At 35.3% G+C, this 144179-nt stretch overlaps 7 protein-coding genes and 3 long non-coding RNA genes across 19 annotated transcripts; 5 read left to right on the top strand and 5 right to left on the bottom strand.

Annotated features, from left to right (window-relative positions):
- Positions 1-8775: 8775 nt before the first annotated feature.
- LOC130052413 (tetraspanin-9-like) lies at positions 8776-22773 on the bottom strand. Of its 2 annotated transcripts, XM_056157299.1 has the most exons (7): positions 22685-22773; positions 17586-17810; positions 16337-16411; positions 12336-12449; positions 11372-11566; positions 10644-10727; positions 8776-9130 (listed from the first exon to the last, which is right to left on the bottom strand). In XM_056157299.1, exons 1-7 carry the CDS (start codon positions 22748-22750, stop codon positions 9065-9067), a joined length of 825 nt encoding a protein of 274 aa, XP_056013274.1. In that variant the 5' UTR covers positions 22751-22773; the 3' UTR covers positions 8776-9064. The 2 variants fall into 2 exon arrangements, with proteins under 2 accessions (XP_056013274.1, XP_056013275.1); XM_056157300.1 differs by lacking the exon at positions 12336-12449.
- A 5838-nt stretch (positions 22774-28611) lies between these two features.
- On the top strand, positions 28612-29407 carry LOC130052412 (uncharacterized). Its single transcript, XR_008800767.1, has 2 exons — positions 28612-28790; positions 29219-29407. It is a non-coding gene; the product is annotated as an uncharacterized LOC130052412 (long non-coding RNA).
- Positions 29408-40750: 11343 nt separating this feature from the next.
- LOC125680507 (uncharacterized) lies at positions 40751-42186 on the bottom strand. The gene is made up of 3 exons (XM_048920169.2): positions 42083-42186; positions 41354-41540; positions 40751-40939 (listed from the first exon to the last, which is right to left on the bottom strand). The coding sequence occupies exons 1-3, from the start codon at positions 42117-42119 to the stop codon at positions 40789-40791; spliced, it is 375 nt and encodes a 124-aa protein (XP_048776126.2). The 5' UTR covers positions 42120-42186; the 3' UTR covers positions 40751-40788.
- A 944-nt stretch (positions 42187-43130) lies between these two features.
- LOC130052411 (tetraspanin-9-like) lies at positions 43131-58145 on the top strand. The gene is made up of 7 exons (XM_056157298.1): positions 43131-43209; positions 48072-48296; positions 49470-49544; positions 54458-54571; positions 55385-55578; positions 56225-56308; positions 57784-58145. Exons 1-6 carry the CDS (start codon positions 43144-43146, stop codon positions 56250-56252), a joined length of 702 nt encoding a protein of 233 aa, XP_056013273.1. The 5' UTR covers positions 43131-43143; the 3' UTR covers positions 56253-56308; positions 57784-58145.
- Positions 58146-61602: 3457 nt separating this feature from the next.
- LOC125672677 (uncharacterized) lies at positions 61603-77033 on the bottom strand. Of its 9 annotated transcripts, XR_008800763.1 has the most exons (11): positions 76792-76843; positions 76611-76682; positions 71811-71875; positions 71552-71675; positions 69369-69455; positions 67890-67967; positions 67337-67532; positions 67021-67101; positions 66195-66738; positions 65801-65878; positions 61603-64263 (listed from the first exon to the last, which is right to left on the bottom strand). It is a non-coding gene; the product is annotated as an uncharacterized LOC125672677 (long non-coding RNA). The 9 variants fall into 9 exon arrangements; XR_008800766.1 differs by lacking the exon at positions 76611-76682 and adding an exon at positions 71362-71429 and having other exon boundaries at positions 66195-67101; positions 67337-67521; positions 76792-76938; XR_008800765.1 differs by lacking the exon at positions 76611-76682 and having other exon boundaries at positions 66985-67101; positions 67337-67521; positions 76792-76923.
- A 4405-nt stretch (positions 77034-81438) lies between these two features.
- Positions 81439-85513, top strand: LOC125676255 (uncharacterized). Its single transcript, XM_056157297.1, has 5 exons — positions 81439-81919; positions 82322-82771; positions 83029-83170; positions 84799-84920; positions 85241-85513. The coding sequence occupies exons 1-4, from the start codon at positions 81593-81595 to the stop codon at positions 84837-84839; spliced, it is 960 nt and encodes a 319-aa protein (XP_056013272.1). The 5' UTR covers positions 81439-81592; the 3' UTR covers positions 84840-84920; positions 85241-85513.
- A 963-nt stretch (positions 85514-86476) lies between these two features.
- LOC125677510 (ATP-dependent DNA helicase RecQ-like) lies at positions 86477-88198 on the bottom strand. Its single transcript, XM_056156631.1, has 2 exons — positions 87596-88198; positions 86477-87161 (listed from the first exon to the last, which is right to left on the bottom strand). Exons 1-2 carry the CDS (start codon positions 88030-88032, stop codon positions 86477-86479), a joined length of 1122 nt encoding a protein of 373 aa, XP_056012606.1. The 5' UTR covers positions 88033-88198.
- An 11906-nt stretch (positions 88199-100104) lies between these two features.
- LOC125680663 (tetraspanin-9-like) lies at positions 100105-115928 on the bottom strand. Its single transcript, XM_048920362.2, has 7 exons — positions 115804-115928; positions 110702-110926; positions 109452-109526; positions 105452-105565; positions 104267-104461; positions 103537-103620; positions 100105-101600 (listed from the first exon to the last, which is right to left on the bottom strand). The coding sequence occupies exons 1-7, from the start codon at positions 115867-115869 to the stop codon at positions 101535-101537; spliced, it is 825 nt and encodes a 274-aa protein (XP_048776319.2). The 5' UTR covers positions 115870-115928; the 3' UTR covers positions 100105-101534.
- A 1578-nt stretch (positions 115929-117506) lies between these two features.
- LOC130052410 (uncharacterized) lies at positions 117507-118165 on the top strand. The gene is made up of 2 exons (XR_008800757.1): positions 117507-117736; positions 117820-118165. It is a non-coding gene; the product is annotated as an uncharacterized LOC130052410 (long non-coding RNA).
- A 3216-nt stretch (positions 118166-121381) lies between these two features.
- On the top strand, positions 121382-122823 carry LOC130052409 (uncharacterized). Its single transcript, XM_056157296.1, has 3 exons — positions 121382-121491; positions 122034-122220; positions 122635-122823. Exons 1-3 carry the CDS (start codon positions 121455-121457, stop codon positions 122783-122785), a joined length of 375 nt encoding a protein of 124 aa, XP_056013271.1. The 5' UTR covers positions 121382-121454; the 3' UTR covers positions 122786-122823.
- Positions 122824-144179: the final 21356 nt, after the last annotated feature.

Here is a 144179-nt window from a genome sequence, read left to right as displayed (position 1 = left end):
GAGAAGGGATGGTAGCCTTCGTCAAAGATTAGACGACTATCGCCGGCTGAATAGGTACCTCCTGCCTTCAGGGGAGGGGGAGGACCAGTGTTGTCGTGCTTCACTGCCTGGCTGGTCTCGAGCTCCAGTCTCGTGGAGATCCCGGTTAGAAAGGTCCGTGTGTGGTGGCACGATAAAAATCGCTCCCCGCAAAGCGGCCGAGCACAGGCCAAAATTTGGAAACCCATCGCCGACAGTGGTGACGATTCTCTTCAGGTTGACCTTGAGAAAGGCGAGTATCGTTCACCCGGGATTAAACCTCCATCACCGGCTGAATGGGTACCTCCTGCATTTAAAAGAGGGGGGGGGTGACCATAACCTTGCCGTGCTTCACTGCCTTGCCCTCCTAGTCTCGGACTCAAGTCCCGTGGGGATCCAAGGTAGAAAGGTCCACAGCACCCATCGCAGTTGTAACAGGTCGTCAAATTAAACCGCGGGTCCGAGTCACAGGTGGCACAATAAAAATCGCTGAGGCTGAGGCTCCCCGCTAAGTGGCCGAGAAAACAAAGTTTAGCAACCCATCGCCGACAGTGGTGACGATTCCATTGTTGGAAGAGATGTTTTATTGTATTGCTTATAAGAATTAGATAGGCCACAGTTCGTTATCTTCACCATTGACAAAACAAATCAAAAAACCAATCGATCGAAATGCTTCTATCTGTCCCTTTTTTTGTGTGGCTTCATCCTGTTGCTGCACTGGTAAAGGATTGTTTGGCTGCATAGACGATTGCACGATGTTAATAAATTAGCTCGATGGCAATGGATTGTCATTAAGATAATCATTTTTCACAATGTGCTGAATCTAAGGTTTGAGCAGAATGAAAAGTTAACTCGTTCCTCGTTAGGCGGAATTGTAAGAGGCAAGATAGTTCGAACCAGGTTTATTTCGTAAACGGTACGAACTGTATTAGCCAATCTTAATTAATTGTGGACTATTTGATATGTATCAAATAATCTTGATTATTCTTATAACTGAATTCCGCTATTTGTTTCTCAAATCTTTAAATAGTTATCCAATTTGACTCGCTGTATATTCTAAATTCTTCACACAGTAATGCCTAAAAAATAGGTGCATGCATGCAAAACTTTTTGTCAAGAAAAAAATTACTTGAATTATTAAGTAAATTGGTATAATACAAGAAGGAAGTGAAGATTAGTGACGTTTTGTTTATTTACACAGCTTGAATTTGAAAACTCGTGCAATCCTTGGATTTTTCTCATGATAGTCATAATAATTCTATATTCACATAACCAGTTAGATTTGTCAATGATACTAGAATAATTTTCTAGTGATTTAGATACCTATCGAAGTTAAATGGGGGCAACACCCTCGCTTTAAATATACAAATGAAATGGCGCCAAAACGTCACATAGTAGAAGAACATAATCTATATGGCATTTGTTGAATTTTTGTTATTAAGTAACTCTACCCTCATGTGACATCACACTATTCAAAATAGGAAAACAACCTATCAATTTCCACTCAATATAGTGTTTAATCAATCGTATATGTTGTCACCTTTTTAAAGATGCCAGGCATACGTAAATAGAAGTAAATATCGACATATTAAAGTCGCATATGTTCGTTGAACGACATATTAAAACTGCATAAACATTTTTAGAATGACAAAATTTTTAGTTACAGAATTTCAAAAAAACTGCTACTTTATATATATATATATATATATATATATATATATATATATATATATATATATATATATCCAATAATAAAAGTCAAGAAACACAAAACTCGAATAACATTTCACTGTTAGCGCTTTCGGCTTTAATGCCTCTTCAGACAGTTATAAAATGAAAAAATATTGTTAAGTAACGTCAACATATCACGACGTAAGACACTGTAATATACAGTAATATATACTGTAATATACCTGTAATGAAAACTATATCGGACAAACCAACAAACTGAACGCCCGTGTGCGTGTCCACAAGCAGCAAATTCGCGATCCAAGTATCAGAAATTCGCCATGTTCCGAACATTTTGCCAACTGTGGTCATGGAGATTTCAACATATTTCCATTTTATAAAATGTATAATGACTGCGAAATTTCCAGAGTTACAAAGGAGGAATACTTTATAAAATTGTTTAATCCCAAACTTAATAGAAAATAACTGTGTAAAATTGAAACTACATTGAACTGAAATCTGTAATTGATTTCCAAGTTTTGTCTAACATTATGTGTATTATACCGCTACCAGTGTAATTTATTATGACGTCACAAAGGACAATTACTTACGTCGTGATATGTATTATTTCATTTTATAACTGTCTGAAGAGGCATTAAAGCCGAAAGCGCTAATAGTGAAATGTTATTCGAGTTTTGTGTTTCTTGACTTTTATTATTGGATGTATTTACTGTATCAAATACCGAATTCTTTATTTACAAACTATATATATATATATATATATATATTTGAATTAATTCTGGATAAGCTTAAAACTGTTTCACATCATCTTGTGAATTTCATAAAATATTCAGAAGATTGCGTGTATTGCGTGTATTGCAGGCATTTAACATGCCATATATGTTTTTAAGTTTTAGCATGCTACATGTATGTAACGATTACTTTTAGGCTTGCGTGTTGTTTATGTAAATGTTGATATCGTACATGTGGTCCCAGGAGTATAGCACCTGAGAATTCACTGAAGTTAATCATTCAAATTGATGTAATAGATATCCCGAAATTTTATCATAAGAATGTACAAACTAGATACATGTACATGTACCTGTTATAGAGCCAGACTTCCCCCCATAGTGAGACTTCCCCCCGTGGAAGTCTGGCTCTAAAGTGAGCCTTTCCCCAGCAGACGTGCTATAGAATAAACCTTACCCCCAGGGGGAAGACTCACTCTAGAGCCATAACACCCTCTTGAAGTCTCGCTCTAGAGGGACACCCCCGCTTTCATCCCCTCCTATACAAACTATGAAATAAAATTTAGTTTATCGGGCAGGGAATTACTTACCTATCTACCTACCTACCTACTTTTTTAAAAAAAAAGTTTTATTTTTGTATTTTCAACACATTTATACATACAAGCATTCAAACTGTAATCTACACTCGCTCATTCACACTTGAAATTACTCTGTGCACCTTCTGTATCAACAATAACAGGGAATTGAGTGACTGTTTCTCTTTCACTTTTGCAAAATGAACACAAGTCATTATCTACAAGTTTAAGTTTGCGAAGGAAAGAGTTTGTAGCTACAGTGTATATAACACATAAGAATACGGTATTGAAAATAAATTAATTTTGTTTCTTTTGTGCATAAAGATGCATTCATATAATGAAATTCCCAAACATTTTTCTGAAATAGTTTCACTGAGATAGGTTTCCCACTTCTCTCTTTTGAGTTGTGGGGCTATGAACTCCTTTTCCTTGAAAACTTGATATAAAAATTTAACATAAGAACTAGAGTTCATTTTCTGTACAATACACTGATTTGGACTCAACAATTCATGATTTACTTTGCATTGTTTTTAAAATCAGCAATTTGTCATTTAATTTCAATCCCAAGGTGTAATAACTTGCATTCCCAAAGAAGAAAAAGGTAGACGCTATATAAAAAATTGGCGACCAATATCATTATTAAATGTTGATTACAAAATTGGTTTTAGTGCCATAGCAAATCGTTTAAAGAAAGTACTAACAAGTATCATAGCTGACTCTCAGAAGGGTTTTATAAAGGGACGGTTTATTGGTGAAAGCACTCGTTTTTTGTATGATTTGATTGACTATCTAAAAAAGGAAAATTAGCCAGGATTGTTATTATTATTAGATTTTGAAAAAGCGTTTGATTCATTGGAATGGGATTTTATTGTAAAGGCACTCAGGTCCTTCAATTTTGGGGAATCTATTGTAGAATGGTTTCTTACTCTATACATCTCTAGTACCAGTTGTATAATTAACAATGGAAACTTATATAAATTCTTCAGTCTTGAAAGAGTCTGTAGACAAGGAGATCCATTGGCACCATATATCTTTATTATTACAGTAGAACTGTTGGCAAAAGTACTTAAAGAAAATCGAAATATTAAGGGTGTAACTGTGGCTGGAAAATAAAATAAATTAGGCCAGTATGCGGACGACTCTTTTTTAACGTTAGATGGCAGTGAAAAATCACTTAGAGAATCTATGAGAGTTATTGATATGTTTAGAATGTTTTCTGGATTACGTTTAAATATTTCAAAATCACAAGCAATTTGGTTGGGGAGCAAATCAGGTTCGGCGGAAACTTTGTGTAATGATCTGAAAATAAAATGGATAAATACCAATTTTAAGCTCCTCGAAATAGTATTTACAAAACATCTGGAAGACATGACTTTATGTATTTATCAATCTAAAATCAATGCCATTAAAAATTACTAGGTTTTGGACTAAACGGGATTAACTCCAATAAGTAAAATCACAATTATCAAAACTTTAGCACTCCCAAAGCTCATACACTTATTTTCAGCATTACCTGACCCCCTAAACAAGTACTGGAAGAGTTGAATAAAATATTTTTTAAATTTATTTGGGGATACAAGGTAGAAAAGTTGAAAAGATATACAATTGTGGGTAATTATGATGAAGGGGGACTAAATATGGTACATTTGGCATCTTATATATCTTATATTAAGCTGAAATGGGTCAAAAGGTACCTTGCTGATAATGAGGGTATATGGCAACATCTGTTGCATAGTATTTTAAATCTTAGAAAAGTGGATGTCATTTTTCACCTATCCAAAGAAAAACTTAATGAATAATCATATTGACAATGTGTTTTGGAAAGATGTGTTTAAAGCTCTACCAAGAGTTAATGAAAGCTCTCTTTCTGTTACAGATTATTTGAATTTAGATATAAGAAACTTTGTTGATGTCAAATAATGGAATTTTAATACAAATTGGGTTGACAGAGGCATTAAGACCTTGAATGACTTAGTTTTGCAGAATGAAACATTCAAATAATTTACTGATGTAAAAGATGTGGTTGGTACAAAGAACTTTTTGAGCTATTATTGTCTCATTTCAAAAGTACCTACCTACCAACTTACCTACCTCTCTACTTTAAGTTGTACACGTTTAAAAGCATAACCGATATTTGTACGCAGATGAGAAGAAACATAAATTCGGAATTTCCTCATTTCATTTTTGGCCGGGTTGCACGAAGTGCAAATCCGGTCTATAGTATGGTGAAGGGCGGGCGGGCGGGCGGTTGGGGAAATTTTGTGAAATCAACTCCTCCTACAGTTTTTTATGTACAACCTTGAAACTTTGCAGAAAGTAAGTATATATATTGAACTTATGCACTAGCTTTTTTGAAGTCTGACCTTTGTCGAATATGGGCGCTACAGCAAAAAGTTGTTACTAAAAATAGAGTTCAACTTGAAAAAGGTAAATGAGATTATCTTTTGTGGTTAAATTTAGTTGCACTACCTCTGAGGAAAAATTCAATTATATATGAATGTCAAATTTTCTGGGCATGAGTTGTAAATTTGCAATATAAATAGAGAAATTCTGTTTCTTTATCATATAATCATATACAATTCAAGCACCTGAAGTTATTGTTCATTTTAGTTATTATTACTTAATATTACATATATCAGCAGTGCTCCAAGTTGCGAGTAAAACGGTCGCATTTGCGACCAGAAAATCAATTTTGCGACTAGAGATTATAATTAAGTCGCATTTTCGCGAGTGAAGAAAATTTCGGCAACCAGTAAAATTTTAGAATCGGGATCGGAAGTCTGAATAAATATTTTTAGTCTCGGTCAAAACAATCAAGATGGCGGGAAAACGAGGTTTAGAGCACTTTGGATTTATCAATAGTAAAAAACAGAAGCCTCAGCCTTGTACATGTAACAAAGAAATTCAAGAATCACACGGGGAAAGTTCTGCATCAAAAGATGGCGTAGCAATGTCTAAAGAGAAATGCAAAAGTAAAGGAAGAACCCCAGTCCTGAAATGGCGGAGGAAATTTTCGTGATGGCAAAATGTTTTGCAGAATTTGTGAGGCCAATAAGCCAGCAACGTCCACAATTTCTAGACATCCATTGTCCTATTTCGCCACGACCGAGTGTACATCTTTCAAACGTGGAAATGTGACTATTCACGGTAACAGTAAGAGACATGTCGTTGTCCGTGACTGCATTATTAGCAGTAAGTCGAGCGGGGCAACAAATAACTACCACCAAATAAATCCCTACCCAAATTATTTACTCTAAATATTGCAACCCGGCCAATTGAGTCTTTGACTCATTTTTCAAACTTTTAAAACTAACCACGGCATAGGTATTGTGTGGGTCAAAGTTCAAGGTCTATGGGTCAAACAAAATGGCTTATCAATTCCAATGTGTTTTATTCACCGTTTTCTTCTCTTGAATTTTATGAACGGCTTAAGCAAAATCATTTAATGCCCTGCTGAAAAAGGTCCTGATATCTAAACAATCTCTATAAAGTGATAGTAGTTTACCAGGAATAAATGGAGGGGGAAGTCCTGCTATGGGGGAAGTCTGACTCTACAACTAGTGATAGAGTAGGTCTTCCCACGGGGAAGTCTGGCTCTAGAGTGGGACTTCCCCTGGGGTTCTCCTGCTCTAAAGTGAGCATTCCCCCTGGGGGAAGGCTCACTCTAGAGCCAGGCTTCCGGGGGAAGGCTCACTCTAGAGCCAGGCTTCCGAGGGGAAGTCTCATTATGGGGGAAGGCTCACTCTACAACACCGGATCTTGCCTTATCAGAGCAGCGATACCCGAAGGACCTGTGGGTAGCTGCATGTATTTTAAAATCACTATCATGTTGGTAAATCTTTGAGAATTTGCCAGAATTGGTCAAACACGTGGAACACATGAAATGTTTTGACAAGGAGGAAGTACTTATCCATCGGCCTCATTAATTATTCAACTTCCGAATATTAAGGAAAATAGACACACGCAGTGTCGTTTTAAACTAAGCAATTCTACGAACTCTTTACAGAATGACTATATAATGTTTCAGAGAAGAGATCTCTTATTCTATCGATGTAATTTTTTTAATTCTAACACATTTTGCTTAGGATTAATCTACTGGTTTGAGGATTATCTATCGTATTTTAGATTTTTTTTATCTAGGAGAAAAATTATGGGATTTTGGTAGGAGGAAAAATTCCCCAGTTGTCCGATAGGATTTTCAACCCTGGGTGATAATATATAGTACTGTACAAGTTTGTGTGAGCTTTACGTTAAGCAATGAAATACCGCTAAAAAAAACGTACCGAATGCATTTGGATTTTTCTCAACACCGCTATATATCACGAATAATGAAAGGAGTGAATTAAAATCAGAGCAGTTAAAAACTCCTAGTAATCAATAGAAATCTGTATGAAGGCAGATTCATAGAAACGAGCTGTACATGTACGGTGGTTTCAGGTTTTTGAGGCAAGATTTTCAGATGCCTAGAAGGAGTGGACATAACAGAGGTGGAATCAGGCGCCTAGGAGGAGTAAGCATCCCCTGTCGACCGGTCACACCCGCCGTATGATGTTAATCAGACTATGCACAAGGTCAGATCGTATTTGATGCGGTTTGTAGCAGTGTTACTTGCACTCTGATGTAGAGTTCTAGTGAGCTTAGCGTGCATCATTGAATCGGACAATAATAAAAATAAAAGATTGGCATTTATTACATGTAAGAATTTCAATACAACAACAGAACCTATAGCAATGTGAAAAAGTAAGACAGAGTAAAGACAAATGAACGTGCAAAAGATTAAATCATATAATTTTCATAAACATTCACACCTGTAGCAAAATCTCAAGCATTTTTATTTTTTATTAAAGCAAACTTCTGAACAAACCACACGAACTACATTTACAGGCGTAACTAACTTGTCCAAGTTTGATGATCCCAACCTTAATAGCACTGTTTCTCGTTATGTTTATCAATGATACTGACCTTGACATATAACAAGCACCTTACTGTCTTCATGGGGAGCGTGTGCATTAGGTTTGATTACCCAAGTCTTATCTTTCTCATAAGGTGCTGGCAAATGAACATACATTGTAGGCAACAGAAAGGCACAAATAAACACTACCACCTATCTTGTTTTCTGCTTATAGAATTATCCATGAACTTTGATAAACATTAGACTTCTTCCTCTAATCTTGATCACAGTATCTAGTTTTATTACTACCGTTTCGCCCATCTTAGTTTTATTACTACCGTTTCTCCTATATATATACATGTAGCTCTCTTTCTGCCTATAGAGTTGCTCATTAGTTTACTAACTTTGATCCACGACCTTGACAAACTATTATGTTGTTTTTCTCTTCATATGTACCAAGTTTGACGATCTTAGCCTTATCAATACTGTTTGTTACTCACAAGGTCGGACAGACACACTGCGTCATACATGTACCATAATACGAATCATCTACGAATGACGTATAAAATTGAGAAAGTACGGGGAAACGAGAGAATCTTTCATTAAAACTCTGAACAACTAAATGTCTGAGTTTTTTATTGATTGAAAGTGACGATCATATCCACAACAGAGTTATGACCTGCAGAAATATATATATATATATATATATATATATATATATATATATATATATATTAAGTCCTCTCCGTTGACTCTGTAGATACATAAACATGTTCAAAAGCCGACACAGGATGATGGACTAGATCGATACATGTCAACCATTAATTCAAACGTCCACATTTCAAACAGACATGATGAAAACGATAACTTGCTATTTCAACATTCTCCACATTTACTCATAAAGTCTTAAGCTTGCACATACAAGGACTCAATCATGAAAATCACCTGAATCACTATAAAAAGAGTCACTTATTCCAGTAAGGTAGTTAAAACTGTACATAAACCGGTCCCACGTACATACACAGCCCCCACTACTCAATTGTGAAGATGGTTCTGATGCGATGTCACCTGATTTCATTCTAAACACTGAGGGCTGTCACAAGGGTTTATTTCCGGGATTCGCTGTTCTTCTTTATGCTATCCTCCTCACTGCAGAATGGAAGTTACACTACGTTAGACTTGGACCCCGTCTGGTTACATAGGACTAAGGCACACACGACAGCCAAGAGCTATAAAAATAACGAAGTAAGTAATCAATTTCATCAACGAAATACACACACGACAGTCAAGAGCTAAAGAAAATAACCATGTGAATTTTCAGTTTCATCAAGAAAGAAAACGTCATAAGACCCACTGGCACGCCCAGGACTAACAATCAAATAGAAGCTAGATATACAAGGAATCTGCAACATGTTGTAATGTACATTACTATCTTAATCAAATTGAAGATGAAGAAAATTCCGATTTTAATATATGCCTGATCAAAATACAGGATTCACGGCGGGTGTGATCGGTTGACAGGGTATGCCTACTAATCTTTGTATAGGCACCTGATCCCACCTCTGGTATATCCTGGGGTCCATGTTTGCCCAATTCTCTATTTTGTATTGCTTATAGGAGTTATGAGATTGATCACTGTTCGTTATCTTCACCTTTATAGGAGTTATGAGATTGATCACTGTTCGTTATCTTCACCTTTATAGGAGTTATGAGATTGATCACTGTTCGTTATCTTCACCTTTATAGGAGTTATGAGATTGATCACTGTTCGTTATCTTCACCTTTATAGGAGTTATGAGATTGATCACTGTTCGTTATCTTCACCTTTATAGGAGTTATGAGATAGATCACTGTTCGTTATCTTCACCTTTATAGGTGTTATGAGATGGATCAATGTTCGTTATCTTCACCTTTATAGGAGTTATGAGATTGATCAATATTCGTTTTCGTCACCTTTCTAGGAGTTATGAGATTGATCACTCTTCATTATCTTCACCTTTATAGGAGTTATAAGATTGATCACTGTTCATTATCTTCACCTTTATAGGAGTTATAAGATTGATCACTGTTCGTTATCTTCACCTTTATAGGAGTTATGAGAGTGATCACTGTTCGTTATCTTCACCTTTATAGGAGTTATGAGAGTGATCACTGTTCGTTATCTTCACCTTTATAGGAGTTATGAGATTGATCAGTGTTCTTTATCTTCACCTTTATAGGACTTATGAGATTGATCAGTGTTCGTTATCTTCACTTTTCATGTGAAGGCCTGTGACTTCCGCCTCTGATGCCGGGCGCTTAGCAAATGAAAATGTGAAGATAATTTCAATGAAAAGTGACCAATCTCCTTTAAAGAATACAAAATTGAGAGTAGAGCAAATATGGACCCTTGGTTATACCAGTTGTAGGATCAGGTGCCTAGGAGGAGTAAGCATCCCCTGTCGACCGGTCACACCCGCCGTGAACCCTATTTCTCTAATGGGTGAACGGAGTAATCCGTAGTCAAAATCAGTGTGGAAAGAACGACCTTAATTGAAAATTCACTACCGATGTTAATTGACTTAGAAGATTTGATTAAATCGCGGAGATTGGAAATTGAATCTTGAACGCCTCCAGTTGGAAAGGTTGAGAGCATTTGCTGAGTACCTGCGTTTGAGATTTTTATTTTTATAAGGTATGTAGATCTTGAAGACTTTTGTCATTGAATGTTTTTTGTTTTGCATTTGGACATTGTATATTTACCATGATTATGACTACCGTAAACAAGATACCAATCGCAGGTGTTGAATAAGTCTTTATCAGCTCTTGAAGTCTCTCAAAACAACCCTGTAAAAGTAAAAGAAGACATACATATATATACAAAATACAAAGTTGGCCGTCCGTCAGTTGGTACCACCCTAAACATCGGAACTTATATACGTAATGTCCGATTTAACAATAGCTGTTCCTGAAATGGAAGGAAAGGGCAATTAGTGTGTACCGCAGTGAATGCAATTGTTCGCGGCTTTCCATAAGTTCATCAGATATGTTACATAATAACCTGAACTTCTAGGAACATATTAATTTTTGTACGTTTATGAGTGCTCGGGAACGAAAAAATTCAAACAAAGAAGGAATTTTGTTAAGATTGTCGGTCACGTCAAAGTGGAATTAAAAAAAATACAAATTCTTGTAAAGGTAATTTTAATGTGTACCACTAACCGGCATAAAAATCACTATCCTAGGTTAATGTTTGGGACTGCCACGACTGTAAGACTTGTACCCAGCTGAATAAGTATTTGTATATTGTAATCTCTCAATGTCTATAAAGGAGTAGGACAGACACGAACCCCTGGACAAAGGTGCCCAAGGTGTCCAGGAGGAATAAGCATCCCTTGTTGACTGGTAACCTTTGTTTAGTGTGTAACACCACGACTGGTCACAGTGCAGAGCCAACTAAATTGTTTAATGTGCAAAAGTTAGAAAAGAACCTGGGTATGGTAGTTAGAGACGTTGAAGAAGCAACTACGAGGAGCCTTTGTAAAGTTGGTTTCATCCACTCCATTGCAGCAGCTTCGTGGTATCTGTGCATTTGTCCGATGGCAGGTACCCTTAGTTGTACACCACGGAGTCAAGTCAAAGTCGTTTGTGCTCCCTTCAACAGGATTCACGCCACAACAATCCAACTGAAGAAAACATAAATTACATTTTATTGTATTTTGTTGTAAAAATGTGTTATCATAATACTATTGTATGTAACTTTAACCATAATCATTGATGGAATCAAAAGTAAGTTTAAGATGCTAACGAATTTAAAGGATTCGGTTCTATTGAATAGATATCATTATAAAGAAAGGCGAAGATAACGAACAGTTATCAGTCTCATAACTCCTATAAGAAATGCAATATAGAGAGTTGGGCAAACAAGGACCCCTGGATGTACCAGAAGTGGGGGCAGGTGCCTAGGAGGAGTAAGCATCCCCTGTGTCAACCGGTCACACCCACCTTGAACCCTATATCTTGATCAGGTAAACGGAGGGATCTGTAATCAAAATCAGTGTGCCAAGAACGGCCTAACAATCGGTATGAAACGCGTCAGACAGCATTTTACCCAATGATAGGTTTTATTGGCAAACTAGATCATTTTATTGACCGTAGAATTTGCGAAATGCTGACTCTAAATGAGACTATTGAAATCCCTGTAATATCGAATTATTTGTCAGTAGCCTGCCCTGATCATACGCAAAACGACCTCTTGCGTATCGAATCAGTTGAGAGATGGTATTGGTGTGTTATACCTCTTTTTAAAAAGAATTGTTACCGTACCATTAAAAATACGTACTTCCTTCATCAAAGAATTGTTAACGTACTATTAAAAATACGTACTTCAATTGTATGTGCTCTTAAAATACATATATGTACACACATTCTTAATAAACGGAAATGTTGACGTACCATCAGAAATACAAGATTCCATGCGTTGGATATTTTGCTGGTACTGTTTAAAGAATCGTCTATGAAATTCTTCTGTAGTACCTCCAGTAACTTATCCTTAGTCGAAGGATTTAACTGAATTTGAAAAGAAATTATAACATACAATAAGTTCCTATGGTCTACATAACACTGTTACAAAGAATGTTTAAACAAGAACTTTTCAATCTAATTAAAATCAGACTTCTGATCTGCCCGTATATTCCTCGGAGGCTTGGCGAAAGAGAAGGTTAAATGTCTTAGGTTTGCTGTGGCACTGGTATCGAACCCGGGGCAACCGAACGCCCTAACCACTATGCTAACTCGATCACTGTTGATAATTTTGCAATATTGATTTAACCTGATCGTTTCTTTAATAATTTTTTTCACCCATTTTGAATGTTCTTAAGGGAATTTATTGAAAAGGGAAGTATCTTGTAAATCAATACTAATTAAGTGTGACCCAAGAAAATGTTCTTCCCAATTCCATAAACGCTGAACCCATGTTAATCTGGAGGAATGCCTTTTACAGAATATATGAATGTAAAAAATGTAACACTTACTGTGGTCCCACCCCATTGCAGGAAGTGTCTGACAAATTAATTTGACAAGTTGTACTTTTGTTCTTTCGTAGGAATAAAACTAAAAAAAATCCTCTATTTCCCGTGGAAAAAACTTCAAATCACTGTTTTGACTCAATTCATCAATGGTCATGGTTTGAATAAAATGCTATGATCACAGAGTTACAGTTTGCACAATCTTACATAATCACCATGTAAGAACATTTGCGATCAAGTTTTGGGTTTCCCGATCTAATGATTCATGAACGATGTTTTTTTTAAAAAAAAAAACACCTTGATTTTTAAACACATATCTCCTCAGTCAGGGACTTACCCGTTCTAGAAGGCCTCGAATACAATAATGACTGGCGTCAAGTTTGGATGTTATGGCCTGATGGTACCGCAGAAGATAAAAAATTTGACTCGTTTATACCAGAAAACTGAGAAAATTTTATGTGAGTCTTTTTTGCTTATTAAAAATGAATTAATAGACCAAGAACATGTACATTCCAGCCAATGTAGCAAAACGTGAGCAGCGACGAATAACTAATTACAGTTAATATAAGTAATAAGTTAATACAGTAATTCTGTAAATCAATGCTTTTGAAAATTCATTAAGTATGGTATATATATCAAGGATGGTACATATATGTTTAAAAGCAAGATATGTTAGCATAATGATTTTCCAGAGGTAATTTTTAATTCAAATTAGAAAAATCTTGTCATATTTTGATACACATACATATTACAAGACAAAATGTTATTACTTATGATACATGTACAATAATAATCTTCTACTTTTTGGAACTTGACAGTAAGAATTGTTTTTACACTGTTAATGCTTAAAAGTACCTTTAGAACACGATTGTAAATGAATGACTTAATATGGCTGGTGAAAACCACCCCTCTCAACAATAAATCACATATATAAAAATTTGAAACACCTAAAATAGCAAAATAAAGCAGTAGCTTTACTTGACATTGGTGAACATTTTATCACATGTATTTTGTGTATCCTAAGCTCTGCTATAAACAAAAATATGTTCTTATCATTAATTTTAGATTTGACATCAAATTGATCTAGTTTCAAGTTACATTTTATAATGACTGAGGTTAAGGTTACAATGTATATGGACTGAAGTTTAGGTTACAATGCATATGGACTGAGGTTTAGGTTACATTGTATATGACTGAGGTTTAGGTTACATTGTATATTGACTGAGGTTTAGGTTACATTGTATATTGACTGAGGTTAAGGTTACATTGTATACTGACTGAGGTTTAGGTTACATTGTATATTGACTAAGGTTTAGGTTACATTGTATATTGACTGAGGTTTAGGTTACAATGTATATGAACTGAGGTTTAGGTTACATTCTATAATGACTGAGGTTAAGGTTACAATGTATATGGACTGAGGTTTAGGTTACATTGTATATTGACTGAGGTTTAAGATACATTGTATCCTGGCTGAGGTTTAGGTTACATTGTATACTGACTGACATTTAGGTTACAATGTAAACTGACTGAGTTTAGGTTACATTGCATACTGACTGAGGTTTAGGTCACATTGTATAAGACTGAGGTTTAGGTTACATTGTATATGACTGAGGTTTAGGTTGCAATGTATAATAACTGAGGTTTAGGTTACAATGTACACTGACTGAGGTTTAGGTTACATTGTATAAGACTGAGGTTTAGGTTACATTGTATATGACTGAGGTTTAGGTTACATTGTAAACTGACTGAGGTTTACGTTACAATGTAAACTGACTAAGGTTTAGGTTACAATGTAAATTGACTGAGGTTTAGGTTACAATGCATACTGACTGAGGTTTAAGTTACATTGTATATTGACTGAGGTTTAGGTTACAATGTAAACTGACAGAGGTTTAGGTTACATTGTATATTGACTGAGGTTTATGTTACAATGTAAACTGACTGAGGTTTAGGTTACATTGTATTTGACTGAGGTTTAGGTGACATTGTACAATGACTTGAGGTTTAGGTTACATTGTATATGACTGAGGTTTAGGTTACATTGTATATTGACTTTGGATTAAGTTACATTGTATATGGACTGAGGTTCAGGTTACATTGTACACTGACTGAGGTTTAGGTTACATTGTATATGGACTGAGGTTTAGGTTACAATGTAAACTGACTGAGGTTTAGGTTACATTGTATATGACTGAGGTTTAGGTGACATTGTATAATGACTTGAGGTTTAGGTTACATTGTATATGACTGAGGTTTAGATTACATTGTATATTGACTGAGGTTTATGTTACAATGTAAACTGACTGAGGTTTACGTTACAATGTAAAGTGACTGAGGTTTAGGTTACATTGTATATGACTGAGGTTTAGGTTACATTGTATATGGAGTGAAGTTTAGGGTACCTTGTACATAGACTGAGGTTTAAGCTACATTGTACACTGGCTGAGGTGTAGGTTACATTGTATATTGACTGAGGTTTAGGTTACAGTGTACACTGACTGATTGATTGATTGAATATTGTTTAACGTCCCTCTCGAGAATATCTAACTCATATGGAGACGTCACCACTGCTGGTGAAGGGCTGCAAATTTCGGCCTATGCTCGACACTAATGACCTTTGGGCAGGGAGGGATCTTTATCGTGCCACACCTGCTGTGACAAGGGACCTCGGTTTTTGCGGTCTCATCTGAAGGACCGCCCCATTTAGTCGTCTTCTACGACAAGCATGGAGTGCTGAGGACCTATTCTAACCCGGATCCCCACGGGACTACACTGAATGAGGTTTAGGTTACATTGTATATTGACTGAGGTTTAGGTTACATTGTATATTGACTGAGGTTTAAGTTACATTGTATAATGACTGAGGTTTAGGTTACATTGTATAATGACTGAGGTTTAGGTTACATTGTATAATGACTGAGGTTTAGGTTACATTGTATATGACTGAAGTTTAGGTTACATTGTACACTGACTGAGGTTTAGGTTATATTGTATATTGACTGAGGTTTAGGTTACATTGTACACTGACTGAGGTTTAGGTTACATTGTATAATGACTGAGGATTAGGTTACATTGTATGACTGAGGTTTAGGTTACATTGTATATGACTGAGGTTTAGGTTACATTGTATATGACTGAGGTTTAGGTTACACTGTATATGACTGAGGTTTAGGTTACACTGTGTGGATTGGACTAGGACAGAGATTCACAAAATCGTAACTATAAAATCATTCACCACGATACAAGGACTAATGAAATATAACGGTGTTCTGAACCTAATCAATGAAAATCTCAATCAGAGTTCCCCAACATTTTACACAGCCTATTCCAGTTTATATTTTGAACTGAAGGAAATATGCTGGCTACGTTGCCAAAATTAGAGAGTGCGTGCAATACATTTCTCAGGTTTTAAGACTATTTACTTACTTCGTCTTTTAATTGAAACCAGACCACTATGGCTGCAATCTTCATTAGGAGGAAGATCAACACTAGGATGGCGTACTATCAGCAAAAGGGAAAATGAACAGAATGTACGTTATTATCAAAAGAATTCATTTCATTGTGTTTCCATTTCAGATGTGGTTCTGTTTTTGCTTTTACAGATTGTAATGATAAGCATTTCTTCATGAATGCACTGCAGTTGTGAACAATGAACGTATGAATCTTGATAAATATAGTACGTTTACTTTAATGGCTGAAAATTTGGACAGAAATGAAAGTAGAATGTAAACATAAACAAGAGGCCCACGGGCCTTATCGGTCACCTGAGTACTAGTGTATCACTACTCCCAAGAGCTATGAAATCTAGAAAAAAAATCCTGTTCTGTATATCTAAGCTAAATTCTAATGTCCAGTATAAAACAAGATGTGTTCGTAAAACCTAATGCTCTCAAAAGTGCATACACTGATGAAAGGCTTTGCATAATATAGTAGGTGTTTTAACATTAAAACATTAAAAGATATGACTAATTTGGAACCACCTTAGAGTCAATTTCCTGGGTTGTGAAATTCACAATTTTTGTACATCCTTTTTTGCTATTCCTGAGTATGCATTTATATTTTATACAGTATCAGCAAAACTTACACATTAATACTATAAACCAAGTTTGGCCCCACCCTAATACAAAATCCCCTACCCCTGGGATCATCAAATTTGACAATATTGGTAAAGGCCTACCTGCTCTTTTGAAATATCCATTTAGTTTCAATTTAGTATCACTAACACTAAAGAAGATGCTATTTGAGTGTTTTACACATAAACACTATATACCAATTGCAAGTTTGGTCTCGCTCTGGAGTTAGAACCTCTACCCATGGGGGTAATAAAATTCACAATTTTGGTAGAGGTCCTCCTGTGTGATATGACCATGCATTTAGATTCTCTTATACATTGTATATGCGTGGTTGTAGGGTAGAAGATGTTTGAAAATTGGTCAATATTTGGCGGTGTTTGCCCGGCCCCTAAGGTCCCGGGTTGCAGGAGTCCTGGAAGTTACAATTTATGTTCGCCTTGTATCAAAAATGTTTCATATCAAATTTGAATAGAATTGGAACGATAGTTATCAAGAAGTTTAAAATATTCAAATGTTAACGGACGACGAAGACGCAAATTGATTTCAAAAGGCCACCTGAGTAACTCAGGTGATCTAAAAACCAACGATATCAACGGAGTTACCGTAATTAGCAAACACTTCACTTCACAACATGCTCCAAAGAGTCCTAAACCTGCTACCAACGTCACGCAAGCCCCGAGGATAGCCACCAGGATAGAAATATTTTTGAAGAGATCCGCCATATTGTTCCCAGCCACCTGCACTGTGTCTAGAGCAGGTAAAATTTCGTTGGGTAATGCGTTGATCCTGGCGAGTATTCCTGTTATTGATAATCCTATACCAAGTAACTACAAGCAGAATGGATGACATTAAGGAGGAATATCACGTCGTTATAATGACTGACTTCCTTTTAGAAATTTGAATGAAAATATAAATATCGACAAGACTTGTATATTCCTATAAATCAAGCACCATTTAGTTCTTTTTTCCCCCCAAATGATAACCCTGTATTGAAGACACTGTCGGACACTAGAATCTTGTAATGATCAGGGAAAAGGTCCGCGTACATGTACCACTTCACATTGATATTTATGGTTTGATATTTTACATGTAAAAAATTCCTAATAAAGTGGAATTGTATCGTCCCTCTTTCAGGGGGAGAGATATTGTTTTGTACTTTCTGTCCGTTTGTTTGTCACAAAACCTTGTGAACGCTTTTCTAATAGCTTTGAAACTTTGAACAATGCTTTATTGTCATTTGTAGATATGCATATTGGTGGGACAGGAGGATCCAATTGTTTTCCTAAAAGTTATGGTGGAAATAAGAGGGGTGGGGGATGTAAAATAGCATGTGAACACTTCTCCGTCCTATTTGGCTTATCTGATAGATTTGAAACGTTGTACAATGCTTCATTGTCATTTGTAGATGTGCATATTGTCGGGACAGGAGGATTCAATTTTTTCCTTTAAAGCTATATTGCATCTAAGAGGGTGGAAAATGTTAGAATAGCTTTATATGAACACTTCTCCCCCTACATGACTTATCCGATAGACTTGAAATTTGAAATTTTGTACAATACTTAAATGCCATTTGCAGATATGCAAATTGCAGGGACAGGCGGATCCAATTGTTATCCGTAAAGTTATAGTGAAACTGAAGAGGGAGGGTGTAAAATAGTTTGTGAACACTTCTCCTATGTGGCTTCTCGGAATTCATAATGTCTATGTTCCTTCTCATGTTTTCTCCTGCATACCATGCAGTACATTAAGGGGAGGAGGTTTCATTTGGAGCACTTCCAATTTGGGGAGCTGGGGAGACATTTGTTTGTTGTTTTTTTTTTATATAAAAAACAATCTCTAGTCCTTCCGTTGACAATTTGATACATGTATGTATTTTGCTTTCAGAATCCAACATTTTAAGAAGTTTTTTTTTTCTTCTATATTTGACTTTTTAAAATTATATGAGCGTAACCAGACTCTACAAGACAGCGATATGCAAGCTTTACTTTCATCTTTGTTATTGTCTAAAGTAGAGGAACCTTGTAAAATTACCTCATCTTGTACCTGTCTGTATTTGTATGAAAAAGAAAAAAAACCCACGAACACTAGGAAGAAAACTAGTATATAAGTTCCAATATACAAAAACCGGTCCCGGTATCTCAGTGATAGAGCGTTCGCTTCGCAACCGGGAGGTCGTGAGGTCGAGCCCCGCGTGTGCCATGACCGCGTCAAACCCAAGACGTTAAAATATATAGCGATTGCTCCTTCGCCAAACGCTCGGCATTTAGAAGCAAGAATCTCGGGTCTTTCAGATATGACCTTAAAAAACGGAGGTCGCGTGTCGTGGCAGGTGTTGACACGTTAAAAAGAGCCCTCATTCCTACCGCCCTGAGCGCTAAGCATCAATATATATTAGTGGTACTTCACCTATAGCTGATGACGTCTCAGTATGGGTGAAAAATTCTCGACGGGATAAAAAACAATCAAATCTACGATTTCTTTAGATGCCTGTAAAGTATTTAGTCAATAGACATGATCTGTGAACGAGAACCGAAGGAACTCTGAGACACAACTTTCAATTTTGAGGAGGGAATAAAAGCAATTTAACACAAGTGTCGAATTACATGAATCAGGCAAGACGACAATTGTATATCGCTGGTAGGATGATATGGTTCACGTGTAGTAGTTCCTGTAGCGTGCGCTGATACATGTGCACATATCGAATTACGTACTTCAGGAGAAAGTAAACCTACACATATCATAATTTCTTTAGCAAATTGCATAATATGATAAAGATCAGAGAGGATTTGAATCGTCTAAAAGTTCAAAGTTATTTTTTACTTTAAATATTATCTAAGTCTGTCCTGAAGCGTCTGCTCTCATGGATGAATCGAATTTGATTAATCAATTCACAATTACTCTGAAATACCTTGAAGTTTGGAGTTGATGTCATTTGCTGGAACGTTTCAACAAATTGATTTGACTAATTGTATATTGTTTAACGCTCTCTGGAGAATCTTTCACTCATATGGAGATGTCACCATTGCCGGTGAAGAGCTGCAAAATTTAGACCTATGCTTGGCGCTTACGGCCTTGATACGGGGCCTCGGTTTGTGCGGTCTCATCCGAAGGACCACTCCATTTAGTCGCCTCTTCCGACAAGCAAGGGGTACTGAGGACCTATTCTATCCCGGATCCCCACGGGAGACGATTTGACGGGCTATTGGCCAATCAGAACGTATTAAACGGAGCCAAGACATCAGCGCTGTCGTGTGAATATAGCAGTTATGATGGGTCGGCTAAATTTATGATGATCCATGGAAGACAAATTCAAACAGCTGTTGATCAGCATTTAAATACATCTATTCTTATTTATTTTATCAGGTCAATTCTTACTATATATATTGAATATACATTTAGATTTAATTTTCTTAGAATGCGGTTAAGTTGAAAATGATAGCTACATTTTTTGGTAAATCTGTGCGATTCTTGTGGAGCCTGCAAAGTAATTGTAGCGAGTGGCGTGGACGGGTTAAGTCATTGACGAATCCATGGAAGACAAATCAGCAGCGGTTTAGCAACACCACCACCCCTACACATGCATTTATATTTAGTCAAATTTAAGTTTTACTGAAAAAGCTTTTTGTCAAAGTTAAAGAAAATACCGGTAAAGCAGGGTTAATGGAAATGGAAGTGAATTTGTGCGTTTCTTATGATTTTATTAGGGGTTATTTTCAATGATTTTGCCACCATCCTTTGTCTTTACTTTGCATACATTGAAGAAACTCGTGCGAAAAGGTACAAGTAATAAGCGACCCAGGTAACGAACAAAGCGATACTATTGTTTTTATGTATGTCGGATATATTCATGTGGAAAACGTAATATAAATAAAACTGAATTATTCAATCATTCTAAAGTTGCTAAAATAATAATGAAGAAAAAGATTACTTCAAGGGACCGCAAGAGCAAACCGCGCACGCGCATGGTAACCATTAAGCCACGCCAATTTGGAAATCAATGGGGGTCAAAGGTGGAATCAGAACAATGCGGTGCTTGCTATTAATAATGTTACAGGGCTGCAACATTTAGGCCTAGGTTCGGTGCATACAGTCTTTGAACAGGGAAAGATCTTTATCGTGCCAATGGGCGTCGATTTTTGCGATCTCATCCGAAGGACCGCCCAATGTAGTCGTTTCTTACTACATGAACAACCTAGGGTTTCTAACCCGGATCTCCACAGAATCAACCGTCCCTAGAACTCATGTATGATTTTTATGGTTTAACGTGGTTCAATTTCTAACGTCTGTATTTTTCAATGTGTCAATTAGCAGTTTTAAAAGACATATATCATATCATAATGGCAATTTCTACGACGTCGTTTAATAATGATTTCTTGAAGTCAGAAAATTGTGAATTTCGTATACTAAATGCTGTAAAATATTGAAAGTGTTTGTAAATACGTTATACTGTGGGCCGCATTGTAAAATAAGTGAACTATATATTTCTTTAACCAATATTTTGAAAAATTGCTGTAACCACTCTTCAAAACGAGAGACTACATCACATTTGATAACTTGCTAGGGTATTTGTTATTAACAAATAGAATCGCAAAGATTTACTAAAACCATAGCATATCAGTCCATCACCTACAAAGTTTTAAGGTGAGATACATAGACCTACAAAGCTTTAAGGTGCAATACATAGACCTACAAGGTTTTAAGGTGTGATACACAGACGGACAACGAGTCCCCTTCGTGTCGCCTCAAGGGTGATAGAAACCTGCTTATATAACACCGTCTTACTATTTCATTAAATCTCTTGGTTCCAGAAAAATCTTACAACTGATCAAATGATTACAAATTTCCGAATTTTAACACACACCCTCTCTCTCTCTCTCTCTCTCTCTCTCTGCCCCCATAATGTGGTGAATATTAAGAGGTTGTACACTTAAATTTTTCTTCCTTTTGACACACAGTACGTTGTCGCATATGAAATTATCCCCAAAAGGGAAATGGGCAATTAGAGGTTGTGGGAAATTATTATAAAATCGAAAACAGATGTTAGATTAAAGTAATAGAACTGCCAAATTAAATGTGGTTTATTTTCAAAACATACAGAAAATAAATAATTGGTCGTCTTAACTCCTTCGAATGTGTTTTGAATTAGTGTTATAATAGTACATTCATCGTGAATAGAGACGGGAAGTTTGTATAAGGACATCAAGACACCTTAATAGATATACTTCAAACCCGGTAATACTTTACTAACAATACAGAAAAGTGGTGGATCCGGAAAAGTCTCTAAATGAGGGTGCGATTTACGTTTGTACCTTTTCTGGCTACAAAGGGGGATATAAAGACCCCAAAATGGCAAGAAACTGTTACAAATATTCAACCAAACTCCCGCAACCTCCCTCCTCTCTCTATCCGTCAGCTCCGTGTTAGTACTGCAGAGCAGTCTAGTGTCATATTATTATATATATACAACCCAATAACAATAACATTTTCCCTAAATGACAAAATCATGATGAATATAAACATCAGATTCCAAATAGTGCACTCTACTGTTTCAAGGCTTACACGGTTCTTGTTTTTCACCCTCTGCAAAGACAGCGTTTTAACATTATCATTTCTCGTTATTACATCATTTATGCCGCACTGAGACAAGTATTAAATTATTCCGTCTAATTAGAAATGTTATTAGGTGATAAATACTACCTACCAAGAAAATAATATTGATGGATATTAAAAACACCTTTCCAAACCGCCCGCAACAGTCCATCGCCATCTTCTTTATTTCTATGGATGACGTATCCTATACGTATCTTACGCATGACAATGATTCATATTATTATTTTGCCTTATAAATAAACAAGATTTTCCCTGAAACTAAAAATATAAACCTTTCCTAACTGAGATTTACACCCTTAGTGAGCTTATTTGAGTGTCACGTTCATAGCAATCCTGTAATATGCATGTACATGGAAAAATGCGTATCATAATACCGAAGTTACTCCTTTATAACACTTTGATTGATTGATTGTATATTGTTTATCGACCCTCTCGATAGGTTACTCATATGGAGACGTCACCAAGACCGGTGAAGGGTTGAAATTTAGGCCTTTGCTCAGCGCTTACGGTCATGGAGCAGTGAAGGTTCTTTAGCGTGCCTACTGTGAAACGGGACATCCGTTTTTGAGATTGAGAGAGAGAGAGAGAATACAATTTTTCTATCAAATGCGGTTTATTATCAATCGATATACTCGTTCAAGTTTTTCGAAAAAAAAACCCGGTTTTCTTTTTTTCATTTTTGATGTTTAAAAATTAAAAATATAGCCCATTTAATATTGACAACCAAAATCTGGACCATCTGAATGCAGGGATTAGAGTGGTATTTTAGCTTTGATTCTGTGTTCTGAGTGTTTTTATGTAAACCAACCAACCAGTGAAACGTCAATTTTGTAATTTAAAGCATCTTCATTGTGTACAATCACAAATTTTAAATTTCAAAAAAATACATTTTACCTAAAGTATACTTGAGATGTGATATAATATAATAAACTTGGATCAATATCCATTTATTTTCAAAATCCCGTATACAATAACACACCTCAGTCTTTGTTTTCAAGTCTCAGTAAATATGTTGAATACTTCACATGTGTCTTTTTAATGTTGTTTTATAATGGAAGTTATTTAAGAAATAAGGTATAATTTTAAAATATTTATCGGGATATACGTGTAAATACGGGTTGGTCACGTGATCAAATTCCGTAAAGCCCGAAAGGGATTTATGGAAAAATTGATCACGTACCAACCCGTATTTATATCCCGATAAATATTAAAATGATACCTTATTACTTATATTTACATTTTTGATCGGTAAAATTGCTGAAGTTTGTTAACAACACGTTTCCATACATTTCAAATTGTTGACCTCCACAACGAAGCGACATAGATGTTCAAAATGACAACAATACAAAACAAAGTTCCATCAAATGAAGAACTAGTACTGTTTTAATTATTACGACGGTAGAAAGCAAGTATATCAACATATACATTAAGTCGGGAGTATATTATGGAAAACTCTTTCATATGTCTAATTTTAGGGGGTGGGGGAATTATGATTTAAACGGGGTGCGCAAGGTTACATTTACAGTTGTGATGAGCTTTCACTTTTGAAGTGAAAACGTTGAAGACCGACTTTAATAGATATTCTGTGGATATTACGGTGTTAACAGAAGACTGAGGTGGAGGAACATGAAGAACAGGGTGGCAGTCGTCCGGTGTAGGCAAATCATTTATAGATAGGACAGAGAACACAGCTCAGATGAATCTCCGGAAAGAACTGAACATCGCAGAGAATGTGGAAATGCACGAAGGTAAGGGACGGTTTGGATATGTAATTGTTGACAAACATGAGCTCACTGAACGCTTCTTTTGACTCGATAAATTTCTATAATAGTTTTCTAACGACGCTTCGCTTCGATGTTCCGACATAAACTTGGAAACCGACATCAATCACCTATTGGCTGCTGTGGCACGGAGGCAGTGCAGTGTGTAGGTCTTAATGCACTTTGACGACTTACAGGCCATATATCCTGTGAATAACATTTTTGCTAAAGCCTAATGTCATCGTGTAGCAGTAGGTACAGTTCCGCATCACCGATGACACGGGTGAAGTTCACTGATGTTGTAGCAGACGAAATTTTAGACATACATTATTAGTAAGACATTGTTTACAGAAATGCTTTTGATCAATTATTGATGTAAGTCCACTGCTTGCAATACAAATAAAACCATAAATACATTTTGTGATGTTGATTTCATTTATTGATAAATGTATTGATAGACTTCTATAGTAAGTGAGAGCGATTGCTAGATATGTATTGCCTTAGTAAAAGTAGTACCTGTTACCTACTTTTAACAAATGTTCATAAGCACAGCCGTGACCTCTGTTGACCCCGTAGTGGATTTATGCAGTGATAAATACGTATTGCTTGTAATAGTGTTATGTAGGAGAATACGGTTGAAAATGTAAATATATCATTTTAATTTGAAATTTTATGATATTCTTAGGATAAATAATTCGGTTGCACATGATCGTCTATCTTTTGAAATGCAGTATGGTGATAGCGCACCCCTAGCCTGCTTATTATTTTATGTGTAATGTTTTCTAACTCTGGACTGGGATTCTACGTAGTGTTGCAGAAATGAATGTTGACCTCGGACATTAAAAAGATTGATTGATTGAATATCGTTTAACGTCCCTCTCGAGAATATTTCACTCATATGGAGATGTCACCACTGCCGGTGAAGGGCTGCAAAATTTAGGTCTATGCTCGCGCTTATGGCCATTGAGGAGGAAGGGATCTTTATCGTGTCATACCTGCTGTGACACGGGACTTCGGTTTTTGCGGTATCATCCGAAGGACCGCCCCATTTACTCGCCTCTTACGACAAGCAAGAGGGTACTGAGGACCTATTCTAACCCAGATCCCCACGGACCATTACAAAGACATCATGAATACGTACTGAATGATGTTTTTCTAATGGGTTCGGGGTATTTCCCCAAATATCTGTCAATCTAAATTTAAAACAAACTATTACTAAGACTCGTAAATTGGCCAGAGCAAATAAGCGGCATGAAGTTCCTATATCGTTTTGAAATTCACTATTCCTACCGTAGATCTTTATGTTTTGTGGGTTCTAAATTTTCACGGAATTCCTAGGTACTCTCTATCTCACGAATTTGAGTGATTCCATAGTATATGAACTATATGTTAATTATAGATTTCTTCAGAACTGGAGAGAGAGAGAGAGAGAGAGAGAGAGAGAGAGAGAGAGAGAAAGAGAGAGAGATTAGAATAAAACGTTTGTCGAATTAAAAAACAGGAGAGCTCTGGGGCTGATATTATCCCTTCCAAAAAATCGGATGTGGTTCTTTTTTTTTTTCAAGGAAAATGTTTGTACTTTGAGTAATTCGTACGAGGATGGTACTATAAAATGATTTTCAAGGATCACTATCGATTTATGTTCCTTTTGATTTTGATATGATAGACGTAAGTTTGTTATTAACAAATATATTTACAAACTTTGCAGATAAGTATATTATGAAATTCATATCATACATATTTTAAGAAATGCAATACCCTACAGTTGGAGAAAGCATATTCGACAAAATGATAATTCTTTTATAAATAGAAATACGCTTATACTGAGTTTCAATGGTAATAGGAGTCCCATATCAAACATGACTTGTAAAGATTTTTACTGGATTTTGATGGAAAGTATAGCAGAATTACCAACATGTATACCAAAATGGGAAAATATTTTTGATTCAAAATAAACACAGCAAGAGTTAGAGAGTATTTACAAGTTACCTTTCACAATATCAATGGAAACATCATTACAATCTTTTCAATATAAATTAATTCACAGATTTTTAGCACACAACAAATTGCTGTATGCAATGAAAATTAAAACATCACCTTCTTGTATATTATGTGGAAATTTAGATACAATAGAGCACAGGTTTTACTTTTGTGAATATGTTGGTACTTATTGGAAGCATTTCCAAACTTAGTGGAATAGATTAAACATTACTTATATAAATGATATCTCTTATCGAGACATAATATTAGGATTTTATGAAGAAAAGTGTGAAAGTCTGAATTATTGTATACTGCTTTCTAAATATTATATACAGTTTGTGTTTAATTCAGATACAGGGCACAGTGGTCCTTCTTTATATATTTTTTTGCAATTTTTGAGAAGAAAACTGTTTGTTAAAAAATCAATTTATTGTGGCAGAAGAAATCTTGATTATTATAACCAAGTATGGAAAACGATAGAAGACAAAATAATTTCAATGTAAGATGTATCTTCCTTAAATGAATTAGTTATGCATATTTCATATACTAGTCTCTCTTTATCTTCAAAGTAATTGTACAATATTGCTATTAATTTTCACACAGTGTTTAACATGTTTGTTGAAATATTGAAGTTGCATGTAACATCCTGTTTATATGATAATATATGTCCAAAAAGAGCCAATAAAAAAAAAGTTTCAAAAAAAAAAAAAAAATTCATATCCCCCTCTCCTAAACCCCAATACCCAGGTCCTTCGGATGAGACCGCAAAAACCGAGGTCCTGTGTCACAGCAGGTGTGGCACGATAAAGATCCCTCCCTGCTCAAAGGCCATAAGCGCCGAGCATAGGCCTAAATTTTGCAGCCTTCACCGGCAATGGTGAAGTCTCCATATGAGTGAAATATTCTCGAGTGGGACGTTAAACAACATACAATCAATCAATCAATCCAATACCCATCGGTTAACATACCGTGGAGGACTGTGGATGATGTACATTTGAAATGATACGTTAATCGCGTTATCCAAAATTATTTCTGATTTCCGCTTAGTATTACTATGTTTATCTCATCGAGAAACAGGACTCACGACGGATGTTACCGGTTAACAAGGATTACTCTGATATAAATTTTGTATTCTTGTGTATAATATATTGTTTCATGATATAAAATTGTCATTAAAGATATATAATAGGGCTGAGCAAAGACAACAACCTTGTGGTACACTTGATATAACTCAATACTTTTTGCCCGACCTGAAGGCAACATCTAGATAAGAAATTTAGCAATTTTCAATTGACAACGAAATGTGGTACATTAAGAATACATCTACTTTACACGCAACTTTTGAGGATGTATAAACTAAATAGTCCGTAACCTATTTCTATTCAGCATACAGATGTTCCTTCGTGTGTTTAGTTCATGTCAATAATTGTTGGTGTACATATGTACGTGTCGTGCGTAGGGAAAGACAAAGTTTGGACAATGGATGAAATGCGCCATGTGTTTTGGAAACAAGATCCACACAGACAAATTATTTGAAATGTGGATTGATTGATTGATTTGTATCTTGCTTAACGTCACGCTCGAGAATTTTTCACTCATGTCACAAATGTCCTATAAATACAACTTAATATTTAATCATACACATAGCAGGTCGTGACCAGATCCAAATCCACATACAGCTTTCATGGAACTCTCAGTTGTGTTTTCCTTGTTGGCATTAGGTAAGTGTCAATTTTTCGTCATTTGAATACATGTACTTATTGAAATATTTCGACATTAGATGCGTCGACAGATGAATTCAAATTAGACCTAATGAAATAGCAAACCAGTTTAAATCAAAATCCTGTTTAAAACTCGTTTGGGACGCTAATGAAAAGTTTACCGAAACAATTCAAATATAACCTTCATATCTATTGTAGTATGTATGCAGGGAAAAATTTGCCCCCGTTTTATTTTTGTTCCTTTTCGCTATCGTTGTCAGTGGCGAATGTAAGACTGGGCGAAACCGTTCTCCATTATCTCTCTTTTAACACAACTGTGTGTGGACGAATTCAAAGCGAGGCGAAACCGTCAACAAGTGTAAAAGGGCGAAAATAACACATGGCGAAAATAACCCTGTATTCAGTATTACAATTGGAGAGTATACGTTTTCATTCTCCCTACTACAGTGTATATGCACACATTTAGTATACAACCACAATATAAGAACTGTCACACTCAGTCTTTTTGACTATGAAACTGATCAGATACATTTTTATCTTTACTTTCAGCAGTGGGGAATCATATTGTAGGCATCTATGGTGAAGATCACGAAATTGCTACCGCAGTATGTGTGGGATTAGCTCCCGATAATTCCTATACTGCAGCGATTCCTCGCAAGTGTTCGAGTGGACGGTCTTGTATTGACATCTGTCAGTCTGTTTCTAACATGGGCAAGGTTTCGGGCGGTGCTTTTCTGTAAGTTATATATACTAACATTATTTTATCACATATATAAAAGCGTGTTAACGTTTCAGTGAGATTATTTCATACGTCACCTACTTCAGATGAAGTACCATACGAAACATAGGCAACTGATTCAGCTCAAAATTCGCAGGGTTCTTGATCGTGGGCGAAACACTTTCCTTTCTCAAAGGTTCACTGCCTTCATGTTCTAAACTCGGATGTTTGGTGAAAGAGCAGTTGCTACTTATTGATTGTAATATACATATATGTAGCATGAAGAATAATAAAAAAAAAATAGAAAGTCTTAGATAAAGTATTTAGTCTGCATCAAAGAAAATTATTACTTTTATAGTTTATACTGATTTATATATAAGTTTTACAACAAACAACATATGCCACACACTCCTTTAATATGTACTATTTCTTTATCTTTGTAACAGTCGACCGCGATGCATTAACACGTTGCATATATATGCCAGTCGGGGTCCTAAGAACACACCCAACACCAAATGGATCAACACCTGGAAATACGGATTTCGCGGCTGTACAGCAACTCACTGTGGGCCAAACTTTTGTTGTTGTTCCAAATAAAAGATTTGAACACATGAGTCAATGAAAATTGGAGACAATGAGAGTTTTGTGTTTTATCTAATCGAAAGTTGTTTTCGTGAAAAAATCTATTAAGTTACCTATCAATTTAGTAACTGGGTACTTTTAAATGTGAAATGTTGTATACTAGGCAGCAACTAAAATATATTAAAATCCACCTATGACGTCATTCTTTTGTTCGAACACTCCATTATTTTTCAGGAATGGAGTGTTCGGAAAGTAGGTCAACCTTTATACAAGTAGATATAAATGCATGCAACAAAAGAATGAAAAACGTAAGACATGATTAAAATGCACAAAGTTTAGTAGCAAGGGGCCCAGCAAAGGTGGATTTTAAGTGGGTCAATGTACTCGTATCACTCCATTCCTTAAAAGCAATGGACCTCGGCCCCTTCGGTACATTACTTTTAAGGAATGGAGCGATACTCGTACATTAACCCTTACGTCCAACCCCCCCTCCCCCCCAACCCCCCCGGGAAAGACATCAACTTCTTATCTCACTTGCTTTTACCTGTCCGAATGAAAAACTTAGTTGTCCGAAAATGTTTAAGACTACAATATGCCGAATAATGAGCAATTTTTATTATATCCCTCTTTCAATCGATGAATAGTAAAGTTTTCCTTCCTTTAGAAGAGTTCTTCTTCCTAAATGTAGGAGGTTATACCTGTTAGTGTAAATTATGCCATAAAAGTTGCATTATTGTAGCTGAACGGAATTGATGAAAATAGTGTCATTCAAAGTTATAGATAAGAAAATTACAATGATCATTGTAGGGAAAATAGATCTTTTCTGTTTTCACTGCAAAACAACGGACAAGGAACGCAACATGGGATTGGGCAAAGTTTTGATGAATGCATTTGATTCAAATGATCAATGTATTATTTCAATTCAAAAAAGGTTTATATGTGCAACAAATTAGTCTTTATTCAAAAATTCAATAAAATATCCACGGGTGCTATCAATATTTATGTTCCCCAAACAAAGTTTGGGAACACATTGTTTTTACTCTGTTTCTTCTTATTATTATTAGGGTCTTCCGTCTTCAGCGGAAGAACCTTCTATTATTCTATTGTTGATTTTTCACTTTTCTTCTTCTTCTTATTATTTTTATTCTTTTTTTTTTCCTTACCGATTTTGTGCAGAGGATTTCTCAGAGATGGCTTGACCGATTTACTTCAAATTTTCAGGGTTGATGCATTGCTATTTGAAGTTTATATCTTTTTTTGAATTTTTGAAAATTCACTTCCGGTTGGAAGTTATCCCCCTTTTATCGATTTTCAGATGACCATTTTGTCCAGCCAAAATCTCAAAAACGATAAAAGCTAGAGTGCTGAAATTTTCAGTGATGTTAGACGACATGTTGTAGTTGTGCACATCGGTTTTAAAAATTTCCGGAAGTGCCTAGTATGGATGCTCGGTAGGGGTCGAAAATGGAGTTTAAAAAAGTGTCCATTTTTTTCCACGTTTTAAATCAGAACTTTTTACTCGTAAATATTTTGCTTGGACATATATAACAAAAGTTGTACAGTTTATTGAGATCTTTCGTGTCATATCAAGAAATGGGCCCATAGGCCTCATGGCTCACCTAAACCATTGCATTTCTGTTACAATGATTAACTTTTTTCTCACGAAACTTTTGATAAGACATGTAGAATAAAAGTTGTTCAGTTTTGCAAGATCTGTCTAATGATATCAAAAACTAGGCCTCAGGGCGTCATGGCTCGCCTGAACAGTCGAATTTGTATCACAATTAATAACATTAATAACTTTTTTCTCGAGAAACTTTTGACAAGACATGTAGAACAAAAGTTGTTCAGTTTCGCAAGCGTTAACTAACGATGTTATTAAATAGGCCTGCAGGTCTCATGGCTCACCTGAACAGTTGGGTTATTGTTGCAAGCTATAACATTTTTGTCAAGAAACTTTTAATAAGACATCTAGAACAAAAGTTGTTCAGTTTTGCAAGATCTTTCGAACAACATCATGAAAATGGCGAACGGGCCTCATGGCTCGCCTGAACAGTTTCATTAGTGTCACAATCAATAACTTTTTTCTCGAAAAACTTTTGATAAGACATGTAGAACAAAAGTTGTTCAGTTTTGCAAGATCTTTCAAACGATATCAAGAAAAAGGCCCACGGGCCTTATGACTCGCCTTAACAGTCTCATAAATGTCGCAATCAATAACTTTTTTCTCAAGAAAATTTTAATAGGACATGTAGAACAAATTTTTTTTCAGTTTTGCGAGATATATCTAGAATGATAAAAAAAAGGCCTCCGGGCGACATGACTTGCCTGATCAGTCGACTTTGTATCGCAGTAAATAACATTATTAACTTTTTTGTGGAAAAAAAGGCTGACCCCTTTCATTAGTGGCCGAGAGCGGCAGAGATTCTTTAATTCATAGCACTTAAATGATCAATATTTGTAAAACATTACCGAAGCTAAATTGTACGTCTAGACAATATATTTGTATCATTATTTATGAACGAAAATCTCAGTCAAATTCTTATCTCCTCACATCTAAAATTGGACGGAAGACCCACTCGTTGCTCGAAACGAGATTGCATCTAGTTATTATTCTTTTTCTCCGGTACTTTTTTGTCCGGTAGTGTTCTCAGAAACTACAAAAGGGATCGATATGAAACTTTCAAGGATGATAGTATATCGTTTGTAGATGTGCATAGTGATAGTCATTTTGTCTGCACGTGCATGCACGCGCGCGCACGTGCATTGCAATTTTGGTACAAAAAATGGAAAATCAGAATATTAAAGGAAACGATATAAAACCTAAATAGGATGATAGTATATCATTTATACATATGAAAAATAATAGTTATTTTGTCAGCACGCGCACGCATGCGCGTGCACGCGCATTACAAAATTTGTACACTAACTTTGGAATCAGTCTAACTTTTTTGTTGTTCATTGAAATGGCTTGATATTCATATCATAGGTAGATATTGAGACCCTTAACTAATTTCCATGGTCGAAATTACCAATTTGCACGCGCATGCACGTGCGCTTCATTTTGATTGGATAATACTAAAACATTTGTAACTATCTTATTTATGAAGCGAATGAGATGATATTCACAGCATACGTAGACAATATGTGTATCTATATATTGGTGTAACAAAAAAATGCCAACCCACACGCACATGCGCGTGCAACGTTTTTTAAATGTTCAATTTTTAAAGGACGATAACGTTTTTGTTTTTCATCAAATTCTATTGATATTAATGGTTTAGATGTGTCTTGGTACTCCTTATAAATTGCTGTGGTTAGAATTACTGCTCAGCACGTGCATGCACGTCTGCTGAATTCTGATTGGACGATTTTAAAATCGCTATAACTTCCTTATATTTGGTGGAAACGTTATGAAATTCACACTGTGGGTATATGATACAAATGCCTGTTTAATGACATCAACAAAAATTCGGAATCATACACGCGTGTGCGTGTATGCGCGTGCAACGCTTTCTTTCATTTTTTGGTACTGAAATGACCATATTGAACGTACTACATGTAATTAAAGGCTAAAAAAAATGATTTTTTGCTATAGATTCACAAGGACATCACTTTTTAATAGGGGGAGGTTTGGGGAACATATGTAACGGTCCCTGTTACAATTAGAACTAGTTTAAATTGCATTACCAGTAAAAAAACAATACAAACAATTCAGCGGAAGAACCTTCTATTATTCTATTGTTGATTTTTCACTTTTCTTATTAAGGTCTTCCGTTCCAAACGGAAGACCTTATAGTGATTCTACTGTTTATTATTATTATTAAGGTCTTCCGTTCCAAACGGAAGACCCTACAGTGATTCTACTGTTTATTATTATTATTAAGGTCTTCCGTTCCAGACGGAAGACCTTATAGTGATTCTACTGTTTATTAAGGTCTTCCGTCTCAACGGAAGACCTTATAGTGATTCTTATGTTTCTTTTCCTCTATTATTAAGGTCTTCCGTTTCCAACGGAAGACCTTCTAGTGATTCTACTGTTTATTATTATTATTAGGGTCTTCCGTCTTCAGCGGAAGACCCTTCTATTATTCTATTGTTGATTTTTCACTTTTCTTATTAAGGTCTTCCGTCTCCTGCGGAAGACCTTACTATTATTGTTCGCGTTCTTCTTCTTCATTATTAAGGTCTTCCGTCTCCTGCGGAAGACCATACTATTATTGTTCGCGTTCTTCTTCATTATTATTATTATTATTTTCCTTGGTAGTACACGCGTTTTTCTCAGCCATTTCTCGATCGATTTTCACGAAATTTTCAGGAAAGATGTCTTTTGGTGACGAGACTTTGCTTGTAAAATTTCGTGCTTGACGTCACTTCCGGTCAGGAGTTATCTCTCTTTTAGTGACTTTTTGAAGGGCCTTGTTGTCCACACATCTCCTCCGTTAGTTTTGAAGCTAGAGTCTTGAAATTTCTACACAAGATAGAGTAAACATTTTAGAAGATTTGTGGGGGATTCGATTTTACCGGAGGCGATTTGCCTAAACGCTCGCCTGGAGCTGAAAAAATGGATGCCAAAATTTTTCACCGATTTCGGCGATTTTTGACCTTTGATCTCCAATATCTTTTTTCTTGCAAATATTTTGTTAAGACATGTAGAACAAAAGTTGTGTACATTTACGAGATCTTTTCGAAAATATCATGATTGAGGGGCTAGCCCCTTAAATTAGGGATCTAGAAGGGCTCAAAGTCTAGATCAAATATCTCAAAACTCGTTAATATTTTGGTATAAGTCAAAGAACAAAAAATGTTCATCTCAACAATCCAAATCTATTCATATAAAAATTTAGGTCATATGTTACGTAATAAGGGATTTTAAGGGCCAAAACCATAAATTGTTTACCCCTTGTATCTCGAAAACGACAAATATTTTGAAAAGCAATAAAGAACAAAAGTTGTTCAGAATGATGATCTGAACAATATGCATATTTCGTTTTTACCCTATGTGGCCCCGTTAGGGAGCTACAGTTGGGCCCCTAAAATTACTTCTAGAAATAACTCGAGAACGGTAAAGAATTTCTAAATACTTGTTGAACAAAAAATGTTTGAAATGTCATGACCTTTCTTACGATATCAAGCAAAAGGGGCTGACCCTTTAAATTAGGGGCCCAGAAGGGTCCAAAGGTTTATGAGAATATCTCAGAAACTATTAATATTTTGTAATAAGTCATTGAAGCGGAAATGTTCATCTAAACGAGCTTGTTCTTATCAAATCAAAAAGTAGGTCATATGTTACGTAATAAGGGATTTTAAGGGCCAAAATCATAAATAATTGACGCCTCATATCTTGAAAACGACAAATATTTTGAAAAGCATTATTGAACAAAAGTTGTTCAGAATGATAATCTAAACAATATGTACATTTCGTTTTTTCCCTATGTGGCCCCGTTAGGGAGCTACAGTTTGGCCCCTAAATATTTCTTGTAGAGATAACTCGAGAACGGTAAAGAATTTCTAAATACTTGTTGAGCAAAAAATGTTTCAAATGACAAGGCCTTTCTTACGATATCAAGCAAAACGGGCTGGCCCTTTAAATTAGGGGTTCAGAAGGGTCCAAATGTTTTTGAGAATATCTCCGAAACTATTAATATTTTATAATAAGTTGTAGAAGCGGAAATGTTCATCTCAACGAGCTTGATCTTATCAAATCAAAAAGTAGGTCATATGTTACGTAATTAGAGATTTTAAGGGCCAAAATCGTAAATATTTGACGCCTCATATCTTTAAAACGACATATTTTTTGAAAAGCATTATTGAACAAAAGTTGTTCAATGTGTCATAACCTATCGATCAATATCAAAAAATGGGTCTGTGGGCCTCATGGCTCGCCTGTAGAGTCGATTTTTGTCGATATCAGTCGATTTCAAAAACTTGTAACTGGTAAATATTTTGTAAGGACATATTGAACAAAAGTTGTTCAGTTTATCGAGATCTATCGATTGATATCAAGAAATAGGCCTATGGTCCTAATGGCTCGCCTGTAGAGTCGATTTTTTGTCGATATCGGTCGATCTCAATAACTTTTTACAGGTAAATATTTTGTAAAGACATATAGAACTAAAGTTGTTGAGTCTATAGAGGGCTAACAAATGACATCAAGAAATAGGCCCGCGGGCCTTATGGCTCGCCTGGAGAGTCGAATTTCAAACGAATTTCACCGCAACTTTGCTTCAGAAGCTTATGATATGAAAAATTGATTATATCTAAAGTGTCTTAAAGTCGGAAACTAAATTGGGACTCATTTGTCTTTTTTTTTTTTTTTTTTTTTTTAACTCCGAGTGCATCAACAAATCGGACGGAAGACCTACTTGTTGCTCGCAACGAGATCGTGTCTAGTTATTATTATTATTATTATTTTCCTTGGTAGTACACGCGTTTTTCTCAGCCATTTCTCGATCGATTTTCACGAAATTTTCAGGAAAGATGTCTTTTGGTGACGAGACTTTGCTTGTAAAATTTCGTGCTTGACGTCACTTCTGGTCAGGAGTTATCTCTCTTTTAGTGACTTTTTGAAGGGCCTTGTTGTCCACACATCTCCTCCGTTAGTTTTGAAGCTAGAGTCTTGAAATTTCTACACAAGATAGAGTAAACATTTTAGAAGATTTGTGGGGGATTCGATTTTACCGGAGGCGATTTGCCTAAACGCTCGCCTGGAGCTGAAAAAATGGATGCCAAAATTTTTCACCGATTTCGGCGATTTTTGACCTTTGATCTCCAATATCTTTTTTCTTGCAAATATTTTGTTAAGACATGTAGAACAAAAGTTGTGTACATTTACGAGATCTTTTCGAAAATATCAAGATTGAGGGGCTAGCCCCTTAAATTAGGGATCTAGAAGGGCTCAAAGTCTAGATCAAATATCTCAAAAATCGTTAATATTTTGGTATAAGTCAAAGAACAAAAAATGTTCATCTCAACAATCCAAATCTATTCATATAAAAATTTAGGTCATATGTTACGTAATAAGGGATTTTAAGGGCCAAAACCATAAATTGTTTACCCCTTGTATCTCGAAAACGACAAATATTTTGAAAAGCAATAAAGAACAAAAGTTGTTCAGAATGATGATCTGAACAATATGCATATTTCGTTTTTACCCTATGTGGCCCCGTTAGGGAGCTACAGTTGGGCCCCTAAAAATTACTTCTAGAAATAACTCGAGAACGGTAAAGAATTTCTAAATACTTGTTGAACAAAAAATGTTTGAAATGTCATGACCTTTCTTACGATATCAAGCAAAAGGGGCTGACCCTTTAAATTAGGGGCCCAGAAGGGTCCAAAGGTTTATGAGAATATCTCAGAAACTATTAATATTTTGTAATAAGTCATTGAAGCGGAAATGTTCATCTAAACGAGCTTGTTCTTATCAAATCAAAAAGTAGGTCATATGTTACGTAATAAGGGATTTTAAGGGCCAAAATCATAAATAATTGACGCCTCATATCTTGAAAACGACAAATATTTTGAAAAGCATTATTGAACAAAAGTTGTTCAGAATGATAATCTAAACAATATGTACATTTCGTTTTTTCCCTATGTGGCCCCGTTAGGGAGCTACAGTTTGGCCCCTAAATATTTCTTGTAGAGATAACTCGAGAACGGTAAAGAATTTCTAAATACTTGTTGAGCAAAAAATGTTTCAAATGACAAGGCCTTTCTTACGATATCAAGCAAAACGGGCTGGCCCTTTAAATTAGGGGTTCAAAAGGGTCCAAATGTTTTTGAGAATATCTCCGAAACTATTAATATTTTATAATAAGTTGTAGAAGCGGAAATGTTCATCTCAACGAGCTTGATCTTATCAAATCAAAAAGTAGGTCATATGTTACGTAATTAGAGATTTTAAGGGCCAAAATCGTAAATATTTGACGCCTCATATCTTTAAAACGACATATTTTTTGAAAAGCATTATTGAACAAAAGTTGTTCAATGTGTCATAACCTATCGATCAATATCAAAAAATGGGTCTGTGGGCCTCATGGCTCGCCTGTAGAGTCGATTTTTGTCGATATCAGTCGATTTCAAAAACTTGTAACTGGTAAATATTTTGTAAGGACATATTGAACAAAAGTTGTTCAGTTTATCGAGATCTATCGATTGATATCAAGAAATAGGCCTATGGTCCTAATGGCTCGCCTGTAGAGTCGATTTTTTGTCGATATCGGTCGATCTCAATAACTTTTTACAGGTAAATATTTTGTAAAGACATATAGAACTAAAGTTGTTGAGTCTATAGAGGGCTAACAAATGACATCAAGAAATAGGCCCGCGGGCCTTATGGCTCGCCTGGAGAGTCGAATTTCAAACGAATTTCACCGCAACTTTGCTTCAGAAGCTTATGATATGAAAAATTGATTATATCTAAAGTGTCTTAAAGTCGGAAACTAAATTGGGACTCATTTGTCTTTTTTTTTTTTTTTTTTTTTTTTAACTCCGAGTGCATCAACAAATCGGACGGAAGACCTACTCGTTGCTCGCAACGAGATCGTGTCTAGTTATTATTCTTTTTCTCCGGTACTTTTTTGTCCGGTAGTGTTCTCAGAAACTACAAAAGGGATCGATATGAAACTTTCCAGGATGATAGTATAGCGTTTGTAGATGTGCATAGTGATAGTCATTTTGTCTGCACGTCCACTGCAATTTTGGTACAAAAAATGGAAAATCAGAATATTGAAGGGATCGATATGAAACCTAAATAGGATGGTATTATATCACTTGTAAATATGAAAAATAATAGTTATTTGTCTGCACGCGCACGCATGCGCGTGCACCTGCATTATAAAATTTGTACACTAACTTTGGAATCAGTCTAACTTTTTTGTTGTTTATTGAAATGGCTTGATATTCATATCATAGATAGATATTGAGACCCTTAACTGATTTGCATAGTCAAAATTACCAATTTGCACGCGCATGCACGTGCGCTTCATTTTGATTGGATAATACTAAAACGCTTTTAACTATCTTATTTATGAAGGGAATAAGATGATATTCACAGCATACGTAGACAATATGTGTATCGACATATTGTTGTAACAAAAAAATACCAACGTACACGCGCATGCGCGTGCAACGTTTTTCAAATGTTCAATTTTTAAATGACAATAACGTTTTTATTTTTCATCAAATTCTATTGATATTAGGGGTTTAAATGTGTCTTGGTACTCCTTACAAATTGCTGTGGTTAAAATTACTGCTCAGAACGTGCATGCACGTGTGCTGAATTCTGATTGGACGATTTGAAAATCGCTATAACTTCCTTATATTTGGTGGAAACGTTATGAAATTCATACTGTGGGTATATGATACAAATACCTGTTGAACGGCATCAACAAAAATTCGGAATCATACACGCGTACGCGTGTATGCACATGCAACGGTTTCTTTCATTTCTTGGTACCGAAATGACCATATTGAACGTACTACATGTAATTAAAGGCTAAAATAAAATGATTTTTTGCTATAGATTCACAAGGACATCACTTTTTAATTGGGGGAGGTTTGGGGAACATCTGTAACGGTTCCCGTTACAATTAGAACTAGTTCTTTTTTGAGTTAATAACAAAGCCTGCAACATGTAATCCGCTGGAAAAGTGTTTAGCTAGTTTTGTAGTGTAGCTTTAGTGCTTATTGTTAATTATATTTGTGTTTTCTCCATAATGTAATCCTTTCACGTCCTGACGAAGGGACAGGTTGTCCCGAAAATTTGACAATTCCAATTGTTCATGTCGTTGGTCATTCTAGTGCTTTATATAATTATTTTCCCTGACCATTGTATCTATTTAATATAGATCCGACAGTTTTGGATACTGAATGTTGTTGGTTCTTCAGTGCTTTTTATATATATATATAACACAATTATTTTTCCGAGTCGGTAGAGGGCCCAGGGATCGACATCAATGGTTGTCCGTTTGCCCGAGGCAAGTGAAAACTCAGTTCGGACAAGTGAAACTCGATACACACTTTCCCAAAGGGACAAGTGATTATTTCAGATGGAAATGTGATTATTATAATAATTTTGTGTTAGCTTGATGAATATCAAATATTAGAAAGTAAATTCCAACTCCGTATATTTTTTCTTTTACCCAATCGTCAGTTTGTTTACTATCGAATGTCTATTGTAATAGATCATGCCGATCTAACTCTATCAGTAAGTCGTTCCAAAATAGCATGAAGTATCCGACGTACGACTTATCTTATAACCATGTTTGTGGGGGAAATGGCGGCTTCACATGCAACTGTCTCTCTGGGTATTTTAGTGAGGTAAATGCTCAGAAAGACGATAAAAGAAATGACAATTTTGAAAATAAAACTAAATTAGAGTTAAAAAGAAAATGTAAGATTCAGGTGATGAGTGACAATCCAAATTTTCGGGTTTAATTGACACTGACAGCAGTATGATCTGTACCATTGTCGGAAATCTATGCCAGCTATTGTCGGTACTTTGTATTGTTTTTTACTGGTAATGCAATTTAAAATATCGATAGCACCCGTGGATATTTTTTTCAATTTTTGAATAAAGACTAATTTGTTGCACATATAAACCTTTTTTGAATTGAAATAATACATTGATCATTTGAATCAAATGCATTCATCAAAACTTTGCCCAATCCCATGTTGCGTTCCTTGTCCGTTGTTTTGCAGTGAAAACTGAAAAGATCTATTTTTCCTACAACGATCATTGTAACTGTCTTATCTACATCTTTGAATGACACTATTTTCATCAATTCCGTTCAGCTACAATAATGCAACTTTTATGGCGTAATTTACACTAACAGGTATGACCTCTTACATTAAGAAAGAAGAACTCTTCTAAAGGAAGGAAAACTTTACTATTCACCGATTGAAAGAGGGATATAATAAAAATTGCTCATTATTCGGCATATTGTAGTCTTAAACATTTTCGGACAACCAAGTTTTTCATTCGGACAGGTAAAAGCAAGTGAGATAAGAAGTTGATGTCTTTCCCTGGGGGGTTTGGACGTAAGGGTTATTGTACGAGTATCGCTCCATTCCTTAAAAGTAATGGACCGAAGGGGCCGAGGTCCATTGCTTTTAAGGAATGGAGTGATACGAGTACATTGACCCACTTAAAATCCACCTTTGCTGGGCCCCTTGCTACTAAACTTTGTGCATTTTAATCATGTCTTACGTTTTTCATTCTTTTGTTGCATGCATTTATATCTATTTGGTTGACCTACTTTCCGAACACTCCATTCCTGAAAAATAATGGAGTGTTTGAACAAAAGAATGACGTCATAGGTAGATTTTAATATATTTTAGTTGCTGGCTAGTATACAACAAAACAACTTTCGATTAGATAAAACACAAAACTCTCATTGTCTCCAATTTTCATTGACTCATGTGTTCAAATCTTTTATTTGGAACAACAACAAAAGTTTGGCCCACAGTGAGTTGCTGTACAGCCGCGAAATCCGTATTTCCAGGTGTTGATCCATTTGGTGTTGGGTGTGTTCTTAGGACCCCGACTGGCATATATATGCAACGTGTTAATGCATCGCGGTCGACTGTTACAAAGATAAAGAAATAGTACATATTAAAGGAGTGCGTGGCATATGTTGCTTTGTTGTAAAACTTATATATAAATCAGTATAAACTATAAAAGTAATAATTTTCTTTGATGCAGACTAAATACTTTATCTAAGACTTTCTATTTTTTTAATTCTTCATGCTATATTACAATCAATAAGTAGCAACTGCTCTTTCACCAAACATCCGAGTTTAGAACATGATGGCAGTAAGCCTTTGAGAAAGGAAAGTGTTTCGCCCACGATCAAGAACCCTGCGAATTTTGAGCTGAATCAGTTGCCTATGTTTCGTATGGTACTTCCTCTGAAGTAGGTGACGTATGAAATAATCTCACTGAAACGTTAACACGCTTTTATATATGTGATAAAATAATGTTACCATATATAACTTACAGAAAAGCACCGCCCGAAACCTTGCCCATGTTAGAAACAGACCGACAGATGTCAATACAAGACCGTCCACTCGAACACTTGCGAGGAATCGCTGCAGTATAGGACTTATCCGGAGCTAATCCCACACATACTGCGGTAGCAATTTCGTGATCTTCACCATAGATGCCTACAATATGATTCCCCACGGCTGAAAGTAAAGATAAAAATGTATCTGATCAGTTTCATAGTCAAAAAGACTGAGTGTGACAGTTCTTATATTGTAGTTGTATACTAAATGTGTGCATATAGTGGGGAGAATGAAAACGTATACTCTCCAATTGTAATACTGAATACAGGGTTATTTTAGACCCGTGTTATTTTCGCCCTTTTACACTTGTTGACGGTTTCCCCTCGCTTTGAATTCGTCCACACTCAGTTGTGTTAAAAGAGAGATAATGGAGAACGGTTTCGCCCAGTCTTACATTCGCCACTGACAACGATAGCGAAAAGGAACAAAAATAAAACGGGGGCAAATTTTTCCCTGCATACATACTACAATAGATATGAAGGTTATATTTTAATTGTTTTGGTAAACTTTTCATTAGCGTCCCAAACGAGTTTTAAACAGGATTTTGATTTAAACTGGTTTGCTATTTCATTAGGTCTAATTTGAATTCATCTGTCGACGCATCTAATGTCGAAATATTTCAATAAGTACATGTATTCAAATGACGAAAATTTGACACTTACCTAATGCCAACAAGGAAAACACCACTGAGAGTTCCATGAAAGCTGTATGTGGATTTGGATCTGGTCACGACCTGCTATGTGTATGATTAAATATTAAGTTGTATTTATAGGATATTTGTGACATGAGTGAAAAATTCTCGAGCGTGACGTTAAGCAAGATACAAATCAATCAATCAATCCACATTTCAAATAATTTGTCTGTGTGGATCATGTTTCCAAAACACATGGCGCATTTCATCCATTGTCCAAACTTTGTCTTTCCCTACGCACGACACGTACATATACATGTATACACCAATAATTATTGACATGAACTAAACACACGAAGGAACATCTGTATGCTGAATAGAAATAGGTTACGGATTATTTAGTTTATACATCCTCAAAAGTTGCGTGTAAAGTAGATGTATTCTTAATGTACCACATTTCGTTGTCAATTGAAAATTGCTAAATTTCTTATCTAGATGTTGCCTTCAGGTCGGGCAAAAAGTATTGAGTTATATCAAGTGTACCACAAGGTCGTTGTCCGATTTTTTGGAAGGGATAATATCAGACCCGGAGCTCTCCTGTTTTTTAATTCGACAAACGCATTATTCTAATCTCTCTCTCTCTCTCTCTCTCTCTCTCTCTCTCTCTCTCTCAATCTAAAAAAACCCGGATGTCCCGTTTCACAGAAGGCACGCTAAAGAACCCTCACTGCTCCATGACCGTATGCGCTGAGCAAAGGCCTAAATTTGAAGCCCTTCACCGGTCTTGGTGACGTCTCCATATGAGTAACCTATCGAGAGGGTCGTTAAACAATATACAATCAATCAATCAAAGTGTTATAAAGGAATAACTTTGGTATTGTGATACGCATTTTTCCATGTACATACATATTACAGTATTTGCTATGAACGTGACACTCAAATAAGCTCACTAAGGCTGTAAATCTCAGTTAGGAAAGGTTTATATTTTTAGTTTCAGGGAAAATATTGTTTATTCATAAGGCAAAATAATAATATGAATGATTGTCATCCGTAAGACACGTATAGGATACGTCATCCATAGAAATAAAGAAAATGGCGATGGACTGTTGCGGGCGGTTTGGAAAGGTGTTTTTAATATCCATCAATATTATTTTCTTGGTAGGTAGTATTTATCACCTAATAACATTTCTAATTAGACGGAATAATCTAATACTTGTCTCAGAGCAGGCATAAAAGATGTAATAACGAGAAATAATAATGTTAAAACGCCGTCTTTTCAGAGGGTGAAAAACAAGAACCGTGTAAGCCTTGAAACAGTAGAGTGCACTATTTGGAATCTGATGTTTATATTCATCATGATTTTGTCATTTAGGGAAAATGTTATTGTTATTGGATTGTATATATATAATAATATGACACTAGACTGCTCTGCAGTACTAACACGGAGCTGACGGATAGAGAGAGGAGGGAGGTTGCGGGAGTTTGGTTGAATATTTGTAACAGTTTCTTGCCATTTTGGGGTCTTTATATCCCCCTTTGTAGCCAGAAAAGGTACAAACGTAAATCGCACCCTCATTTAGAGACTTTTCCGGATCCACCACTTTTCTGTATTGTTAGTAAAGAGTTACCGGCTTTGAAGGATATCTATTAAGGTGTCTTGATGTCCTTATACAAACTTCTGGTCTCTATTCACGATGAATGTATTATTATAACACTAATTCAAAACACATTCGAAGGAGTTAAGACGACCAATTATTTACTTTCTGTCTGTTTTGGAAATAAACCACATTTAATTTGGCAGTTCTATTACTTTAATCTAACTAACATCTGTTTTCGATTGTATGATAATTTCCCACAACCTCTAATTGCCCATTTCCCTTTTGGGGATAATTTCATATGAGACAACGTACTGTGTGTCAAAAGGAAGAAAATTTTAAGTGTACAACCTCTTAATATTCACCACATTATGGAGAGAGAGAGAGAGAGAGAGAGAGAGAGAGAGAGAGAGAGAGGGTGTGTGTTAAAATTCGGAAATTTGTAATCATTTGATCAGTTGTTAGATTTTTCTGGGACCAAGAAATTTAATGAAATAGTAAGACGGTGTTATATAAGCAGGTTTCTATCACCCTTGAGGCGACACGAAGGGGACTCGTTGTCCGTCTGTGTATCACACCTTAAAACCTTGTAGGTATATGTATTGCACCTTAAAGCTTTGTAGGTCTATGTATCTCACCTTAAAACTTTATTTATAGACTGATATGCTATGGTTTTAGTAAATCTTTGCGATTCTATTTGTTGATAACAAATACCCTAGCGAGTTAACAAATGTGATATAGTCTCTCGTTTTGAAGAGTGGTTACAGCAATTTTTCAAAAGATTGTTTAAAGAAATATATAGTTCACTTATTTTACAATGCAGCCCACAGTATAGCGTATTTACAAACACTTTCAATATTTTACAGCATCTAGTATACGAAATTCACAATTTTCTGACTTCAAGAATTCATTATTAAACGACGTCGTTGAAATTGCCATTATGATATGATATATGTCTTTCAAAACTGCTAATTGACACATTGAAAAATACAGACGTTAGAAATTGAACCACGTTAAACCAGAAAAATCATACATGAGTTCTAGGGACGGTTGATTCTGTGGAGATCCGGGTTAGAAACCCTAGGTTGTTCATGCAGTAAGAAACGACTGCATTGGGCGGTCCTTCGGATGAGATCGCAAAAATCGACGCCCATTGGAACGATAAAGATCTTTCCCTGTTCAAAGACTGTATGCACCGAGCCTAGGCCTAAATGTTGCAGCCCTGTAACATTATTAATATCACCCACCGCATTGTTCTGATTCCACCTTTGACCCCCATTGATTTCCAAATTGGCGTGGCTTAATGGTTACCATGCGCGTGCGCGGTTTGCTCTTGCGGTCCCCTGAGGTAATCCTTTTCTTCATTATTATTTTAGCAACTTTAGAATGATTAAATAATTCAGTTTTATTTATATTACGTTTTCCACATGAATATATCCAACATACATAAAAACAATAGTATCGCTTTGTTCGTTACCTGGGTCGCTAATTACTTGTACCTTTTCGCACGAGTTTCTTCAATGTATGCGAAGTAAAGACAAAGGATGGTGGCAAAATCATTGAAAATAACCCCTAATAAAATCATAAGAAACGTACAAAGTCACTTCCATTTCCATTAACCTTGTTTTACCGGTATTTTCTTTAACTTTGACAAAAAGCTTTTTCAGTAAAACTTAAATTTGATTAAATATAAGTGCATGTGTAGGGGTGGTGGTGTTGCTAAACCGCTGCTGATTTGTCTTCCATGGATTCGTCAATGACTTAACCCGACCGCGCCACTCACTACAATTACTTTGCAGGCTCCACAAGAATCGCACAGATTTACCAAAAAATGTAGCTATCATTTTCAACTTAACCGCATTCTAAGAAAATTAAATCTAAATGTATATTCAATATATATAGTAAGAATTGAACTGAAAAAATAAATAAGAATAGATGTATTTAAATGCTGATCAACAGCTGTTTGAATTTGTCTTCCATAGATCATCATAAATTTAGCCGACCCATCATAACTGCTATATTCACACGACAGCGCTGATGTCTTGGCTCCGCCTACTACGTTTTGATTGGCCAATAGCCCGTCAAATCGTCTCCCGTGGGGATCCGGGATAGAATAGGTCCTCAGTACCCCTTGCTTGTCGGAAGAGGCGACTAAATGGAGTGGTCCTTCGGATGAGACCACACAAACTGAGGCCCCGTATCAAGGCCGTAAGCGTCAAGCATAGGTCTAAATTTTGCAGCTCTTCACCGGCAATGGTGACATCTCCATATGAGTGAAAGATTCTCCATATAGCGTTAAACAATATACAATTAGTCAAATCAATTTGTTGAAACGTTCCAGCAAATGACATCAACTCCAAACTTCAAGGTATTTCAGAGTAATTGTGAATTGATTAATCAAATTTGATTCATCCATGAGAGCAGACGCTTCAGGACAGACTTAGATAATATTTAAAGTAAAAAATGACTTTGAACTTTTAGACTGTTCAAATCCTCTCTGATCTTCATCATATTATGCAATTTGCTAAAGAAATTATGATATGTGTAGGTTTACTTTCTCCTGAAGTACGTAATTCGATATGTGCACATGTATCAGCGCACGTTACAGGAACTACTACACGTGAACCATATCATTCTACCAGCGATATACAATTGTCTTCTTACCTGATTCATGTAATTCGACACTTGTGTTAAATTGCTTTTATTCCCTCCTCAAAATTGAAAGTTGTGTCTCAGAGTTCCTTCGGTTTTCGTTCACAGATCATGTCTATTGACTAAATACTTTACAGGCATCTAAAGAAATCGTAGATTTGATTGTTTTTTATCCCGTCGAGAATTTTTCACCCATACTGAGACGTCATCAGCTATAGGTGAAGTACCACTAATATATATTGATGCTTAGCGCTCAGGGCGGTAGCAATGAGGGTTCTTTTTAACGTGTCAACGCCTGCCACGACACGCGACCTCCGTTTTTTAAGGTCATATCTGAAAGACCCGAGATTCTTGCTTCTAAATGCCGAGCGTTTGGCGAAGGAGCAATCGCTATATATTTTAACGTCTTGGGTTTGACACGGTCATGGCACACGCGGGGCTCGACCTCACGACCTCCCGGTTGCGAAGCGAACGCTCTATCACTGAGATACCGGGACCGGTTTTTGTATATTGGAACTTATATACTAGTTTTCTTCCTAGTGTTCGTGGTTTTTTTTTTCTTTTTCATACAAATACAGACAGGTACAAGATGAGGTAATTTTACAAGGTTCCTCTAATTTAGACAATAACAAAGATGAAAGTAAAGCTTGCATATCGCTGTCTTGTAGAGTCTGGTTACGCTCATATAATTTTAAAAAGTCAAATATAGAAAGAAAACTTCTTAAAATGGTGGATTCTGAAAGCAAAATACGTACATGTATCAAATTGTCAACGGAAGGACTAGATATTGTTTTTTATATAAAAAAAACACCAACAAACAAATGTCTCCCCAGCTCCCCAAATTGGAAGTGCTCCAAATGAAACCTCCTCCCCTTAATGTACTGCATGGTATGCAGGAGAAAACATGAGAAGGAACATAGACATTATGAATTCCGAGAAGCCACATAGGAGAAGTGTTCACAAACTATTTTACACCCTCCCTCTTCAGTTTCACTATAACTTTACGGATAACAATTGGATCCTCCTGTCCCTGTAATTTGCATATCTGCAAATGGCATTGAAGTATTGTACAAAATTTCAAATTTCAAGTCTATAGGATAAGTCATGTAGGGAGAGAAGTGTTCATATAAAGCTATTCTAACATTTTCCACCCTCTTAGATGCAATATAGCTTTAAGGGAAAAAATTGAATCCTCCTGTCCCGACAATATGCACATCTACAAATGGCAATGAAGCATTGTACAACGTTTCAAATCTATCAGATAAGCCAAATAGGACGGAGAAGTGTTCACATGCTATTTTACATCCCCCACCCCTCTTAGATCCACCATAACTTTTAGGAAAACAATTGGATCCTCCTGTCCCACCAATATGCATATCTACAAATGACAATAAAGCATTGTTCAAAGTTTCAAATCTATTAGAAAAACGTTCACAAGGTTTTGTGACAAACAAACGGACAAAAAGTACAAAACAATATGTCTCCCCATGAAAGAGGGACGATACAATTCCACTTTATTAGGAATTTTTTACATGTAAAATATCAAACATGTACACGGACCTTTTCCCTGATCATTACAAGATTCTAGTGTCCGACAGTGTCTTCAATACAGGGTTATCATTGGGGGGGGGGGGGGGGGGGACTAAATGGTGCTTGATTTATAGGAATATTCAAGTCTTGTCGATATTTATATTTTTATTCAAATTTCTAAAAGGAAGTCAGTCATTATAACGACGTGATATTCCTCGTTAATGTCATCCATTCTGCTTGTAGTTACTTGGTATAGGATTATCAATAACGGGAATACTCGCAAGGATCAACGCATTACCCAACGAAATTTTACCTGCTCTAGACACAGTGCAGGTGGCTGGGAACAATATGGCGGATCTCTTCAAAAATATTTCTATCCTGGTGGCTATCCTCGGGGCTTGCGTGACGTTGGTAGCAGGTTTAGGACTCTTTGGAGCATGTTGTGAAGTGAATTGTTTGCTAATTACGGTAACTCCGTTGATATCGTTGGTTTTTAGATCACCTGAGTTACTCAGGTGGCCTTTTGCAATCAATTTGCGTCTTCGTCGTCCGTTAACATTTGAATATTTTAAACTTCTTGATAACTATCGTTCCAATTCTATTCAAATTTGGTATGAAACATTTTTGATACAAGGCGAACATAAATTGTAACTTCCAGGACTCCTGCACCCCGGGACCTTAGGAGCGGGGCAAACACTTCCAAATATTGACCAATTTTCAAACATCTTCTACCCTACAACCACGCATATACAATGTATAAGAGAATCTAAATGCATGGTCATATCACAGAGGAGGACCTCTACCAAAATTGTGAATTTTATGACCCCCATGGGTAGAGGTTCTAACTCCAGAGCGAGACCAAACTTGCAATTGGTATATAGTGTTTATGTGTAAAACACTTAAATAGCATCTTCTTTAGTGTTATTGATACTAAATTGAAACTAAATGGATATTTCAAAAGAGCAGGTAGGCCTTTACCAAAATTGTCAAATTTGATGATCCCAGGGGTAGGGGTTTTTGTATTAGGGTGGGACCAAACTTAGTTTATAGTATTAATGTGTAAGTTTGCTGATACTGTATAAAATCTAAATGCATACTCAGGAATAGCAAAAAAGGATGTACAAAAATTGTGAATTTCACAACCCAGGAAATTGACTCTAAGGTGGTTCCAAATTAGTCATATCTTTTAATGTTTTAATGTTAAAACACCTACTATATTATGCAAAGCCTTTCATCAGTGTATGCACTTTTGAGAGCATTAGGTTTTACGAACACATCTTGTTTTATACTGGACATTAGAATTTAGCTTAGATATACAGAACAGGATTTTTTTTCTAGATTTCATAGCTCTTGGGAGTAGTGATACACTAGTACTCAGGTGACCGATAAGGCCTCTGGGCCTCTTGTTTATGTTTCTATTCTACTTTCATTTCTGTCAGAATTCCCAGCCGTTGGAATAGACATACTATATTTATCAAGATTCATACGTTCATTGTTCACAACTGCAGCGCATTCATGAAGAAATGCTTATCATTACAATTTGAAAAAGCAAAAACAGAACCACATCTGAAATGGAAACACAATGAAATGGATTCTTTTGATAATAACGTACATTCTGTTCATTTTCCCTTTTGCTGATAGTACGCCATCCTAGTGTTCATCTTCCTCGTAATGAAGATTGCAGCCATAGTGGTCTGGTTTCAATTAAAAGACGAAGTAAATAAATAGCCTTAAAACCTGAGAAATGTATTGCACACACTCTCTAATTTTGGCAACGTAGCCAGCATATTTCCTTCAGTTCAAAATATAAACTGGAATAAGCTGTTTAAAATGTTGGGGAACTCTTATTGAGATTTTCATTGATTAGGTTCATAACACCGTTATATTTCATTAGTCCTTGTATCGTGGTGAATGATTTCATAGTTACGATTTTGTGAATCTCTGTCCTAGTCCAATCCACACAGTGTAACCTAAACCTCAGTCATATACAGTGTAACCTAAACCTCAGTCAATATGCATTGTAACCTAAACCTCAGTCCATATACATTGTAACCTTAACCTCAGTCATACAATGTAACCTAAACCTCAGTCATATACAATGTAACCTAAACTTCAGTCAGTGTACAATGTAACCTAAACCTCAGTCAGTGTACAATGTAACCTAAACCTCAATCAATATACAATGTAACCTAAACCTCAGTCAGTGTACAATGTAACCTAAACCTTAGTCATATACAATGTAACCTAAACCTCAGTCCATATGCATTGTAACCTAAACCTCAGTCAGTGTACATTGTAACCTAAACCTCAGTCATATACAATGTACCCTAAACCTCAGTCAGTGTAGTCCCGTGGGGATCCGGGTTAGAAAAGGTCCTCAGCACTCCATGCTTGTCGTAGAAGACGACTAAATGGGGCGGTCCTTCAGATGAGACCACAAAAACCGAGGTCCCTTGTCACAGCAGGTGTGGCACGATAAAGATCCCTCCCTGCCCAAAGGCCATTAGTGCCGAGCATAGGCCGAAATTTTGCAGCCCTTCACCAGCAGTGGTGACGTCTCCATATGAGTTAAATGTTCTCGAGAGGGACGTTAAACAATATTCAATCAATCAATCAGTCAGTATACAATGTAACCTAAACCTCAATCCATATACAATGTAACCTACACCTCAGCCAGTGTATAATGTAGCTTAAACCTCAGTCTATGTACAAGGTAACCTAAACCTCAGTCCATATACAATGTACCCTACACTTCAGTCCATATACAATGTAACCTAAACCTCAGTCAGTCTACAATGTAACCTGAACCTCAGTCCATATACAATGTAATTTAATCCAAAGTCAATATACAATGTAACTTAAACCTCAGTCATATACAATGTAACTTAAACCTCAGTCAGTGGTCGAGGTAACCTAGACCTCAGTCAATATGCAATGTAATCTAAACCCCAGTCAGTTTACATTGTTACGTAAACCTCAGTCAGTTTACATTGTAACATAAACCTCAGTCATTATAGAATGTAACCTAAACCTCAATTCATATACATTGTAACCTAAACCTCAGTCATTATAGAATGTAACCTAAACCTCAATTCATATACATTGTAACCTAAACCTCAGTCAATATACAATGTAACCTAAACCTCAGTCATATACAATGTAACCTAAACCTCAGTCAGTTTACATTGTAACCTAAACCTCAGTCAATATACGATGTAACCTAAACCTCAGTCAGTTTACATTGTAACCTAAACCTCAGTCAATATACAATGCAACCTAAACCTCAGTCAATATACAATGTAACCTAAACCTCAGTCAGTATACAATGTAACCTAAACCTCAAACATATACAATGTAACCTAAACCTTAGTCAATATACAATGTAACCTAAACCTCACTCAGTTTACATTGTAACCTAAACCTCAGTCAGTTTACATTGTAACCTAAACCTCAGTCAATATACAATGTAACCTAAACCTCAGTCAATATACAATGTAACCTAAACCTCAGTCAGTATACAATGTAACCTAAACCTCAGTCATATAAAATGTAACCTAAACCTCAGTCATATACAATGTAACCTAAACCTCAGTCATATACAATGTAACATAAACTTCAGTCAGTATACAATGTAACCTAAACCTCAGTCATATACAATGTAACCTAAACCTCAGTCAGTTTACATTGTAACCTAAACCTCAGTCAATATACAATGTAACCTAAACCTCAGTCGGTTTATATTGTAACCTAATCCTCAGTCAGTATACAATGTAACCTAAACCTCAGTCATATACAATGTAACCTAAACCTCAGTCATATACAATGTAACCTAAACGTCAGTCAGTATACAATGTAACCTAAACTCAGTCAGTTTACATTGTAACCTAAATGTCAGTCAGTATACAATGTAACCTAAACCTCAGCCAGGATGTAATGTAACCTAAACCTCAGTCAATATACAATGTAACCTAAACCTCAGTCCATATACATTGTAACCTTAACCTCAGTCATTATAGAATGTAACCTAAACCTCCGTTCATATACATTGTAACCTAAACCTCAGTCCATATACAATGTAACCTAAACCTCAGTCATATACAATGTAACCTAAACCTCAGTCATATACAATGTAACCTAAACCTCAGTCAATATACAATGTAACCTACACCTCAGCCAGTCTACAATGTAGCTTAAACCTCAGTCTATGTACAAGGTAACCTAAACCTCAGTCCATATACAATGTAACCTAAACTTCAGTCCATATACAATGTAACCTAAACCTCAGTCAGTGTACAATGTAACCTGAACCTCAGTCCATATACAATGTAACTTAATCCAAAGTCAATATACAATGTAACTTAAACCTCAGTCATATACAATGTAACCTAAGCCTTAGTCAGTGTACAATGTAACCTAAACCTCAGTCAGTGTTCAAGGTAACCTAGTCTGCAGTCAATATACAATGTAATCTAAACCTCAGTCAGTTTACATTGTTACGTAAACCTCAGTCAGTTTACATTGTATCATAAACCTCAGTCATTATAGAATGTAACCTAAACCTCAATTCATATACATTGTAACCTAAACCTCAGTCAATATACAATGTAACCTAAACCTCAGTCAGTTTACATTGTAACCTAAACCTCAGTCAATATACAATGTAACCTAAACCTTAGTCAATATACAATGTGACCTAAACCTCAGTCAGTTTACATTGTAACCTAATCCTTAGTCAGTATACAATGTAACCTAAACCTCAGTCATATACAATGTAACCTAAACCTCAGTCAGTATACAATGCAACCTAAACTCAGTCAGTTTAAATTGTAACCTAAATGTCAGTCAGTATACAATGTAACCTAAACCTCAGTCCATATACATTGTAACCTTAACCTCAGTCATTATAGAATGTAACCTAAACCTCAGTTCATATACATTGTAACCTAAACCTCAGTCAATATACAATGCAACCTAAACCTGAGTCATATACAATGTAACCTAAACCTCAGTCCATATGCATTGTAACCTAAACCTCAGTCCATATACATTGTAACCTTAACCTCAGTCATTATAAAATGTAACTTGAAACTAGATCAATTTGATGTCAAATCTAAAATTAATGACAAGAAAATATTTTTGTTTATAGCAGAGCTTAGGATACACAAAATACATGTGATAAAATGTTCACCAATGTCAAGTAAAGCTACTGCTTTATTTTGTTATTTTAGGTGTTTCAAATTTTTATATATGTGATTTATTGTTGAGAGGGGTGGTTTTCACCAGCCATACTAAGTCATTCATTTACAATCGTGTTCTAAAGGTACTTTTAAGCATTGACAGTGTAAAAACAATTCTTACTGTCAAGTTCCAAAAAGTAGAAGATTATTATTGTACATCTATCATAAGTAATAACATTTTGTCTTGTAATATGTATGTGTATCAAAATATGACAAGATTTTTCTAATTTGAATTAAAAATTATCTCTGGAAAATCATTATGCTAACATATCTTGCTTTTAAACATATATGTACCATCCTTGATATATATACCATACTTAATGAATTTTCAAAAGATTTGATTTACAGAATTACTGTATTAACTTATTACTTAGATTAACTGTAATTAGTTATTCGTCGCTGTTCACGTTTTGCTACATTGGCTGGAATGCACATGTGCTTGTTCTATTAATTCATTTTTAATAAGCAAAAAAAACTCGCATAAAATTTTCTCAGTTTTCTGGTATAAACGAATCAAATTTTTTATCTTCTGCGGTACCATCAGGCCATAACATCCAAACTTGACGCCAGTCATTATTGTATTCGAGGCCTTCTAGAACGGGTAAGTCCCTGACTGAGGAGATATGTGTTTAAAAATCAAGGTGTTGTTTTTAAAAACATCGTTCATGAATAATTACATCGGGAAACCCAAAACTTGATGGCAAATGTTCTTACATGGTGATTATGTAAGATTGTGCAAACTGTAACTCTGTGATCATAGCATTTTATTCAAACCATGACCATTGATGAATTGAGTCAAAACAGTGATTTGAAGTTTTTTCCACGGGAAATAGAGGAATTTGTTTTGAGTTTTATTCCTACGAAAGAACAAAAGTACAACTTGTCAAATTAATTGGTCAGACACTTCCTGCAATGGGGTGGGACCACAGTAAGTGTTACATTTTTTACATTCATATATTCTGTAAAAGGCATTCCTCCAGATTAACATGGGTTCAGCGTTTATGGAATTGGGAAGAACATTTTCTTGGGTCACACTTAATTAGTATTGATTTACAAGATACTTCCCTTTTCAATAAATTCCCTTAAGAACATTAAAAATGGGTGAAAAAAATTATTAAAGAAACGATCAGGTTAAATCAATATTGCAAAATTATCAACAGTGATCGAGTTAGCATAGTGGTTAGGGCGTTCGGTTGCCCCGGGTTCGATACGAGTGCCACAGCAAACCTAAGACATTTAACTTTCTCTTTCGCCAAGCCTCCGAGGAATATACGGGCTGATCAGAAGTCTGATTTTAATTAGATTGAAAAGTTCTTGTTTAAACATTCTTTGTAACAGTGTTATATAGACCATAGGAACTTATTGTATGTTATAATTTCTTTTCAAATTCAGTTAAATCATTCGACTAAGGATAAGTTACTGGAGGTACTACAGAAGAATTTCATAGACGATTCTTTAAACAGTACCAGCAAAATATCCAACGCATGGAATCTTGTAATTCTGATGGTACGTCAACATTTCCGTTTATTAAGAATGTGTGTACATACATGTATTTTAAGAGCACATACAATTGAAGTACGTATTTTTAATGGTACGTTAACAATTCTTTGATGAAGGAAGTACGTATTTTTAATGGTACGTTAACAATTCTTTGATGAAGGAAGTACGTATTTTTAATGGTACGTAAACAATTCTTTTTAAAAAGAGGTATAACACACCAATACCATCTCTCAACTGATTCGATACGCAAGAGGTCGTTTTGCGTATGATCAGGGCAGGCTACTGACAAACAATTCGATATTACAGGGATTTCAATAGTCTCATATAGAGTCAACATTTCGCAAATTCTACGTTCAATAAAATGATCTAGTTTGCCAATAAAACCTATCATTGCGTAAAATGCTGTCTGACGCGTTTCATACCGATTGTTAGGCCGTTCTTGGCACACTGATTTTGATTACAGATTACTCCGTTTACCTGATCAAGATATAGGGTTCACGGTGGGTGTGACCGGTTGACACAGGGGATGCTTACTCCTCCTAGGCACCTGTCCCCACTTCTGGTACATCCAGGGGTCCTTGTTTGCCCAACTCTCTATATTGCATTTCTTATAGGAGTTATGAAACAGATCACTGTTCGTTATCTTCGCCTTTCTTTATAATGATATCTATTCAATAGAACTGAATCCTTTAAATTTGTTAGCATCTTAAACTTACTGTTGATTCCATCAATGATTATGGTTAAAGTTATTTACAATACTATTATGATAACACATTTTTACAACAAAATACAATAAAATGTAATTTATGTTTTCTTCAGTTGGATTGTTGTGGCGTGAATCGTGTTGAAGGGAGTACAAACGACTTTGACTTGACTCCGTGGTGTACAACTAAGGGACCTGCCATCGGACAAATGCACAGATACCACGAAGCTGCTGCAATGGAGTGGATGAAACCAACTTTACAAAGGCTCCTCGTAGTTGCTTCTTCAACGTCTCTAACTACCACACCCAGGTTCTTTTCTAACCTTTGCACATTAAACAATTTAGTTGGCTCTGCACTGTGACCAGTCGTGGTGTTACACACTAAACAAAGGTTACCAGTCAACAAGGGATGTTTATTTCTCCTCGACACCTTGGGCACCTTTGTCCAGGGGTTCGTGTCTGTCCTACTCCTTTATAGACATTGAGAGATTACAATATACAAATACTTATTCAGCTGGGTACAAGTCTTACAGTCGTGGCAGTCCCAAACATTAACCTAGGATAGTGATTTTTATGCCGGTTAGTGGTACACATTAAAATTACCTTTACAAGAATTTGTATTTTTTTAATTCCACTTTGACATGACTGATAATCTTAACAAAATTCCTTCTTTGTTTGAATTTTTTCGTTTCCGAGCACTCATAAACGTACAAAATTTAATATGTTCCTAGAAGTTCAGGTTATTATGTAACATATCTGATGAACTTATGGAAAGCCGCGAACAATTGCATTCACTGCGGTTATACACACTAATTACCCTTTCCTTCCATTTCAGGAACAGCTATTGTTAAATCGGACATTACGTATATAAGTTCCGATGTTTAGGGTGGTACCAACTGACGGATGGCCAGCTTTGTATTTTGTATATATATGTATGTCTTCTTTTACTTTTACAGGGTTGTTTTGAGAGACTTCAAGAGCTGACAAAGACTTATTCAACACCTGCGATTGGTATCTTGTTTACGGTAGTCATAATCATGGTAAATATACAATGTCCAAATGCAAAACAAAAAACATTCAATGACAAAAGTCTTCAAGATCTACATACCTTATAAAAATAAAAATCTCAAACGCAGGTACTCAGCAAATGCTCTCAACCTTTCCAACTGGAGGCGTTCAAGATTCAATTTCCAATCCTTGTGATTTAATCAAATCTTCTAAGTCAATTAACATCGGTAGTGAATTTTCAATTAAAGTCGTTCTTTCCACACTGATTTTGACTACGGATTACTCCGTTCACCCATTAGAGAAATAGGGTTCACGGCGGGTGTGACCGGTCGACAGGGGATGCTTACTCCTCCTAGGCACCTGATCCTACAACTGGTATAACCAAGGGTCCATATTTGCTCTACTCTCAATTTTGTATTCTTTAAAGGAGATTGGTCACTTTTCATTGAAATTATCTTCACATTTTCATTTGCTAAGCGCCCGGCATCAGAGGCGGAAGTCACAGGCCTTCACATGAAAGGTGAAGATAACGAACACTGATCAATCTCATAACTCCTATAAAGGTGAAGATAAAGAACACTGATCACTCTCATAACTCCTATAAAGGTGAAGATAACAAACAGTGATCAATCTCATAACTCCCATAAAGGTGAAGATAACGAACAGTGATCAATCTCATAACTCCTATAAAGGTGAAGATAACGAACAGTGATCAATCTCATAACTCCTATAAAGGTGAAGATAATGAACAGTGATCAATCTCATAACTCCTATAAAGGTGACGAAAACGAACATTGATCAATCTCATAACTCCTATAAAGGTGAAGATAAAGAACATTGATCCATCTCATAACACCTATAAAGGTGAAGATAAAGAACACTGATCACTCTCATAACTCCTATAAAGGTGAAGATAACGAACAGTGATCAATCTCATAACTCCTATAAAGGTGAAGATGAAGAACATTGATCCATCTCATAACACCTATAAAGGTGAAGATAACGAACAGTGATCAATCTCTTAACTCCTATAAAGGTGAAGATAACGAACAATGATCAATCTCATAACTCCTATAAAGGTGAAGATAACGAACAGTGATCAATCTCATAACTCCTATAAGCAATACAAAATAGAGAGTTGGACAAACACGGACCCCAGGATATACCAGAGGTGGGATTAGGTGCCTATACAAAGAGTAGTAGGTATACCCTGTCAACCGATCACACCCGCCGTGAATCCTGTATTTTGATCAGGCATATATTAAAATCGGAATTTTCTTCATCTTCAATTTGATTAAGATAGTAATGTACATTACAAAAGTATGCAGATTCCTTGTATATCTAGCTTCTATTTGATTGTTAGTCCTGGGCGTGCCAGTGGGTCTTATGACGTTTTCTTTCTTGATGAAACTGAAAATTCACATGGTTATTTTCTTTAGCTCTTGGCTGTCGTGTGTGTCTTTGTAACCGTTGATGAAATTGATTACTTACATCGTTATTTTTATAGCTCTTGGCTGTCATGTGTGCCTTTGTCCTATGTAACCAGACGGGGTCCAAGTCTAACGTAGTGTAACTTCCATTCTGTAGTGAGGAGGATAGCATAGAGAAGAACAGCGAATCCCGGAAAAAACCCTTGTGACAGCCCTCAGTGTTTAGAATGAAATCAGGTGACATCGCATCAAAACCATCTTCACAATTGAGTAGTGGGGGGCTGTGTATGTACGTGGGATCGGTTTATGTACAGTTTTAACTACCTTACTGGAATAAGTGACTCTTTTTATAGTGATTCAGGTTATTTTTATGATTGAGTCCTTGTATGTGCAAGCTTAAGACTTTATGAGTAAATGTGGAGAATGTTGAAATAGCAAGTTATCATTTTCATCATGTCTGTCTGAAATGTGGACGTTTGAATTAATGGTTGACATGTATCGATCTAGTCCATCATCCTGTGTCGGCTTTTGAACATGTTTATGTATCTACAGAGTCAATGTCAACGGAGAGGACTTAATACACACACACACACACACACACACACACATACTGGTTTTACCAACCTACAGAGGTATAGCAGTTTTCGGTAACATTCCGAGGTCACCGTCAAACAAGAGGAATTCTGCAAAATTTTGCGCATCTGATGCATGTCCCCAACGATATTAATCTGGATTTGACCCAACAAATCAATTTCATTGTTTCATTTGTGAACTATAAAGCATAACAATTTCAATATCAAACGAGGTACAAATAAAAGTATGCACTATGCTCGAGGTACTATCAAATCATCTATTTTTAGAATAAATGAGAAAGTAGTATTTTTAAAGAATATAATGTATTGTACATGCACATCTATCAAAATATTCTTATGAGGCCTACAGTTAAGTATAAATAAGACCCAGAGGACACCTAAAACCACATAAAATGTAGATAGTCTTTAGAATTAAAAAAGATGAAAATTGGGATTCCCCCTTCTTTCACTTTCATTTTCAAAGGTTTTGCAAACAGACGAAATATCAAATGGAAAACGAATATATGATTTGATACCATGAATATTCAATTATAAAGAGAAAGTTTGAAAAGTTTTCACATACTGAATCATTTTAGGTGAGAGAAAGGCTACATGAACAGAATAATCGTCCATTAAAACGTGTGCCGAGAAGGAAAAACTAATGGTACTACATATGACCAACCTTATATTTTCTATTATCCAACAACTTGTGTACCGATATTAACATCTTATACACACTATCTAAGAGGGGGTGTTGCTAAAACGCTGAACGGAAAACTAAACAGAAGACGGAACGGAACGGAAAATATTGTATGCAATAATGTTATGAGGAGGTCAGCAGTTTATAAAAGAAAAAGTTTATCATGAACAAGAGAAGCAGAAATTACAGATAGAGCGGGAAGTCATCCACTGAATCCACCGTTTCATATCCTTCATACTAATGCTATACATGTATTTTGATATCATTAACTTACCATGAAATATATTAATAAAGAAAACAAAACATTCATACGGAAAGACTTGAGTTTTCAAATTTTATATCCAATGAATAAAAGCTTCCCCGAAAACAACATTGTAAAAGATAAAATAATTTTTTCAACAATTTTCTCCAAACATAGCCTTCTTAAATCTCATGCAATCACTACCTTAAATCGTACTTGCTTTTATTCGTAATTTAGTTCTAGACCTGGTATAATACATGTATGTATTTATGTATCACATTAAATTTTAAAGCCAACGAGTCCGATGTGTATAAAAGATTTGCCTCATTTGGGATGAATTTACGTGAAAGTTCGCACATTTAGCATACCGATATCCTGCGGATTAGTTTTGAACCCGGAGAGATACAGCGGAAAAGAGAGATTGAAACAGAACCAATAATAATTAAGTTGAAGTTTACGATTAACAGATATGAAATAGCTCAAAGACTAAAAAACAATTTATGCTTAAATGGAATTCAAAAGTCGTCTCATTATTAATCTGAATATTAATATACAAGTAATTCGTTTAGAAATAAACTGCTAGAAGTCCGCCCTATTTAGGATTGGAGTGCTGCGGTCACAAAGTCTCTGTTAGTTAAAAAAATAATACACATGTATATCAAACACAAGATGTTTAACTTGCTGACTAACAAAATCACAAATTGTCGTTATTATATACATACCACACTCCCTGTGATAAATGCAAGTATACACATACACGGTATCACATGTAAATGTGCGATAATGACGATCGCCACCGGGGAGGGAGCAGGGCCGTAAATTAACCTTCAATTTGGAGGAGGCAGGAAATTAGGCGGGGGTCTGGGGGCCGCCCAGGCCCCCAGACGCTGAGCACATTTTGTGCACACTGAACACGTTTCGTGCAAAATCCTTGATTCTAGGGCCTTCTAAGATGTTACTTGACTAACTCATTCTAAAAGAAAGATTTGGAATGCTTTTTAAGGGAGGTATCATGTTCTTAGTTATTGGAAACAACATAAATTCTAATGAACTTTAAATTTTAATTTTTTTTGGCTCAAAAGTTGGAGGAGGCAGCTGCCTCCTCCGCCTCCATGTAATTTACGGCCCTGGGGAGGGGTCACATATAAAGCACACGTGTTCTTTCCATTTTCTACCCATAGACCGGTCACTGCGCGCTAACACGCCAATGCTGACATTTCAAAATTCTTGTTACATGCAAGATAAAAAAAATTGTTTTACCGCTGGTAAACAAATTCTCATTTATTTTAAAATTTTAATCATAACATAGTATTGTCTTCCGATTTTTGGTGTCATCTTAACTACATTAATCATTCTAATTTTTAAATTCTGTTCCGTTCCACGTTTTAGCAACACCCTTTCCGAGGTACACACTTTCTATAACCAACTCACCATCTATCGAGGTACACATACACACTATATATAACCTACACACCCTCTACCGAGGTACACACACACACTTTATATAACCTACACACCCTCTACCGAGGTACACACACACACTATATATAACCTACACACCCTCTACCGAGGTACACATACACACTATATATAACCTACACACCCTCTACCGAGGTACACATACACACTATATATAACCTACACACCCTCTACCGAGGTACACACACACACTATATATAACCTACACACCCTCTACCGAGGTACACATACACACTTTATATAACATACACACCCTCTACCGAGGTACACATACACACTATATATAACATACACACCCTCTACCGAGGTACACATACACACTTCATATAACCTACACATATCTACCGAGGTACACATACACACTTTCTATAACTTACAAACCATTTTCATTTCCACATTTCTAATGTTTACAATGCTTAAATAAGGTATTTTTAACAGGCAGTAAAAATTTGAATGTCAGTTACTGAGATACAGAGCTCACAATTCTTTGTTATGTATTGTCAACATGTATACAGTAGATTGCTTGATGAAAAAAAAGACGTCTAAAACAAAATGAGATGACTAACAAACACTCAAAACTGTTTAACTATTAAGAATTAACTTGTAAACTTTAAAAAAAAACACCGCTGCTTTGAATAAAACATTTACTAGGATATTAAACATAATGTAAATTAAAAAACATGACACAAGCCTTGTTTACATTACAAAGAAGTGTGAGCTCAGCAGATCCTTTCATTATAAATGGATGAGATCCACATCCAAATAAGGAAAATCCAGATGTTCTACCAGATGTGAATACATATAATATACTCATCATATCAATTAATAGACCTTTCCCTAGCTGTTGTCACACTTGGATGACTCTGGGCACCTTCAAAGTTTTGTAGGAAAAAGAAAACAACTATACTACACACAGAATTTTATTTGTAAAATTAACAGAATACATCATAGTGGGACTTACACAACAGTAGTATATATAGTAAGTTTGACCCTGTCCTGGGTTCAGAACCCCTAACCAGGGGGTCATGAAATTTTCAATTTTGGTAGAACCCAATCCTGAAATTTACAGTTTATGTCCCCCTTGTCCCAAAGATGCTTCATACCAAATTTGAAAAGAATTGAAATAGTAGTTATCAAGAAGAAATAAAAAAAAAAATAATCATTGTTCACACATTTAATAACTGACGATGTTGTGCCCATCCTGATACCAAAACCCCTACCCCTGGCTTCATCAAACAGTTTCTGCTCTTTCTAATTATCCACTTAATTTCAATTTAATATCAATAGCACTAAAGAAGATGTTATTTAAGTGATTTACACGACGGACACAGACCAATAGCAATAGATCACCTGAGTGACTCAGGTGACCTAAAAAAAAATACAAGTTACTATGTTTTTACAAAACAGATAAACTGAAGGAAGTATTAACATAAGAAAACCACATATTTCCACTAAGCAGCATAATAATAAACAAGGCTCATAGGTCTGAACTATCACCTGTGCACTATGCATCCTATTTTTAAGCTAATGCTCATGTGCCTGAAATGTTAACAAGAGCTCAGTGACAGCAAGGCAGGGCATAACCCTCACAACAACTGTTCATAAGTTTTTTCTATGAAGTCAAGTAGTGACCTTGACCTTTTCCCTCTCAATAACAAAGCTACACATGAAATATCAAATCAATTGGGTGAAAAATGAAGCCTGTTGTGTCTATAAACTTTTTCTATGAAGACCTTGACTTGTAAATCAATAGGATTCACAACGCTATACATGAAGTGCCAAATCAATCAGGCAAAAAATGTGGCCTGACACTATATTGTCTACAAGATTTTTCTTCTAAGTAAATTTTTAGTTCTGTAGTGACCTTGACCTTTTGATCTCCAAATTTATAAGGCTCTTCCTCTCTTGATAACAAAGTTAGCTAAATCAAGCAACAAGAGTACTGCAAACTGTACATAATATGCCCAAGAAAATACTTACATAGGATGTTTTTCTTAAGCCATAATTTGTAGAAATTTGTTTCAGGTAGTATCTGTGACTGGAGGCAGATAGACAAACCAACAGTTCTGTGTTTCCTAAAATTTGACCAACTTCAACAACCTCTCAATACTCAAAACGTCAAAGATAATTAAAATTTGTTGTGAATCAAATTTCTTGCACTATGCACATCTTCAACTTATTTACAAATACCATAGCTTCTAAACTGTGAGAGGATTTATAAGGACAAACCATGTCCTTTATCTAATATAATATTTTCTCAAAATGGACTAAGTTCAACATGAAATTTTCTTTAAAAATGAAGAAAATCAAAATCCTTGACACATGCACATCTTCCATACCCATACAAATACTCTGTAAAATAAGGTCCTCACTTAAAAACTTAACTGTAGAAGGAAAAATAAAAGACAAATCATGTACTCTCTATGCAATAATTCCTTGAAGGTGACTAAGTTCAATATCCTGTAATTTTTTCAACAAGAGGCCTACAGGCCTTATAGGTCACCTGAATACTAGAAAAAAAGTATCACTACTCCCAAGGGCTGTGGAATCTAGAAAACAAAATTCCTGTTCTGAATATCTAAGCTAAATTCTAATGTTCAGCAACAGTATAAAACAAGATGTGTAAAATTACCATTTTTTGTACATCCTTTTCTGCTATTCCTAAGTATGCATTTAGATTTTATACATCATCAGCAAACTTACAGATAAATACTGTATACTAAGTTTGGTCCCACCCTGGGGTCAGAACCCCTATCCCGGAGATCATCAAATTTACAATTATGGTAAAGGACTACCTCCTCTTTCTAAATATCCATTTCGTTTCAATTTAGTATCAATAACACTAAAGAAGATGTTATCTAAGTGTTTTACACATAAACACTATATAGTAAGTTTGACCCCACTCACAGGTCAAAACCCCTACCCCGGGGATCATGAAATTTACAATTTTGGTGGAGGCTTTCCTGCTCTACATCACTAGGCATTTAGTTTTTCTTACACATGTGCGGTTGTAGAGAAGATTTTTAAAAATTGGTCAATTTTGGGAAGTTTTTGCCCTGCCCCCAGGGGAGAGGTAAAAATGCACGAGAAGTCAAAATGGATCAAAATTGCAGTACGATATAGAATGATCCACAACGAAGCTACATAGCAAGTTTCAGCTTGATACATGACAAAGAAATGAAATTAGAAACAGAAAACCACTAACAGACGGACAGATATTGCTGTACCATAATATGTCTAAAGATAGGTGTATAAAAACTGTAAATTGTAATTAAGTCATTTGAGTGGCTTAGTCAACATTTGACCATCATGTTCAGAAATCGATCATGTTGATGAAAACAGAAAATCTACTTTTTTTCAACAAACTTTCGATCTTCTTTTTTTCTTCGGTTATCCAATTATGAATCGTGTTTTTAATTTTCCTCCATCCTAGTCTTGGCAGATTTGGGTTCTTTTCAATAAACTTTTCACAGTCGGTCTTCTTCAATTCTTTTTTTTTGCACTATGTTTGTCGTGAAAAATTGTCTAAGTAACGATTTCTCCTGCTGAGAAAGGTAGACCTTTTCTGTAAAAAAAAATAAAATTAATGTTAATCTGAACATTTCTTGTACATGTTGCACTGAAGCAATGGGCTTTATAAAATTTTAAAAGATAAGAGTTTTATGTTAGGTGTTCGACAAGTGAGATTATCCTTCAAGAACCGTATCATTGATTGCATATTGTTTAACATCCTGCTCGAGAATATTTCACTCATATGGAGATGTCACCATTTCCGGTGAAGGGCTGCAAAATTTAGGCCTATGATCGGCGCTTAAAGCCTTCGAGCAGGATAGGATCTTTATCATGCCACACCTTCTTTGACATGGGCCCATGGCTTTTGCGGTCTCATTCAAAGGACCATTCCATGTAGTCGCCTATTACGACAAGCAAGGGGGTACAGAGGACCTATTCTAACCTGGATCCACACGGGATAAGAACTTAATAAAAGATTTGAGAAAAGCAAACAAATACATAAACTTTCAAAAATATTTTTATGTATGCAAGATTAAGTTGAAATAAAATGTGAAGGGCAACATGTCAAAACAATTCCACAATGTAAATTTGCACTACGGTTGCTATAAAATCTTTACCATAATGGTCATACCTTTTTATTTCTGGATTTGATTAAAATTTCGATCTCTTGATGTTTTTTTCAAGGTCCCTTGAACTTCGAGTTATCTCGAGTCATTTGTATAATTATGATTTATGGAATAATGCACATAGTCTGAAACTGTTCACAAGTTTTAAAGATATACACCGGACAATACATGTCTATGGACAGACAGATGGTACCAGTTCAACCCAAAACTTCATTTGCTGGATTATCATTACATACAATCTATAACGCTAGCATGAAATTCTGAGGGCCTTGGGTTTGAGTCACATTTGGAAGTGAAATTAAAACTACACTGCACATCATGCCAACTATCTGTTAACAAGTTTCTTTGTTTTAAATATAGTTATAATTTAGTCTCATTTGCAAACAAAATGTTTATTAACTAGAGATTGTTTTCATGAAACTAATGTCTCCTCCGCTCCCAAATTGGAAGTGATCCAAATGAAACCTCCTCCCCTTAATGCACTGCATGGTATGGAGGAGAAAGCACGAGCAGAAACATAGACATTATGAACTCCCATAACGACATAGGAAAAGTGCTCACAAACTATTTTATACCCTACACCCCTCAGATCCACTATAACATTAAGAAAACCAATTAAACCCTCCTGTTCCTACAAAATGCACATCCGCAAATGGCACTGGGGTATTGTACAAAATTTCAAGTCTATCGGATAAGCCATATAGCAGGAAAAGCATTCACAAGCTATTTTAATATCCTCCATCCCTCTTAGATCCACTATAACTTTTAGAAAATAATTGGATCCTCCTGTCCCTACAATATGCACATCTACAAATGACAATGAAGCATTGTACAAAGTTTCAAATCTATCTGGTAACCCGTATAGGAGGGGAAGTGTTTACAAGATTTTGTGACAGAAAGACAGACGGAAAATACAAAGAAATATGTCTCCCAATGAAAGAGAGACATAATTAATCAATTTACCTCTCTTATCATTCTTCTGTTTGCAAGAAAATTTGCCTCCTCGATGTCCCTTGTCAGCACTTACTGTAACACTAGTATCTGTAAAAAATGAATTTAAAGAATTAATGATATTAGTATGCTTACTCCTCCTAGACACCTGATCCCACCTCTGGTGTGTCCAGGGGTCCGTGTTTGCCCAACTATCTATTTTGTATTGCTTATAGGAGTTATGAGATTGATCACTGTTCGTTATCTTCACCTTGCATTAATAGTTTCAAAATACCACGCTAAAATTCCAGTTTCAACTTATATACATCAACAGCAATCAATTTCAATCACAAACAATATTCTTGTTTTGTAATCTGTCATAAGATTACTAAAAATTAACAATGCTCAAACTTAATAAAAATCTCACCTTCAAGAGACTGTGTTCCACCATTCCGAGACGGTGTTCCACCATTCCGAGACTGTGTTCCACCATCCTGAGACTGTGTTTCATCATCTTCTTTCTCACCATCAGATTTTTACAATGGCTGCCAGGAATGACCCCATGATCATTCGGATAGGTGAAAAACTATACCAAAAACATGGACATTTACCTCATCTCTATGTCCATATCAGTCAGAAAATGAGAGAATTAGGGAGATTCCTTGTTACAGTCAGAAAGATAGACTCGGAGACAAATAATATGTCAGAACTCCTCATTCCCAGGAAATTTCCTGTTGCAATTAAAGCCACTCGTGCCCTTTGTGGCTACAAGGAAAATGAAAACAAGTACAGTAACCCTTCCTTGGCATTGAAATTAGGCCATCTGCTTAAAAAATGCTGCACTGTAAAGAAAGCTATTTCCTTAGTTTCTGGGGATAGATCAGCTGTACAAGATGCCCATGATTTTCATTCTTTGTGTGAAAGTGAATGGAATGAAGACATATCGAATGCAGCATTGGAAACGCTGAGCACTAAGAAAAAAGAGAAAGGAAACATTTTACCTTTGACGGAAGACATCAAGAAACTTCAGAGCTTCTTGAAAGGAAAATTGACTAGTTTAGTTAAAGAACTAGAAAAGCAGTTTGCAAAATCAAAATGGGATGAACTCAATCAAGTGACACTGGCAAGTGTCGTACTATTTAACAGAAGAAGAGGTGGGGAAACGGAGAGAATCACGGTGAAATGTTATTTAGATTCTAAATCCAAATGCTCTTTACGAGATTCACTGAAAGATATTGAGGAATCTCTATCACCAGTGGAAAAAATGATGTGCTCCATGTTCCAGCGGATAGAGATAAGAGGCAAAAGAGGCCGAACAGTTCCAGTTCTTCTTCCTGCAAATATAGTGGAAAACATTGAATTCTTGCTGAAGTTAAGAAATGATGCAGGGGTACACAAGGAGAATGAATACCTCTTTCCAAGATCAACATTCGATTAAAAAAATCCAGTACGAAGTGCAGATTGCTTAAGAAAATTTTCAAAAGAAGCTGATCTTGCTTTTCCAGAAAATATAACAAGCACCAAATTAAGGAAACATGTTGCAACAATTTCACAGATTCTGAATCTTACCAAGTCTGATTTAGAAAATATGGCAAATTTTCTTGGGCATGACATTGAAGTACATCGGTCGTTCTATCGTCTTCCACAAGAGACTCTCCAGATAGCAAGAATGGGCAGGCTGCTTACTGCATTTGATAATGGAACAATAGGACAGTACAGTGGGAAGCGACTTGAGGAAATTGCTGTGTTTAAATCTGGAAAGACACTGTATGTCTTAGATAATTAAAATGCATGTGAACAATATCAATTTTATGTTGTTTATACAGATTTAGAATCTGATGGTGAGGGGGGGGGGGGGGGGGGGGGGGGGGGCTGTTGTACAGATTAGCTTAAAACCAACTTTTATTTGTGTGCGAGAAATTTTTGCAAGAACCTTACCATCGTGAATATTTCTAGCAATGAACCAGTTCTTTTAATGTCTCTAGTATTTGTTCCAAGTTTTTCTCAGTTGCAAAAATTATTCACTGCGAACCAGTTTATCGCTAATAAATCGCAAAATAAAGTTGTTGCGATTAAAAGTTGGTTTACAGTATACACTGACCAGGTACTGATAAATACTTACTGAGTTCAGACATCATATCCTCACTAAGTCCTGGTACATCTTCCTTAGGGCCTAGTTTTTCTTGTTTCGCTGGATTCCCTTCAAACAAAAACCCCATAACCCATAAAGCTCACCTTGTCCCTGCTATTCATTCTTCTGAAGACTTTATAGATTTTCTCCTATATATTTGCAAGCAAAATTTTGATTCCATAAAATGGCTCCACCCTACCCCAGTCTGAGAATTTAATGGTAGACAGATAGACCGTGGCTATGCCAAATGAGGTCGGGCCATGCCATGTGCAAATAAGATATCCCGAATTGTCTATGCCAAATTCTAAGAAACAAAGGAATAATTGTGATACATGTGTGAGATAATGCATTTAAAATAAATATTTTCCCTTAAAATTGTCAAAATCTATTTTTGTGACCTGGAGTTCCCTCCGTTAATTTTAGAGTATACGACTTGAGTGTCTATAAGTGGTTTGAAGATTATGACTAGTGCTCTAGACAAATGTTTCAACATACGATTCGTATGTCTTTAAATGTCAATGCTTTTTTTAAAATCAGCATTGACAAATTTTATTGGGATCGATTTTTAAACTAAAATTTTCCTCAACAATATGACTAGAGTTATCCTATTTTTCTTACATCCCAAATATTCAAGTATTGCAAGAATGTCAAAACAAAATAATATACGTTCGACTTTTTGAGGTGAAGGTCAAATGGCATGCATATGATTCCGCAGTAAAAATATTTTCTGGACAGTGATTATGATTAATTATGATGCGCAAAAGAAAAAAGAAAACCAGGACAATATCAATAGATTAAATGTAGAATTGGAAATGGAGTATGAAGTTGAATAAAACAAAAGAAAGTTTGTTAATAACTATTTTCTCTCGATATATGACGTGTTATTTTTGTCGTAAAATTTTGGTAAGGTCTATGCCAAATGCCAATGGTTTATGCCACATCAAAAAGACATCTAGACCTATTGCCTATGCCATTTAAAAAGTTAAATTCTCAGACTGCTACCCCTGGGGTCAATGATGTGACCAAAATTAAATCTAGACTACTTTATGTCAGGAAGCTATCATGTAAATTTCAATTTTTCTGGCCCAGTGGTTCTTAAAAGATCTTTTACATCTTGGCATTTCTTGATATCTCACATTGGAGGGGCATGACCCTTCATTTAAACAACCTTTAATCCCCTTCACCCTCAGATGATTTGTACTAAATTTGATTACAATTGGCTCAGTTATTCTAGAGAAGAAGATAAAAATGTGAAAAGATTGCAGATAGACAGTGATCAGAAAAGCTCTAATGAGCTTTCGGCTCAGGTGAGCTAATAAGCAAACTGCTTTCAACCGTATCAAAAACATTATTTTCTATAAGCAAATTTATCCATGTATAAATTAATCAATAATTATACCTTAGTGATTTCACTTAGTGTATGCTTTATAAACATGAATTTATGTCTTACTAATATGCATAATTACTTACCTGTAGACAAATTAATGCTCTTTGATCTATCAGCAATTTCAAGGTCTCTTTTATATTTCTCAAGTTCTGGTCTTTTAGTAAGTTTTTCTGAAATAAGTATTTTCATTTTAAAGACAAGATATTATCTATTTAAAAAATAAAAATATTGGCTCTTCAAGAGGTTCACATCTGAGATTTGAAGTAATGTCAGTTTTATTTTTATTTCTACATTGAAGGAGAATTAGGAAATCAAAATGAAAAACTGGGGTCACAATGCTTGTTATTGAGCTACAGTGCTCTAAACACAACCTTTTTGCACTTAAAATTTATTCAATATTATACTTTATTTGTCTGTTGGTGTCAACACAACATAAGCTACACAAATCAATCATTGTATAAAATATATACATAATCATGTCTTCTAACACTACAGATAAAAGATAAAAAAAAATGTTAATACTATTAATGGACGTAAATGATGACCTTTTGCACTTAATATACGAAAAACTTCATGATATCAAAATTGAGAGTTTAAAAGAACAAAGTAGGAGTAATGTCAATTTCTGAAATTTTACATAATTTTACATAATATTCAAGGTCTGGTCTTACAATTTAGAATAGAATTTTAAAAAGTTGGGGTTGGAGATCAAATTTTTGAATTATCAGCGAAAAATTTATACAAAATTTCAAGTAAATTAATTAGAACTTTTTCAAGAATCGGTGTTCTGTTAATAAAAAAAAAAAATCTGTTTGCAAAAATATTATCAACCAAGTTAATAAATTACAACATTTGAACTTGTTCCAAGTCTCAACTACCTGTATCATAAATTATAAAACTGATATACATGTATATGGCAGTATAAAACAGACAATACATTGGATGAAACAGAAATTGTAATATCATGCAGATTTAGAACATTTTGATTAGTGAATCATTCCGCCATAAAATATAGTCCCTGCCAAACCCTTCCAAAATTTGACTTGACTCAAATGTTTTCAAAAGGATAGGGTTCAGTGATAGATAAATGTGTAATATGTTTGCAGCAATGGGATCAGTATTGAACCAGTAAATACTTAGTTGTTGCATCCTGCGTAGTTGTGCTTAAAAGCAACTTGCATCAATAATGCTTACAAAATTATATCAAGTTTTTGAAACTTGAGTACTTACTAAAGTACAATATACTTTTGGTGGTTTTTTTCTTCTGTACTTTATTTGGGACTGGGGCCCTTACAATTGGGAAAATTAGCGTCAAAACAATTTTTTTTTTTTTAATTTACGAATGGGAATTTTTAGGTCAGATTTTGGGAAAATGTCAAGAAATTTTTGGATTGGGACTGGGGCCGATATTTGACCCTAAATCAGGCCCCCCAAAAAGCACTGACTTTTGACACCATCTAGCCCCTTAATTAGGGACTGACCCCTAAAACTAGTAGCATTAAATTTCACAATTTCCAACTACATTTCATTTGAATTCTCTTGGATCCACAACTTGTGATTTGTTATATGGTTTTATATAACAAATTTCAAATGAGTGACAGTGACATTTTTTCAAGAATTCTACATGCATTGAAATGTTTTATAATTCACACATACATACTATATGCTAAGTTTGGCATCGTCCTGAAGTCAGAATTAAATTCTACCTGGAGATAATGAAATTTCGATAGATCAAGGTCTTAAATTCCCACTCTATATGACAATGCATAAATTAGTTTTTCTGACACAGGTGCAATTGTAGAGTGGAAGATTTTTTTAGAAATTGTCAATTTTTGGCACTTTTGCCCCATCCCTAAGGGTGTTGGAGTCCTAAAATTTACAATGTATGTCTTTCTTGTACTTCATACCAAATTTGAAAAGAGTTAAAAATGTTCAATTGTTAACACACATTGCAAGACCAATAACAATAGGTCACAAGAGTGATTCAGGTGACCAAAAAACTGTAGTAAATAAAATGTTAGTAAAAACATTCAATAAAAACAAAATAATTAATGCTGAATGAAAAATTAAAATTACTTAGACTCTGTGCAACAACTGGTGAAGCCTTATCAAATGCTTTTAGCCTATCAATATCTAATGAAATGCTGAAAATAAATAAAAGGCACATCAAGCATCATCGTTAACGTATTGATACCCATCGTTATTTAAAATACATGTCAATAGGTTAACATTGCAGAGTAGGTCCAAAGATCACAGAAATACTCACACAGAATCCTCATCCCAAAACGATACTTCAACTTTAGCACTTTCCTTTTTACTAATAAATCCTGGCCACCACAGTGTTGTCCAAGACCCCATTATAATCGGACAAAGCACAACATCATGAACACCTATTAAAGTAAAGTATACATGTTAAAAAAAACCCACTTTGTACCAATATGTGACTTTCTAAATCTGGAGATTTTGTTTTCAAAAGATCATTATGTCATTGCACAATAATTCATAATGCAATAGATATATTTTACCCAATGTGGGTGTGTCTTTCATCGTTTTCCGTTTTCTTGTTTCCATCTTTGAGAATCTCTGATTTCTAAAAATGTTTGCATACAGGGACATTGTACAAATGATGTATTAATTACTTCTATTGATTCACAATAATAAACTGAAACAGAAGTTCAAAGTAAATTCATGTCTGAAAGAAAACAATGCACAGAAAATAAAGATATTAAAGGAAGTTTAAAGCGCAATTTATACAATACTGCAATTGCACTCGGGATTTCAATTGCCCCGGCCGGCCTGGATTTTCCTAACCATTTTACCAACATATTCGCTATCCCCAGGCCCTTCATCAACAAATTGTCAAAGGCAAAATACACCTTGTGTTTTGGTGTTTTATTCCCATCCCATGATACTGCAGGTCTTACAGTACAGAGGTATTTTGGTTTTACATGTCACCCATGAACACTGACATTTGTCAACGAGTTATTTTTAGATAATAAACAACTATTGCATGCAATACTTGTCTCAACTGAAAAAGTAAAGTAAAATAAGAACAGTCTTTGAATTTATAACGAGAGAAAATTAAACATTTTCCAATACTTTTCTTAATTTATGTTCTTCTACATTATGCAGAATAATAAATATTATTTCATTGTATTAGACAGAGCTCCAGATAAGGTGCGTATCAGCGTAAATACTCATTTAATTTGACCAGATACGCAATTAAGTTGAAAGTTATGCGTACAATTACGCATTAGCGAATCTAAATACGCTTAACACTCCCAAAGTAATGCATACTTGTGATACATGTAGTATAATATAAATACAAATTATCTATTCATATGAATACGGAAGTTCCGAGTTCCCAAAAAGTTATTTCCCTTTGTCGAACTCTTCCGTAAATTATGACGTAAAATATGATATCATAGACAGTGGGTACATTTGCTAATTACTATCGTTGTATTATTTCTTAAAAGATGATATCCAGAATTTCTGAGACCATCCTATCTCAGGGAAAAGGCAACTTTAGTGAGTTTATGAGTATTGGATAACAAAATGGCTCAAACAAATATTGTTAATTGCCATCGTTCTTTGATAAAAGCGTCACTCATGTAGAAGAGGAAATGAATAATGATTCAATAGGCAATTTGATGATCTTATTCAAACAAATTATGCTTGATATGGCCAGAATATGCATACCAGTGATTGATATAAACAAAAGTTACGCTTTTATTACATTAATCGTACATAATCGTTATGTACAATGCCAGTCTACGATATAATGTATACATTGTGTACCCACCATACGTCATAAAATGCGAAAGAGTTCAACAAAGGGAAATAACTCTTGGGTAACTCGGAACTTGCGTATTGAGGTTTGCCCAGGGTTTGATCATACATGAAAGCGCTATGAAATACGATTCGATGACAATCACAATTTTGAAAGTTTGAAAGAGTCAACTCAAAACAACTATATAGTCCTACTTGTTATACTTTTTTCTTAAAGAGGTAGTGTGCGGTCGAAATCACAGAAAACAAAATCTTGTATTATCAATCGTGGACAAAATGCTGCTAAAAACATGGCACAAAAAATATCACCAGATAAACAATACTTCCTCTGTTAAACTTTGACTTAAAGTTTTTACTGAAAGGCCGCTCAAAGCAGCATTGTCTCAATAAGTATTTTTAAAAAGCATTTGCGAGAATCGGAGTCACGCATTTATTTGATACTTGTATATTTACGGGGGGAAATCCTTTGTAGTACGTTCTTTTTATTAAAACTCTTCACTGTTATTGGGATTTTTAAATCTATCATTGAGGTATTGAAATTTAATATGTCAGACATCCAGTCACATGATTATGATCCAATTCTGTATTAGTGGTAAAACAGCAAAGATAATCAGTAAATTACAAAATACTCTTTTGACTTCTTCTGAAAAGCAAAATATTCATTGATTTGAAAATCAGGGGGTAAATTTATACTCTTTGTGGTCAAAAATTATCTGGAGCTCTGATTAGAATTGTTGAATTCTATTTATTTTTGGAAATTTTCTGTTAATTGTATACCGGTTTACATTTCCTCTACATTCTCCACCCTCTAAAGTATTCAAATTTACACTCCGAATTTATCGTGCACAAGCACATGATACATAAAACTACTGACCTGTTTAAAAGATGCACCTCAATTATTATTTATTCATCAGAGATGGGGTAATCGTAATCAGTAATCGTAATTGATTACAATCGATTACATTTTTTTAAGTAATCGTAACTGATTACATTTGTTTTTAAAGCAAAGTAATCGTAATCAATTACTTTGGCAAAGTAATTGTAATTTATGATTACAATAATGATTACAATGATTACTTTATATTTATATTAAAATAATTATTTAATAGATAACAGTTAGAGCTTATGTATGTTATGTGTGCCATCATAAGATTTATCCATATCTATATGATATTATACTTACAGTATTTGCATGTATTCAATAGCAACTAAGGTCTAAATCTGTTTAAATTAAACTTAATAATGTGAACTAGTATACCCTGTATCATTTACTGTACATTTCATTGATCTCATTGATCTATTGTTACTTAATGAGTATGAGCTCACTCCTAATTAGTAGTTCACTATACTGTGACCTATTGTTAATTAGCATCTTTCATCATTTCTGTGGATTTGTTTATACTAATACTTCAAACATAGATCACTATGGAAAAATCCTTTGAAGATTAAGCAGTTCATCTGAGTAGATCTACCTTTCACTATAAATATTTATGACATGGACTTCTGATACTCATATATGTATTCAAAAGCATGTAATCATGATTACTGTTCACAGTAATCGTAATTGTAATCAATTACTTTCAAAATATGTGTAATCGTAATCATAGATTTTCAAAGTAATCGTAATCAATTACATTTACAATGTAATCGCCCCATCTCTGTTATTCATATTTTTAAAAACAGATAAAAGTAGGTAGAAGTAGCTACTTTAAGCAGGTTTAAATACCTAGGTAGCTACAATAATTGTAGGTAGAAATAGTCCAGGGATGTTTTTAAAGTCTGTAGGGGGCCGAAATAAGGCCCCATTCCCAATACTAAAAAGCAGGTATTTTTCACAATTTTTGCTTTGAAATTCCCAAACAATGAAAACAAAATAAGCAGAGTAACCTAATTGTTAATAAATCTTCTCCACAGACCCACAGATTACAATATTTGCTTCAAAATTGTTAAGTAGACCTAATTTTCTGACCTCTGCTTATTTGAATGAAGTAAACTTTGGCCAAATTGAAAGTCAGAGGGAGTCCCAATACGCCGGTTTCGAGATACGTTCGAGTTATTATCCTTTGAAGAACTCTCGTACATAGTAAGGCGTGAAACAACTTGTTTACATGCGGGAGTGGGACGAATATTCATCACTGCATAAGTAAATGTACTCAGTATTTTTTTCATACGCTGTTTCATCACCTGAATTCAACTGATACACAAACTAAGTAAGTGATAAGTAATGTATTCAGGGAGTAATTAAATATGTGGAATTCTTGTTATATCATGTAATTTCGTTGGTTGTAGGTTTCATATCCAGGATATTACTTTAAAACATTTCTTTCAATAGTATTTTGAATTTCCTTCATTTACATATTTAAAGAGGAGCAGCACTTAATTAGTGATGTACCGATTGTCGCCGACTTTCGATTGTCGGTCGCTATAACTGAAACGATGTGAATAATCGATTGTCAGTTTGAAAATCGAAAATCGCCAACATTGGTAATATTTTTAATAATACGAATATTCCTGTCGCGAATTATCTAAAATCAAAAATGGCTGACGAAGCTGAATAATCCGATAAGATTGAATGATAATAATGATTGAATATTGTTTAACGTCCCTCATGAGAATCTCTCACTCGTATGGAGACGTCACCATCGCCGGTAAAGGCCTGCAAAATTTAGGCCTATGCTCGGCGCTTACAGTCTTTGAACAGGGAGGGATCTTTATCATGTCACACCTGTTGTGACACGGGGCCTCGAGATTTTGCCTCTTACAACATGTAAGGGATAATGAGGCTCTATTCTAACCCGGATCTCATAAGAACAACAAAAGTCGAGATATCTACCCCTATCCCGGGAAAATAAAATCGAAAGTATGGGATTATTACTTCAAATTTCTAATTATGATTTTAGACGGACCTCCATATGAGTGAAAAATATCCGACAGAGACGTTATGCAAGATAACATCAATCTAATGATTTTATTCTAATTAACTTAATATCTAGGGTAACAAAATAAAATAAATTTAATATATCTATGCCTTAAATTTGAAATCATTAAAATTCGATTATTTTTTGATTAATCAATCGAAAAGGTGCATCCGATTAATCCGATCATCGATTAATTTTTTCCCCCGATTGCCCATCACTACATTGACTGTAGGTTCACCCTGTCCCACTTAGACACTCAAGTTCTACTAAATGTTCCTCGTACACAGGAGAACTCTTATCTCGAAACTGGCGTATTATACCTTAATGCACTCTGGATTGGTTTTCTCCCTACTTCTCTGTATGAAACATTTTTCCCAATTTCAAGTAAATGTCGCTATTTTCCCCAATTTGGACAGGCCCAGGCCCTTGAAATCAAGACCTTAAAAAACACTGTAGTCTTTGGTCTGGGCCTGGTAAACGTTACAAAATATATACAAACATGTAGCTGCGCTCGCTCAAACGGTAGCACCGTCAACATATTATGAATCATATATACAAGATATTTACAAAACATCAACAAATTACTGAAATAAGATCGAAAGATCTTAATACGAATACCGTGGTATCATAGGACCCCGGCACACCGCCAATTTCATGGACCAAACTTGGCAAAGACATTAGGCCCAAAATCTTTGAACAAACATTGTAACTGACTGACAACAAATTCATAAACAATAGATTGAACAGTATTAATAAAAGTAATGAGTTTCAAATAAACAAATAATCATGTCAACTTTACCAGTTACAGGCAGCCATTTGGCATTTCTAGTCTTAGCACGTGCACAGATAACTCCGATCCCGATCAGAAATCCCCCCTCCTTCCCTCTAAATCACAAATGGGTGTCTGAGGCCCCAATGGATCCAGGGCGAAGTCATGGGGTGTAACCCCATTAAATTACTAAGTTTTTTCAATACATGAATGTAGTGTTTTGGACATGTTTCTATATATCAAAAGGATCATGTTTGTGACGTCGCGCCGTCTATGGAACGGACCTCTCAGTCACTATCTCATAAAATAGATAAATCTGGAATATCAGATCTACATAAAATCTTGACATTTCTTGCGATTCTCAAGACAATTCTACAATTATAGCAATGATATAACCAGAGATATATAACATAGGTTAGCGAATCACATGAACCTGTACCTCAATTTTAGAATTCCAACATGCGGTAAATTCAGTAAAATACATAGGCTACACCATAACTCACATATCCTAATATATCAAGTTGTACATAATTATGGCGACATTTTGGGAAACGTTTGAGTGCAATTTGCCTGGTTTTATTATTATCATTATTTTCATTTTTTTTAAGGGGGGGGGGGGCTCTTCTATTTATTTATTTTGTTTGCTACTTAGTATATTTATTAATTGAAACTTGAATCACAAAATCAATTTAAATATGGTAGCTTGATTAAAGTGTATAATAGTAATGAAATTATCAATTCAGCACATCGATGAATAGACATTAAGAATTTATAAGTGCATGGGATCGTCACATATTTTAAAAACGTGCACGCCGTGCAGTGGACACTGTTTCTATTATATATAAAAGGTGAAGATAACAAACAATATGTCTCTTATTTCACATTTGACTCTTACCATCAATGCTAACAATACGATAAAAACATCCCTGGTCATCCAAAAATAATTTAGAAATAATCAATGAAGAAAAAGTCTTGAAAATAAACAAAAATCCATTTTCATAACTGGAAACTGAATAATCATTCGAATTGTTTAGTCCTTCTAACATCAAAAATGCTGGAAAATGAACAACAAAAATACCAGTTAGACACATTTCACAGCCTGAAAGCAGAGAAAGCAAATAAATAATAGAAATTTTCTCCATTTTTAAGCATTTGACAAACTTATCCTAATATTTACCGCTTCATACTCAAAATGTAACTGTATTAAATCAAGTACTGTATATGCAAGCCTCACATGCATGCATGTAATTGATAGAATTGACTGTTAGACATGGTTAGTATTGAATCATGTTCACATAAGTTTTAATTAAAATGTATGATCAATTATAGCCCAACTCCCAATCAAACGGGGAGAGAAATTCAGTGTCCTTGAAAAACGTTTTCCTTGTATGTATGTGTTTGAGAAATAGAGAAAAAAGATAATATAGATGATAATAGTTAAGTACATTCATATGAAAATCATTCCGATTCCAATCACGTTGTCCCTTGCGGATCCGAGTTAAAATAGACCGTCAGTACCCCTTGCTAGTCGTAAGAGGCGACTAAATGGGGGGGGGGGGGGAATTCCTATTGATCATACCGCAAAAACGAGGCCCCGTGTCACAGCAGGTGTGGCACGATAAACATCCCTTTCTGCTCAAAAGCCGTAAGCGTCGAGCATAGGCCTAAATTTTGCAGCCCTTCTCTGGCAATGGTGACATCACCATACGGGTAATAAATTCTTCAACAATATATAACCAAACAATCAGAATTATTTCTATATATTCACCAGTAAGACAACATTTCCCCAGACTGACGTGAATGGACAAAGGCAAGAAGGGAAATAAAGACAATGTCATCACCAGTGTATTTTTTTAAAATATTATTATTGTTCCGTAATACACAAGGAATTTAACGTAGCTAGCTAGCTAAACTTCATTAGTCACCGATCATCACCCAATTCGTAATAATTGCGAAATTCCTCAACACACATGTTTCAGTCGATATAAAATTAAAATCTTCGAGAAAAATAATAATAATAATAATGATAATTACAAATCAATCAATATGAATAAATTCTGGAAGTGGAGATGTCGGTGTCTTTTTTGTGAATTATTGAAAGTTGGGCCCATATAACATATACTTTTAAAATTTTTAAATGTTGACATGATATCACGTGGTAGATAACAGAATATTCATTTAAATATGCATAATAAATCAAATATTCCCGTCATATAGTCTACCAAATGATCTTTCTATACAATGATCTACAAGAAATAGTATTCGTCTAATATAGTTTCAAAAACTCACCTATTAACAGACTAAAAATAATCCTCGTGTACTTACCTAAGAGTCCATTGAAACAGCCAAAGAAATCAACAATGACGTTATCATCAGCAGCCAATGAAAAGTTCTCTACTTAATCGCATGCGCCGACCAATGAAATCCATCTTTACATGTAGAGTGTGTGGTTGTGTGGGGCAGTCAAAAACGATTCAGTTGGCGTTAGGTAACAGGCCAACACACAGTGTGTGACAGATTGCCGTTGTAGTGAGGTAATAACGAAATTTCGTAGGTAGTATCAGGACTAAATTTGGGAGCGACGTGCGAGGTATACATACCGAGGTTACGGGAAAAATACCTCGGTTGGTTCTACATACCTCAGTAGGTGGGTGTGTAAGTCTACGAGTTACCTCGTAATGTAGGTAAAACTAACACACACACACACACACACACACACACACACACACACACACACACATATATATATATATATATATATATATATATATAAGCAGTACCTGCTGTCCCATCAGACATTTAGTTGTTCAGAGTTTTAATGAAAGATTCTCTCGTTTCCCCGTATTTTCTCAATTTTATACGTCATTCGTAGATGATTCGTATTATGGTACATGTATGACGCAGTGCGTCTGTCCGACCTTGTGAGTAACAAACAGTATTGATAAGGCTAAAATCATCAAACTTGGTACATATGAAGAAAAAAACCCCAACATAATCGTTTGTCAAGGTCGTGGATCAAAGTTAATAAACTAATGAGCAACTCTATAGGCAGAAAGAGAGCTACATGTATATATATAGGAGAAACGGTAGTAATAAAACTAAGATGAGCGAAACGGTAGTAATAAAACTAGATACTGTAATCAAGATTAGAGGAAGAAGTCTAATGTTTATCAAAGTTCATGGATAATTCTATAAGCAGAAAACAAGATAGGTGGTAGTGTTTATTTGTGCCTTTCTGTTGCCTACAATGTATGTTCATTTGCCAGCACCTTATGAGAAAGATAAGACTTGGGTAATCAAACCTAATGCACACGCTCCCTATGAAGGCAGTAAGGTGCTTGTTATATGTCAAGGTCAGTATCATTGATAAACATAACGAGAAACAGTGCTATTAAGGTTGGGATCATCAAACTTGGGCAAGTTAGTTACGCCTGTAAATGTAGTTTGTGTGGTTTGTTTAGAAGTTTGCTTTAATAAAAAAAAATGCTTGAGATTTTGTTGTGAATGTTTATGAAAATTATATGATTTAATCTTTTGCACGTTCATTTGTCTTTGCTCTGTCTTACTTTTTCACATTGCTATAGGTTCTGTTGTTGTATTGAAAGTCTTACATGTAATAAATGCCAATTTGTTATTTTCATTATTGTCCGATTCAATGATGCACGCTAAGCTCACTAGAACTCTACGTCAGAGTGCAAGTAACACTGCTACAAACCGCATCAAATACGATCTGACCTTGTGCATAGTCTGATTAACATCATACGGCGGGTGTGACCGGTCGACAGGGGATGCTTACTCCTCCCAGGCGCCTGATCCCACCTCAGTTATGTTCACTCCTTCTAGGCATCTGAAATTCTTGCCTCAAAAACCTGAAACCACCGTACATGTACAGCTCGTTTCTATAAATCTGCCTACATACAGATTTCTATTGATTACTAGGAGTTTTTAACTGCTCTGATTTTAATTCACTCCTTTCATTATTCGCGATATATAGCGGTGTTGAGAAAAATCCAAATGCATTTGGTACGTTTTTTTTTAGCGGTATTTCATTGCTTAACGTAAAGCTCACACAAACTTGTACAGTACTATATATTATCACCCAGGGTTGAAAATCCTATCGGACAACTGGGGGATTTTTCCTCCTACCAAAATCCCATAATTTTTCTCCTAGATAAAAAAAAATCTAAAATACGATAGATAATCCTCAAACAGTAGATTAATCCTAAGCAAAATGTGTTAGAATTAAAAAAAATTAAATCGATAGAATAAGAGATCTCTTCTCTGAAACGTTAGATAGTCATTCTGTAAAGAGTTCGTAGAATTGCTTAGTTTAAAACGACACTGCGTGTGTCTATTTTCCTTAATATTCGGAAGTTGAATAATTAATGAGGCCGATGGATAAGTACTTCCTCCTTGTCAAAACATTTCATGTGTTCCACGTGTATGACCAATTCTGGCAAATTCTCAAAGATTTACCAACATGATAGTGATTTTAAAATGCATGCAGCTACCCACTCATCTTCGCAAGCCAAGTGTCCGATTCGCGTACTCTCATCTACCCCTTGGCAGATTTAGTCAAGTTTCTAAGCTTTCAAAATATCGCGCTTTGACTTTCCTGGGCATCCAATCAGATCGCGCCATACATACACTTTCGGTTTGAGTAATGGCGACCTCCATGTCTAGCCCGTGTTGTCGCCTCTGCCATGGAATTTTGCCCAAAAAACAAAGACGAACGATCTTTGGAGAAAGCTTTGGCGTGTATGATCAACTGCTAGAAATAATAGATCAGATTCCTCACCCAAATGACGAAAAAGGGAATTACATCTGCGGTATGTGTTGGAATAAACTAAACAGATTGGGTAAAATCGAATACGACATAAAAAGAAAGTTAGAAAAGTTAAAATCTGAAAGGCATGACTTGATACGCGATTTACGCTTGAAGCACAAGGGCGATATAAGCGTACAGCAAGTATGTACACCTAAATCCAAAAAACATTTAATTGTTCACTCTCCAACACCGAGGAAAGTAAAACAGCTGTTCACTGAATCCAAGTCCACTCAGCTGACGGATACTCCAACATCATCATCGAATCCTGTGGTCGACGACAAAGACAGGAAGAAAGTGAACATTCAGCTTTTCTCTCCCAGTAAAATCAAGGTATGATTTATTATACATTGTCATAAATAGATTGATATTTTGTGTAAACATATACACAGGACAAAACAGATTTTGAAACCTGACACTAAATTTCATATTTTTTATAGTCTATTTGCATTTCACTGCAGCTTTTGACAGTTGTCATGATTTTTAAGAAATGCTAAGCCAATAGATTTGGTTTTAAAGAACTATATCTTTTCAATATTGTATGGAAGTAGTGGATATAACCTTTTATCCAACATACAATTAAAAAAATTTATATGTATGGTTGGGGCGGTATGGTTATGTATTCAAAAGTCTCAGAATTTCATCGGATACAAATCAAATTTCTTGTGAAAATATATATGCTGATTCTAGTTATAGTCGCTTAAGTAATGAGGATTATTAATGATTCGCTAACAGGTTGTATACAGAGGTCCAAAAGAAAAGCTGAAATCCAAAGTTATCCCTGCTGGAGATTCACAGAACATCATTAGATGTATTTCAAGGGGTGAATCCCACCAGAAAACATCCAAAGTAATCTACAATTCCACTTTACAAGACAATATCCATAACTGTGTGATCAAAGATCTCAGAAAGGAACTGAACAAGCTTTCATCTACCAAGACTATGTCATGTCTTAGAAAGACATCAAGTGACAAGTTAGCCACGATTAACTTCGAGTCATGGGATTTGGAGCTACAGTTACATTCCCCATTATTGTATAAGATAATATCTGGTTTCTCCAATCCCCATAATCATGTTGCAGTGGCAGTGATCGCTGCTGTTATCCAAAAGAATCGAGTTATGCACATGTCTGCCTTTCATCATGCAGTAACTCAAGTTTTGGATAATGGTGGAGCAACGGATGAGGTAATTATGCAAAATTTAATACATCATTGTCACACGTGACGTACACAAACCTGTGTGTGCTTGTGAATAATTTAGAGGTACAATGGTGAAGATTATTAAGCCATTTAACTGAAACTAAAGAAAATTGTAATTGTTCACTTCATTGCATTTAGAAAACTATTACATACATATCAATATAATGCATTCATGGTGTTGTTTGGTCTTGAATAAAACATTGCTCTATTATGTGAAGAACATAAATTAATTTTGTTTTGTAGTGCATAAATCTTCTCAACAAGTTGGGTCTTTGTTTGTCACCATCTGCTGCGGCAAAGAAGAAGTCTGATTTGATAGCAAGGCAAACTGACCACATACAACGACTGATGATTTCAGAAAAGAAAGCCCTCGAAGAAAATACAGGTGAGGATTGCGTGCCGTCTGGAAGCATTGGAGATAATTTCGACATTATGAAAAGTCCATCTCATATGAGCAAAGAGAAGCAGCGACAAAGTTGGCATTGGTTTTTAATGGTTGGTTTGCAGAGAAGGGTTTTAAACCCTAACTTAAGTACAGATGCCCCTGTTACATCCATATCAGAAGCTGAGAACAGCATATTCATTCCAAGTATTGAAGATTGCAGGTCCCTAGAAAATAATTTTGTTCACCATATTATGAAGGTGTTGGTGAAATATTTTCCCTGCTTTCAAAAATATGGTGCATATATTCCCAAGTGTATTGAACATTCTCACATGCAAGAATTATTCAAGAAATCTGACTTTGTGATAATAGATCTACTTGACAAAAGTGAAAATAAAAATGAAGATATGATCAGTATCTTGGAGCATATTCATGAGAATTATGTCCCACATACAGCCGAGGAACACTCACATGTCATCCGAAAGAAAGTATTTGGGGGGGGGATGTTCTTACAAATGAAAGAGCATATTCTGCACAGTTAGCTATGTTAAATGGAGCTACAGATTTTGAGCAGATAGTAGGTGTCATACATAGGCCAGAAGGACTGCATAGAATGATGAATCTATGTCTGGTAACAAATTAACTCCCTGTTGACGTTCAATTTGAAGTTACAGTTCAAGGTTTCAAATATGTCAGGTAGACATATTTTTTTACAAGTTTTGTTTTACCATTGTATAGTGTCTTCTGGAGCTTTTAGTCCTTAAAAATTTATTGTTTTTTTTAAAAAACTAAATAGGAGATTTTTCTCAGCATTTGGGTGGGGGTGGTATTTTAGTATATTGCTTGGTTCTGAATGATTCAATTATGGCCATGTGACCTTTATCTTAACCAGAACAGTCAGTAAGGTCATATTGGTTTTGAGGCACATCTGTATTATGTGAATTCATTTTCAGTTATTTCGTGATCCTTTGGGACTAGGTTGGGGCCAAAAATCAGAGGTTAAAAATTTTTATGGGAAGAAATATTGATTAAAATTCTTTTAAAATTACAACTGCTTGCCAACGACAGGGCCAAGGTCACTCAAGTGAGTGATGTGGCCCCTTGTCCATTAATACAGTATAGCTACAGAGGACAAATGGTTTTATTGTTTGCTGTGGGACATGCTTACTTCTCAGCGCATAAACTAATATTTCAGTTTGAATTCACTTATATAATTTTATTGCATGATGTAGATGTTACAATCTAATTAGAATTAGCTGATTTGAATTTTAAATCTGCTACTGCTTTGGTAGCAGATTCTAAGCAGCTATTTAGATTTTAATTAGATTGTAGATGTTCAATTTTATTGTTTTTATTGCATGTTGTATTACATTTGATTTTAGTTTTAATATAGTTAGGTTGTTTACTAGAATAACATGCATTGAATAAAATGCTGCATGTTCTCTTCTCAGATGTACTGTTAATGACCAACAACATTAATTTTTAAATTATGCCATTTAAATGATATTGATAATTATGTATTTTTGGATATTTAGATTATCGATTGTAAAATTCAGAATTATACATGTATTCGAATGAAGACAATGAAATGTTTTTTATGAATAACCAACATTTTCAATTGTTTAATGCAGATTCTCTACCAGCAGTTTTACAAGGCTTCATCTACCAATGACCGGGGAACTCTTTCCCAGCTGAGAAACATTGTTCATCGAGTTGATGTTAAAGGAGCAGAAAGAGTTATCGAAAGTTACAGGTATGAAAAAATCTATGTTGAGGCATTCATCCCTTTCTGCATTTTCGCAAACCAATCAGACACTTGGCTTGTGAAGATGCCCTTTCTGGTCAAATATTTCAAGTATTTATAGTATTTAATAATATATAATAGTATAAATTTATAGTATTTATACTACAACAGTATTTAAAAATTTTGTAAGAGTGCTGGTTTTTGAGGGGTTTCTGATTTGATATATTATGGATTTGATATATTATGGCTTAACCTATGCTGTGTATTTCCTTGATTGCTGTTTCAAACTATTTACAAAATAATAACTATGTACCCTGTGTATGTTTTAGAGCACACTCTGCTTTCATTGATGATTGCTTAGATGCTTTCATTGTTGGTGCCTGTATGCATCACTTGAAAATGGAGAGCATTGAATGTGAACCACAGTCCAAACAGATTCTCTTTGAGGCCATCTCATCAGAGGATAAGATGCAGTTCATTGCTAACATCGCATCAGAAATACAGAAAAAGTACATCAATCTGGAAAACGGTATGCTGCTCATTTTAATCTACAAACAAGGTCCACAGGCCTTGTTTATCATCTGAATATTTGTTAAAAGTATCACAGGACTATAAAATCTGGAAAAAATTCTAGTTCTGGATACTCTTATTCAAGAACAGTATAAAACAAGATATATTCTTTAAACTTAAATGTCCCTGAAAGTGCCTAAACTTATGAAAGACTACATTTACATAATATAAAATAGGTAACATTAACACAATATGACTGATTTCGAACCATCTACCTCTACCCCAGCGATTATGAAATTTACAACTTTGGTAGAGGCCTCCCTGCTCTACATGAATATGCATTTAGTTTTTGTTAGCTCACCTGACCTGATAACTCAAGTGAGCTTTTCTGATCACCCGTTGTCCTATACGCTTTTTACATTCTCGACTTCTTCTCCACAACCACTTGGCCAATTTCAACCAAACTTGGCAAAAAGCATCCTTGGATCAAGGGCTTTCAAGTTTGTTGAAATGAAGGGTCATGCCCCCTCCAAAGGAAAGATAATCACAAAAATAGGGTGGGGTCATTTGAAAAATCTTCTCAAGAACCATTGGGCCAGAAGAGCTTAAACAGTAACTTACATGAAAGCTTCCCGACATAGTGCAAATTCAAGTTTGTTAAAAGCATGGCCCCTGGGGGTAGGTTGGGACCACGATAGGGGATAGAAGTTTTACATGCAAATATATAGGGAAAATATTTAAAAAGAACCACTGGGCCAGAAAAGTTTATATGAAAGTGTCTTGAGATAGTGCAAAATCGTGTTTGTTACCCCCCCCCCTCTCCTGAAATTCACAATTTATGTCCACCTTGTACCAAAAATGCTTCATACCAAATTTGAAAAAAATTGGATTAGTAGTTATCAAGAAGTTGAAAATGTTAAGATTATTAACACACAATGACAGATGCAGACCAATTGCAATATGTGACTCGGCCACTCAGGTGACCTAAAAATGTTCTGGGTGACAAAGGTGATTTAAATTTGCATCTATTTCATTTTAGTTACTCTGAAAAGAGATCACTCTATTTCAGCTACATTACTAAGTTCCTCTTCAACTCGTTTTAATTGTCCCTTGTGGAATGTGTAAATAATAAGTTCATGCGAAAATTCTCCATCCCTGACTGCCCTACCCATCTGTTGAACAAAAGTGTCCATTTCTCTTGGGAGGCCATAATGAATAATATTATGTACTTTGTAGAAATTTACACCCATGCCTGCCGAATTGGTACATATCAAAATTCTAATTTTTCCATCTTTTGTCATATCTGACCTAATGTATTCTTTTCTGCCTTCTACTGTTTTGCTATGAAACATTTCATAATGTTCACTTTTTCCTATCCTTTTTCTAAATATTGCATAAATTTTAGACACATCACTTATTGATTCTGAAAATATTATATGTCTTGGAAGTGTTTCCTTTTTCTTTTCAAATTCATTCAACAACCAACCCATTACATCTTCAATTTCACTGTTGTTAGGGACACACATTGAGGATATTTTAATGTTTTTCCTATCGGGAGACTCTGATATGATCACAGTTTCAGATGTCCTGAAGCAAAGACTTCTCGTGATTTTGCGACGCTGTGCAGGACCTGATGTTGCGGTTAAGGCAGCTATAGGGACGTCTGGGCAAATTGCTCTCAACTCTCCTATTTGACTGAAATGTTCCCTAAAGGCCTTATGGTGATCATTTCCTTCACTCCTAAATTAAAAAAAAAATACAGTTAAGTATATTTAAAATGTGTCCTTGCTATGTCTCACTTAACTCTCTCAGATTATCAAGCCCCAAGACCATAAACTTGAATCAAAATTTTCATTATATTTCAAGATTTATCTTGCACAAATGTTTGTAACACTGCAGGTTTATAGGGGGATCAAATGCAAGCATATACTGAAAATATTATTTGTTTATGAAAATTATTTCAAAAGGTAGCTGGATTTGAAATTTAGACTTAAGAATATATTCTCCGTTTATGGTCTTGACTTGAGGCCTGGTATATATGATGCAGGTAGATTGGAATAGTAAACAATGACTCATTTAAGGGTGAGATTTTGAAAATATAGTTACACCTGTGTTTTAACAAAACATTTACTATCATGTTGGTGGGGAGGGGTGTCATAAACAAGCTTGATTACCATTGAACAACTGTGTGGGCCTCGTCCACGACGATGACTTTAATTTTCTCTCTTAATTTGGATACCATATCCCTCCACTTCTTCTCGCCAACCAGTGCCTCCGGACTGCCAAAAATAAACTGAAATCCCCCTTCCTGTAACACATCATCGTCGTCTGGGTCCTTTCCAATATATGTACAAGTGAAACCTAGCTTGCAGAGTCTTTCCGTTTGTTCTTTCATTATGGAAACAAGGGCTGTCACAACTATGACACAAGCGTCATGACAAATGACGGGAATGCTTTCGTAAATCATAGATTTCCCGCTACCCGTCTTCAATCCTACGAATACATCCTTTCCATTACAAACCGCTTTGATCCCATTTACTTGATTTCCCCTCAAACACTCTATGCTAAACCTGTCTTCAATCTGTTTTCTCTTTTCATCCGTCAACTCCATTTTGTAAACATACACATGTACCAGAATTTATAACGCGTTATCTGATTGGTTAGTATTTGGTTCCCTCAAGAACGATAACTCGCTCGATCCATTAGATGGCAGTTCAGTCGCGACTAAATCTGCCAAGGGGTAGATGAGAGTAAGCGAATCGGACACTTGGCTTGCGAAGATGCTACCCACTGGTCCTTCGAGTATCGCTGCTCTGATAAGGCGAGATCCGGTACATGTACATGTATCTAGTTTGTACACTCTTATGATAAAATTTCGGGATATCTATTACATCAATTTGAATGATTAACTTCAGTGAATTCTCAGGTGCTATACTCCTGGGACCAGATGTACGATATCAACATTTACATAAACAACACGCAAGCCTAAAAGTAATCGTTACATACATGTAGCATGCTAAAACTTTAAAAAAAATATGGCATGTTAACCCCCTTCCCCACAATCACGCACTTTAACGCATATACCTTTGCCCCACAATCACGCACTTTAACGCATATACCTTTGCCCCACAATCACGCACTTTAACGCACTTTCAATGCGCATTTGTTTTTACTGCGTTTTATCGTTGATACAGCGAAAAGTGTTTTTTTTTAATATCTTGGGTTGTAAGACAAAATAGTGATAAAATGAGCGATTTACCAGATTTATTTGACAGTAGTAAAGAGATAGATTAGGGGATACACTACTGCAACGCAGCTCCAAATTGTTTACTGCATAACGGGAAAAATCTAACGCGGTATTGCAGAAGAATTATTCATGTTTGGTTTTATTATTTGATTTGATTATTTCAATTTATTATATATCTATAGGTTTATGAATATTACTGATCATCAGGAAGATGGTTATTTTATTTTAAAGAAGCATCAGAAAGAGGGGTGGGGGGGGGGGGTTAAAAACCCATCACAAATTACATCATCGATTTCGTGGTATGCATAAGTTATATATATCAAACAAAGTATAAAAAATGGGGGGAAATATTTTCTAAAAGACATATGTATATGTATTCTCCTGTGAGGTTAACGCAACAACATTCTTATTTTAAATGAGAGAGGAAATGTGTGTACATTTTCAATTTGGTCATTTGTAGTGTTGATAAAGAGACCCTAGTCAAACCCGTGCCTTTCAAAACTCGAACGCACAGATTACGCAACCTTAAAAAAATCATACTACATAAAAAAAATTACCGAAACAAATGAAGTCAGTAATGGACACGAAATATTAACATTTTATTAGATTTTAAATGAAATGATTGGCAAAATGAAGTATATATGTAAGGGACGAGATTTAAAGATCGGTGTCAGATAAAAATCTAAATTCAAATAGTGAGGGGGAGGGGGGGGATGAAAACTTCCGCAAGTTTCTGTCATCCGACATCGATTAGATATTAGTGGAAAGAGAAAAAAACCCAACAACAACAAAACAAAAACAAAAAAAACAAGTGACTTAAAAACCACATGATAATATTACATTTTAATTAACATTTTAAAATAGTTTAAATGTACACTTTCTTTTGTGAATAAACAGTGGAAAAGGTATACTCGTTTGTCATTACCTGTTAATCGATTACTTTCAACAGTCGTCATATTTAGTTTTTTTTGGGGGGGGGGGGGGTCTTGATAAAAACTATGTGAATTTAGTTTTTTGTCAGACATTGAACTTTTGATCTCGCTCCAAAATCTTTCTTTTTGTTTATCATTATTTTTCGCAATTCATTGATTTATCGTAGGCTTGGATCTTTGCAATTTTTATTTCATTTCTAAAAGTTTTTACTTTGCAATAAATGAAAGATGAATCACAGAATAAGTAACAATTCTTAATATAAGGGGGTGGGGGGGGGGGGGGGGGGGTGCGCCTTCAATTTGGCCAAGTTTCAGGTAGAATTTGCAGATAAACCATGCCGCTTCGAACTGACAATTCCTCGTAAAACCCGTGCATTTCAAAACTCCGATTGAACACGCGTGAAGACAGGAAGTATTACGTAACCATAAAACAACACGGGTTACAAAACACAAGCTTTCGACGTTTTAATTGTATGTATAAAATGAAAATTAAATTTCATTAATTTATTAAATTTTATTGAAGACTGGTCGAGTTTTTGTTAAGATCTATGCATTTATTATTTTATTTTTTTTTTAAAAAGTTGAAGATTCAATAAAAAAGAAATATATTTTTAAGGAAAAGACTCCAGCCCATCAATTTTAATCCCAATAAAATGTATTTGCCAATCTGGCCACATGTAGTGTATCGAACGCTCGTGTAAGTATTAACTTTACTACCTACATGTATTTAACATTGTTTAACATAACTCAACACCTAAGTACATAGCATACAGCCAGCCATGTACGCTGGAGGACGTGCACATGTGAGTGAAAATACACAATACCGTTCCTATAAATATACTAGTACAATTGCATTTAATAAGTGCGGTCCTTTGTGAACACCAGAATCGGCCAGGAAAAACCTAGAAATAAAACGATAATAATCGTGAACATTTTTAGGAAGCCTGTATCCGATGCCATTGCTCCATGGTGCAGGGAGAGCGTGACGGACCTCACACTTTACAAATATATAAAATGCTAGATAAAAACTAAAAATAGCAAAAGTTGTCTTATCTGCATGAACGCCGGCTAGAAAGTGACCAGCCTAACAAAACCCGCTTAATCCCCGTGACAGTATACTACCCCCTATTGGTCAATATTATAATGGACCAAGACAACTATATCAAAACACGCTACTATAACGTGAATACATCATTTTCCCGCATTTACGAGCGAACCGCGGGATGATATAATTATCAAGACTCAAGCACACTGGTAGACGGAAAATATTGCGCAATCATACATAGATACACTGTAACAAGGCAAATACATATATGTAAATATTCTACCATTTAATTAAGATACAATTACCAGTAAAATGCGCATTTTTCAGCGCATAAAATGATTTGCGAAATGAATGGTGTCAAAATAAACACGAGAGTCAAATATCTAAAGACTGGGTTTTAGTTTAGATTTATGTAATCATTACTTTTAACCAATTCTAAGAGTGGGTACACTAGCTAGCTGATATGTATGTTAAATGTAGAGAGACAATATTCTTGCTTATAATATTCAGTGTTTCACTGGATCAGTTGTTAAGAACAATGTGCACATGTAAGTATTTATCAAATAATCATTAGACCAGAAATTTTATATTTTCTTTTATCACATTATGACTGTTTGACATGGGCCGTTTCATCCAATTTCTAGAATAGAAGGAAAATAAGTGTAGTTTTAAATTCATTTTAATAGAATTACAAATGCTGTGATAAGTTACGATATGTTCGTATTTCTGTTCAAACCAATCATTTTTTTCGAGACATTAACATGTTTGACATACACACACTATCTAATTAATCGCAGTCGGGTGGAGATTAAGGCAGTTTTAGTTGATGAACTCTCCTCCCCTTTTCCACGAATTTGGACTTGAAGTTCGGACAACCTCCCCTATTTTTATTTCCTTGCCAATGATTTTAGACAAGACATCTTCGCCCCCCCCCCCCTCCATTTTTATGTTGTTGAAAAGACGATGCTACGTGCCTGAAGAGGAGGTATTTAGACAGCATGACACTTAGGCCTCGCACTGACACAGCTCCTTATCGGAACATGCAGGACACCGCCAAAACAATTGAAAGGTGTCTATAGTGCATTTTTGTAATTTCTGTTCTACAGCACACCCCTCCCCCAATAAACGTAGGGTGCGGCATATGGATGCGTAATATACAGCAGTGCTTTGCTTTTTTTCACATCTTGTTTTGAACATTGAATAACATTGAAGAGAATTTTTCAACTATAAAGGAGAATTCTTATTTACAAAACATGATGTAGTATATTCGTTTATTTTTATTAAGTAAACTTTGAATCAGTCGTCAGTATAAATGAATATGTTAAACCTTGTCTAAAACTGAATTTACTACGTTTTTTCTTTAAAATCAAATAATATACAGAACATATCGAAGGGAAAAAACCCATTGGAAATGTAGATATATTGATATGATTTTTAAAAATACTAGTAGATAAGCAAATATTCATTCGTGGTATTTCTTTGTTAAACAAACATACATGTTCAAGTATTAATAAAATAAAAATAATTAGAAAAACAAAGCGAATTTTGGATAATATATCTTTTCAAAAGAAAATTTTTTATCCGATAATTATCGTAATTTTTCACTTGCTTTCACTCCCGATTTGACAGTCTTAAAGTATCAGCTTTTATCAGAACTATCCGCGATAAACTAACAGAATATATAATAATGGAAAACGCTATGAAGAAATGTGTTAAAAAATCCGAATTTTCACAAATCAACTCCAAAGCGCTGTGGGGAAAAGGATAACGTCATCATTCAGCGGCGAAAGCAAATGCTACTGTTACGTCATAGGCGGCGTGATAGGCAAAGAGTTAAATGCCTGCAATACATGCAATCTTCTGAATATTTTACGAAATTCACAAGATGATGTGAAACAGTATTAAGCTTATCCAGAATTAATTCATATATATATATATATATATATATATATATATATATATATATAAAGTAGCAGTTTTTTTGAAATTCTGTACAGTGTAATTAAAAATTTTGTCATTTTAAAAATGTTTATGCAGTTTTAATATATCGTTCAACGAACATATGCGACTTTAATATGTCGATATTTACTTCTATTTACGTATGTCTGGCATCTTTAGAAAGGTGGCAACATATACGATTGATTAAACACTATATTGAGTGGAAATTGATAGGTTGTTTTCCTATTTTGAACAGTGCGATGTCACATGAGGGTAGAGTTACTTAATAACAAAAATTCAACAAATGCCATATAGATTATGTTCTTCTACTATGTGACGTTTTGGCGCCATTTCATTTGTATATTTAAATCGAGTGTGTTGCCCCCATTTAACTTCGATAGGTATCTAAATCACTAGAAAATTATTCAAGTATCATTGACAAATCTAACTGGTTATGTGAATATAGAATTATTATGACTATCACGAGAAAAATCCCAGGATTGCACGAGTTTTCAAATTGAAGCTGTGTAAATAAACAAAACGTCACTAATCTTAACTTCCTTCTTGTATTATACCAATTTACTTAATAATTCAAGTAATTTTTTTCTTGACAAAACGTTTTGCATACATGCACCTAATTTTTAGGCATTACTGTGTGAAGAATTTAGAATATACAGCGAGTCAAATTGGATAGATATTTAAAGATTTGAAAAACAAATAGCGGAATTCAGTTATAAGTGTAATATATTATGTACTTATGCATATCTTAGCAAATAGAACAAAGATGTAAAGAATGAATGTACGCATTGCAAACAAGTTGAGACTATACAACATTTGATTTACGAGTGTGATAATGTTTTGAATATATGGAACACTGTTAGCATTTATATCTCCTTCAAAGTTCAATGGAAACACATAGTTGTTGGATTTTTTCTAAAAACAAAATGATAAAACCAAATCCTTAAATTTACTTATTACTTATGTAGCCTATAGAATATACAAGCATAAAATGTTATGTAGATTAGAAACAACTTCTATGTATAATCATGATAAAAATCAATCTGTTTTTATTCAACAGTATTGTAGAATGTAAACGCAAAAGTTGATTTAATTCAAACAATATTCTATTCACTAATAATTAAATGAGATTTAGAAGCAGGCATAGCTTATTTCATCCCTCTCCCTACATCAAGGTCACAATGAATCAAACGCATGTACATGTGCAAAAGTTGAGCATACATCTTTCGAAAATCTTTTTTGTTTAAAATATGATGTAACTTGACTACTGTGAAGAGACCAATCTTCCAGTAGGTCAATCTTAAAGATATGAACTGAATTTGCCGTAGTGGTACATCCTTCTTGAGACTTCATGTTATACATAATCTAATTGAAATCAAATCTTCTCTAACCTTTACACTGGGGAAGTGTAACGGTTGGAGAACATTTGATTTTAATTAGATTTATGTTTTACATATACTCTTTTAGTTTCATTATATGGTATTTTATCCTTTAAGACTGTCTACACTGTTTTTATCATCTTTAAATATCTATTATTATAATATTATAGGGTCAACTTACTACTACATTGTTTATACATTATTCCTTAAGCAATTTCTATATTATTCTACTGTTGCTATATCAACATCAACGTTGTATATGATATTTGTATGACTTTGAAAAAACACTTGTAACAAATATTTGATATATATTATGATACATATAGTAATATTATGTATTCATATATGAATCATGCAAGGTGAATATAACGAATAGTAATCAATTTCATAACTCCTACAAGCAATACAAAATTGAAAATAGATAGTTAGGCAAACACGGACCCCTGGACACAACAGAGGTGGGCCCAGGTCCCTAGGAGGAGTAAGCCTCCCCTGTTAAATCATATATATACATGTATATATGCCGTACATAGAACATGATAATGCTAATAAAATACATTCAAAACAATGGGTCCCTGGCATTGGTGAGGAGGATGCGGGAATATCCGAGGATATTTTATCCCAGCTAACACTGTATGCTTTCAAATAAATGATGAAATTTCAACAAAAACAATTGATCGATAAAAGTGTGTCATCTTCTACTTTATTTTTGTTGAGATTACTAAGCCAAGCGTACTTTGTTTTCTGCTTACAAATACATTTTATCACAACTGTTTTTCTTCAAAACTCGTGAAAATTCAAATTTAGTCCTAAAGATTGAGAATAGCGATACTCTATGTAAATTATTAGGTGGTAAATATAGACACTAAGAAGACCATGGATCTATCATCCCGAGATATAAAGAGCGATAAGAGAGAATATCAAAGCCGGCAGTGATACATGTACTTCCTGGTCAACAATGATATTTATAACACTCTGTCAGCGTGAGCCGTGAAGTTGTGTGAGAAAAGTAATATCAAACAAGAAGAGATATGGATTGTGTATATTTTTCAGATCGACATGCACTCAGTAACTCCAAAACTAAATTGTCTGAGTGTAAGTTTGATGATGCAGCATATCAAGTTGGCATGTAGTGCCTGCAATATATAGCACTTCTGGTTCCTCCAAAGTATTACAAGTCACAAGTCGTGAAGATTCTATGGTGGTTTATTAGGTACAATTTTAATGAAATAAAAACCTAACAGTTCAAACGCCAAGTTCGGGGAAGTCAGAGAGATAGCTGGAAACAGACGTATGTCTGAATTTTATTGGCAACAGTCTTTACAGAGTTCCCCAAGTATATTCATACGAAAATCAAATTAATGTTACGTTCTTAGAGAACAATGGATACCCGTGAGTTTTACAAGAAAATGTTTATAATTCCCGTAATGGCTGTAGTACTATTCTTAATACTCCGTAAACTGATCATCTTTATGGATTCTCATAATTACAAGGAAATCCAAAAGTAAGGTTGCTTATTTTTCTATCTGACTGTCCCCTCCAGCAGTCACGGTCAGTCAGCGTAAAATGAACCAAATACATACAAGTCAAATTCCATATTTATAAGCCCAGCTAATTTAAGTGTCCATCGCTAATTACGTAACCAGTGTCTATAGGCTATATTGTCCCATCGATAATTTTTCACTCATATTGAGACGTCACCAGCGGTAGGTGAAGTACCACCAATGTAGGACCTCCTTTAACGTGTCAACGCCTGCCGCGACACGGGACCTCTGTTTTTATGAGGTGTTGCTAAAATTGGAATGTAACTGTGTTCCTGTAGTGAGGGTACTTTAAAGTGGCAATGTCTTCCGTGATAAATGACCTCCGTATTTAAAGTCATATCCGAAAAACCCATGACGCTCACTTCTAAATGCCAATCACTACTTATGTTTACGTCTTAGGTTTGAGGCGGAAATGGCACGAGCGGGGCTCGATCTCACAACCTCCCGGTTACGAACCTAACATTCTACCACTGAGCTACCGGTCCTACAAGAACTGAATTGTTCATCGTAAGTTCCATGAAAAGATAAGCATGCTCAAGAGTTTGTGATTTTTATATGAAATACAATTTTTTAAACAAACTGCATAACTTGAAACATATATAGTTGTAGCAGGTATGTCTCTAGCGGAAATATATACAGTGTACAACATGTGAAGGTAGTGTGAGCAATAGAAAATCTGTTATTAAATAGTACATGTAGTTAGAATATGTTAATTTAGATCAGTGGATCAAAGGAAGGGTTAGCGAGGAGAGCCATTAATTACAACATGGTGTTGACCAAATGGTAGCTGCAGATTGCCTTTTTCATGACTCGTACATGGTTAGTGTTGTGTAAATAACCTTCTGTAACAAACAGGAAGATATATGAAGCAACAATCGCACCTGTGGTCGTCAACATGTGACAATGCAAATAGGGGCATCGATTTTTTTAAAAACAAACACACACAGTACTATTAATAAAGTTACCGATTATCATCCTTTTGTTACATACGTTCGTCACGCACAAATGAAAAGATAGATTCATACGCAGTGAATATCAATATCAAAGCAGGAGCGGTGGAGAGGACCAACCAGGAGACAGAAATATACACTGTACACTTTTTTTTTCAAATTAAAAAAATAATTGCTTAATTTTTTTTTATCCTTATTTAACTTTCAGATATTCATTTTGAGTGGGAAAACGTAAAAATGATTTATACATGAGACTTTTACTGTTTCTTCGGCGAAATTAGGTCATCATTTTATTGTGATTTTATTTCTGATCAATTATAGCATTCTTATACTGTCAAACTTTCAAGAAAATTAGTTTAGATGATGGGCTCAAAGTGGAAGAAAGTGACATTAAAGACATATGCCACAATTCTATTAGTAGAAATCTTGTTGAGATATAAATCGTATGGCGCTCAGGACGGTAGCAGTGAGGCTTCTTATCGTGGTGACACAAGGCCTCGGTATTTTTTTTATCTTGTTCGAAATCCCCGTGAATAAAAATGGTGCAGATAATGTACAGTGATATCATCAATTGACCCTTCTCGGCTATTAGAAATATTTATATCTAAAATCTATCTTGATATAACTATCTAATTTTTATGTGATCACTCAAGAATACATAAAAAGTTAAGAATACATGTATACGAAGAAAACGATAATTAGAAGCTGACTGAATTCAATTTTCTAAATTTTGTAAACTCTTAAAAATGTTACGCCTATTACATTGCCAATATGTTACGGCCAGGATTGTACCCGTCTGCGTACACCATCTTTACCTTAATATGAAGAAGAAACCGACACCAATTTATCCCCCTTTTGATATGGTCTCTTGGGTCTGCGAAAGCAAGAACACGTACGTGCAGCATCTTTTTTTTTATCTTTAACTGCTGAGGTGCGAGTATTCTTATGAAGTGACAGGTATTGCTTGAAGTTGAGATAGTTAACTTTTGTGTAATTAAAACACACATAACACGAAATATTTCTAAGGACATCAAATATACTTCCTCAGACCTTATCTTGCATTGCATCACACATAAACGAGTTTAAATATCCATTTGCATTAATCATCGAGGGCCTTGCATGTTTGTATATTACTTTTGAAACATTGACAATCACTCTACTTTGAAAAGCCATTTACTGCAATATTTTGACGAATAATATATATAGTGACGCCTATCTGATTTTGACAATTTTCTAGTTTTGTAACACCTATATTTGATAACAACTAATGTGATGCCTATTACTGTATTTCAAAATTACAGGAATCGAGAACAAAATATCCGACAGTGAGCAGGCTTGTTTCTTTACCACCACCCCTCTGTGTCTTGAGACCTATGTTTGTCCGATAAGTAGGAAGTTTGCCTTTTTTGAGAAAAGTCTGTCAGGTAAGCAGGAAGTTTGCGTCTTTTGAGAAATCTGACTGTCCCATAGGTAGGAAGTTTGCGTCTTTTGAGAAATCTGTCTTTCCGGTAAGTAGGGGGTTTGCGTCTTTTGAGAAATATGTCTGTCCGATTGGTAGGAGGTTTGTGTGACTGACCGGTAGGTAGGAGGATTGCGTCTTTTGAGACATCTGACTGTCCGGTAGGTAGGAGGATTGCGTGTTTTGATACATCTGACTGTCCGGTAAGTAGGAGGTTTACGTCTTTTGAGAAGTCTGTCTGTCTGTCCAGTAAGCAGGAGGTTTCGGTGTCCTGGTAATCCGGATGACCACATCATTTACTTTGTGAATGGACGTCCAAAGTCAGCTCCAGCTGCTAAAATGGGTTCAATGTAGTAATGCATTGTCCTTTGTGTCATGTGTTCAAACTTTGTAAGTGTGCAAGTTCTGGTGTTCAAGTAACAGTACCATATGTTCTGGTTAGAGATTTTCTTCCCTATATTAATGCATGACAATAATACGGACAAACTGTTTCAACGAAACGTACCTATATAGACCATGGAAGACGCATTCATTTGCACAAATCGTATTTTTGAATAAATAAAATTATGATATATCCACAACAGGTAAATCATTCACTGCGGGACACAAGGCTGATGTTACAGGGGTATCGGCAGGTAAATCATTTACTGCGGAACACAAGGCTGATGTTACAGGTGTATCGGCAGGTAAATCATTCACTGCGGGACACAAGGCTGATGTTACAGGTGTATCGGCCACAACGACTTCCCATCGTTGTCCACTCGGCCACAACGACTTCCCATCCTTGTGGGAAGTCGTTGTGGCCGAGTGGACTTACGCACTGGTTTGACAATCTTGCTAGGCGGTGGGTGCAGTACGTCGCTGGTTCGACCCCAGGCTGGGGCGAAAATTTTCAGTACCTAGTTGTGATTATTTAGTGCTTTATATATATATATATATATATATATATATATATATATATATTTGAATTAATTCTGGATAAGCTTAATACTGTTTCACATCATCTTGTGAATTTCGTAAAATATTCAGAAGATTGCATGTATTGCAGACATTTAACATGCCATATATTTTTTAAGTTTTAGCATGCTACATGTATGTAACGATTACTTTTAGGCTTGCGTGTTGTTTATGTAAATGTTGATATCGTACATCTGGTCCCAGGAGTATAGCACCTGAGAATTCACTGAAGTTAATCATTCAAATTGATGTAATACCGAAATTTTATAAGAGTGTACAAACTAGATACATGTACATGTACCGGATCTCGCCTTATCAGATCAGCGATACCCGAAGGACCAGTGGGTAGCTGCATGCATTTTAAAATCACTATCATGTTGGTAAATCTTTGAGAATTTGCCAGAATTGGTCATACACGTGGAACACATGAAATGTTTTGACAAGGAGGAAGTGCTTATCCATCGGCCTCATTAATTATTCAACTTCCGAATATTAAGGAAAATAGACACGCAATATCGTTTTAAACTAAGCAATTCTACGAACTCTTTACAGAATGACTATATAATGTTTCAGAGAAGAGATCTCTTATTCTATCGATTTAAATTTTTTAATTCTAACACATTTTGCTTAGGATTAATCTACTGTTTGAGGATTATCTATCGTATTTTACATTTTTTTTTATCTAGGAGAAAAATTATGGGATTTTGGTAGGAGGAAAAATTCCCCAGTTGTCCGATAGGATTTTCAACCCTGGGTGATAATATATAGTACTGTACAAGTTTGTGTGAGCTTTACGTTAAGCAATGAAATACCGCTAAAAAAAACGTACCGAATGCATTTGGATTTTTCTCAACACCGCTATATATCGCGAATAATGAAAGGAGTGAATTAAAATCAGAGCAGTTAAAAACTCCTAGTAATCAATAGAAATCTGTATGTAGGCAGATTCATAGAAACGAGCTGTACATGTACGGTGGTTTCAGGTTTTTGAGGCAAGAATTTCAGATGCCTAGAAGGAGTGAACATAACTGAGGTGGGATCAGGCGCCTGGGAGGAGTAAGCATCCCCTGTCGACCGGTCACACCCGCCATATGATGTTAATCAAACTATGCACAAGGTCAGATCGTATTTGATGCGGTTTGTAGCAGTGTTACTTGCACTCTGATGTAGAGTTCTAGTGAACTTAGCGTGCATCATTGAATCGGACAATAATAAAAATAACAGATTGGCATTTATTACATGTAAGAATTTCAATACAACAACAGAACCTATAGCAATGTGAAAAAGTAAGACAGAGTAAAGACAAATGAACGTGCAAAAGATTAAATCATATAATTTTCATAAACATTCACACCTGTAGCAAAATCTCAAGCATTTTTTTTTTATTAAAGCAAACTTCTGAACAAACTACACGAACTGCATTTACAGGCGTAACTAACTTGTCCAAGTTTGATGATCCCAACCTTAATAGCACTGTTTTTCGTTATGTTTATCAATGATACTGACCTTGACATATAACAAGCACCTTACTGTCTTCATGGGGAGCGTGTGTATTAGGTTTGATTACCCAAGTCTTATCTTTCTCATAAGGTGCTGGCAAATGAACATACATTGTAGGCAACAGAAAGGCACAAATAAACACTACCACCTATATTGTTTTGTGCTTATAGAATTATCCATGAACTTTGATAAACATTAGACTTCTTCCTCTAATCTTGATTACAGTATCTAGTTTTATTGCTACCGTTTCGCCCATCTTAGTTTTATTACTACCGTTTCTCCTATATATATATACATGTAGCTCTCTTTCTGCCTATAGAGTTGCTCATTAGTTTACTAACTTTGATCCACGACCTTGACAAACGATTATGTTGTTTTTTTCTTCATATGTACCAAGTTTGACGATCTTAGCCTTATCAATACTGTTTGTTACTCACAAGGTCGGACAGACACACTGCGTCATACATGTACCATAATACGAATCATCTACGAATGACGTATAAAATTGAGAAAGTACGGGGAAACGAGAGAATCTTTCATTAAAACTCTGAACAACTAAATGTCTGAGTTTTTTATTGATTGAAAGTGACGATCATATCCACAACAGAGTTATGACCTGCAGAAATATATATATATATATATATATATATATATATATATATATATATATTGTGTGTGTGTGTGTGTGTGTGTGTGTGTGTGTGTGTGTGTGTGTGTGTGTATTAAGTCCTCTCCGTTGACATTGACTCTGTAGATACATAAACATGTTCAAAAGCCGACACAGGATGATGGACTAGATCGATACATGTCAACCATTAATTCAAACGTCCACATTTCAGACAGACATGATGAAAATGATAACTTGCTATTTCAACATTCTCCACATTTACTCATAAAGTCTTAAGCTTGCACATACAAGGACTCAATCATAAAAATCACCTGAATCACTATAAAAAGAGTCACTTATTCCAGTAAGGTAGTTAAAACTGTACATAAACCGGTCCCACGTACATACACAGCCCCCACTACTCAATTGTGAAGATGGTTCTGATGCGATGTCACCTGATTTCATTCTAAACACAAGGGTTTATTTCCGGGATTCGCTGTTCTTCTTTATGCTATCCTCCTCAATGCAGAATGGAAGTTACACTACGTTAGACTTGGACCCCGTCTGGTTACATAGGACAAAGGCACACACGACAGCCAAGAGCTATAAAAATAACGAAGTAAGTAATCAATTTCATCAACGAAATACACACACGACAGTCAAGAGCTAAAGAAAATAACCATGTGAATTTTCAGTTTCATCAAGAAAGAAAACGTCATAAGACCCACTGGCACGCCCAGGACTAACAATCAAATAGAAGCTAGATATACAAGGAATCTGCAACATGTTGTAATGTACATTACTATCTTAATCAAATTGAAGATGAAGAAAATTCCGATTTTAATATATGCCTGATCAAAATACAGGATTCACGGCGAGTGTGATCGGTTGACAGGGGATGCCTACTAATCTTTGTATAGGCACCTGATCCCACCTCTGGTATATCCTGGGGTCCATGTTTGCCCAATTCTCTATTTTGTATTGCTTATAGGAGTTATGAGATTGATCACTGTTCGTTATTTTCACCTTTATAGGAGTTATGAGATTGATCACTGTTCGTTATCTTCACCTTTATAGGAGTTATGAGATTGATCACTGTTCGTTATCTTCACCTTTATAGGAGTTATGAGATTGATCACTGTTCGTTATCTTCACCTTTATAGGAGTTATGAGATTGATCACTGTTTGTTATCTTCACCTTTATAGGAGTTATGAGATTGATCACTGTTCGTTATCTTCACCTTTATAGGAGTTATGAGATTGATCAATGTTCGTTATCTTCACCTTTATAGGAGTTATGAGATTGATCATTGTTCGTTATCTTCACCTTTATAGGAGTTATGAGATAGATCACTGTTCGTTATCTTCACCTTTATAGGTGTTATGAGATGGATCAGTGTTCGTTATCTTCACCTTTATAGGAGTTATGAGATTGATCAATGTTCGTTTTCGTCACCTTTATAGGAGTTATGAGATTGATCAATGTTCATTATCTTCACCTTTATAGGAGTTATAAGATTGATCACTGTTCGTTATCTTCACCTTTATAGGAGTTATGAGATTGATCACTGTTCGTTATCTTCACCTTTATAGGAGTTATAAGATTGATCACTGTTCGTTATCTTCACCTTTATAGGAGTTATGAGAGTGATCACTGTTCGTTATCTTCACCTTTATAGGAGTTATGAGAGTGTTCATTATATTCACCTTTATAGGAGTTATGAGATAGATCACTGTTCGGTATCTTCACCTTTATAGGTGTTATGAGATGGATCAATGTTCGTTATCTTCACCTTTATAGGAGTTATGAGATTGATCAATGTTCGTTTTCGTCACCTTTATAGGAGTTATGAGATTGATCACTGTTCGTTATCTTCACCTTTATAGGAGTTATGAGATTGATCACTGTTCGTTATCTTCACCTTTATAGGAGTTATGAGAGTGATCACTGTTCGTTATCTTCACCTTTATAGGAGTTATGAGAGTGATCACTGTTCGTTATCTTCACCTTTATAGGAGTTATGAGATTGATCAGTGTTCGTTATCTTCACTTTTCATGTGAAGGCCTGTGACTTCCGCCTCTGATGCCGGGCGCGTAGCAAATGAAAATGTGAAGATAATTTCAATGAAAAGTGACCAATCTCCTTTAAAGAATACAAAATTGAGAGTAGAGCAAATATGGACCCTTGGTTATACCAGTTGTAGGATCAGGTGCCTAGGAGGAGTAAGCATCCCCTGTCGACCGGTAACACCCGCCGTGAACCCTTTTTCTCTAATGGGTGAACGGAGTAATCCGTAGTCAAAATCGGTGTGGAAAGAACGACCTTAATTGAAAATTCACTACCGATGTTAATTGACTTAGAAGATTTGATTAAATCGCGGGGATTGGAAATTGAATCTTGAACGCCTCCAGTTGGAAAGGTTGAGAGCATTTGCTGAGTACCTGCGTTTGAGATTTTTATTTTTATAAGGTATGTAGATCTTGAAGACTTTTGTCATTGAATGTTTTTTGTTTTGCATTTGGACATTGTATATTTACCATGATTATGACTACCGTAAACAAGATACCAATCGCAGGTGTTGAATAAGTCTTTATCAGCTCTTGAAGTCTCTCAAAACAACCCTGTAAAAGTAAAAGAAGACATACATATATATACAAAATACAAAGTTGGCCGTCCGTCAGTTGGTACCACCCTAAACATCGGAACTTATATACGTAATGTCCGATTTAACAATAGCTGTTCCTGAAATGGAAGGAAAGGGCAATTAGTGTGTATAACCGCAGTGAATGCAATTGTTCGCGGCTTTCCATAAGTTCATCAGATATGTTACATAATAACCTGAACTTCTAGGAACATATTAAATTTTGTACGTTTATGAGTGCTCGGGAACGAAAAAATTCAAACAAAGAAGGAATTTTGTTAAGATTGTCGGTCACGTCAAAGTGGAATTAAAAAAAATACAAATTCTTGTAAAGGTAATTTTAATGTGTACCACTAACCGGCATAAAAATCACTATCCTAGGTTAATGTTTGGGACTGCCACGACTGTAAGACTTGTACCCAGCTGAATAAGTATTTGTATATTGTAATCTCTCAATGTCTATAAAGGAGTAGGACAGACACGAACCCCTGGACAAAGGTGCCCAAGGTGTCCAGGAGGAATAAGCATCCCTTGTTGACTGGTAACCTTTGTTTAGTGTGTAACACCACGACTGGTCACAGTGCAGAGCCAACTAAATTGTTTAATGTGCAAAGTTAGAAAAGAACCTGGGTATGGTAGTTAGAGACGTTGAAGAAGCAACTACGAGAAGCCTTTGTAAAGTTGGTTTCATCCACTCCATTGCAGCAGCTTCGTGGTATCTGTGCATTTGTCCGATGGCAGGTACCATTAGTTGTACACCACGGAGTCAAGTCAAAGTCATTTGTACTCCCTTCAACAGGATTCACGCCACAACAATCCAACTGAAGAAAACATAAATTACATTTTGTTGTATTTTGTTGTAAAAATGTGTCATCATAATAGTATTGTATGTAACTTTAACCATAATCATTGATGGAATCAAAAGTAATTTTAAGATGCTAACGAATTTAAAGGTTTCGGTTCTATTGAATATATATCATTATAAAGAAAGGCGAAGATAACGAACAGTGATCAGTCTCATAACTCCTAGAAGGAATGCAATATAGAGAGTTGGGCAAACAAGGACCCCTGGATATACCAGAAGTGGGGGCAGGTGCCTAGGAGGAGTAAGCACCCCCTGTGTCAACCGGTCACACCCACCGTGAACCCCATATCTTGATCAGGTAAACGGAGTAATCTGTAATCAAAATCAGTGTGCCAAGAACGGCCTAACAATCGGTATGAAACGCGTCAGACAGCATTTTACCCAATGATAGGTTTTATTGGCAAACTAGATCATTTTATTGAGCGTAGAATTTGCGAAATGCTGACTCTATATGAGACTATTGAAATCCCTGTAATATCGAATTGTTTGTCAGTAGCCTGCCCTGATCATACGGAAAACGAGCTCTTGCGTATCGAATCAGTTGAGAGATGGTATTGGTGTGTTATACCTCTTTTTAAAAAGAATTGTTAACGTACCATTAAAAATACGCACATCCTTCATCAAAGAATTGTTAACGTAGCATTAAAAATACGCACATCCTTCATCAAAGAATTGTTAACGTAGCATTAAAAATACGTACTTCCTTCATCAAAGAATTGTTAACGTACTATTAAAAATACGTACTTCCTTCATCAAAGAATTGTTAACGTACTATTAAAAATACGTACTTCCTTCATCAAATAATTTGCTAACGTACTATTAAAAATACGCACATCCTTCATCAAAGAATTGCTAACGTACCATTAAAAATACGTACTTCAATTGTATGTGCTCTTAAAATACATATATGTACACACATTCTTAATAAACGGAAATGTTGACGTACCATCAGAAATACAAGATTCCATGCGTTGGATATTTTGCTGGTACTGTTTAAAGAATCGTCTATGAAATTCTTCTGTAGTACCTCCAGTAACTTATCCTTAGTCGAAGGATTTAACTGAATTTGAAAAGAAATTATAACATACAATAAGTTCCTATGGTCTACATAACACTGTTACAAAGAATGTTTAAACAAGAACTTTTCAATCTAATTAAAATCAGACTTCTGATCTGCCCGTATATTCCTCGGAGGCTTGGCGAAAGAGAAGGTTAAATGTCTTAGGTTTGCTGTGGCACTGGTATCGAACCCGGGGCAACCGAACGTCCTAACCACTATGCTAACTCGATCACTGTTGATAATTTTGCAATATTGATTTAACCTGATCGTTTCTTTAATAATTTTTTTCACCCATTTTGAATGTTCTTAAGGGAATTTATTGAAAAGGGAAGTATCTTGTAAATCAATACTAATTAAGTGTGACCCAAGAAAATGTTCTTCCCAATTCCATAAACGCTGAACCCATGTTAATCTGGAGGAATACCTTTTACAGAATATATGAATGTGAAAAATGTAACACTTACTGTGGTCCCACCCCATTGCAGGAAGTGTCTGACAAATTAATTTGACAAGTTGTACTTTTGTTCTTTCGTAGGAATAAAACTAAAAAAAATCCTCTATTTCCCGTGGAAAAAACTTCAAATCACTGTTTTGACTCAATTCATCAATGGTCATGGTTTGAATAAAATGCTATGATCACAGAGTTACAGTTTGCACAATCTTACATAATCACCATGTAAGAACATTCGCGATCAAGTTTTGGGTTTCCCGATCTAATGATTCATGAACGATGTTTTTTTTAAAAAAACAAACCTTGATTTTTAAACACATATCTCCTCAGTCAGGGACTTACCCGTTCTAGAAGGCCTCGAATACAATAATGACTGGCGTCAAGTTTGGATGTTATGGCCTGATGGTACCGCAGAAGATAAAAAAATTGACTCGTTTATACCAGAAAACTGAGAAAATTTTATGTGAGTCTTTTTTGCTTATTAAAAATGAATTAATAGACCAAGAACATGTACATTCCAGCCAATGTAGCAAAACGTGAGCAGCGACGAATAACTAATTACAGTTAATATAAGTAATAAGTTAATACAGTAATTCTGTAAATCAATGCTTTTGAAAATTCATTAAGTATGGTATATATATCAAGGATGGTACATATATGTTTAAAAGCAAGATATGTTAGCATAATGATTTTCCAGAGGTAATTTTTAATTCAAATTAGAAAAATCTTGTCATATTTTGATACACATACATATTACAAGACAAAATGTTATTACTTATGATACATGTACAATAATAATCTTCTACTTTTTGGAACTTGACAGTAAGAATTGTTTTTACACTGTCAATGCTTAAAAGTACCTTTAGAACACGATTGTAAATGAATGACTTAATATGGCTGGTGAAAACCACCCCTCTCAACAATAAATCACATCTATAAAAATTTGAAACACCTAAAATAACAAAATAAAGCAGTAGCTTTACTTGACATTGGTGAACATTTTATCACATGTATTTTGTGTATCCTAAGCTCTGCTATAAACAAAAATATGTTCTTATCATTAATTTTAGATTTGACATCAAATTGATCTAGTTTCAAGTTACATTTTATAATGACTGAGGTTAAGGTTACAATGTATATGGACTGAAGTTTAGGTTACAATGCATATGGACTGAGGTTTAGGTTACATTGTATATGACTGAGGTTTAGGTTACATTGTATATTGACTGAGGTTTAGGTTACATTGTATATTGACTGAGGTTAAGGTTACATTGTATACTGACTGAGGTTTAGGTTACATTGTATATTGACTAAGGTTTAGGTTACATTGTATATTGACTGAGGTTTAGGTTACAATGTATATGAACTGAGGTTTAGGTTACATTCTATAATGACTGAGGTTAAGGTTACAATGTATATGGACTGAGGTTTAGGTTACATTGTATATTGACTGAGGTTTAAGATACATTGTATCTTGGCTGAGGTTTAGGTTACATTGTATACTGACTGACATTTAGGTTACAATGTAAACTGACTGAGTTTAGGTTACATTGCATACTGACTGAGGTTTAGGTCACATTGTATAAGACTGAGGTTTAGGTTACATTGTATATGACTGAGGTTTAGGTTGCAATGTATAATAACTGAGGTTTAGGTTACAATGTACACTGACTGAGGTTTAGGTTACATTGTATAAGACTGAGGTTTAGGTTACATTGTATATGACTGAGGTTTAGGTTACATTGTAAACTGACTGAGGTTTACGTTACAATGTAAACTGACTAAGGTTTAGGTTACAATGTAAATTGACTGAGGTTTAGGTTACAATGTAAACTGACTGAGGTTTAGGTTACATTGTATACTGACTGAGGTTTAAGTTACATTGTATATTGACTGAGGTTTAGGTTACAATGTAAACTGACAGAGGTTTAGGTTACATTGTATATTGACTGAGGTTTAGGTTACAATGTAAACTGACTGAGGTTTAGGTTACATTGTATTTGACTGAGGTTTAGGTGACATTGTACAATGACTTGAGGTTTAGGTTACATTGTATATGACTGAGGTTTAGGTTACATTGTATATTGACTTTGGATTAAGTTACATTGTATATGGACTGAGGTTCAGGTTACATTGTACACTGACTGAGGTTTAGGTTACATTGTATATGGACTGAGGTTTAGGTTACAATGTAAACTGACTGAGGTTTAGGTTACATTGTATATGACTGAGGTTTAGGTGACATTGTATAATGACTTGAGGTTTAGGTTACATTGTATATGACTGAGATTTAGATTACATTGTATATTGACTGAGGTTTATGTTACAATGTAAACTGACTGAGGTTTACGTTACAATGTAAAGTGACTGAGGTTTAGGTTACATTGTATATGACTGAGGTTTAGGCTACATTGTATATGGAGTGAAGTTTAGGGTACCTTGTACATAGACTGAGGTTTAAGCTACATTGTACACTGGCTGAGGTGTAGGTTACATTGTATATTGACTGAGGTTTAGGTTACATTGTACACTGACTGATTGATTGATTGAATATTGTTTAACGTCCCTCTCGAGAATATCTAACTCATATGGAGACGTCACCACTGCTGGTGAAGGGCTGCAAAATTTCGGCCTATGCTCGACACTAATGACCTTTGGGCAGGGAGGGATCTTTATCGTGCCACACCTGCTGTGACAAGAGACCTCGGTTTTTGCGGTCTCATCTGAAGGACCGCCCCATTTAGTCGTCTTCTACGACAAGCATGGAGTGCTGAGGATCTATTCTAACCCGGATCCCCACGGAACTACACTGAATGAGGTTTAGGTTACATTGTATATTGACTGAGGTTTAGGTTACATTGTATATTGACTGAGGTTTAAGTTACATTGTATAATGACTGAGGTTTAGGTTACATTGTATAATGACTGAGGTTTAGGTTACATTGTATATGACTGAAGTTTAGGTTACATTGTACACTGACTGAGGTTTAGGTTATATTGTATATTGACTGAGGTTTAGGTTACATTGTACACTGACTGAGGTTTAGGTTACATTGTATAATGACTGAGGATTAGGTTACATTGTATGACTGAGGTTTAGGTTACATTGTATATGACTGAGGTTTAGGTTACATTGTATATGACTGAGGTTTAGGTTACACTGTATATGACTGAGGTTTAGGTTACACTGTGTGGATTGGACTAGGACAGAGATTCACAAAATCGTAACTATAAAATCATTCACCACGATACAAGGACTAATGAAATATAACGGTGTTCTGAACCTAATCAATGAAAATCTCAATCAGAGTTCCCCAACATTTTACACAGCCTATTCCAGTTTATATTTTGAACTGAAGGAAATATGCTGGCTACGTTGCCAAAATTAGAGAGTGCGTGCAATACATTTCTCAGGTTTTAAGACTATTTACTTACTTCGTCTTTTAATTGAAACCAGACCACTATGGCTGCAATCTTCATTACGAGGAAGATCAACACTAGGATGGCGTACTATCAGCAAAAGGGAAAATGAACAGAATGTACGTTATTATCAAAAGAATTCATTTCATTTTGTTTCCATTTCAGATGTGGTTCTGTTTTTGCTTTTACAGATTGTAATGATAAGCATTTCTTCATGAATGCACTGCAGTTGTGAACAATGAACGTATGAATCTTGATAAATATAGTACGTTTACTTTAATGGCTGAAAATTTGGACAGAAATGAAAGTAGAATGTAAACATAAACAAGAGGCCCACGGGCCTTATCGGTCACCTGAGTACTAGTGTATCACTACTCCCAAGAGCTATGAAATCTAGAAAAAAAATCCTGTTCTGTATATCTAAGCTAAATTCTAATGTCCAGTATAAAACAAGATGTGTTCGTAAAACCTAATGCTCTCAAAAGTGCATACACTGATGAAAGGCTTTGCATAATATAGTAGGTGTTTTAACATTAAAACATTAAAAGATATGACTAATTTGGACCCACCTTAGAGTCAATTTCCTGGGTTGTGAAATTCACAATTTTTGTACATCCTTTTTTGCTATTCCTGAGTATGCATTTATATTTTTATACAGTATCAGCAAAACTTACACATTAATACTATAAACCAAGTTTGGCCCCACCCTAATACAAAATCCCCTACCCCTGGGATCATCAAATTTGACAATATTGGTAAAGGCCTACCTGCTCTTTTGAAATATCCATTTAGTTTCAATTTAGTATCAATAACACTAAAGAAGATGCTATTTGAGTGTTTTACACATAAACACTATATACCAATTGCAAGTTTGGTCTCGCTCTGGAGTTAGAACCTCTACCCATGGGGGTAATAAAATTCACAATTTTGGTAGAGGTCCTCCTGTGTGATATGACCATGCATTTAGATTCTCTTATACATTGTATATGCGTGGTTGTAGGGTAGAAGATGTTTGAAAATTGGTCAATATTTGGCGGTGTTTGCCCCGCCCCTAAGGTCCCGGGTTGCAGGAGTCCTGGAAGTTACAATTTATGTTCGCCTTGTATCAAAAATGTTTCATATCAAATTTGAATAGAATTGGAACGATAGTTATCAAGAAGTTTAAAATATTCAAATGTTAACGGACGACGAAGACGCAAATTGATTTCAAAAGGCCACCTGAGTAACTCAGGTGATCTAAAAACCAACGATATCAACGGAGTTACCGTAATTAGCAAACACTTCACTTCACAACATGCTCCAAAGAGTCCTAAACCTGCTACCAACGTCACGCAAGCCCCGAGGATAGCCACCAGGATAGAAATATTTTTGAAGAGATCCGCCATATTGTTCCCAGCCACCTGCACTGTGTCTAGAGCAGGTAAAATTTCGTTGGGTAATGCGTTGATCCTGGCGAGTATTCCTGTTATTGATAATCCTATACCAAGTAACTACAAGCAGAATGGATGACATTAAGGAGGAATATCACGTCGTTATAATGACTGACTTCCTTTTAGAAATTTAAATGAAAATATAAATATCGACAAGACTTGTATATTCCTATAAATCAAGCACCATTTAGTTCTTTTTTCCCCCCAAATGATAACCCTGTATTGAAGACACTGTCGGACACTAGAATCTTGTAATGATCAGGGAAAAGGTCCGCGTACATGTACCACTTCACATTGATATTTATGGTTTGATATTTTACATGTAAAAAATTCCTAATAAAGTGGAATTGTATCGTCCCTCTTTCAGGGGGAGAGATATTGTTTTGTACTTTCTGTCCGTTTGTTTGTCACAAAACCTTGTGAACGCTTTTCTAATAGCTTTGAAACTTTGAACAATGCTTTATTGTCATTTGTAGATATGCATATTGGTGGGACAGGAGGATCCAATTGTTTTCCTAAAAGTTATGGTGGAAATAAGAGGGGTGGGGGATGTAAAATAGCATGTGAACACTTCTCCGTCCTATTTGGCTTATCTGATAGATTTGAAACGTTGTACAATGCTTCATTGTCATTTGTAGATGTGCATATTGTCGGGACAGGAGGATTCAATTTTTTCCTTTAAAGCTATATTGCATCTAAGAGGGTGGAAAATGTTAGAATAGCTTTATATGAACACTTCTCCCCCTACATGACTTATCCGATAGACTTGAAATTTGAAATTTTGTACAATACTTAAATGCCATTTGCAGATATGCAAATTGCAGGGACAGGAGGATCCAATTGTTATCCGTAAAGTTATAGTGAAACTGAAGAGGGAGGGTGTAAAATATTTTGTGAACACTTCTCCTATGTGGCTTCTCGGAATTCATAATGTCTATGTTCCTTCTCATGTTTTCTCCTGCATACCATGCAGTACATTAAGGGGAGGAGGTTTCATTTGGAGCACTTCCAATTTGGGGAGCTGGGGAGACATTTGTTTGTTGTTGTTTTTATATAAAAAACAATCTCTAGTCCTTCCGTTGACAATTTGATACATGTATGTATTTTGCTTTCAGAATCCAACATTTTAAGAAGTTTTTTTCTTCTTCTATATTTGACTTTTTAAAATTATATGAGCGTAACCAGACTCTACAAGACAGCGATATGCAAGCTTTACTTTCATCTTTGTTATTGTCTAAAGTAGAGGAACCTTGTAAAATTACCTCATCTTGTACCTGTCTGTATTTGTATGAAAAAGAAAAAAAACCCACGAACACTAGGAAGAAAACTAGTATATAAGTTCCAATATACAAAAACCGGTCCCGGTATCTCAGTGATAGAGCGTTCGCTTCGCAACCGGGAGGTCGTGAGGTCGAGCCCCGCGTGTGCCATGACCGAGTCAAACCTAAGACGTTAAAATATATAGCGATTGCTCCTTCGCCAAACGCTCGGCATTTAGAAGCAAGAATCTCGGGTCTTTCAGATATGACCTTAAAAAACGGAGGTCGCGTGTCGTGGCAGGTGTTGACACGTTAAAAAGAGCCCTCATTCCTACCGCCCTGAGCGCTAAGCATCAATATATATTTGTTCTACTTCACCTATAGCTGATGACGTCTCAGTATGGGTGAAAAATTCTCGACGGGATAAAAAACAATCAAATCTACGATTTCTTTAGATGCCTGTAAAGTATTTAGTCAATAGACATGATCTGTGAACGAGAACCGAAGGAACTCTGAGACACAACTTTCAATTTTGAGGAGGGAATAAAAGCAATTTAACACAAGTGTCGAATTACATGAATCAGGCAAGAAGACAATTGTATATCGCTGGTAGGATGATATGGTTCACGTGTAGTAGTTCCTGTAGCGTGCGCTGATACATGTGCACATATCGAATTACGTACTTCAGGAGAAAGTAAACCTACACATATCATAATTTCTTTAGCAAATTGCATAATATGATAAAGATCAGAGAAGATTTGAATCGTCTAAAAGTTCAAAGTCATTTTTTACTTTAAATATTATCTAAGTCTGTCCTGAAGCGTCTGCTCTCATGGATGAATCAAATTTGATTAATCAATTCACAATTACTCTGAAATACCTTGAAGTTTGGAGTTGATGTCATTTGCTGGAACGTTTCAACAAATTGATTTGACTAATTGTATATTGTTTAACCTCTCTTGAGAATCTTTCACTCATATGGAGATGTCACCATTGCCGGTGAAGAGCAGCAAAATTTAGACCTATGCTTGGCGCTTACGGCCTTGATACGGGGCCTCGGTTTGTGCGGTCTCATCCGAAGGACCACTCCATTTAGTCGCCTCTTCCGACAAGCAAGGGGTACTGAGGACTTATTCTATCCCGGATCCCCACGAGAGACGATTTGATGGGCTATTGGCCAATCAGAACGTATTAAGCGGAGGCAAGACAGCAGCGCTGTCGTGTGAATATAGCAGTTATGATGGGTCGGCTAAATTTATGATGATCCATGGAAGACAAATTCAAACAGCTGTTGATCAGCATTTAAATACATCTATTCTTATTTATTTTATCAGGTCAATTCTTACTATATATATTGAATATACATTTAGATTTAATTTTCTTAGAATGCGGTTAAGTTGAAAATGATAGCTACATTTTTTGGTAAATCTGTGCGATTCTTGTGGAGCCTGCAAAGTAATTGTAGTGAGTGGCGTGGACGGGTTAAGTCATTGACGAATCCATGGAAGACAAATCAGCAGCTGTTTAGCAACACCACCACCCCTACACATGCAATTATATTTAGTCAAATTTAAATTTTACTGAAAAAGCTTTTTGTCAAAGTTAAAGAAAATACCGGTAAAGCAAGGTTAATGGAAATGGAAGTGACTTTGTGCGTTTCTTATGATTTTATTAGGGGTTATTTTCAATGATTTTGCCACCATCCTTTGTCTTTACTTTGCATACATTGAAGAAACTCGTGCGAAAAGGTACAAGTAATAAGCGACCCAGGTAACGAACAAAGCGATACTATTGTTTTTATGTATGTCGGATATATTCATGTGGAAAACGTAATATAAATAAAACTGAATTATTCAATCATTCTAAAGTTGCTAAAATAATAATGAAGAAAAAGATTACTTCAAGGGACCGCAAGAGCAAACCGCGCACGCGCATGGTAACCATTAAGCTACGCCAATTTGGAAATCAATGGGGGTCAAAGGTGGAATCAGAACAATGCGGTGCTTGCTATTAATAATGTTACAGGGCTGCAACATTTAGGCCTAGGCTCGGTGCATACAGTCTTTGAACAGGGAAAGATCTTTATCGTGCCAATGGGCGTCGATTTTTGCGATCTCATCCGAAGGACAGCCCAATGTAGTCGTTTCTTCTACATGAACAACCTAGGGTTTCTAACCCGGATCTCCACAAAATTAACCGTCCCTAGAACTCATGTATGATTTTTATGGTTTAACGTGGTTCAATTTCTAACGTCTGTATTTTTCAATGTGTCAATTAGCAGTTTTAAAAGACATATATCATATCATAATGGCAATTTCAACGACGTCGTTTAATAATGATTTCTTGAAGTCAGAAAATTGTGAATTTCGTATACTAAATGCTGTAAAATATTGAAAGTGTTTGTAAATACGCTATACTGTGGGCCGCATTGTAAAATAAGTGAACTATATATTTCTTTAAACAATATTTTGAAAAATTGCTGTAACCACTCTTCAAAACGAGAGACTATATCACATTTGATAACTTGTTAGGGTATTTGTTATTAACAAATAGAATCGCAAATATTTACTAAAACCATAGCATATCAGTCCATCACCTACAAAGTTTTAAGGTGAGATACATAGACCTACAAAGCTTTAAGGTGCAATACATAGACCTACAAGGTTTTAAGGTGTGATACACAGACGGACAACGAGTCCCCTTCGTGTCGCCTCAAGGGTGATAGAAACCTGTTTATATAACACCGTCTTACTATTTCATTAAATCTCTTGGTTCCAGAAAAATCTAACAACTGATCAAATGATTACAAATTTCCGAATTTTAACACCCACCCTCTCTCTCTCTCTCTCTCTCTCTCTCTCTCTCTGCCCCCATAATGTGGTGAATATTAAGAGGTTGTACACTTAAATTTTTCTTCCTTTTGACACACAGTACGTTGTCGCATATGAAATTATCCCCAAAAGGGAAATGGGCAATTAGAGGTTGTGGGAAATTATTATAAAATCGAAAACAGATGTTAGATTAAAGTAATAGAACTGCCAAATTAAATGTGGTTTATTTTCAAAACAGACAGAAAATAAATAATTGGTCGTCTTAACTCCTTCGAATGTGTTTTTGAATTAGTGTTATAATAGTACATTCATCGTGAATAGAGACGGGAAGTTTGTATAAGGACATCAAGACACCTTAATAGATATACTTCAAACCCGGTAATTCTTTACTAACAATACAGAAAAGTGGTGGATCCGGAAAAGTCTCTAAATGAGGGTGCGATTTACGTTTGTACCTTTTCTGGCTACAAAGGGGGATATAAAGACCCCAAAATGGCAAGAAACTGTTACAAATATTCAACCAAACTCCCGCAACCTCCCTCCTCTCTCTATCCGTCAGCTCCGTGTTAGTACTGCAGAGCAGTCTAGTGTCATATTATTATATATATACAACCCAATAACAATAACATTTTCCCTAAATGACAAAATCATGATGAATATAAACATCAGATTCCAAATAGTGCACTCTACTGTTTCAAGGCTTACACGGTTCTTGTTTTTCACCCTCTGCAAAGACAGCGTTTTAACATTATCATTTCTCGTTATTACATCATTTATGCCGCACTGAGACAAGTATTAGATTATTCCGTCTAATTAGAAATGTTATTAGGTGATAAATACTACCTACCAAGAAAATAATATTGATGGATATTAAAAACACCTTTCCAAACCGCCCGCAACAGTCCATCGCCATCTTCTTTATTTCTATGGATGACGTATCCTATACGTGTCTTACGCATGACAATGATTCATATTATTTTGCCTTATAAATAAACAAGATTTTCCCTGAAACTAAAAATATAAACCTTTCCTAACTGAGATTTACACCCTTAGTGAGCTTATTTGAGTGTCACGTTCATAGCCATCCTGTAATATGTATGTACATGGAAAAATGCGTATCACAATACCGAAGTCACTCCTTTATAACACTTTGATTGATTGATTGTATATTGTTTATCGACCCTCTCGATAGGTTACTCATATGGAGACGTCACAAAGACCGGTGAAGGGTTCAAATTTAGGCCTTTGCTCAGCGCTTACGGTCATGGAGCAGTGAAGGTTCTTTAGCGTGCCTACTGTGAAACGGGACATCCGTTTTTGAGATTGAGAGAGAATACAATTTTTCTATCAAATGCGGTTTATTATCAATCGATATACTGGTTCAAGTTTTTCGAAAAAAAAAACGGTTTTCTTTTTTTTCATTTTTGATGTTTAAAAATATAGCCCATTTAATGTTGACAACCAAAATCTGGACCATCTGAATGCAGGGATTAGAGTGGTATTTTAGCTTTGATTCTGTGTACTGAGTGTTTTTATGTAAACCAACCAACCAGTGAAACGTCAATTTTGTAATTTAAAGCATCTTCATTGTGTACAATCACAAATTTTAAATTTCAAAAAAATACATTTTACCTAAAGTATACTTGAAATGTGATATAATATAATAAACTTGGATCAATATCCATTTATTTTCAAAACCCCGTATACAATAACACACCTCAGTCTTTGTTTTCAAAACAAATAATAAACTCTTTTATATGATGAGCTTCCGTCATGATGAATAACCTCATTTTTGTGTGTGTGTGAAACCTTTTAAACATATTAAACGGTAGATATTGATCATTTAAAGTGAAAAACAAAATTTGGAGGAAAATCGTGAATCAATCCCTTTAACGTAAAGCTGATTAACAAGGACACAACATGTAAAGAATTTCACGAGAAATAAGTGAAAATTGCTATTGTTTCCGAGAACGATTAACGTCATTTTTGTAATGTCATTGAAATGTTATTTTAACCTTTGATTGCCTATATCTCAGTAAATATGTTGAATACTTCACATGTGTCTTTTTAATGTTGTTTTATAATGGAAGTTACTTAAGAAATAAGGTATAATTTTAAAATATTTATCGGGATATACGTGTAAATACGGGTTGGTCACGTGATCAAATTCCGTAAAGCCCAAAAGGGATTTATGGGAAAATTGATCACGTACCAACCCGTATTTATATCCCGATAAATATTAAAATGATACCTTATTACTTATATTTACATTTTTGATCGGTAAAATTGCTGAAGTTTGTTAACAACACGTTTCCATACATTTCAAATTGTTGACCTCCACAACGAAGCGACATAGATGTTCAAAATGACAACAACACAAAACAAAGTTCCATCAAATGAAGAACTAGTACTGTTTTAATTATTATGACGGTAGAAAGCAAGTATATCAACATATACATTAAGTCGGGAGTATATTATGGGAAACTCTTTCATATGTCTAATTTTAGGGGGTGGGGGAATTATGATTTAAACGGGGTGCGCAAGGTTACACTTACAGTTGTGATGAGCTTTCACTTTTGAAGTGAAAACGTTGAAGACCGACTTTAATAGATATTCTGTGGATATTACGGTGTTAACAGAAGACTGAAGTGGAGGAACATGAAGAACAGGGCAGCAGTCGTCAGGTGTAGGCAAATCATTTATAGATAGGACAGAGAACACAGCTCAGATGAATCTCCGGAAAGAACTGAACATCGCAGAGAATGTGGAAATGCACGAAGGTAAGGGACGGTTTGGATATGTAATTGTTGACAAACATGAGCTCACTGAACGCTTCTTTTGACTCGATAAATTTCTATAATAGTTTTCTAACGACGCCTCGCTTCGATGTCCCGACATAAACTTGGAAACCGACATCAATCACCTATTGGCTGCTGTGGCACGGAGGCAGTGCGGTGTGTAGGTCTTAATGCACTTTGACGACTTATAGGCCATACATCCTGTGAATGACATTTTTGCTAAAGCCTAATGTCATCGTGTAGCAGTAGGTACAGTTCCGCATCACCGATGACACGGGTGAAGTTCACTGATGTTGTAGCAGACGAAATTTTAGACATACATTATTAGTAAGACATTGTTTACAGAAATGCTTTTGATCAATTATTGATGTAAGTCCACTGCTTGCAATACAAATAAAACCATAAATACATTTTGTGATGTTGATTTCATTTATTGATAAATGTATTGATAGACTTCTGTAGTAAGTGAGAGCGATTGCTAGATGTGTATTGCCTTAGTAAAAGTAGTACCTGTTACCTACTTTTAACAAATGTTCATACGCACAGCCGTGACCTCTGTTGATCCCGTAGTGGATTTATGCAGTGATAAATACGTATTGCTTGTAATAGTGTTATGTAGGAGAATACGGTTGAAAATGTAAATATATCATTTTAATTTGAAATTTTATGATATTCTTAGGATAAATAATTCGGTTGCACATGATCGTCTATCTTTTGAAATGCAGTATGTTGATAGCGCACCCCTAGCCTGCTTATTATTTTATGTGTAATGTTTTCTAACTCTGGACTGGGATTCTACGTAGTGTTGCAGAAATGTATGTTGACCTCGGACATTAAAAAGATTGATTGATTGAATATCGTTTAACGTCCCTCTCGAGAATATTTCACTCATATGGAGATGTCACCACTGCCGGTGAAGGGCTGCAAAATTTAGGTCTATGCTCGCGCTTATGGCCATTGAGGAGGAAGGGATCTTTATCGTGCCATACCTGCTGTGACACGGGACTTCGGTTTTTGCGGTATCATCCGAAGGACCGCCCCATTTACTCGCCTCTTACGACAAGCAAGGGGGTACTGAGGACCTATTCTAACCCAGATCCCCATGGACCATTACAAAGACATCATGAATACGTACTGAATGATGTTTTTCTAATGGGTTCGGGGTATTTACACAAATATCTGTCAATCTAAATTTAAAACAAACTATTACTAAGACTCGTAAATTGGCCAGAGCAAATAAGCGGCATGAAGTTCCTATATCGTTTTGAAATTCACTATTCCTACCGTAGATCTTTATGTTTTGTGGGTTCTAAATTTTCACGGAATTCCTAGGTACTCTCTATCTCACGAATTTGAGTGATTCCATAGTATATGAACTATATGTTTGTTAATTATAGACTTCTTCAGAACTGGAGAGAGAGAGAGAGAGAGAGAGAGAGAGAGAGAGAGAGAGAGAGAGAGAGAGAGATTATAATAAAGCGTTTGTCGAATTAAAAAACAGGAGAGCTCCGGGGCTGATATTATCCCTTCCAAAAAATCGGATGTGGTTCTTTTTTTTTTCAAGGAAAATGTTTGTACTTTGAGTAATTCGTACGAGGATGGTACTATAAAATGATTTTCAAGGATCACTATCGATTTATGTTCCTTTGGATTTTGATATGATAGACGTAAGTTTGTTATTAACAAATATATTTACAAACTTTGCAGATAAGTATATTATGAAATTCATATCATATATATTTTAAGAAATGCAATACCCTACAGTTGGAGAAAGCATATTCGACAAAATGATAATTCTTTTATAAATAGAAATACGCTTATACTGAGTTTCAATGGTAATAGGAGTCCCATATCAAACATGACTTGTAAAGATTTTTACTGGATTTTGATGGAAAGTATAGCAGAATTACCAACATGTATACCAAAATGGGAAAATATTTTTGATTCAAAATAAACACAGCAAGAGTTAGAGAGTATTTACAAGTTACCTTTCACAATATCAATGGAAACATCATTACAATCTTTTCAATATAAATTAATTCACAGATTTTTAGCACACAACAAATTGCTGTATGCAATGAAAATTAAAACATTACCTTCTTGTATATTATGTGGAAATTTAGATACAATAGAGCACAGGTTTTACTTTTGTGAATATGTTGGTACTTATTGGAAGCATTTCCAAACTTAGTGGAATAGATTAAACATTACTTATATAAATGATATCTCTTATCGAGACATAATATTAGGATTTTATGAAGAAAAGTGTGAAAGTCTGAATTATTGTATACTGCTTTCTAAATATTATATACAGTTTGTGTTTAATTCAGATACAGGGCACAGTGGTCCTTCTTTATATATTTTTTTGCAATTTTTGAGAAGAAAACTGTTTGTTAAAAAATCAATTTATTGTGGCAGAAGAAATCTTGATTATTATAACCAAGTATGGAAAACGATAGAAGACAAAATAATTTCAATGTAAGATGTATCTTCCTTAAATGAATTAGTTATGCATATTTCATATACTAGTCTCTCTTTATCTTCAAAGTAATTGTACAATATTGCTATTAATTTTCACACAGTGTTTAACATGTTTGCTGAAATATTGAAGTTGCATGTAACATCCTGTTTATATGATAATATATGTCCAAAAAGAGCCAAAAAAAAATTCATATCCCCCTTTCCTAAACTCCAATACTCAGGTCCTTCGGATGAGACCGCAAAAACCGAGGTCCTGTGTCACAGCAGGTGTGGCACGATAAAGATCCCTCCCTGCTCAAAGGCCATAAACGCCGAGCATAGGCCTAAATTTTGCAGCCTTCACCGGCAATGGTGAAGTCTCCATATGAGTGAAATATTCTCGAGCGGGACGTTAAACAACATACAATCAATCAATCAATCCAATACCCATCGGTTAACATACCGTGGAGGACTGTGGATGATGTACATTTGAAATGATACGTTAATCGTGTTATCCAAAATTATTTCTGATTTCCGCTTAGTATTACTCTGTTTATCTCATCGAGAAACAGGACTCACGAAGGATGTTACCGGTTAACAAGGATTGTTTGTAAACTTCTGGATCTCCTAGCCACCCGATCCCACCTCTGGTGTTTCCATGGATACGTGTTACTCTGATATAAATTTTGTATTCTTGTGTATAATATATTGTTTCATGATATAGAATTGTCATTAAAGATATATAATAGGGCTGAACAAAGACAACAACCTTGTGGTACACTTGATATAACTCAATACTTTTTGCCCGACCTGAAGGCAACATCTAGATAAGAAATTTAGCAATTTTCAATTGACAAAGAAATGTGGTACATTAAGAATACGTCTACTTTACACGCAACTTTTGAGGGTGTATGAACTAAATAGTCCGTAACCTATTTCTATTCAGCATACAGATGTTCCTTCGTGTGTTTAGTTCATGTCAATAATTGTTGGTGTACATATGTACGTGTCGTGCGTAGGGAAATACAAAGTTTGGACAATGGATGAAATGCGCCATGTGTTTTGGAAACATGATCCACACAGACAAATTATTTGAAATGTGGATTGATTGATTTGTATCTTGCTTAACGTCACGCTCGAGAATGTTTCACTCATGTCACAAATATCCTATAAATACAACTTAATATTTAATCATACACATAGCAGGTCGTGACCAGATCCAAATCCACATACAGCTTTCATGGAACTCTCAGTGGTGTTTTCCTTGTTGGCATTAGGTAAGTGTCAAATTTTCGTCATTTGAATACATGTACTTATCGAAATATTTCGACATTAGATGCGTCGACAGATGAATTCAAATTAGACCTAATGAAATAGCAAACCAGTTTAAATCAAAATCCTGTTTAAAACTCGTTTGGGACGCTAATGAAAAGTTTACCGAAACAATTCAAATATAACCTTCATATCTATTGTAGTATGTATACAGGGAAAAATTTGCCCCCGTTTTATTTTTGTCCCTTTTCGCTATCGTTGTCAGTGGCGAATGTAAGACTGGGCGAAACCGTTCTCCATTATCTCTCTTTTAACACAACTGAGTGTGGACGAATTCAAAGCGAGGCGAAACCGTCAACAAGTGTAAAAGGGCGAAAATAACACGGGGCTAAAATAACCCTGTATTCAGTATTACAATTGGAGAGTATACGTTTTCATTCTCCCCACTATATGCACACATTTAGTATACAACTACAATATAAGAACTGTCACACTCAGTCTTTTTGACCATGAAACTGATCAGATACATTTTTATCCTTACTTTCAGCCGTGGGGAATCATATTGTAGGCATCTATGGTGAAGATCACGAAATTGCTACCGCAGTATGTGTGGGATTAGCTCCGGATAATTCCTATACTGCAGCGATTCCTCGCAAGTGTTCGAGTGGACGGTCTTGTGTTGACATCTGTCGGTCTGTTTCTAACATGGGCAAGGTTTCGGGCGGTGCTTTTCTGTAAGTTATATATGCTAACATTATCTTATTACATATATAAAAGCGTGTTAACGTTTCAGTGAGATTATTTCATACGTCACCTACTTCAGATGAAGTACCATACGAAACAGGCAACTGATTCAGCTCAAAATTCGCAGGGTTCTTAATCGTGGGCGAAACACTTTCCTTTCTCAAAGGCTCACTGCCTTCATGTTCTAAACTCGGATGTTTGGTGAAAGAGCAGTTGCTACTTATTGATTGTAATATAGCATGAAGAATAAAAAAAAAAATAGAAAGTCTTAGATAAAGTATTTAGTCTGCATCAAAGAAAATTATTACTTTTATAGTTTATACTGATTTTATATAAGTTTTACAACAAAGCAACATATGCCACGCACTCCTTTAATATGTACTAATGCTTTATCTTTGTAACAGTCGACCGCGATGCATTAACACATTGCATATATATGCCAGTCGGGGTTCTAAGAACACACCCAACACCAAATGGATCAACACCTGGAAATACGGATTTCGCGGCTGTACAGCAACTCACTGTGGGCCAAACTTTTGTTGTTGTTCCAAATAAAAGATTTGATCAGATAAATCAATGAAAATTGGAGGCAATGAGAGTTTTGTGTTTTATCTAATCGAAAGTTGTTTTCGTGAAAAAATCGATTAAGTTACCTATCAATTTAGTAACTGGCTACTTTTAAATGTGAAATGTTGTATACTAGCCAGCAACTAAAATATATTAAAATCCACCTATGACGTCATTCTTTTGTTCGAACACTCCATTATTTTTCAGGAATGGAGTGTTCGGAAAGTAGGTTAACCTTTATACAAGTAGATATAAATGCATGCAACAAAAGAATGAAAAACGTAAGACATGATTAAAATGCACAAAGTTTAGTAGCAAGGGGTCCACCAAAGGTGGATTTTAAGTGGGTCAATGTACTCGTATCACTCCATTCCTTAAAAGCAATGGACCTCGGCCCCTTCGGGGTCTCGGTTCATTACTTTTAAGGAATGGAGCGATACTCGTACATTAACCCTTACGTCCCAGAGTTCTTCTTCGTAAATGTAGGAGGTTATACCTGTTAGTGTAAATTATGCCATAAAAGTTGCATTACTGTAGCTGAACGGAATTGATGAAAATAGTGTCATTCAAAGTTATAGATAAGAAAATTACAATGATCATTGTAGGGAAAATAGATCTTTTCTGTTTTCACTGCAAAACAACGGACAAGGAACGCAACATGGGATTGGGCAAAGTTTTGATGAATGCATTTGATTCAAATGATCGATGTATTATTTCAATTCAAAAAAGGTTTATATGTGCAACAAATTAGTCTTTATTCAAAAATTCAATAAAATATCCACGGGTGCTATCGATATTTTAAATTGCATTACCAGTAAAAAACAATACAAAGTACTGACAATAGCTGGCATAGATTTCCGACAATGGTACAGATCATACTGCTATCAGTGTCAATTAAACCCGAAAATTTGGATTGTCACTCATTACCTGAATCTCACATTTTCTTTTTAACTCTAATTTAGTTTTATTTTCAAAATTGCCATTTCTTTTATCGTCTTTCTGAGCATTTACCTCACTAAAATACCCAGAGAGACAGTTGCATGTGAAGCCGCCATTTCCCCCACAAACATGGTTATAAGATACGTCGTACGTCGGATACTTCATGCTATTTGGAACGACTTACTGATAGAGTTAGATCGGCATGATCTATTACAATAGACATTCGATAGTAAACAAACTGACGATTGGGTAAAAGAAAAAATATACGGAGTTGGAATTTACTTTCTAATATTTGATATTCATCAAGCTAACACAAAATTATTATAATAATCACATTTCCATCTGAAATAATCACTTGTCCCTTCGGGCAAGTGTGTATCGAGTTTCACTTGTCCAAACTGAGTTTTCACTTGCCTCGGGCAATCGGACAACCGTTGATGTCGATCCCTGGGCCCTCTGCCGACTCGGAAAAATAATTGTGTTTATATATATATATATATATATATATATATATATATATATATATATATATATATATCGGGTGTTGTTGAAACTTAGTGCTTATATATATATATATATATATATAAAAGCACTAAGTTTCAACAACACCCGATACCAGGAAGTGTCGGGTCCACAACATGGATACAAGGTCAAATACAAAAAATTATACAAAGCACTAAAATTACCAACGACATGAACAACCAGATTGTCAAATTTTCGGGACAAACGAAAAGAATTACATAAGGTGGCCAATATCAACAGAGAATAATAACAAAAACTACATATAAATACATCTAGCACAACTACACTAATCTACAAACGTATTTACAACGCAGACTACATGTTGTTTGGTCTTTAGGCTTGCCAATCAATGTTAAAAGAGGAGCGAATTAGGACATCCCTTATTCGTCGAAAGAGCTGATCCAAAAGAGCTGGTCTCGTGTCGTTGGTCATTTTAGTGCTTTGTATTTATGATAAAATATCTGTATCTCGATCAATCAATCAATATATATATATCAATATATATATCAATATATATATATATATATATATATATATATATATATATATATATATATATATATATAAATCTAATTACAATACAACCATCAATATAATACACTAAGTATAGATGATTAAGTGTCTATATCCTTTGAATGTGGCCCTGCTTTATTTCTGTTGCCTGTCTGTATCCGTTTCCCACTTTACATGAATTCTGTTCCTAGACTGAATGATATGACGACCGTTCCACGTGTACCACATGCTGCTAAGTCGACTTGGAGATTCCTCCACTACGACATACGGAAACTTTCAGTTATCAGGATCCTGATCCTCAGGTCTGACTGGGAAGTAGGTAATATCCAGAGCCTCGTCTGTACCTGTCCACTACTGGCGCAGTTAATGTCGGGAACCTCGTCCTGGCATTATTGATAAGCCTTTAAAGAATAAAGCTTACACAGCCACAATATGACTATGTTCCTAATGCAAGGTGAAGATAACGAACAGTGATCAATCTCATAACTCCTATAAAAAATACAAAATAGATAGTTGGGCAAACACGGACCCCTGCGACACACCAGAGGTGTGATCAGGTGCCTAGAAGGAGTAAGCATCCCCTGTTGACCGGTCATACCCGCCGTGAGCCCTATATCCTGATCAAGTAAACGGAGTTATCCGCAGTCAAAATCAGTGTGCCAAGAACGGCTTAGCAATTGGTATGAAACACATCAGACAGCATTTGACCCAATGACAGGTTGTATTGACGAAATAGATCGCTATAACGACCATAGAATTTGCGAAATGCTGAAATGTTGAGTCATATAAATATCAGAGTGCTTTCTTGACACTCAAAATATACATGGATTTACACACCGTAAAGAACGGCAAACAGTAATAACAGTAGTACTCTTCATAATACATAGCAGTATTCATGAAATAACGCGCCTGTATTCCTATACATTAAACAAAGACTGAGTTAAATTCTGATAAAAATGACTTAATTCTAGCTATGAACACGTGGCAACGATGGTCCGTAAATTTATAAAATATTAGGCTTCAAATAAATTACACAGAAACTACAATGAGCAAATTATGATATTTCAATAAAAATCAAAGTGAACTTACCCCGCCTGGAGATGCTATTTTGTCAAGAACTTGTTAATAATCCTGCGTAGCTCAGATCGGCATAATCATGTTATTCGCTCCGCGATAAAGTGTAAGATTTATTTTTCCTTTAGTAAGAGTTATTTGCTCTTTAAATTTGGTTTATTCCGTTAAATTACTATAGAAATATGCAAATTTTCAAACATTTGCATATGGCATTGGTGAAAGAAGTATAAATAAAAATAACCTTGCGGGTGTTGGTTTGGGGTTTGGGATGCTGGCAGTTGCAAGAAACTATGAAAATTGGGGCTCCACACAGGATAAATTCATAGAAAACGTAGAGAAACAACGAGGGTCAGTAAAGGATATTTACAAAACCGATAATTGATTGTGACAGTTGTGTAAATCAAAATGTGAATTGTAAAGAACATTGTGTAAATTTGAAATCGCAAAACCTTTCCAAAATCAGCAATATCAAAACGTAAGACTTTTCAACACTTTACACGATTAATTAAAGCTGACATGAATTAATAAATATGGTATAATTCTATATGTCCGATATATTTCTCTGCTAATCCGCCATATTAGTTGGAATTTCTATTGTTATATGTATCAGGGTTCGCATGGCATATAAGGGGACGAGCTTTGCTACGCTTCACTTCACATCAGTGTCTTCGATTTACCTGTGCAGGTAGCTTCGACAGATAACACGTACATCTCCGATACTAATTTATAGGACATCAAGAAGAAATGAAATCTCGTTTGGAACACCACGCAGTGCTCAAAATTATAATAAACATATCATACAGTAGTAAATTATTCTAAATATATATATTTGGATAAATATATATAGAATGTCTTTTCTTTACGTGAACGTGCGTACATTTGCAGTAAATATGTCACAACGATACAAAAATGCGGAGAAATATTTCATCTTTTATCTATTGATAAAATGGAATAAGCAAAGAGTATACAATCTACATGTGTATACCATTCACAATTACTTCAAGTAAAAGGCAAAGACATAAATACTACTGTACTTATAAAAATGGCATGTATGCTCGCCATGAAAACGCATCGAATGCGGACGACTATTTACCTGGGCCTACTCGTAATATCTGTAAAGGACCGGAGATGTACGTATACATTTGTCGAAAATACTCTAAGTAGTAGTAAAACTCCCTTTATTTGCATAATCCATGTAACAAAACGATAAACTCCATTTGCATTCCAACAGTAAACAACATTGTCCATTGTACAGACTGCGACACACTCAGCCCGTGCCGATCAGCTATCTTCAATCAGGGGAAGTATCAGAGTATAATATTTACCCTGTATTGTGCATGAATCCTTATACCATATGATTTACTGGTCAGAGTATTGCAGATTTATAAATCAGGAAATCGTTTAGGTACATAAATTTGCATATACAACACTGTACGAGTGTATGGGATGAGAGAGAGAGAGAGAGAGAGAGAGAGAGAGAGAGAGAGAGAGCCGATGATCTTGTAATAATCGAGCTCTTATTAAGACAAATGATATCGTTAATTCAATAAAAAGAGAACAGTACTAGTAACTCAATATTGCTCTCATTAATTGATAATACAGATTTATTTGATTCATTTAAAGCACGCAATAATTAAAAATTAAACATATTTTTAAATAATGTTATTTTCAATTACTTCATTTTATGCTAATTTGGCGCTCAATATATCTTATATATCTATGCCATTTTGCTTTATTACATTCTGCGTCGAACTCGACGCAAATTGTACTAATGCAAAATGTAATAATCGAGTATATCATATTATGCGTCGTTCTCAAACATCAAGGGGAGAGGACAAGAGTGTCTGTCACCCACCTTTAATAACAATATCCATTTTTTGTTAGTTTGTAATGCAAATAAAAGATACATTGAGTGACAACCCCTCCCCCACTTACCCCAGCTTGAAAGTTCTGATATAATAGTAGAAGACACACACCACCACCAATTAAGAAAATGAGGCACTCATAGTAGAGGACTCTAACCATCCCATCCGACCCTCAACGATTGAAGAAAATGAAGTGTAGGGGAGAATTATTGAGGCAGTCAAAGTAAAAGACTCTTTAACCCTTCACCCCCACATTAGGACTTTGAACATCGGATAAAACATCTTGATGTTTTGTTTTAATTTATTGCTGTTTTCGTTCATCTTTTTTAATTATTATTTTGAATGGCAAGAAATTTTGAAGAATCCAATTTTTGCATTTTCCCCCTGTTGTCCCCCCCCCCCCGCCCCCCCCCCCCCCATGAAAAATAACGATACATCTATGGTTATTACATGTACATTTTACTTTGCAACACATGCATGTATACTAATTGTATGGTGTAGAATTGCACCCTTTACCAAGTTTTCCTTCATTTACACAGTGTAAGGAATGGTAAACCAAAATCACAAAACAAAATGCATAAAGACCAAGATATTTTCAAGCGTAGGAACTTCATTCATGAATACATAAATACATGTATTCAGAAAAATCGCATGCATGCATTGCAGGACTATGGCATTTGTGTGTTTTAACGTTTCTGTAACATGCCATAATGATTACTTTGAGGCTTGAGTGTAATTTATTCATAAATATTTTCATTTCGTAGATCTGGCGCAATGACCATACCGCTGTACGTAGAAATTTCAAATTCAAATGTATTCGATAAGATGTTAGTATGCATAAATCAGTAAAATTCGTGTTGAGGTTTTATTTGATATGATACAATGTCAATATACTGTAATGCATTAGTAGGATATGCAGAAGGCAAGAGTATAAACATTTTCTTTTTTCATTATCAGTATCAATATCTATATGATCACGAAAAAACATTAAATAATTTATATCCGGATTCATTTATACCGATTTAGATATCAATAAAACAAAGCTGCATAGTTTGGGAGAGGGGTTTCTAATGAGTCTGATGAAATTAAAAGAAGGAACCCAACATTTGCATTCAAACTAGATGTACTTCAACATGAATTCATTTCTGCTCTGACTGAAAGCATGATTCGAAATTCGGGAACGAATCTTGCATACAAAATAATTAATAGCGGAACACATAAATTCGAGCTCCTTTGGAATTTAATGAAATGTAGATATGCACCTTTCTTTCAACACGAATTGATATGTTGTTTCAGGCACGAAAACAGGGGGTTGGGGTGGGCAGGAAGGCTGGTCTGCTTTTTTTGACAATTTACTTTCCCCCCGTTATTCTAACATACACAGTCAGTATTTTCGACATGCACAGTTCAAACTAATATATTTTTTTAAAAATTTGTAATGCATTCAATTATAAGCATCAACTCCTGTAAGTTTCCAATATATTGTCAATCACAAATTTTTAAATAGCTGGAAATTTTTAATGCTTGTAAGCTTACATTTATATAAGTGATCAATTTTCTTTCCTTCTGTGAAATGATATATTATATATAAATCGAAGTAGGACGGTCTCTCTCTCTCTCTCTCTCTCTCTCTCTCTCTCTCTCTCTCTCTGAATATGGACATACAGAGACCGTAAATAATTATGTGGTTCCAAAACTGACAACAAAACTATATTTTCGTTTATAAATTTCCTTTCATGTGTCTTTCTGTATAATGAACTGTTTATTATGGATTGCAAATGTAATACACGCGTTTGCACACCGATGTATATTTTCGATCATTATTCCCTTATTTGTATATCCAAGTTTGTCTATGATCATCGACAAATTTTGAATTGCGCACGCAATATATCCAACCAGATATTAGATTCCCGATTTTTATAAACTGCAAAACCTTGACCAGACAAGCATTCAATACAGGAAAAAATTTCGACTCTGACATCTCCCCTGATTGAAGACACCCTGTTTGGCACGGGTGAAGTGTGTCGCAGTCTGTATAATGGAATGACAACGTGTTGTAAAGTTCTAACGATATACAAATGGAGTTTATCATTTTGTTTCGTGGATTTATCAGAATAAAGAGAATCTAATATTTTCGGTAAGTGCACATCTCCGATACCTGTTGAATAGACGCCCGTATTTGATACTTTTTTGGCGATTATACCTTGTGCATTGCATATTATGCATATGGCATGCACCTTTATTTTGCAAGAATTGATATAAATAATATATTTTATGCTCTTTGCCTATTCCATTCTATCAGTATGTAATTGGCAAATGGTTTATCCTCATTTATTTTATTAGAAAATGCAAATACTTGCATGCACTTACAAGTATGCAAGAAAAGTTGTTGTTTTTTGTTTTTTTGGGTTTTTTTGTTGCATTTTTTGTCTAACTTATCTAAACTTCCAGAATGTTGCATTAGTAAACAATCAATATTTTGTAATTTTGAGCAAAGCATAATGTTTTAAAATGTTATTTTATTTGTTTCTCATTCCCTATATATTTCTATCAGAGGTGTGCACTGGTCGAGTCCACCTAGAAAAATCACTCAGGTGTGACAATCACATTTGGGGTATATACGGGTAGAGTAAATTAGGCTACCTGAAAGAAATATGGCGGATAAGATGAGAAAGGTGTACGTATTTATTAATTCATGTCAGCTTTAAAGACTAGGCATCTTGACATCACAGACACCTGCTTCTTCGAGAGAAAAAATGGGAAAGGAAAAATTCACATCTTCTGATCAGTCATCTAAAGCATTACTCTATTAAATACCATTCTGATTCTAGACACAAGTACTCTGAAGTTGATATTACACAAGATACTGGAGTTTCTCATTGGCAATTTCTCTGTAGTCTGTAGTGATCAGGTCTTCCAAGAGTTCGTTGGAATTCCTATGGAAACGCATTGTGCTCCTTTATTTACTCACTTGTGTCTATATTCTTATGAGGCAGAATTTGTTAAAAGGCATCTACATGAGAAATGAACTCTTGTTGTTACCTTCAACTCGACGTTTTATTTATGAACAATACTAATTCTCATTCATGTGTCAATTGGATATATCCCAGTGAACTCGAAATAAAGGACACCAAAGTCTTCCATATCTGTTTCATACTTGGATCATAGATGTTATCATAAATGAAAAGTGAAGATAACGAACAGTGACCAATCTCACAACTCCTACAAGCAATACAAAATAGATAGTTGGGCAGACACACCAGAGGTGGGATCAGGTGCCTAGGAGTTAGATGTTAACAGTAAACTAACAACCCAACTTTATAACAAACGGGATGACTTCAGGTTCTCCATCGTCAACTTCCCGTATCTAAGTAGCAATTTGCCATGGTCACCTGCTTATAATATTTATGTCTCCACTGATTCGAGTATGTTCTGTGTATAATCAGTTTTTTACTTGAGGCAGAATATCAACAGTCTCGTATAAAGTCAGCATTTCGGAAATTCTATGGTCGTTAAAACGATCGAATTTACAAGTACATGCCAGTGGTTGTTCTGCTGTCTGACGTGTTTCATATCAATTGTGTGGCCGTTGTTTACTTACTGATTTTTTATTTTGACTACGGATTACTCTGTTTACTCGATCAACATTATCTGATAATGGGTTGACCGGGTGTGACCGATCGATAGTGGATGCTTACTCCTATCTGTATCCAATACTCCGTGTTTATACTTCAATTTATAGTCTCGATTGAAGTCAGCATTTCGCAAATTCTATGGTCGTTATAACGATCTACTTCGTCAGTACAACCTCGCATTGGGTCAAATGCTGTCTGACTGTTTCATACCGATTGTTGGCACACTGATTTTGACTGCGGATAACTCCGTTTACCTGATCAGGATATAGGGCTCACGACGGGTGTGACCGGTCAACAGGGGATGCTTACTCCTCCTAGGCACCTGATCCCACCTCTTGTGTGTCCAGGGGTCCGTGTTTGCCCAACTATCTATTTTGTATTGCTTATAGGAGTTATAAGATTGATCACTGTTCGTTATCTTCACCTTACATTCTGGAGATCAGAAAATGACAAAGTCGGGGAAAAGGGATGGTACCCACAAACGCTTGTTTAATATTTTTCATAATTTTGAAATACATATGCATTAGTCTTACGTATATGAAAATTAATTGTTGATTCTGAGAATGACTTCCCGTTATCTCTGTCATTTCTGCTTCCCTTGTTGATATTTTGTACACATACACCTTATGCCAAGTGAAGGATGCCTATCGTTTCTTAAGGTCAAGGTCATAGTAGCAAGATGCAGACCGATTAATTGATTGATTAAATATATTTAACGTCCCTCTCGAGAATCTTTCACTCACAAGGAAACGACACCACTGCCGGTGAAGGGCTGCAAAATTTAGGCTTATGCTCGGTGCTTACGGCCTTTGAGCAGGGAGGGATCGTTATCGTGCCACACCTGCTGTGACACGGGACCTCGGTTTTTACAGTCTCATCCGAAGGACCGCTCCATTTAGTCGCCTCTTACGACAAGCAAGGGGTATAGAGGACCTATTCTAACCCGAATACTCGAGATATGCAGACTGATTCGTTGGGGCATGGACCATTAAACTTGGTACACATACATCTTATGCCAAGTGAAAATATTACAAAGAGAATACATGATTGGTCTTTTTTTTTTTATGCAAAGAAAGTATGTCACATCCTGATGATTGCTAATACTACTTGAAGCCAAGTTCTACAAATCATGGTGTAAGAAAAACACCCTATATTAGCTTTTCACGGGCGTATTATGTACCTTTGCCGGTACTCTTGTTTTTGAAATTGTGAATATTAAATTGTCTTTTTTTCTTCTGAGTACATGTAGCAGATACAATGTATACGGTTACATGTTACGAGTGTATCAATTATTTAATATTCTATACTACAACAGTCTTAAAGCTCCTATACTCGAATGTATTATTTTCTACAACCAACAGTTGGCAACTGTACATAACTCGGACCACAAAACAAAATATACGCATTGAATAAGTTTAAGTTTAATACGCATTGATAAACTTCAACATTATTCAAAGTACATGCATCTGAAAATATTGATTCACCATTATAGCAATTTGCCACTGGAATACATATCGTCTTATCCACTTACACCGTTTAACGGTTATTTACCTTGTTTGGCCTTATTGAAGTTTTTCTTTCAAAGCTTTGCAAGGTTCACAACGTTTTTCGTAAAAGGCACCATGCCTTTGTCAACACTTTCACTCAGAAAAACATACAAAATTGACTATTAACACATAGGTATTTCATGCTGTATTCGGTGTGTTTGTTGCGAGTCACAAAATAAACAGTCTCCAGATTGGAAGCTTATTTCAAACTCGGCACATTGCAATAAAGAGAGATTTGACGAAAAAATTAATAAAAACTAGAAGTATATTTCAATTTAGAAAAAATCTAAATGGAAAACGTAATATGAAAAAAAAATATTGTGTGCATGAAGGATTCGAACCCAGTCGTTTTAAAAAAAGAAAGCATCTTTACCTATAGAAGTCGAGGACTGAAGCACCCAGCAGTAGACCATACATTATTAAGGAAAATTAACGTACAGGTGAAGTTGAAAATTATATCAGTGAAGTCGTTTCCATTTTTTTTAAATTTACAAAAACTTCCCTTGTGAAACAAAATTTCGAAGCGACAGTTTTTTAGTGAAAAACTTGAAGATGTTCATGTTAAATTTATTTTGTTTCACGGAGGCAGTTTTTCTGAAATTCGGGGATACCCCTCCATTTTAACACTAAAAATCATATAAATCGCTTATTGCTTGATTTAAGGTCGAATTCTTTTTGCTAATTTTTGTCAATACACATCTTTTAAACTTATTTTCAAAAAAGTTTGAATCAAGACATACGTTCGAATTGGTTTCATCATATATTTGAATAACTTAATTTTTTCTATCTTTCATGCAACACCTTCAGGGAAATTAACATGAGACGTGCAACACCTTCATTTGGCGCAGACAAATCCATGTTCTTCCGAAAATACAAAGCTAAAGCTGTGTGAGTAAGGTGTACAGAGAAGATTTTACTTGAGAATGACACACAAGACATTAGAATGAAGCGTTTATTCTTGTCGAATTGAAAAACAGGAGAGCACCGGGACTGATATTATCCCTTTAAAAAAAATCGGATGTGGTTCTATTGTTTTTCCACGGAAAGTGTTTTTACTTTGAGCACTTTTTTCGTGGATGATACTATAAGATGATTTTCCAGGTTTACTATCGACTTCTGTTCCTTTTGATACGATAAATGTAAGTTTGTAGTTAACAAAAACATTTACAAACTTTGCAGGAATTTCATATCCCCCCTTCCTAACCTTCAGTACCCAACGGTTAACATACCGTGGAGGAATGTGGATACTGTACATTTATAATGATACGTAAAAAAAATAATAATGTTATCCAAAAATTATTTCTGATTTCCACTTAGTATTACTCCGTTTATCTCATCGAGAAACAGGACTCACGACGGATGTTACAGGTTAGTCAGGACTGTTTGTAAACTTGTAGATCTCCTAGCCACCTGATCCCACCTCTGATTTTCCATGGATACGTGTTGCCCTGATATAAATTTTCTATTCTCTATTTATGAGATTGATTAATGTTCGTTATTTCACCTTTATAATCTAAACTGTGTTACGTTAAGTATAGCTGTGTATAATATATTGTTTCATGATATAAAATTGTCATTAAAGATGTAAAATATGGTTGGGCAAAGACAACAACCTTGTGGTACACTTTTGATATAACTCAATACTTTTTGCCAGTCTCTTAGCAACTTTATTAGAGCACACTAACATCCAAAGCCCGATCTGAAGGCAACAACATCTAGATAAGAAATTTAGCAATTTTCAATTGACAAAGAAAAGTGTTGCATCAAGAATACGTCTACTTTACACGTAACTTTTGAGGATGTGTGAACCAAATTGTCGGTAACCTATTTGTACTCAGTGTATAGATGTTCCTTCGTGTGTTTAGTTCATTTGAATAATTAATGGTCTACATGTCGTGCGTAGGGAAGGTCAGATTTTGGACAATGGATTAAATGCGGCACGTGTTTTTGAAACATAATCAACAAAGACAGATGATTTGAAACGTGGACACACATATCCTATAAATACAATGTACAACTTAATATTTAATCACACACGTAACAGGTCGTGACCAGCTCCAAATCAACATACAGCTTTCATGGAACTCGCAGTGGTTTTTTCCTTGTTGGCATTAGGCAAGTTTGTCCAATTTTCGTCATTTGAATCCTTATTGAAATATGTTGACAATAGATGTTTCGATAGATGAGTTCTAATTAGAGGTAATCAAATAGGAAACCAGTTTAAGTCAAAATCCTGTTTAAAACGTGTTTGGGACGCAAATGAAAAGTTTACCGAAGCAATTGAAATATAACTTTAATATCTATTGTAGTGTGTATCTTATAATACTGTATACAGGGAAATATTCGCCCCGTTTTATTTTCATCCCTTTTCGCTATCGTTGTCAGTGGGCGAATTTAAGACTGGGCAAAACCGTTCTCCATTATCTCTCTTTTAACGCAACTGTATGTAGACGAATTCAAAGCGAGGCGAAACTGTCAGTAACTGTAGAAGGGCGAAAATAACACTTGGCGAAAATAACCCTGTATACAGTATTACAAGTGGGAAGTATACGTTTTCATTCTTCCCACTATATGCACACATTTAGTATACAACTACAATATAAGAACTGTCACCCTAAGTTTTTTCTACTATGAAGTTGATCAGATACATTTTCATCCTTACTTTCAGCCGTGGGAAATCATATTGTAGGCATCTATGGTGAAGATCACGAAATTGCTACCGCAGTATGTGTGGGATTAGCTCCTGATAAATCTTACACTGCTGCGATTCCTCGCAGGTGTCAGAGTGGACGGTCTTGTGATGACATTTGTCGGTCTGTTTCTAACATGGACGAGACTTCGGACGCCGCTAATCTGTAAGTTATGCTAACATTATTTTATCACATATATAAAAGCGTGTTAACGTTTCAGTGAGAATATTTCACACGTCACCAACTACAAATGAAATACCACACGCAACATAGGCAACTGATCCAGCTCAAAATAATCGGGGTTCTTGATCGTGGGCGAAACACTTTCCTTTGTCAAAGACTCACTGCCTTAATGTTCTAAACTCGGATGTTTGGTGAAAAAGCAGTTGCTACTTATTGATTGTAATATAGCATGAAGAATTTTTTTTTTTAGAAAGTCCTAGATAAAGTATTTAGTCTACATCAAAGAAAATTATTACTTTTATAGTTTATACTGATTTATGTACAGGTTTTAAAACAAAACATCATATGCCTGGTACTCCTTTTATATGTGCTAATTCATTTATCTTTGTAACAGTCGACCGCGATGCATTAACACGTTGCATATATATGCCAATAGAGGTACTAAGAACACACCCAACACGAAATGGATCAACACCTGGAGATACGGATCTCGCGGCTGTACAGCAACTCACTGTGGGCCAAACTTTTGTTGTTGTTCCCAATAAAATATTTGATCAGATGAGTCAATGAAAATTGGAGGCAATGAGAGTTTTGTGTTATATTTAATCAAAGTTGTTGTCATGAAAAAAAAACCTGATTAAAGGGACTGGTTCACGTTTTTTGAAAGAAATGTTTATCATTTTTGATTTTAAAAATTAAAAATATAACTCATTTAATGTTGACAACCAAAATTTGGACCGTCTGAATGCAAGGATAAGAGCAGTATCTTGGCTTTGATTTCGTGTTATGTAAACAAAGACTCGAGTCTTTTTATGTAAACAAACAAACCAGTGAAACGTTAATTTTTGTAATTTAAAGCATCTTCATTTTGTACAATCACAAATTTTAACTTTTAAATGATACGTTTTACTTAAAGTATACTTGAAATGTGATATATCTAATAAACTTGGATCAATATCCCTTTATTTTGAAAACTTCGTAAACAATAACACACCTCAATTTTTGTTTTCAAAACAAATAATAAATTCTCTATAATAAGCTTCTGTCTTGATGAATAACCTTAATTTTTTTGTGAAACCTTCTAAACATATTAGACTATAGATTTTGATCATTTAAAGTGAAAAACAAAATTTGAGGGGAATTCGTGAATCAATCCCTTTGAGTTCGCTATCAATTTAGTATCTGGCTACTGTCGCATACTAGCCTGCTACTAAAACTTAGTCCAAACCTTCTGCCGACTTGGAAAAATAATCGTGTCGTCATCATAAAAAATAAACAGTTATTAGATAAAGTAAAACCGGTACATGTACTAGAGACACCTGGATTAATTTTCTATTGTCACTGTGTTGACCGAGAATGGCTAATGCGACTATTCTATTCTGTATTGTACACTTGTGGTGTAAATCAAATGTGAATTGTAAAGAACATTGAGTAAATGTGAAATCGCAAAACCTTTCCAAAATCAGTAATATCAAAACGTATGACTTTTCAACACGTTACACGATCAAATAAAGACAAGACATCTTGACATCACCGACACCTGCTTCTTTGGAATAAAAATGGGAAAGGAAAAATTTATATCTTGTAATCAGTCATCTAAAGCATTACTCTATTAAATACCATTTTGATTCTAGACACAAGTACTCTGAAGTTGATAATTACACAAGATACTGGAGTTCCTCACTGACAATCTCTCTGTAATCTTTAGTGATGAGGCCTTCTACAGTTCGTTCGTTCAGTCGATGGGAACACATTGTGCCCCTTTATTTACTCACCTGTGTCTATATTCTTATGAGGCAGAATTTGTTCATAGGCATCTACATGAGAAATGACCTCTTGTTGTTACCTTCAACTCGACGTTTTATTTATGAACAATACTAATTTTCATTCATGTGTCAATTGGATATATCCCAGTGAACTCGAAATAAAGGACATCAAAGTCTTCCACATCTCCTTCATACTTGGATCATAGATGTTATCATAAATGAAAGATGAAGATAACGAACAGCGACCAATCTCACAACTCCTATAAGCAATACAAAATATATAATTGGGCAAACACGGACCCCTGAACACACCAGAGGTGGGATCAGGTGCCTAGGAGTTAGATGTTAACAGTAAACTAACAACCCAACTTTATAACAAACGGGATGACGTCAGGTTCTCCATCGTCAACTTCCCGTATCTAAGTAGCAATATGCCATAGTCACCTGCTTATAGTATTTATGTCTCCACTGATTCGAGTATGTTCTGTGTATAATTAGTTTTTTACTTGAGGCAGAATATCAAGTATTAAGTTAGCATTTCGTAAGTTCTATGGTCGTTAAAACGATCGAATTTACAAGTACATGCCAGTGGTTGTTCTGCTGTCTGACGTGTTTCATATCAATTGTGTGGCCGTTGTTTACTTACTGATTTTTTATTTTGACTACGGATTACTCTGTTTACTCGATCAACATTATCTGATAATGGGTTGACCGGGTGTGACCGATCGATAGTGGATGCTTACTCCCATCTGTATCCAATACTCCGTGTTTATACTTCAATTTATAGTCTCGATTGAAGTCAGCATTTCGCAAATTCTATGGTCGTTATAAAGATCTACTTCGTCAGTACAACCTCGCATTGGGTCAAATGCTGTCTGACTGTTTCATACCGATTGTTGGCACACTGATTTTGACTGCGGATAACTCCGTTTACCTGATCAGGATATAGGGCTCACGACGGGTGTGACCGGTCAACAGGGGATGCTTACTCCTCCTAGGCACCTGATCCCACCTCTTGTGTGTCCAGGGGTCCGTGTTTGCCCAACTATCTATTTTGTATTGCTTATAGGAGTTATAAGATTGATCACTGTTCGTTATCTTCACCTTACATTCTGGAGATCAGAAAATGACAAAGTCGGGGAAAAGGGATGGTACCCACAAACGCTTGTTTAATATTTTTCATAATTTTGAAATACATATGCATTAGTCTTACGTATATGAAAATTAATTGTTGATTCTGAGAATGACTTCCCGTTATCTCTGTCATTTCTGCTTCCCTTGTTGATATTTTGTACACATACACCTTATGCCAAGTGAAGGATGCCTATCGTTTCTTAAGGTCAAGGTCATAGTAGCAAGATGCAGACCGATTAATTGATTGATTAAATATATTTAACGTCCCTCTCGAGAATCTTTCACTCACAAGGAAACGACACCACTGCCGGTGAAGGGCTGCAAAATTTAGGCCTATGCTCGGTGCTTACGGCCTTTGAGCAGGGAGGGATCGTTATCGTGCCACACCTGCTGTGACACGGGACTTCGGTTTTTACAGTCTCATCCGAAGGACCGCTCCATTTAGTCGCCTCTTACGACAAGCAAGGGGTACAGAGGACCTATTCTAACCCGAATACTCGAGATATGCAGACTGATTCGTTGGGGCATGGACCATTAAACTTGGTACACATACATCTTATGCCAAGTGAAAATATTACAAAGAGAATACATGATTGGTCTTGTTTTTTTTATGCAAAGAAAGTATGTCACATCCTGATGATTGCTGATACTACTTGAAGCCAAGTTCTACAAATCATGGTGTAAGAAAAACACCCTATATTAGCTTTTCACGGGCGTATTATGTACCTTTGCCGGTACTCTTGTTTTTGAAATTGTGAATATTAAATTGTCTTTTTTTCTTCTGAGTACATGTAGCAGATACAATGTATACGGTTACATGTTACGAGTGTATCAATTATTTAATATTCTATACTACAACAGTCCTAAAGCTCCTATACTCGAATGTATTATTTTCTACAACCAACAGTTGGCAACTGTACATAACTCGGACCACAAAACAAAATATACGCATTGAATAAGTTTAAGTTTAATACGCATTGATAAACTTCAACGTTATTCAAAGTACATGCATCTGAAAATATTGATTCACCATTATAGCAATTTGCCACTGGAATACATATCATCTTATCCACTTACACCGTTTAACGGTTATTTACCTTGTTTGGCCTTATTGAAGTTTTTCTTTCAAAGCTTTGCAAGGTTCACAACGTTTTTCGTAAAAGGCACCATGCCTTTGTCAACACTTTCACTCAGAAAAACATACAATATTGACTATTAACACATAGGTATTTCATGCTGTATTCGGTGTGTTTGTTGCGAGTCCTATTCACAAAATAAACAGTGTCCAGATTGGTAGCTTATTTCAAACTCGGCACATTGCAATAAAGAGAGATTTGACGAAAAAATTAATAAAAACTAGAAGTATGTTTCAATTTAGAAAAAATCTAAATAGAAAACGTAATATGAAAAAAAATATTGTGTGCATGAAGGATTTGAACCCAGTCGTTTAAAAAAAAAAAAGAAAGCATCTTTACCTATAAAAGTCGAGGACTGAACCACCCAGCAATAGACCATACATTACTAAGGAAAATTAACGTACAGGTGAAGTTGAAAATTATATCAGTGAAGTCGTTTCCATTTTTTTAAAATTTACTAAAACTTCCCTTGTGAAACAAAATTTCGAAGCGACAGTTTTTTAGTGAAAAACTTGAAGATGTTCATGTTTAATTTATTTTGTTTCACGGAAGCAGTTTTTCTTAAATTCGGGGATACCCCTCCATTTTAACACTAAAAATCATATAAATCGCTTATTGCTTGATTTAAACTCGAATTCATTTGGCTAATTTTTGTCAATACACATCTTTTAAACTTATTTTCAAAAATGTTTGAATCAAGACATACGTTCGAATTGGTTTCATCATATATTTGAATAACTTATTTTTTTCTATCTTTCATGCAACACCTTCAGAGCAATTAACATGAGACGTGCACATCTTCATTTGGCGCAGACAAATCCATGTTCTTCCGAAAATAAAACGCTAAAGCTGTGTAAGTAATGTGTACAGAGAAGAAGATTTTACTTGACAATGACACACAAGACATTAGAATGAAGCGTTTATTCTTGTCGAATTGAAAAACAGGAGAGCGCCGGGACTGAAATTATCCCTTCAAAAAATCGGATGTGAATTTTTTGTTTTTCCACGGAAAGTGTTTTTACTTTGAACACTTTTTACGTGGATGATACTATAAGGTGATTTTCCAGGTTTACTATCGACTTCTGTTCCTTTTGATACGATAAATGTAAGTTTGTAGTTAACAAAAATATTTACAAACTTTGCAGGAATTTCATATCCCCCCTTCCTAACCTTCAGTACCCAACGGTTAACATACCGTGGAGGACTGTGGATGCTGTACATTTATAATGATACGTAAAAAAAAAAAATCATGTTATCCAAAAATTATTTCTGATTTCCACTTAGTATTACTCCGTTTATCTCATCGAGAAACAGGACTCACAACGGATGTTACAGGTTAGTCAGGACTGTTTGTAAACTTGTAGATCTCCTAGCCACCTGATCCCACCTCTGATTTTCCATGGATACGTGTTGCCCTGATATAAATTTTCTATTCTCTATTTATGAGATTGATTAATGTTCGTTATTTCACCTTTATAATCTAAACTGTGTTACATTAAGCATAGTTGTGTATAATATATTGTTTCATGATATAAAATTGTCATTAAAGATGTAAAATATGGTTGGGCAAAGACAACAACCTTGTGGTACACTTTTGATATAACTCAATACTTTTTGCCAGTCTCTTAGCAACCTTATTAGAGCACACTAACATCCAAAGCCCGATCTGAAGGCAACAACATCTAGATAAGAAATTTAGCAATTTTCAATTGACAAAGAAAAGTGGTGCATCAAGAATACGTCTACTTTACACGTAACTTTTGAGGATGTGTGAACCAAATTGTCGGTAACCTATTTGTACTCAGTGTATAGATGTTCCTTCGTGTGTTTAGTTCATTTGAATAATTAATGGTCTACATGTCATGCGTAGGGAAGGTCAGATTTTGGACAATGGATTAAATGCGGCATGTGTTTTTGAAACATAATCAACAAAGACAAATGATTTGAAATGTGGACACAAATATCCTATAAATACAATGTACAACTTAATATTTAATCACACACGTAACAGGTCGTGACCAGCTCCAAATCTACATACACCTTTCATGGAACTCGCAGTGGTTTTTTCCTTGTTGGCATTAGGCAAGTTCGTCAAATTTTCGTCATTTGAATCCTTATTGAAATATGTTGACAATAGATGTTTCGATAGAGGAGTTCTTATTAGAGCTAATCAAATAGCAAACCAGTTTAAGTCAAAATCCTGTTTAAAACGTGTTTGGGACGCAAATGAAAAGTTTACCGAAGCAATTGAAATATAACTTTAATATATATTGTAGTGTGTATCTTATAATACTGTATACAGGGAAATATTCGCCCCCGTTTTATTTTCATCCCTTTTCGCTATCGTTGTCAGTGGGCGAATTTAAGATTGGGCAAAACCGTTCTTCATTATCTCTCTTTTAACGCAACTGTATGTGGACGAATTCAAAGCGAGGCGAAACTGTCAGTAACTGTAGAAGGGCGAAAATAACATTTGACGAAAATAACCCTGTATACAGTATTACAAGTGGGAAATATGCGTTTTCATTCTTCCCACTATATGCACACATTTAGTATACAACTACAATATAAGAACTGTCACCCTAAGTTTTTTCTACTATGGAGTTGATCAGATACTTTTTCATCCTTACTTTCAGCCGTGGGAAATCATATTGTAGGCATCTATGGTGAAGATCACGAAATTGCTACCGCAGTATGTGTGGGATTAGCTCCTGATAAATCTTACACTGCAGCGATTCCTCACAGGTGTCAGAGTGGACGGTCTTGTGATGACATTTGTCGGTCTGTTTCTAACATGGACGAGGCTTCGGACGCCGCTAATCTGTAAGTTATGCTAACATTTATCACATATATAAAAGCGTGTTAACGTTTCAGTGAGAATATTTGACACGTCACCTACTACAAATGGAGTACCACACGCAACATAGGCAACTGATCCAGCTCAAAATAATCAGGGTTCTTGATCGTGGGCGAAACACTTTCCTTTCTCAAAGACTCACTGCCTTAATGTTCTAAACTCGGATGTTTGGTGAAAAAGCAGTTGCTACTTATTGATTGTAATATAGCATGAAGAATTTTTTTTTTAGAAAGTCCTAGATAAAGTATTTAGTCTGCATCAAAGAAAATTATTACTTTTATAGTTTATACTGATTTATGTACAGGTTTTAAAACAAAACATCATATGCCTGGTACTCCTTTTATATGTGCTAATTCATTTATCTTTGTAACAGTCGACCGCGATGCATTAACACATTGCATATATATGCCAATAGAGGTACTAAGAACACACCCAACACGAAATGGATCAACACCTGGAGATACGGATCTCGCGGCTGTACAGCAACTCACTGTGGGCCAAACTTTTGTTGTTGTTCCCAATAAAATATTTGATCAGATGAGTCAATGAAATTTGGAGGCAATGAGAGTTTTGTGTTATATTTAATCAAAGTTGTTGTCATGAAAAAAAAACCTGATTAAAGGGACTGGTTCACGTTTTTTGAAAGAAATGTTTATCATTTTTGATGTTAAAAATTAAAAATATAACTCATTTAATGTTGACAACCAAAATTTGGACCGTCTGAATGCAAGGATAAGAGCAGTATCTTGGCTTTGATTTCGTGTTATGTAAACAAAGACTCGAGTCTTTTTATGTAAACAAACAAACCAGTGAAACGTTAATTTTTGTAATTTAAAGCATCTTCATTTTGTACAATCACAAATTTTAACTTTTAAATGATACGTTTTACTTAAAGTATACTTGAAATGTGATATATCTAATAAACTTGGATCAATATCCCTTTATTTTGAAAACTTCGTAAACAATAACACACCTCAATTTTTGTTTTCAAAACAAATAATAAATTCTCTATAATGAGCTTCTGTCTTGATGAATAACCTTAATTTTTTGTGAAACCTTCTAAACATATTAGACTATAGATTTTGATCATTTAAAGTGAAAAACAAAATTTGAGGGGAAATCGTGAATCAGTCCTTTTAATTAAGTTCGCTATCAATTTAGTAACTGGCTACTGTCGCATACTAGCCTGCTACTAAAACTTAGTCCAAACCTTCTGCCGACTTGGAAAAATAATCGTGTCGTCATCATAAAAAATAAACAGTTATTAGATAAAGTAAAACCGGTACATGTACTAGAGACACCTGGATTAATTTTCTATTGTCACTGTGTTGACCGAGAATGGCTAATGCGACTATTCTATTCTGTATTGTACACTTGTGGTGTAAATCAAATGTGAATTGTAAAGAACATTGAGTAAATGTGAAATCGCAAAACCTTTCCAAAATCAGCAATATCAAAACGTATGACTTTTCAACACTTTACACGATCAAATAAAGACAAGACATCTTGACATCACAGACA

This window comes from Ostrea edulis, chromosome 2, assembly GCF_947568905.1.
Source record: "Ostrea edulis chromosome 2, xbOstEdul1.1, whole genome shotgun sequence".
Taxonomy (NCBI): domain Eukaryota; kingdom Metazoa; phylum Mollusca; class Bivalvia; order Ostreida; family Ostreidae; genus Ostrea; species Ostrea edulis.
This window is presented reverse-complemented; position numbering and strand designations above follow the sequence as displayed.

Coding starts and splice junctions, on each gene's coding strand:
- LOC130052413 (XM_056157299.1), bottom strand. CDS start 22,750: ATGGCGATGGACTGTTGCGGGCGGTTTGGAAAGGTGTTTTTAATATCC. Junction 11,567..12,335: donor GGAATCTTGTATTTCTGATG/GTACGTCAACAT, acceptor TGTTTTCTTCAG/TTGGATTGTTGTGGCGTGAA. Junction 10,728..11,371: donor TCTCTAACTACCATACCCAG/GTTCTTTTCTAA, acceptor TTACTTTTACAG/GGTTGTTTTGAGAGACTTCA.
- LOC125680507 (XM_048920169.2), bottom strand. CDS start 42,119: ATGGAACTCTCAGTGGTGTTTTCCTTGTTGGCATTAG. Junction 41,541..42,082: donor GTTTTCCTTGTTGGCATTAG/GTAAGTGTCAAA, acceptor CTTTACTTTCAG/CCGTGGGGAATCATATTGTA. Junction 40,940..41,353: donor GTTTCGGGCGGTGCTTTTCT/GTAAGTTATATA, acceptor TCTTTGTAACAG/TCGACCGCGATGCATTAACA.
- LOC130052411 (XM_056157298.1), top strand. CDS start 43,144: ATGGCGATGGACTGTTGCGGGCGGTTTGGAAAGGTGTTTTTAATATCC. Junction 54,572..55,384: donor GGAATCTTGTAATTCTGATG/GTACGTCAACAT, acceptor TGTTTTCTTCAG/TTGGATTGTTGTGGCGTGAA. Junction 55,579..56,224: donor TCTCTAACTACCACACCCAG/GTTCTTTTCTAA, acceptor TTACTTTTACAG/GGTTGTTTTGAGAGACTTCA.
- LOC125676255 (XM_056157297.1), top strand. CDS start 81,593: ATGTGTTGGAATAAACTAAACAGATTGGGTAAAATCGAATACGACATA. Junction 82,772..83,028: donor ATGGTGGAGCAACGGATGAG/GTAATTATGCAA, acceptor TTTGTTTTGTAG/TGCATAAATCTTCTCAACAA. Junction 83,171..84,798: donor AGCCCTCGAAGAAAATACAG/GTGAGGATTGCG, acceptor TGTTTAATGCAG/ATTCTCTACCAGCAGTTTTA.
- LOC125677510 (XM_056156631.1), bottom strand. CDS start 88,032: ATGGAGTTGACGGATGAAAAGAGAAAACAGATTGAAGACAGGTTTAGC. Junction 87,162..87,595: donor GCCCACACAGTTGTTCAATG/GTAATCAAGCTT, acceptor TTTTTAATTTAG/GAGTGAAGGAAATGATCACC.
- LOC125680663 (XM_048920362.2), bottom strand. CDS start 115,869: ATGGCGATGGACTGTTGCGGGCGGTTTGGAAAGGTGTTTTTAATATCC. Junction 110,927..115,803: donor CCATCAATATTATTTTCTTG/GTAGGTAGTATT, acceptor TTCTGCTTGTAG/TTACTTGGTATAGGATTATC. Junction 105,566..109,451: donor GGTTTCAATTAAAAGACGAA/GTAAGTAAATAG, acceptor TTTCAAATTCAG/TTAAATCCTTCGACTAAGGA.
- LOC130052409 (XM_056157296.1), top strand. CDS start 121,455: ATGGAACTCTCAGTGGTGTTTTCCTTGTTGGCATTAG. Junction 121,492..122,033: donor GTTTTCCTTGTTGGCATTAG/GTAAGTGTCAAA, acceptor CCTTACTTTCAG/CCGTGGGGAATCATATTGTA. Junction 122,221..122,634: donor GTTTCGGGCGGTGCTTTTCT/GTAAGTTATATA, acceptor TCTTTGTAACAG/TCGACCGCGATGCATTAACA.